Source organism: Nicotiana tabacum, chromosome 1 (genome assembly GCF_000715075.1).
Source record: "Nicotiana tabacum cultivar K326 chromosome 1, ASM71507v2, whole genome shotgun sequence".
In the NCBI taxonomy this organism is placed as follows: domain Eukaryota; kingdom Viridiplantae; phylum Streptophyta; class Magnoliopsida; order Solanales; family Solanaceae; genus Nicotiana; species Nicotiana tabacum.
Window position 1 is genome coordinate 201683941 of NC_134080.1, and position 144179 is coordinate 201828119.

The 144179-nt window shown below is 39.5% G+C and overlaps 1 protein-coding gene across 1 annotated transcript; it reads right to left on the reverse strand.

The window, feature by feature from the left end:
* Nucleotides 1-95879: 95879 nt before the first annotated feature.
* Nucleotides 95880-99197, reverse strand: LOC107772117 (uncharacterized). The gene is made up of 5 exons (XM_016591605.2): nucleotides 98544-99197; nucleotides 98147-98204; nucleotides 97803-97886; nucleotides 97484-97619; nucleotides 95880-96627 (listed from the first exon to the last, which is right to left on the reverse strand). The coding sequence occupies exons 1-5, from the start codon at nucleotides 99082-99084 to the stop codon at nucleotides 96346-96348; spliced, it is 1101 nt and encodes a 366-aa protein (XP_016447091.1). The 5' UTR covers nucleotides 99085-99197; the 3' UTR covers nucleotides 95880-96345.
* Nucleotides 99198-144179: the final 44982 nt, after the last annotated feature.

Below are 144179 nucleotides of genomic sequence, written 5' to 3' on the forward strand. Positions count from 1 at the left end.
GCCGGACGATCCCGCGGGTCCCCGGTACGTAGCCCCCTCCTCGACTCGAGTTGTCCGCTCGGGTACACAGTCTAGAACATATACCGAGGTTATAAACCTAGTATAACGAAACCTCATGCCGGATCCCTAGTAGGAACGCTTATTTGCATCCATGTTGCATTTGACGTAGGGGACTCAACACAGGGATTGGGTCCGTCTAGGACAGGCAACCTGAAATGAAAAGACCATCCTGCTGCATCCCGTTTGTTGGCGCATTTATTTGTTTCAGATCTGCGTGCTGACTGGTTTCTAAAAAACAATTCAAAAAAAATAAAGAAAGAGAAAAATAGCAACGTAGGGAGATAATTACTTATTTTGAAAGGATAAAACCAATGTCCAAGTAGTGTCAAAACCTCACTAGAATTTTCTAAAAAAAAAAAAGAAAACAAAATGAAAACAAAATTTGTCTTTTAGTTTGATTTATATATATAAAAAAAAAACATAAAAAAAAATTTTGTAATTACTTTCAAAATTCGAAAACGGGTATTTATTTAAAAGTAAAAAAAGGGGGAAAATTCAAAACTCAAAACAATATTTTGTTCCATTTTAAAAGATTTTCGAAATTTCCAAAAAAAAAAGGTGAAAAGAAGTTTAAAATTAATAAATATTTCCTTAAAAAATAAAACAAAATATTAAAAAAAAAAATCCAGAAAAATACCTTTTCTCCTTTCCTTTAAAAGATTTTAGTCAGAAGGGGTTTAGTTTATTTTTACTCTACGCCTGATCGGACCGAACTACGCGGGTCTGATTCTCACCGGATGTGAGATACGTAGGCAAACCTCATCGGTTCCGACCCCAATTTTCAAAAATCCAAAAAAATATTTTTCCTTTTGTTCCTTCTTTATAAATCTTTCTTTAGAAAATACAAAAAATAAAATAAATAAAAATAATATAGAAGTTTTTTTTAAAACTCAAATAAAAAAAAAAGTTTCCTTCTTTCTGAAGTCTTTCATACGAAAAAAAATGAAATAAGAATTAAAATCAGCAACAAAAATCCAAAAAATACTCTTTTCTTTTTAGTCTTTCTTTTGTAAATGTCCATAAAAAAATATTTGAAAAATTGAATTCCAAAAATATTAGGGCTTTTCTTTAGAAGTGCTTTTGTAAATAAATAAAAACTCAGAAATTCCACATCATTTTCTTAAAAGTCCCTCTTTCAAAAATTTAAGAGGCAACATCATAAATCAAAAAATATATATTCTTTCTTCCGTAGAAAAAGGTGAAACAAATGAAAAAAATCAACCAAACAAATTTTCTTTTTTTGTTTAAAAAAAAACAACAAAAAAATTCCCAAAGTTCAAGTCAAAAGCAAATAATTTTTTAGAAGTCTTTCTTTAAATAATAAAACAAAAATCAAAATAAAAAGAAAAATATTCTTTCTTCTTTTAAAGCATTTCTTTCAAAAAATTTTAAAAAAAAAGGTTAGTTTAGTTACTCCATTTTCGATTCCCGAACTACGCAAGATCTGATTCACGCGGCATCGTGATACGTAGGCAATCCTCATCGGATCCGGTCACATTTTTAACTGCAAATAATGAAAACAATAATAATAGGAAATAATAAAATAAAAAAATATAATAAAAACGATAAATAAAGGGAAGCCTTAAGAGAAGCCGGAATGACATATGTCTTTGTTGCAAACATGTAGAAATTCACTTAACTGTATAGGTTCATCATGTCCCAACGTGAGGTTACCTATCTGTTATTTGTTTCGAACTAACCGTTTGTTTGCTGCTGAGTACTTCAGGTTTTTACAAAAAAATAGGTGGTTGGTTTGGTGGAAGTCTGGCCTCACATTCCTACTTCACGAGGTCGAAAGGGAGTGTTCAGTTACCCGTTGTTAAGTCGAGAGGGAGTATTCACACTTACTTCACAAGATCAAAGGGAAGCATAGAGATGTCTTCAGAAATCCCTTTGCCGACAATTCCTGTCTCTGAGGAGAGTTCAATCTCGGCCGTCCTGACGCCCGAGTCAGCAACTGCTGAGGAAAACAGAATCCTGCGTCTCCGCATGTTGGAAATGTTGGATGACTGGAATAATGGAAAAGAGCCACCAAGGATAATCCCTGGGTTCCCTAAGTTGTTCTCCAGGACAAGTGGGACTTCCAACATCCCCATAAGTTATCCAACTATCCCATTCGGGTACCCTACCATTTCAGCCCACTCTGCTGGATCACCCTCTGATTCTTATCCCCAGAGGTCAACAACAGATGTAGCTACAGGTACATTCGCGCCACCGCCCTGTCCAATCGTGGCACAACCCGCAACACACAGGCCTAATTCTGACTCGTCCTCATTCACATTTCAAGCACCATCCTTCTCACTGGAACCAACTCGGTTTACCACTAGAACTTACCCTCAACCACTCCAATTTGAGTTCGCTGCGGGACAAGAAAAGACCACCAAAACTCACAAGCGAGAAGAGATTGTGAGGAAGATGAGGAGTATGCAACAGAGTCTCAAAAGCATACAAGGCTTGAGCGGACATAAAAGTGTATCCTATGCCGATTTATGCATGTTCCCTCATGTGCACCTGCCATTGGGATTCAAAACCCCAAAATTCTAGAAGTACGATGGGCATGGTGATCCTATTGCTCATCTCAAAAGATATTGCAATCAGCTGCGGGGAGCCGGTGGAAAGGAAGAACTACTCATGGCATATTTCGGAGAAAGTCTGGTTGGCATAGCATCTGAGTGGTACATGGACCAGGATATGTCTCGCTGGTACATCTGGGATGATCTTGCTAGAGATTTCATCAGGCAGTTCCAGTACAACGTCGATATTTCTCCAGATAGGAACTCTCTGACAAATCTAAAGAAGAAACCCTCAGAAAATTTCAGAGAATATGCAGTTAAGTGGCGCGAACAAGCTTCAAGAGTGAAACCTCCAATGGATGAGATAGAAATGGTCACTATCTTCCTGCAAGCCCAAGAGCCCAATTACTTTCAGAACATGATGTCGGCCATGGGAAAACCTTTTGCAGAGGCCATCAAAATTGGTGACATGGTGGAACACGGTTTGAAAACAGGTAGGATTTTAAGTCAGGCATCCATTAGAGCAACCTCCCAAGCCATCCAAGGCGGGTCCGGAGGAATGGCAAAGAATAGGACAAGAGAAGAAACAACCATGGCAGCATCATGGGGAAGAAGATACCGGGCCCCTAGACCTGTGTTCTCTGAAATAACCCCTCAACACTACTATCCTCATTCTGATATGGTCTATGCTCCACCACTTTATGTGGTTATGAATGCTCAACCTTTTAGCCGACCGCAACCACAGGCTAACAGAAATCAAGCTCCACCTCCTAGAAGTCAGCCTCCTTACCGAAACCGCTATAATCCTCGGCCTTCCCAAAATAACTTCCGTCCCCGGGAACCACCCAGGAGACCCAACTATACACCAATCGGTGAACCCTACTCCACCCTATTCCCTAAGCTTGTCCAGATGAATTTGTTGCAGCCCATACCACCAAACGGGCAAAACCCGGAATCACCATCATATCAGCGGGGTGTCAGGTGTGCATACCATTCAGGGGTAGAAGGGCACGATACAAACAACTGTTGGACATTGAAACAAGCGGTAGAGAATTTGTTAGAGCAAGGGAAAATTGTGTTGAAAGACGAGGATGTCCCAAATGTGACCAATAATCCGCTGCCCACCCACAACAACGGGCCGATAATTGGGATGATTTGTGAAGACAAGGAATTTGATCCAGCGGTTAAGGCCATAATTGCTATTGCTAAAACAGAAAGGAAGCCCAAGGCAACCTCAAAGCAAAAGAAAGGGGAAAAGAAGAGTGAAATCACCGAGACTGAACCGGAAAAGAAAATTGATGTATCCAAGCAGGCCTATATGGTATGGGGGATGATCAAACCACCTCGGCTGAATGAGCCAGTGGTTATTGGACGCATACCACAGAAGCCAAAGTACAGTAAAGAGGAAGATGATAAGGTGTTCACGCTCGAAGAGAGTGAGGGAACATGTGAGGCGATGAGGAATAAGTTATGCGAAACACACATGGTCCAGCCAGGAGAGGACACTAGCACCGCTGAGGTATCGTACATGGGACCAAGCGCCAAGCTTCAAAACTGGAAGGCTACGCCATTCCTGATCAAACAGAAGTCCTAATGGACCTGTCCTGCCACTTTCTCTGCATCACGAGCTACCCCAGGGTGTGACTCAGATGTTTTCTTTAGATTCCTGTTTTTAATTTCCTGAATGTCAACTTTTTTTTATCTTCCCAAAATTTCAAGAAATGAAATCATGTTTCATCGCTCACTTTCTTTTTCAAGAGATCTGCTATATTTTTTTTGTTCTCTTCAATTCTGATGATGCAGCTTTAAATAACATGACATGCCTGCGGACTTCATGCCCAGATCCCGAGAACTCCGTCAGATTTCAAATAATGAGTCAAAATTTGAAATATAAAGAATTTGAGAAAATAGGGACAACTAAAGAAAATTGGTTCATGGATTGAAAAATATCCGTCGCTAAAGCAGAGTTTGAGGACAGTAAATGGGTTTAGACCCGTACGGAATGTTAACCTTAATGACTGCGGTTTGTCACGAGCAATTGTACCGACAAAGAAGGGTCCATACGTCATTGGAAAATATTGCCAAGAGGAGCATTTGTATCTAGGCGACGTCGAAAGAAATGACGCCGACCCCGCTTTGAAAGCAGATGCAATACTATGCCTAAATTGCTCCGGCGATGTCTTCGCACAGTTTGAGATGACGAAGGCTTTCATTCTCGCTACCCAAACACTATCAACCCTTTGCAAACCCATTTGAGCCGGTTACTCTTCTTTGATTACCCTCTTTGGAACCTGAAAGTATTATTAAAAATAAAATGAAAGAAAAAGAGAAATTGAAATGAAATAGACAATTAAAAAAAAGGAAAAAAAAGGGGAGAAGAAAGAATTAAAAAAATATATATATATATAGAAAAAAAAAAGAAAAAAAAAGAAAAGAAAAGATACAATGAAAATGAGAAAAGGAAAAGGAAGTGAAAAACAAAGTAAAGGAGAAAAACAAAAAGAAATTCCAAAAACAAAAGTGGCCTGAACTACGTCTGACTTGATTCCGAAAGGATACGTAGGCAACCTCTCCCTGGGGTTTAGTCACACCAAAATAAAAATCCAAGAAGTCCCCCAAAAGTAAAACTGGGGCAGAAGTTATAATGGTTCGGCAACGATCCCGCCCAAAAGGTTCCAAAGTTGTAGTTCAATCCCGATTCTTTTTACCCCAAACCTTGTCCAAGTCCTTCTGATCAATTGGCAAAGACAGGAAAGTGGAAAAAATCATTGTTGGAATCTGTTAGAAATCAAATCGAGAAGAATAAAGTGAGAAAGTCTTATCGGTGAAAACCTCCGGGCACCATGAGGCGATGAGAGTAGAGAAATCAAAAATGAGAGAGGTCGATTAGCGAAAACCCGTAAAGGGCGTGGTCGACCGGAAAAAGGATACTTCATCACTGAAAGTCCTGGAAAGGTTCTCTGGTTTAGAAACCTAGATCAATAGGTTCATGAGAAGCTGGAGTTTGATACGGATCGGATATCCAGTCCAAAAGGCATGTCATGTCAGTTTGAAGCCAGCATGCACTCCAGATAAGTCATTTTTCCCCCGAAAGGGACGCTTCTCTTTAAACTCATATGCTTTCTGCTTTCCTTTTGCATAGTTCTCTTTGAATACCTTTCGATCTAACTCTGATTCCGCAACAATTACAAAGAAAAGGTGGCAGGACCGGTTTCACAGGGCCCCGCCTGGCAAGAGTCAAAGAAAATACGCGGCCTCAGTGGTGCGTCAGTCCCATCCCGACTGACCATGGTAGTTGATTTGCTTCCAAAGTAAAGACTTCGAAAGAAAAGAAAAGCCTACAAAGGCAAAATAAAGTTGGAAAGGTTAAGTCCCACGCGGTTAGCCACTGCAGTTTAGGTTTGAGGATCAAAATCCCTGACACAAAACCGATAAATCCCCACAGGGTCTCCCTTTGTAAAAATCCCAGTCTCCCTTGTAAAAATCCCCCGAAGAGTCTGCCCAGCAAATCCCCAACAAGTCTGCCTTGTACAAATCCCCAGCAGAGTCGCCAGATCTGTAAAACCTCCTTTTTGCGCGCCCGCCCCGAAGGGTAAATGCACGAGGGAGTTTTTCCAATTTAAGTGACAATATTCTAAATGAGATTATTTATTTAATTCAGAGTCTCCATTTGGGAAAGGTTTGGTTTTTGGTGTCCCAAGTCACCGGTTTATCTTGAATCCCAAATCGAGGAAATTTTCGACTTTTCCAAATGAAGTCTGCGAACCAGAAATTCTAAGTAAGGAATTCTGTTGATCCGAGGGAAGGTGTTAGGCACCCTCGAATCCCGTGGTTCTAGCACGGTCGCTTAAATTGTTATAATGGCTAGATATCTGATTTAATACATGTTATTACTTATGTGCTTTCATTAAGTTTAAAAACCGCTTTTATTATTATTATTTTTATAGAATTGCAACGTCGTGAAAATGCATCTCGAATCACGTCACAGTCAATGCACCCATGGTTGTTAATACATCCGACTCCGTTGAGATTTGAATTTGGGTCACATAAATGCGTACCCGAGTTTAGAATGTAATTTAATTAAATCGCGCCTAAAGCGTCTAACGCGTTTATTGTCTTCAGGGAAGGCAGTGAAATTCACTAAACAGTCCATCCCAAATTCTAAGTATTTTATTGTGATCAGTTATTGAGGGCCCCGCAGTTTGCATTGTTTTATTTGGCGAGGCTCATTTATTTTAACAGGATAATCCTAAAGTGCCTACATTTTTCTATTAAAATTGTCTCTACAAAAATGAAAGAGAAAAGGTCTTAATTTATTTACATGCTTGAGTTGTTATAGTTGAGTTTCGGATATGATTCATAAATTCTGAAAATGATGTAAGCAGGGCAGTCCGTTGCCAATGCGGGCCCAGGCCCAACGTGTATGGCATAAAACTAAACCTGGGCCATCTTATTCACGTATTACTACCTAGTTACATTATACTAGGCATGTTCTCAGTTTGTCAAATTAAAAAAAAAACTTAGCAATCTAATTTTAATCCTAAACCAATTACATGTTGGAATTAACCAATATTATTTAACTAAACAATATTCTTACAAGTTCCGAAATGGTCTATTCGTTTGATTTTTAACTTAAGACGGAGTTACTATACCATTTATTTATTTTTAGGCAATATATATAGCTAGTTCATCCGTTAAGTTATCGTCAGATGTTCCACTATATATATTAAATAGCTACATGATTCTGATTTTATAAACTAAATAATTTATACATACAAATAAAATTCAGAATATAATTAAAATAAATTTAGAACTTCAACTCTTCATTTTTTCGTATTCATACTTCCTGTTTCAGTTTACAATAATCAGCGTGTCAGTTGTGTACATGATATTGGAAGCAAAAGAAAAGGGAGATCAGCAGAAATTCAGTAGCATACAACAACAGCAACCCCAGCAACCAGTAACAACCAGCAACGAGAAACTTAGTGACAAATTTTAAAATCAAGACAAAAATCCAGAAACAAACAACAATTAACGGACAGACATAATACTGCAGAAATCTAGAAATTCGAGCTTAGATAAATTGTTATATTTGGCTTTATCTGATTTTTACATGTTTGAGCCTAATGTGCTAAATGCTGCTTTTACCGCTTTGATATTATTTGACTGTATATATAAACTGTGCCGAACCCTTCTCTTCTTACCTCCGGGGAGAAGCTCGCTAGTCGAGACTCCCTATTATGTTAGTGTCAATACCTGAAATAAGAAAGAGGCCGGATAAGTTACAAAGCCGGACAACACCGTGGGTCCCCGGTACGTAGCCCCCTCCTCGACTCGAGTTGTCCGCTCGGGTACACAGTCTAGAAAAAATGCCCAGGTTATGAACTTAGAATAACTCAGCTTCATGTCGGATCCCTAGTAGGAACGTTTGTTTGCATCACGCGCATCTGACTTTGGAGGCTCAACATGTTACGCAACGCCTTCCTGATGTTCTTTGGAAGGGCAACGTAAGGCTAAGCAACCGATGTCAGTGCAGTTGCTGTCCGCCAATGAGGTCCCCTCCGCACGCTAGACTAGATTGTCAGTGTCGTGCGGGAAAACCAATGTCGTGAGCAATTGCGGAAGCTGAGAGAGAATTGGGTTTTGAATGATGATGATGATTTTATTGATGAATGAAAATGCTGATTACAAAGATGCGGTGTCGAGGGGGCCCCGAAGGCACACTTTGTTGGGTTCAGTTTCAAATTGTATCTCCTTAACCTGTAAAAGAACTTTCTCAGGTCCTCTATGTGATATGCGACCTTCTTAGATTTGATAATGACGTCGTCTACATACACCTCTATTTCTTTATGTATCATATCATGGAAGATGGTTGTCATGGCTCTCATGTAAGTAGCCCCAATGTTCTTCAGACCGAATGGCATCATCTTGTAACAGTATACACCCCACGGTGTGATGAAAGTTGTCTTCTCTGCATCTTCTTCATCCATCTAAATAAGGTGATAACCCACGAAGCAATCTACAAAGGATTGGAGTTCATGCTTGGCGCAATTATCGATCAGGATGTGTATATTTGGCAGTGGGAAGTCGTCCTTGGGACTTGCTCTGTTTAAATCCCGATAGTCAACACATACTCTGACCTTCCCATCCTTCTTCGGAACTGGCACAATGTTAGCTAATGAGGTTGGGTACTCAACCATCCTGAGAACTTTTGCTTTGATCTGTTTGGTAACTTCCTCCTTGATTTTCAGGCTCATGTCTGGTTTGAACTTTCTGTGCTTCTGTTTTATTGGCGGACACATGGGATTAATAGGCAGCTTGTAAGCCACTATGGATGTGCTCAAGCCAGTCATGTCATCGTATGACCATGCGAAGATATCCTCATACTCTTTTAGGAACCGAATGTACTCTTCCTTCTGGGTTGGTGACAAGTGAATGCTGATGCGGGTCTTCTTGATAGTCTCGGTGTCTCCCAAATTTACTGCTTCGGTCTCTTCCAGATTGGACTTGGGCTTATTCTCAAAATTTTTAACCTCCCTAATAATTTCCTCGGGTATCTCATCTTCTTCCTCTGAATCACTATTCCCATGTTGCGTTGGCTCATTACATGTTACAGTTACTGGTTCATTTGGAAAAGTAATAATAATGTTGTAGAAAGGAAAAATGTAAAGATAGTAGTGAATAATAAAGGGCAAATGCATTTAATTAAAACTAAAAAATCGTCTAGACAAAGTACGACTCAACGAATCGAGCATTTATTTTGAAACAAGTAAAGCTTAAAACAAAATTACGGGAAATCTTAAATGTCTAGAATGGCTATAGAAGTAAATTCTACCAAGCTACCCAAGGACTCGGCGGGCTCGGGATGGTGTGGCGGTCCAAGTCTTGAGAACAGCTTCCTCCTTCACAGTCTGAATAGTGAGGCCTTCTTCCTCCTCTTCCTCAATTATGGCACTGTAGTCCATGTCTTCATCCTCAAAGAACAAATTCTTCAACCTAGCGAGTGTTTCTTCTTCTGCAGTCCCCCATATTGTATCAGCCTGGTGAAAAGCTTATTCCAAACGTGGCACTTGCTGCTCAAGAGGGTAATACGGTCCATGCCATGGAGGCGACCAATCCATGTACTCTTTCCATGTGTACTGGTATCCGAGCCCAAAGGTGGTACCATGATATTTTAGTTGTATTGGTTTAGTGATACCTTGAAGGGTTCTTTCCCAACCCTTTTCCAGGTTCATACCCAGACCACGCAGGTATGCTCTCTATTTTGTTACTCCACAACTTATCCTTTTCGATGGCATTGACCCGTTCAATGTGATGATAGGTTTCCCCTCCTAGCCTTCTTCTATGCCCAATGGCCGGGATGGTTTGACTAGTGTAGATGGGGTTACTTCCATCTTCGTAGATGATTACCTCCTGTCGGTTACATTCAAACTTCACGGCTTGATGTAGTGTGGAAGGCATGGCTCCAGTTGCATGGATCCACAGTCAGCGCAACATAAGATTATATGAGGCCGGTATGTCGAGCACCTGAAATTTAATGTCAAACCAAGTTGGCCCCATCTGCAAGCAAAGGTTGATTTCCTCGATTGTGGCCCTCTGGGACCTATCGAAAGCCTTCACATTCATGCTTCCTACCCGTATTTCATGGAGACCTTTGTCCAACCTTTTCAGAGTGTCCAATGCACAAATATTTAGGCTCGAACCTCCATCAACCAAGACCCTGACAATTAACTTATTTTCAAATTGTACCGTAATACGTAATGCTCGATTGTGATTCAGCCCCTCAGGTGGTAACTCATCTTTGTGGAAGATAATCTTATGACTTTCCAATACTTGCCCTACCATGTTGGCCATTTTTCCGCTAGTGATATTATTGGGTACATAAGCCTCGCTCAGCACTTTCATCAAAGCATTCTTGTGTGCCTATGAATTCTGCAATAATGACAGGATAGATATCTGAGCAGGGACTTTGTTCAATTGGTCAACAACTGAATACTCATTTGCCTGTACTTTCCTTTACAGGTCATCTGGCCCGGTCTCAATGATAGGCTACCTAGTAGTGGCATGCTTACTTGATCCTCCCAAATGTTCCGGTGTATAGACTCTTCCAGTTCTAGTCATTCCTTGTGCGGCGTCAGATTCCTCTACCTTGGCCTTCCCTTTTCATCGAGCCTCGGCAACATAATCCTAGGGTATTGCTTTTGAGTTGAATGGGGGTGTGATTTATACTGTCACGGGTAAAGGTGTGACCACTTCTACTTCAAATGGAGCGGGGGTGGCTACAGGAGGAGCCACCTCCACCTCGAATAGAACTAATGCAGTTACCTCCACCTCGATTGGTGCCTGACTATGCACCACAATAGGAGTAAGTGTGACTGTAACTTTAAAGTCATCGCCTTCTTGAATAAGCCTGATCGACCCCTTAAGGTCCCATTCTTCATTCGTCTCTATCACATGTACACCATCACATCTATGATCAGGGAGGGGATTGTGCGGATGTTAGGTGCGTCTTGCTTCGCTTGTATGAACTTGTTGTCAATTAGCGTCTGGATCTTATCTTTCAATGTTCGGAACTCAACAGTGGTGTGCCCATACATACCGGAATGGTACACACAAGTTTTGGGCTCAGCAACCCGCGACTTTCAACCTTTCATACAATTGGTCGATGGGCTCAGCAATGGCGGTGTATTGTCTAGGTGGCATGAGGTTGAAGTTGGGTCTTGGTATTGGATAATTTTGGTGAGGTGGTGGTGATTGGAAGTGGGATGGTTAGGAGTTATAGGTGTGATGGAAAGTGGTTGGTTAGGAATATCTCGAAGATGAAGGTTGATATTTAGGCGGTGATGCTTGATATGTGGGTGGAGATGTTTTATATATGGGTGGAGGTGCTTGATATGTGAGAGGAGGTGTTCGATATATAAGTGGAGATTTTGGGCCCTGGGCCACCAGTACTGCCCCAACATCTCTCTTATTCGATATGTTACCTGATTGTAATGCCTTATTTGTGGCTTGCAGTGCCTCGAACTTTGTTACCATCCCGTTCTTGATTCCTTCTTAGATTCTTTCTCCAAGTTTGATGATGTTAGAGAATTTATGATTTTTGATAACCATCAGCCTCTCATAATATTGTGGATCTTGTGCCCTGACGAAGAATTTATTCACCTGTTCTTCGTCCAAAGAGTGTCTGACCTTGGTCGCTTCTGACCTCCAACGAGTAGCATCTTTATGAAAAGTCTCAGTGGGCTTCTTCTTAAGATTCTGAAAGTAGAAAACATCCAGTGCATTCTCTGTGTTGAACCTGAACCGGTCCATGAAATCCGAACGCCATACTTACCCAATTGGACCATTTCTTGGGATTTTGGCTGATATACTAAGACTAAGCATCCCCAGTAAGACTCCTCATAAAGAGCTTCATCCGAATCTTTTCATCTTTCCTGACCCCGACAAGCTTGTTAAGGTCCTTAGATGAGCTCTGGGATCCCTATGCCATCAAACATCTCGAACTTGGGAGGTTTGTACCCCTCTGGCAGTTCTACGTCTGGCAGTATGCATAGGTCTTCATAGTTTAAACCTTCTATTCCTCTGTCGCCTTCAATACCTTGAACTCGGCTTGTTAACTTCTTGAGTTCTTCAGCCATATTTTTAATGATCAGTTCCTTCTCAGAGGATTCCGGTGTATATGAGATTGGTTGGGTAGAGTGACGTACAGTTTCCACATATATAGGGTTGCTTTGATCGGTGCCAGGGACTTGGGTGTAATGATGGTCATTGGTGGAGTTTTGGGGATCGGGAATGGGTTATGGTATGTTTTGGGGAGTGTGGTAAGTGGTGGTTGGTGGGTACTGAATTGGTTGATGGTGATGTTTTGGTAGAGTTTGTATTGGTAGTGGATTGATATTTTGGGGTGGAGTTGTGTATTGATTTGGTGCAGGAGAATTTTGGTTTTGTGTGTTCTGAGGAGGTGCTGGGTTCTTTGTGTTTTATTGGTGGATGTCAGGGACATTAAGGGTGAGTGACAGGTTTGCCAAGTTGCAAACCTGCTCAAGTTCTTCTTGCAATTCCAGTATCTTTTGTTCCAGTCTCAAGACTAGATTATTTGGGCCCGGAGTACTACGAAAATCTGAAGTTTTTACGTTCTCAACATTCTCCTTTCGGATTCCACTTAAGTCGTCCATTTTTTTTTTCATCTGCCTTTTGTGTTGCTTGGAGAAGGAGGAGGTGGAGGGCCTCTAGATCTTGTGTGGTATGCTGACGAGGCCAGTATAAGTGAACCAACCTAAGCGGATGGGAATAATAAAAATAAGAAAAAAAAAACAAAAAAGGTAACAAGTCAGTGAGGATCCTAAAATATTTGCAGTATTTAAACACATATTGCAAAAAATGTAAATTCATGTCCTACTTTTCGAACTCTGTTGTGTCCGAGGTAGGCCTAGCGACAAATAAATTAGGAAAACTTTTAATGCCAATAAATGCTTCATTTCATAATATAAAAATAAACGAATCCCAAAACAACACTAAGATAAGAAAAATAAGTCACTACTGGCACTTGGCCTCATTACATTTTAGGAAAGTGAGTAAACCTAATCTATTTGGTCTCGGAAGGACCTTCCTCAGGCTGAATGGTCTTGTCGATCAAATCCTCTAGTTCGCGCAAGTTCATCAATAAGAATGCCTTTGCCAAATGTCCTCCTTCATTTCCCTTAACGTTCTGGCAGTCGGTGACACTCTTCCTCATTTTTCCTTCCAATTCCATCAGACTGTATTCCAAATATTCCAGTTTTTCGCTAGATCTGATGGCCCTCTCTTTCCATTCATTGATTTGGTCACTTGATGGAAGATTCATCCACCAGTCTAGCAAGAGTGAGGGTGTGCTAACCATACCGAAGCTGGGGTCTCGTTCTTCATTTTCTGCGAAACAAAAGGGTTAGGCCTTTCTCTCCCACCAAACTCGACTATTTATACATTTACGATCAGCATATTGGCATTTAGTTCTCCAAATTAATGCACAGAACGTGGTTTTGTCCGTTGGGATTATGGAAACCCCGGTGAACTTTGGATAAGGCTCATCTTAAAGGATCATTATGTGGACAACATAACTAATCTGACTAGGTTTGACTATGATGCATGCACAATTTTGATCAGAGTAAGGTTACTATGGGGTTTTAGACTGGTACCCTCAAGCGGACATCTTGAGGGGGAAGGCACGGAACCGTCGACTGCACCGCTGATCGACTGGTTTTATCGTAAATAAGCCTTTCCGAATTTAAGAGTGATAAATAGGAAGAGCGCAACCTCTCATTTAACCATTGCTATAGGATTTGATACGTACGAGTGGAATATGATGTGGATCATGAGTTATGCAGCAACTAATAACATGTAGTCAAGTATTTGCACATAGGAAAAATAAATACAGTATTTGAATAATTGAAAGACAGTTACAGGAAAAAGAAAAAAAAAAGATAAGTCAGTTTCAGAGATAAAGGATCATAAATACTTAAAAAACGGACAATTAAATACAAATAAGGGAGAAGGGTATGGGATAAAGCATGCTTGGACTAATTCATAAAAAAATTGTTATGGTAAGAGCCTAAAAGGTATCCCCAGTAGAGTCGCCATGCTGTCGCCCCCCCCCCCCCATTTTCGCCTTTTGACGGGAAAGTCCGGGTTTCGACATTTATGGGGGTAGTAACTCATTTCCTTTTGGGAATTGGGTATTCTGAAGAGTCGCCACCTAATGAATTATGGTGCGTTAGGGCACCTAAAGCGATTAACTCTTGGATTGGTTTGCATTACCAGAGATCTAAGGTAAGGGCTCGAGATAAACCTTGAGGGGAAGGTGTTAGGCACCCCTCTTGGTCCACAATGGTGGGTCCCGACCGAACTTATACTTACGAATTAGTCCTTTAACAGATAAGTAGTTGAAACAAATAAATAAAGCATGTTGGGCATTGTATGACTCAAATAATAAGAGAGAGAATTTGAACAAGTTGTGTGCATAAAAAGAAAGTAAAGTTTTAAGCAAAGGGGATTTGGGAAGAGAGGTCCTAGGTTGGTTAGCCTACAGGATCACCCCATACAATTCCCGGTAAACACTCCTCAATGAGGGGCTACACGTGACATTAGCATGTAGTCATCATATCTCATTCTACCCAAGTCCCTCCCCTTGGCCATAGCCTAAGGCGTTATAATAACTTTGACAATGTCTTATGCGTGCACTAGCCGTCCCTTCCTTGTGGTCCTAGAGGTATTTTAGGACCTCTAAATTTGGGCAGTTCTAGACAACCCTTAAGGTGTTTTAAAAGGAGAAAATTCTAGGAGACATGCAAGAAGAGTTAGGACTGCATATAAAACAAGTTAGAGGCTCACAATTACCTCCTCGAATATACCACATAAATGCACGTCTTCAAACAACATTCAAAGAGAACAAATCCTAGAACATGATATCTCAGCGAGCAGGGGGTATAAAGTACTGAATTAGGCCAATTTGTGAAAGATCCTATTTAACTTGCCTACTAATTAAACCTGTTAAATCTGAACAACTTTAAGTAGCAGAAACAGTTTCAGAGTTGCAGAATTTAAAATCACCCTATAAGCTTGTCTAAACGCAGAACAGTAATGTCCTAAGAGCATAACTATGTTCATATAGTAAAGTAGTGAACAATTTTAAAACAGACTCTTGAGTTCTTCTAGGCATGCTGTCTAGTGATAGTGAAATCAGTATTTGAAAGAATTCGTTTAAGGAAAACAAACCATTGATTAGGCCAGTTTCGAAGTAAACTAACATGAGTTGAACTGACTTATTGATTTTTTATTCTATAGGTAGAATTTTTGATTTTTAATTCCTATAGACATGATATCTAATTGTTAAGAACTAATGTTAGAAACTTATAGGCATGATATTTAATGAAAACAAATGTTAATACCTGTTGTAACAGAACTGAACCTGATTACATTTTATAAGTATGGTATCTACTTATGAAGTTGATTTTAAAACCTATAGACATGATTTCTATTATTAGAACCACTTAAACCCTATGGGCATAAATTCTAGCATGGTAAGGCAAACATAATAAGTATAAAATCCTATAGGCATGGTCTCTACCCATATTACCCCACAGATATGTAATTACCCACTCCTTTTCACTAATCACCCCAATATTCATTTACAAATAATTATTAGAAACCAGATGAATGAATTACATAAATAGATAAAATAAAAGAAGAAGTTACACTATAGGGAGCCTGACATAGGCCCAAATGATTTTTCCAGGCCTCCAATAGCCTCAAATACCAAATTCCATAGACAATATCATTGTCTAGGTGTGTCAGAATTTCCTAAGGATCTCAAGGATCCTATGCAGTGCTCACACCTAGACTTTATAACCAGAACAGAGTAAGTGTAGTGTGGAAGAGCCAGCTCCAGTGCATCATAGTTCAGAGGGATCAAAAGGCAGTCACACACTGGAGGGGCAGAACTTAAGGATCTAAGAATGGAGTGAGAGTGCTTGACATGGTTTTGAAAAGATTTTAGAATAAAAGCAGTGAACACAATAGTTAGCCTTGGCTTGCAGCCGGCTAACTCAGAAAAAATAGCCAGTAACCAAAGAGATAGCAGAAATGTTTTGAGTGTGAGAGAGTTTTGAACTAATGTGTTCGTGTGTTTGTGTTAATGAGAGAGTATGTATATATAGTAGTTCGAAACTAGGTAAAATAAGGCAAGAATTACAATTGTATAGTAATTATGGAATTCAGAGCCAATTAGAGCAAAATCAGTACAAGTACTCCTTTAATTTAAGGGAATCAGTTCAAACAGTAAGAACAAGTAACAAATCAGGAAAGAAATCAATGTGTAGACAAGGAAATAATTCGAACATAGTAGGCACAGAGTAAACCATTAAGGTTAGGTTCAGAAAAACTCTAATTAAGGAGATAGTCAGTAAGAATCAAGTACCAATGCAGCCAAAGTAAGGGAATCAATCAAATTGAGTAGAAATGTAGAGATCGAAGGTCTAAATGAAAGTGTTCAAATTAGACCAAGAAACAGGGAATTCAGAATCAATCAAAGAGAACGCCATGAGTCAGTGTTTATCATATAAATAAAGTAAGACATAGATTCTCAAGAGTCGACATACAACTCTAGCAAACATGAGAGTCAAACAATACTGATTCAATGAGAAAGAGGCAAGTTTTGAACAGTCAAGATGAATACAAGCACATAGAATTAGTGTAAGTTTAGGCTAAGAGACTCAGTAGAAACATATCAAGGCAAGATAGTCACAAGAGATCACAGAAACTCAAAAAATGAGGATCGGTCAGTCATGCTAATACATAGAACCCTGAAAATTAGGGCTTTTAACATAGACGAGTTAAACATGTAGTAAACTCATAAAAGCAGTCAAGATATGCAAGAAATAGAAGTTTAAACACAAAGAATCAGTTAAACAAGGTTTTAAAAGAAGTTCTGAAAATCCTAGTTTTAGAAGAAGACAAAAAACACTTGAAATCACATGATTCTTGTAAAAAACCTTGAGGATAGTGTAAAAAGTTCAAGAAACAAACTCAAATCATCCTAGATCTGAACAGATCTAGGAGGTATAGAAAAGAATTTAGGGTTTCGAAAGAACCCATATAGAGATGAAGAAACTTGTCTAGAAACTCAAAGATCGTAGCAAATATAGAATGATATTGCTTGAAATCACACTGGAATAGCCAAGAACAGGTAGGAGATTAACCCTATATGCAAGTCGGCATGGCCCTGGGCCCTTGAATACCTTAGAGAAGGCGAGCATAGCATGAGATGGGCCATTGGAGGCTTAAGAGACGATGAGAGGTCACCGAAGATGGCCGGTGATGGGAGTTCGGCGGTTAAAGATTAGGGTTAGGTTGAGAGTGTTTTGAGAGTAGAGAGGATTTCAGGGCGGCGAATGTAGAAAAGTGATTAGGGATAGGGGGTCGTTTGGAATTAAAAAGGAAAGAACAAACGAGGTCGTTGATCTTTTAGATCAACTGCTAGGATCTGATGGGGCCTTGGGTCAGTAGGTGCATTTAGGGCCTGGGTCGGGTTATTTAATTTGAAATTGGGCTGGGATATTGGGTTGAATTGAGGCTAAAATTAAAATGCAATTTGGCTAGGTTTTAAATAGCCAATTTAACACTATATAATTTGTAATAAATAATAGATGATTTCTAAAAAATAATTTTGTGCACTAAAATAATTTAAAAATAGATATTTAACATTTTAAAAATATAGAAGACCATTTTATGTATTAAAACGTAATTATGCTTTAATGGGCTAATATTGCAAATATATGCAAATTAGTTTTAAAAAATGTAAATGCAATTATAAAAAATGCACCAAAAATACTTAAGCACTATTTTGGCATAAATATAGGATTTAGATGGCTAAATTATCACAATAATAATTTAAAAGATAATTATTGGGAATTTTATAAGTAAAAGGGGAATAAATAAATCAATTTAAAGCCTTTAAAATTATAAAAACCCTGTGCATACTTACATATGCATATATATTATATATGTCTATAAAAATATAATGGTAAAAATTTGGTATCAACAGCTGCCCCTCTTTACCCGGGAAGGATGAAAGAGTTTTCGGGTAAAGAAATGATGGCCAATTTTGACCCGGCGGAATGCTTTGGAATCATTGCAAGAACGGAAATGAGGTTCCGAAGTGGCTATGGTGAGCGGTTAAGACTTGGGACAGTTGAAGGAACTGGAGCGAGATCGCTCATGCTAGGATAGTGGTTGCTTATTGGGTCACCCGAGGATAAAAGATGCTACAAACATGTATTTGCAAAAATTTGAACATGATGCAGATTACCTTTGGACCACGAAGGTTGTCTTCGGATGGTTAAAGATGACGTCCTTGGACTATGACGTCCGGGGCCATGAATTGTTTAGTGAAGGATTCACAGGCCATGAAATGATGTTCTCGGCCCATGAAGATGGTGCCTCCGAACCATGATGCCTTTGAATAATGATATGCAAATTTGAGAGATCCTTAGGTCATGGCATGGTGTCTTCTAGCTATGAGGATGATGCCTTGAGACTATGACGCCTTCAGATAGATTGGCGATATTTCAGCCCATGATATGCAGTAATGATGCTAATCAAGACAAGGCTTAGTCTTGTGAAATGGAGGGCAGAGCTTAGCCCGATCGAAAAGAAAATAGATAGTGCTAGAAAATAGAGAAAAAATTATGTGAAAGGGACAGTGCTTAGTCCCATGCAGATGGGGAGGCAAGGATTAGCCTCATGCAAATATGGAGGCAAGGATTAGCCTTGTGCAAATAGGGAGGCAAGGATTAACCTCATGCAAACAGGGAGGCAAGGGTTAGCCTCATACAAGTAGGGAGGCAGGGATTAGACTCATGCAAGTAGGGAGGCAGAGATTAGCCTTGTGCAAATAGGGAGGCAAGGATTAGTCTCATGCAAATAGGGAGGCAAGGATTAGTCTCATGCAAGTAGGGAGGCAAGGATTAGCCTCATGCAAATGTGGAGGCAAGGATTAACCTCATGCCAATTGGGAGGCAGGGATTATCCTCATGCAGGTATGGAGGTGATCGCGGCCTACTCCGCACTACTATTGAGTAGCGAGAGAAGGTCAGAGAAGCTTTTACCCGATTTAGGGTCGGGATCGATTTCCACAGAGAGCTAGAATTTGGAATCGAGTACCTATCTAGTTTAGGATTGTGTATGTGTTCCAAATTACACTTCTAATCATTTTGGGGTTTTCGTTTTACTTCTACTATTATCAACTACAAATGATAAATGCAACTAGATTAAGCTAAGAGTTAATCTAAAAAGGGTTGTCCAAATAGTTTAAAAGGCACTAGGGTAATGACTTTTACCTAGGTGGTTAATTGACGGGTAATTGAATCTAAGAAACGATTGACATAATTGGGGAGTATGATATAACCATTACACGATATTACCCACTCTACACCTCTCGGTGGTTCGAGTGATTTTTCCCGAATTGACTTTCTTAAGACCAATTGGGTATGCAAATTTGCACAAGCAACTAGGGTTCAAGTCGGGTATTACTCTCTCGAGGTTTAACCCTTTAATTGGGACTATCAATCTCTTGAGTACGCCTAATTCCTTGTTGGACGAATTTTGAAAACTTAGTCTCTCTTTCTTAAGAAGAGCCCTACTCAACTAAACACAAACTAGTGCTTGCAACCACTAATTCAGCAATTAACCATGAAATTGGCCTAAATATCAAACACATATAGTCAATCTAGCCCTAAAATACAAGACCCATCAATTACCCACACTAGGATTGAGCCACAACCCTAGCTTATGGGTCTAGCTACTCATAATTAAGGAAGAAAAGCAAGAAATAGATGAAGAACAACTCATATTAATTAATCACTAAGGTAAATAACAAGATTCAGTGATGAAAAGTAGATAAAATTGCCCAAAATGGCTAAGAAAGTCGAACCCACGAGCGCAGCTACGTTACAAAACTATCTGATGCCCTAAAAATGGAAAAAGAAGCTATTTATACTAAGTTGAAAAATCTGGACAAAAATACCCATGCGAGGTTAGTGCGGACTGCAGAAAATGGAGTGCGGCCGTACTAGGGCTCTGATCTTGAAAATACAGCTCTCTGAACTCGGGCAATGTGGACTACACAGAATGGACTACGGCCACTGAGGCTTCTAGTAAGGACCGCACAAAATAGACTGCGGACCGCATTGGCTTGGAACTTCACATCTGACATCTCTCTGATCCTTGGGTCTGCGGACCGCACTAAATCGAGTGCGGCCGCATTAACTCTAGTGCGGATTGCACAAAACCTAGTGCGGCCACATTGCCTCTTTGCCTGGAAATAAGCCTCTCTAAATCTCCTAGTGCGGACCGCACAGAATGGTGTGCGACCGCACTGGGCCTGTTTTGCCTGAGCTTGTCTTGTCTTTGGCACTTGTGCAAGTTTCACTCCTTTTAAGCTGATCTTTGACATTTTGTCACTTTGTTGATCAAACCTGCAATCAAGCACAACTTGTGAACCTTTTGGGACTATTTTGTACAAATTCCTAATCAAAACATAAGCAAGAAAAGGTATCAAAATCCCTAGTTATCAACTCCCCTAAACTTAAGCCTTTGTTTTTCCTCAATCAAACAAAATAAGACCCACCCCTTAAGAGAACATCCAAGAAAATTTCAACTGTCCTAAGTGACCTCATCTAGCATCAATTGGGACTAACAATTGCCCTCAATACAAATGAATCATTAACAAATTTTACTCTTTTAAACACCATGGATTAAATGTGACACAAGAGCATCAAAAGTTGACTCAATACATCAAAGAACTCTTTCTATTACTTTGGTCATTATAGAACCCAAACCCACACATCCTCAACTCTCCCCAAGAAAACCTCACCCTTGAATAGTGGCACTCAAAACGAGGTCAATGTATGCACTCATCTCTCTCAAGAAAAAGAGTCACAAGTCTGGCTCTAGGTGCCATATGCTTGCCCCTTATGTAAGTCATCAGTAATGCAAGTTTCATTCAACTCAAGATCATATAGGGCTTTTGTGGAGTCATGGTGAAGGCTTTTGGTTCAGGGTTGGAAATGTTTGCTTCTTTTGCTTCATTTGGCACATATTCACTTGACTCTTTGAGTCATTTTACTTCTTTCTAAGGGTTTAGAGAGACACACTATCACTATTTCTTATACATTTCAAACCTTTTCTCCTTTTTCAACTTTCCACACCTTTCATTCTTTGCTTTTCTTGAATCCCTTTTTATTTTTTTTATTAATAACAGAAAAGAAAAATACAACAATTAGGAAAAGTACAAATAAGGGGGAAAATAGCACCGATATTGTTACCCATATGCCTTGGCTATATAATCACTCCTCTGCGCCTCACATTGCCTATGGCAGCCTTATGTAGAGGATTCATGGTGTAGCTGCCTGCATGGTCTCACGAGGGCATATAATCTCATAGTCGTGTGGATATTTTCCAAAGAAATAGGACCAAGGCAACACAAACCGGGCTAAACCTTACCTTACTAATCCTATTGAGGCATAAAAAACCTCACCTACTAGCATGCATGTAAAAAAAAGAACTAGAAAGTACCAAATATTCATTGATCATCACAGAGTTTATACCATACTCTGTGATGATATTACAAATGATTATACTAATATAATGGTAGAATAAAATGATGAAGGAATTACAATGTTGTCCCTTCTTGTCCGAACTTGTAAATTCTTTAATTTGTAATTCGTTTTCATCACAACCCCAATTCTTCAAGATGTATTCAAAATTCATGATTTCTTTTTTGAAAGATTGGACTTTGTAGATGCATTTGGGGCAGCCTTCTTTTGTTTGGCAACTCTCATTGGAGGTCGCCTAACATTTAAAAAATCACTAACCTTGTCATCCTAACTATTTTTTCTTGTATGAGATTTGCAACTTTTTCCACTATGCAATGGTGATAAATCCCCTTTTCTTGCCGTCTCTTCTCTGCACTGTTGTAGCATTGCATCTTATTCTCCTTGTTCAAAAAACTCTTTCCCTAAATTCACAGGTTGTGGTTCATTTTGAATCGTATGTAGTGACACCAAGGCATATTCTCCAGTTGCCACCATTGCCTTACTTTGTTGTTGTCCAATATGTTGTAATTTGTTGTTATTCCTACCTACATGACCTGTGATAGATTTAATAGGATTTACAGGTATGGAACTTACCCTAGCTTCCAAAAGCTTTCTCTCCCCCTCTGAAATAACTGGTTTAGTGTTCATCAGTTGATGCTGCCCAGATTTTGCTCGATCAGCTGTAGGATGTGCAGCTTTAACAGACTGCCTTGTACCTATTGTTGCAGCTTGACTTGGACTTGTAGTTGGGGAACTGATGTTAGCACCTATAGTAAGCTGCTTGGAAGAAGTTGCTACATCTTGAGGCAAAATTCTAGCTGGGGCAATTGGAATTGCAGCACTAAGAGACATTCTGGGAACAAATGCAGTAGCATGGAGGTTTAATTTGCTCGTGGGGACTGCTTCAATTTTCCCATGATACTTTGACTTATCTAGAAGCTCCTCACCTGCACTCTCCTGCTCCACCTCCTCGTCTCTTTCTTTAGCTGAGTAACCTGCAAAACCATCGCCCCAGTCCTCCTCTTCATCTTCCTCTCGTTGATCTTGCCACAGTTTGGATTTAATAGCCTTAAGCCTCATGTTTGTTTGTATAACCTCGTTGATATTCCCCGTTGACAACATAAGCTGCCCAGATTCACCTTCAAATTTCTCAAACGACTCCACAGATTGAGAAGGGATATCATATACGGAGGTGTTCAAGGTTGCCAACGGTTGTTTCAGCAAAGTAGCTTTTATCATCATTTCATACCGGACATCCTTGATTATATTTTCTATATTAGGATTGGAAAAATGCAACTTAGGAGCATTGGAGCTGTGTGCTTCTGCCTTTTGCGCATCAACATGAACAATGTCCTTCGAAAAATTTATCCGATCACCTGTATTTGTGAAAGTTTGTTGTTGTGTGTTACTGCCTGGGGCTTTTGGTTGCCTATTTTTTGAGTTGTGTTCGTCAGCATAGCAAAGTGATTATCAACAGTTGCAATCTCAAGTCGAGCACCTATGTCCTTTGCATTTATCTACTGTTTCTCACTACGTGTAGAGCTGGTATTTCCAACTATTGATCGTGTGTCATCATCCATCTGTTGCTCCCTATTTTCAGCCTCCTTCGTAACATGCTCACCCTCATTCACCAAAGCATAAAAAGAGTTCAATACCCCAATAACATTTGATGGAACAATTTGATTTTGCGCACCTGTAACTTGCCTCTTGTTTGTCGATTTATTCACCACTGCCCAGTTTTTGCTCTTTGTATCTGAGTTGCATGGAACTGTAGCATTTTGTCTTGGAGTATTCGACACCTGCCCCTCAACATGTATGACTGTAGCCTTAAGACCTGATGATCTTCCAACAATACCAGCTGCAACATTAGTTTTAGGATCCCCCATAGTAGCTCGATAACCAGTTGTGTTCAATGCAACAGTAGCCCCCACATTTGAACATATAATAGCTGCTTCAATTCCAGATTTTTGTCCTATAAACACATTTGTTCCATGATTCTTGGCATTGGTTGCTCAATCAGCTGTTGGTTCAGCAACCCCAGTAGCATCTCGATCACTAGCTCCCTTCAATACAACAGTAGCCTTTAAATTTTTAACTTCAGCAGCTCCACGATCATCGCCAGCAGTGTCATCCAACTTCGAAACAGTAGAAGGATCTCGATCAACATCTTCCATTAAATTTGCATCTTTTGACGCAACTGTCACTCCTGGATTATTCTTGGCAAAGAGTGCTCGAACAGATGCAGCTAAAGTACTTTTATCCATCAGCCCAGGTTCAACAGCATCCTTTGGGCCTTCATTAGTTGACAAAACAGTTGTAGCATTAGAAAAAGATAAGTTGTCATATGCTTGCACAATTGGATTCATAGCATTGAAAATCCTTGCCAATGTTATTTTAGCAAGGACATCACGTGAAGGCTTAGAAGGACCTTTATCATGCACAATAGTAGCATTCAACACAACTATTTTTTCATTCTGAAATGCACCAGCATGTTTTTGCAAACCAAGTTGAAATTGCCCCGTTGCAACACTATTTGCCTGTGTATCTCTACCAGTTTGTACATCAAATGGTACAACCTCTGAATCTCTGCATAAGGTTTCAGCTTATCTACCTACTTCAACTAGGATTTTATCAATTCCAGTTACAACATTTTGTACACCTGCAGCCACAGTCACAACATGCATTCTTCTTTTTTCATCAAGCAATTGCCTCAAATCCCCTTGAAATTTCTTAACTGATTGACCTTCATTATCCTTTAGCTAATCTTCACTGTGCACGACAGTATCTCCTTCACCTACCCTGCTTCCAGATGCCATTTCATTCATATGTCGGCATGTTTTTTCATCATGTACTTGGTGTTTACAATGGTTGCAATATAATGACAAATTATCATAAACAAACTCTTGAAAAACTTCAACCATTCTGCCCGTTTGTTTGTCCAGAAATTGCAACTTTATTTTATCAGGGAGTTTATCCATTAAATCAAGGATAACCTTCACCCTTGCAGTACTAGGACATGACTTGGTCTAAGTTGCTTTGTCAATTTCTATTGGTTTGCCAACTACTGAAGCGATAGACAACAAAGCCTTCATTGCAAACAACTCAGTTGGCAGATTAGGCAATGAAATCCAAACCAGTGCCTTTGTTGTTTCCTCATTTACATTAAATCCAATAGACCATGGGAATGTTCTGATTTGGTGCTCCCTACCATTGTATTTAAAGTAGTTAACTGACCTTGCAAGTGAATTGACGAAGTCGTCATGTTGATCGACCCTAATGAGCAACTGTCTTGGTGCAAGTTGCCCGATTAAAGCATGTCCTTTGTTGTCGAAAATTTTTGGCAGTAAACTTCTCAATGCGGATAAATCTGGAGAGTTCGAAGAAATTTTCACTACAATAGCTTGATGAAAACCTTCCTCATTTGCAAATTCCATCCTTTCTTCCATTGAGAATTGAATTGTTGGAACTCCATGAATAACTTCAATATGTTTCAAGATTTTTTGATTCGATGTTGTTGCTACTTTTGGTTGAGACAACTGGGCAGCGTATGAATTGTGTGTGCTATCATTTTGAACATTCTTTACAGGTACTTGATGTGGCTCTCCCACAACTTGGAGCTGGGGAGAGACGAAGGCAGCCATGGCTGGTCAGAACATCACATAAATGACGCGAAGAACATCAAATGAAGCTAAAATCCGGAAAAATTAAGATATGTAAAGATTGGTTATGAATTTGAGGATAAAAACAATTGGGGATTGTTCTCTAAGAAAAAGGGGTTCTTTTGAGACCAATCTTGCGATCTTACCTTGCCGGACGCCGGAGTTATGGGGCGTGAATAGTGGTGGTGGCACTATTCACAGAAAATCCTAGAGAGAAGGAGGAGCGTGTTTCACCTATTATTATTAGTAATAGCTTTTACCTTGCAATCAAGTGTACATGGCTAAATAAATTAGAACATGGGAAATTATTACTTTGAAGACGATACACGTAGACAACGAAAGATAACAGTGAGCTTATTTTAGTATGATTTACACTTGGTTAATTCCTTCAGACTCTTGTCTCACTGATTATTCAATGTTAGTATGCAATATTTCTTAGTGTTCTTATACAATTTCCGATAACTGCTATACGTGAAATTAAAATCTAAAACAAAATGCGGAAAACAACTCCCAAATCGGGGTGTCACTGAGCTCATGAGCATCTATATATCACCAGTCTAATCCCTTTTTATTCTCTTTCATATTGAACATTCTTTTTGTCCTTTTGCCTTTATTTCTTTTTCATTGCCTTTACTTTTCTTCATTTTTGTGCCCTTTTACCACTTTATTGCAATCCTCGTCTCTCCCCCCAAACTTATACTTTTGCCATGTGCTAAGGAAAATCGAGTGCCAAGAGAGGGTATCTTTTAAAATGGGTATAGGCTTGTATTATGGGTTTTGAAGGAAAAAGGTTTAAGGCTCAAAAGGGTTGACTAGGTATCTTATCATTTTGGACCACAGAGAGCCTATAATCATGTCTCAAGTCAAAATTCTCTTAGGATTTCACCTCAACAAACATTTAGGGCAAGTTCTAGACTAATGGCTCGGGACTTGGACTTGCAATGCAATTACTCACCACACAAGCTATGGGATCGCTAAAGACATAGAGTCGGGGGCCCACAACAACCTTAGATAAGATTTGAGCACACAATGGTCTCGAAAAATCACTTGATGATTATCGGTCAACACAAGAGTCTCAAGGTCACTACTTTCACCATCCTAAATACAACAATTTGTTTTAGACCATAAGATCAAAGGCAAATGTGCTAGGCCCAAGTGAAGCTTTGCTTGAGGCACCCTTAACTACTAGCTACTAAAAACAAAAAGAAAAACGGACTCAAACCCTTAAGAAGGTTGTCACGCCATCCATCATTGGGAAGAGCCACCTGGTTCACACAAAACTCCACCTTTGGAAAGAACCGTGGCATTAATAAAACCAAAGGCTTATTGCAAACTTTCAAAACAAGAAGCTACGAGCATAAATAAGAAGCTAAGAACGAAAAGTTGCGAAAAGTAAAATGAATATATACAAGAGGGGATTTGTCGAATATACAATAGACGGGATGAATATGTACAATGTAACATAACTTTATATATAGACCCAACGTAAAATAAAAGTGCGAGAAATGTAACGAAATGTTAAAATTATATACAAACCAAAGATGAAAAATAAAGAAAGCATAAAAAGTATCAAATATATACGATCATCCGAATAGATCCCGAAAGTACATAGTGATAAAACTGGGGAACGAGTAGTTTCTGTCATGCTCAGCACCCACTATTGTAATAATTCTTGACATCACATTCCCCATATTTATTGGGTACCCCTCCATGATCGACGCCACCAAAAATGCCCGGTGAAGAGGTAGGGAGTTGTCATGTGTCGTGGGGTCCAACCTGCTACATAAAAATGTCTCCCACCCTCGTGCCTCAAAATTCAGACTACATCTCAGAATCTTGACGCTCGCAGTCAACCAGTCATGGGTGGTACCCGGGATTGCCAGGTATTGTACTAGCCAGGGACGGACCTCCTCGCCCATTTTCATCTTTGCCATGTATAGGGTTTCATCCTTCTCAGTGAAGCCAAGCTAATTGTTTATTGTCTTCCCGTCAAACGGAACTTTTAGGTTTCGAACCTTGGTCACCTTGGAGCCCTTTTTGATGTGGGGAACGTTGGTGTAGAATTCCTTAACCAAGTGTTCGTTGGCATCCACACACTCATCCAAAAAATGTTCCTAGCCTACTCTCGCCCTAAACTGCCTCCTCACATTGGGGTTGTGAGGTAGCAAGTCTATATCTACAAAACTCCTCTCCGGGATCAACTTCCTCACCGGCCACCATTCTCGAAATTTATGATGTGCTACCTCACTAACAAACTGGTCCTACCACACCTCCGACGTCCTAGTTCTAGCAATACCTACCACCTGTGGTTCAACTCCTTCTCCTACTTCTTCTTCTCCTCCTACTTCCTCATACTCTCCTACTTGATAAAGAAGTTGTGGGAGAGGTGGAGTATTCATCTCCACTACCTGCTGTTGAGCCCTCAGATGACCCAGAAGATATATTCACTAACGCTTGGGCAGTGGGGGATGCTAGAGGTTTGTCTATTAGTCTGTTCCGCTCCGGCCAGTCAGAGATGTATTTTGGCACGGAGTCTGAAGAGATCTCCCGGGAGGACTCGTACTTACTCCCCGACATGTCAATGGATCTATCAGTTGCTTTAATCATCTTTCTCATGTTTTTGATGTTTTGCCTGGCTTGGGGAGTGAGTTTAATCATTTTTTGTTTCCCTCTCCGGGAGGATTCACCTCTGCCTGGTTGTTTAGAACCTTTACCTCTTTGTTTCACCTTTGTCTGCAAACACCATCCAATAAACTTGTTAGTATCAATAGAAGCAATTACTAAACTGAGTTGCAGGACAGTAAGGAAAGTTGCAGACATGTTGTAGAAGTCACCTAGTGCGGACCGCACAAAATGGTGTGCGGCCGCACAGGGGCCAATGCGGACCGCACAAGGTCCATTGCGGTCCGCACATAGGTGGGGTTCAGACTACCCACTCTCTGTATCCAGGCAGTGCAGACCGCACAAAATGTAGTGCGGCCGCACAGGGACCAATGCGGTCCTCACAAAATGTAGTGCGACCGCATTCCCTGAGGTTCAGCTTTCAGAGCAATAAGTAGTGCGGTCCGCACAAAATGGTACTGCGGACAACACAGGGGTACCACAGACCGCACAAAAACGACCGCGGTCCGCACTGAGTGCCCAGTTGTGGCACTAAATTATGGTTCATGGATTTTTGATTTTAAGCTTAATTAACACCCAAGTCCTGTCCCTAAGAGTTTGCCCAGCATATGTAACTAACTATGTCTATATTAATCCAAAGATTATCTACCTTAATCTATTCTACAAAAGAAAATACGGGACCTGGGGTGCGGACTGCACAAAATGGACCGTGGCCTGCACTACACAACTATTTTCAAGATTGAGGAAGCAACACACTGCGGTGCACACAAAATGGACTGCGACCGCAGTGGTCCACCGCGGACCGCACAAAATGTAGTACGACTGCAGTGGCAAACTTCAGAGAGGTCTAAATTTCACCCTCACCAGTACGTTCCGGACTAAATGTATTACGGCCGCATTAACAACTTCAGAGACCTAGCGCTTTTTCCACTAAGTCCTGCACTTCACCAACACAACCCTGTAATATCTCACAACCAGTTAGACCAAAAATCAATCATATACTACAAAGAAAAATAAAGAAAACAAGAATAAAAACACATGGGTTGCATCCCAAGAAGCTCCTGATTTAACGTCACGGCACGACGTAGGTTACCATCATATCATTTGAAATGAAGAAGCGTCATCATGTGGATGTCATCAATTTTTCCCAACTAATGCTTGACCCGGTGCCCATTAACTCTGAAAACTTTACCATTTTTGTTCTTTAAATCAAGAGCACCAAACAGGGTCATACACACCACTTCAAAAGGTCCACTCTATTTTGACTTGAGCTTTCCCAGAAATAGACGTAACCAAGAGTTGAACAAGAGAACCAAATCACCTACTTTGAACTCCTTTCCACGAGCATATTTATCATGAAGGTACTTCATCTTGTCCTTATACAAGGATGAACTAGAGTAGGCGTGGAATCTGAATTCATCAAGTTCATTGAGCTGCTCCACACGAAGATTGGCTGCAATATCCCACTCAAGATTTAGCTTCCTCAAAGCCCACATGGCCTTGTGCTCTAACTCAACCGGTAGATGGAAATCTTTCCCAAACACCAACCGATACAGAGATATACCAATCAGAGTCTTGTAAGAATTCCTATAAGCCCATAGAGCGTCATCCAACTTCTTTGACCAATCGGTCCTATTTGCATTGACCGTCTTTGATAATATGCTTTTGATTTCCCTGTTAGAGACTTCAACTTGACCACTTGCTTGAGGATGATAGGGAGTAGAAACTTTGTGATTGACACCATACTTTGAAAGCAGAGTGTCAAAAGCTCTATTGCAAAAATGAGATCCCCCATCACTTATGATTGCCCAAGGAGTACCAAACCTTGTAAAAATGCTCTTCTTGAAAAATGCAACACTCTGGGCCTCATTGTTGGGCAAAGCTACGGCTTCAACCCACATTGAAACATAGTCAACCGCCACAAGAATATAAGTTTTCCCACAAGAGCTAACAAATGGGCCCATGAAATCAATGCCCCATACATCAAAAATATCAACTTCAAGGATGGTATTGAGAGACATCTCATCTTTCTTCGAAATTCCGCCCGCTCTTTGGCATTCATCGCATCTCTTCACCGAATTGCCCGCATCTTTGAACAAAGTTGGCCAATTAAACCTACAACTAAGAACTTTAGAGGTCGTCCTTGCCCCGCCATGATGGCCACCACAGGAAGAGGAATGACAAGCCTCCAAGATACTCAATTGCTCTTCCTCCGGGACACACCTTCAGATCACACCATTCATGCAAATCTTAAACAAGTACGGCTCATCCCAATAGAAATCCAAACTATCCCGCTTGAGCTTCTTCCATTGGTTAGAAGAGAGTTCACATGGGATTATATCAGTCACAAGGAAATTAGCAACATCCGCAAACCATGGCATATCATTCATCGACACCGAAAGGAGTTGTTTGTTGGGAAATGAATCATTGATCTCTAGGCCGTCACGAGGCATCCCCTCTTCCAAGCGGGACAAGTGATCTGCCACTTAGTTCTCACTACCCTTCCGGTCCACAATCTCCAAATTAAACTCTTGAAGTAACAAGACCCATCGCATTAGTCTAGCTTTGGAATCCTTCTTCGTCATCAAGTATCGTAGTGCGGCATGGTCGGTATGAATAATAACCTTAGCACCCATAAGATACGGCCGGAATTTTTCCATTGCGAACACAATAGCCAAAAGTTCTTTTTTGGTCACCGTGTAGTTCATTTGAGAATCATTCAGTGTCTTGCTCGCATAGTACACCGGATGAAATATTTTGTTCACTCTTTGACCCAAAACCGCCTCAACCGCAACATCGCTCGCATCACACATAAGCTTAAAGGGTAAGTTCCAATTAAGCGCGGTAATGATAGGAGTGGTGGTCAATTTATGCTTGAGAAGTTCAAAGGCTTGCATACATTTTTCATCAAACACGAACTTAGCATCTTTTTCCAACAACTTGCACAAGGGGTTCACTACCTTCGAAAAGTCTTTGATAAATCTCCGGTAGAACCCCACATGCCCAAGAAAACTTCGAACTTCCTTGACAGATGTAGGGGGAGGGAGCCTTGAAATCACATCGATCTTTGCTTTATCTACTTCAATACTATGCTTTGAAATTTTATGCTCAAGAACTATTCCTTCTTCCACCATAAAGTGGCATTTCTCCCAATTGAGGACAAGATTGGTTTTTTTACAACGGGCCAACACCCTATCAAGATTCTTCAAGCACTCATCAAATAAATCCCCCACAACACTAAAATCGTCCATGAACACCTCCAAAATGTCTTCCACCATATCGGTGAAAATGGCTATCATACACCGCTGAAATGTAGCCGGTGCATTACACACAACAAAAGGCATCCTAGAGAAAGCAAAAGTGCCATATGGACAAGTGAATGTGGTCTTCTGCTGATCTTCTGGAGCAATCAAGATTTGGTTGTACCCAGAATACCCATCCAAAAAGCAATAGAAGGCACGCCCAGCAAGTGAGTCAAACATCTAGTCAAGGAAAGGCAAAGGGAAATGATCCTTGCGGCTCACTTTATTCAGCTTGTGGTAGTCTATGTATACCCTCCAACTAGTGACTGTTCTTGTAGGAATCAACTCATTTTGAGAATTTTTAACCACGGTCATGCCACCCTTCTTCGGTACACATTACACCGGTGAAGTCCAAGAGCTATCAGAGATGGGGTACACAACCCCGGCATCTAACCACTTGATCACCTCCTTTTTCACAACTTCTTGCATTGCCTCGTTCAACCTCCTTTGATGCTCTAAGGAAGGATTTGCATCATCTTCTAGAATAATCTTATGCATACAGAATGCGGGGGGCTTATTCCCCGAATATCAGCTAAAGTTCATCTAATTGCCTTTTTCCACTTTTGAAGCACCGCCAATGCGGCATCAACCTGCATGTTAGTAAGGCAAGAAGAAAGAATAACTGGAAAAGAAAAATTTGAGCCTAAGAACTCATACCTGAGGTGTGGAGGCAGTGGTTTCAACTCCAATACCGGAGGCTCCTCAATTGAAGGTTTAGTTGGCGGAGTCTTTCTATTCTCGAGATCTAAAGACAATTTCCTAGGCTCATAAGAATAAGATCCCATTCCATGTAAAGCATTCACACACTCCACTCGGCTTGCATCCTCATTGACATCAAGATTCAGTAATACAGCCTCCAATGGGTCCTCCACATTGATCATTGCACTGGTGTCATCAATTATCACTGTTGTGATGAGGTCAACAAAAGAGCATACCTCGGTACTGTTGGGCTGCTTCATAGACTTGCACACATGAAAAATCACCTTTTTATCACCCACCCGGAAGGTGAGTTCCCCTGCTTCCACATCTACCAATGCCTTCCCTGTATCTAGGAAAGGTCTTCCCAATATGATCGGAACTTCGTACTCCACCTCGCAGTCCAAGATCACAAAGTCAGCTGGCAAGATAAATTTGTCCACACGGATAAGCACATCATCATTAATACCAAATTGTCTCTTCATCAATCTATCTGCCATTTGTAACCTCATGGAAGTCGGCCTAGGTTGCCCAATACCCAAGGTTTTGAACCCTGAGCAGGGCATCAAATTGATACTAGCTCCCAAATCACATAGAGCCTTGGCAAAATCCGCACTCCCAATGGTGCAAGGAATGGTGAAAGCACCGGGATCTTCAAGCTTCGGGGCCATTGAATGCACTATAGTACTAACTTGGTGAGTCATCTTTATAGTTTCACAATCCATAGAACGCTTCTTTGTGACCAAGTCTTTCATGAATTTTGCATAGCCCGGCATTTGTTCAAGAGCCTCCACAAAAGGCACATTGATAGACAAGATCTTCATCATATCAATGAACTTTTTAAACTGATTATCATTTTTCTGCTTCGTGAGCCTTTGAGGATAAGGTGGAGGTGGCCTTGGCAAAGGAGCCTTGGCTTTAGGCACAACCGGCTCCTGCATATCTATTATGTGTTCCCTAGATAGGTTCACATCATTTTGAGTTTCCACCTCGACATCTTGGATATCAATCCTCACTTCGTTGTTCATATTTTCTTCAACCACATCTTCAACTACCAAAGGGACTTCATCTTCTTGCAACTCAACATCATTATCCAAGATTTGCTTTTGTTTGGAGGTATTCACATCACCGCCTCTCTCATTTCTCGTTGTTACTTCCATGAAATGATTGTATCCACCCTTCGGGTTCACTACCATATCACTTGGTAGAGAACCCTTAGGGTGAGTATTTAAAGACTATGAGATTTGGCCTAACTGTACCTCCAAATTTCTGATAGATGTATGTGGGAAGCCAACTGTGCATCCGAATCTGCATTCTTCTTCATCATCTATTCGAACATCATTTCAATTCTACTCATAGCATTGCTAGAAGAAATAAGACCTTGAGATGGAAATGGGGGTGGATTGTTCGGTTGTTGGTACATTGGGGGCCTTTAAAAGCCTTGCTCCTGATTTCCTTGATTTCTATTGTTCCATCCACCTTGATTGTTATTGCCACCCCAATTGTTGTTATTACCATTACAATTCTCTTGGTTGCTTTGATTGTTATTCTGATTGCCCCAGTTGTTGTTTTGGTTGTTGTTCCCCCAATTACCATCATTTTGTTGTTAATTGCCCCAATTACCATTGCCTTGTTGTTGATTGCCCTAATTCCCTTGAGGTCTCCATTGTTGTTGGTTGGAAGAGTTGCCCCGTTGGCCGTGATAATTATTCACATATTGAACCTCTTCACTTTGTTCATCATAGCCATCATTTTGAGATCCATCACAATTATCATCAAATTGCTCAGAATTCCCTTGGGTTTGTTGCCTTCTTTTGTTGACAAGCATATTGACACCCTCAATGGCATTCACTTGGCGAGGATTTTGGACTTGTTACAATTGTGCCTTTGCCAATTGGTTCATAGTAGTTGTCAACTCCGCTATAGCCTGACAATGATCATGTAATTCCTTGTGCAAATGAATAACCGTGGGGTCACCCTAAGGCACATTGGCTCTACTTTGCCATGCAGAAGAAATGTCAGCCATCTCGTCAAGTATATCACATGCCTCATCATACGACAACTTCATAAAGTTACCCCCAGCAAGTTGGTTCACTATGCATTGATTTGTTGTATTGATGCCCTGGTAGAAGGTTTGTTGTATCATAGCCTCGGTCATATCATTGTTGGGGCATTCTTTCACCATTGTTCTATAATGCTCCCAAATCTCATGCAAAGGTTCCATGGGCTCTTGCTTGAAGGTCAATATCTCATCACGCAATGCCGCCATATGTCCCGACGAGAAAAATTTAACAATGAATTTATCCGCCAACTCATCCCAAGTTGTGATGGAATGGTTGGGAAGTCTCTCGAGCCAATCTAATGCCTTCCCCCCAAGTGAGAATGGGAAGAGTCTCAACCTAAGAGCATTCTCGGACACATTCGTCTGCTTGCTCCCCCAGCATGTATCCACGAACCCCTTGAGATGTTTGTAGGCATTTTGATTTGCAGTGCCCGTGAAATACCCACGCTGCTCAAGTAAGTTCATCATCACATTGGCTATCTGAAAATTGCCCGCCCGGGTTCGAGGTGGGATAATAGCACTCTCATAGCCCTGGTTTAGAAGTACTCTGGGAGCCACTCTTGGAGGTAGCAGAGGAGGGTCTAGAATATTGTCATTGGGATTAGCATTGCCATTGCGGCCTCTACGTTATACTTGAGGTACAAGAGGCACCTCATCATCTCCGACATCATCTACCTCCTCCCCCGCAATCACGTTTCCAAGAGGGTCATTAGCATTGTTCGCTGCCATTTGGTACCTAAGTTGTGACACAAACAAGTAAGTAACAAAGAAGAAAAGAAGAACAATACACAAAACTAACTAAATATATTGATAAAATCGTTATCTCCCCGGCAACGGCGCCAAAAAGTGATCACGGCCTACTCTGCACTTCTATTGAGTAGCGAGAGAGGGTCGGAGCAGCTTTCACCCGATTAGGGTCGGGATTGATTTCCACAGAGAGCTAGAATTTGGATTACGTATGTGTTCCAAATTACACTTCTAATCATTTTTGGGATTTTCGTTTTACTTCAACTATTATCAACTACAAATGGTAAATACAACTAGATTAAGCTAAGAGCTAATCTAAAAAGGGTTGTTCAAATGGTTTAAAAGGCACTAGGGTAATGACTTCCACCTAGGTGGTTAATTGACGGGTAATTGAATCTATGACACGATTGACATAATTGGGGAGTATGATATAATCGTTGCACGATATTACCCACTATACACCTCTCAGTGGTTCGAGTGATTTTGCCCGAATTGACTTTCTCAAGACCAATTGGGTATGCAAATTTGCACAAGCAACTAGGGTTCAAGTCGGGTATTACTCTCTCTAGGTTTAACCCTTTAATTGGGGCTACAAATCTCTTGAGTACGCCTTAATTCCTTGTTGGACCAATTTCGGAGACTTAGGCTCTCTTTCTCAAGAAGAGCCCTAGTCAACTAAACACAAACTAGTGTTTGCAACCACTAATTCAGCAATTAACCATGAAATTAGCCCAAATATCAAACATCCATAGTCAATCTAGCCTTAAAATACAAGACTCATCAATTACCCATACTAGGGTTGAGCCACAACCCTAACTTATGGGTCTAGCTACTCATAATTAAAGAAGAAAAGCAAGAAATAGATGAAGAACAACTCATATTAATTAATCACAAAGGTAAATAACAAGATTCAGTGATGAAAAGTAGACAAAATTGCCCAAAATGGTTAAGAAAGTCGAACCCACGAGCACAACTACGTTACAAAACTTTCTGATGCCCTAAAATGGAAAAAGAAGATATTTATACTAAGCTAAAAAATCTGGATAAAAATACCCCTGCGAGGTTAGTGCAGACCGCACAAAATGGAGTGTGGCCGCACTAGGGCTATGATCTTGAAAATACAGCTCTCTGAATTCGGGCAATGCAGACCGCACAGAATGGACTACGGCCGCGAAGGCTTCTAGTGCGGTCCGCACAAAATGGACTGCGGACCGCATTGGCTTGGAACTTCACATCTAGCATATCTTTGATCCCTGGGTCTGTGGACCGCACTAAATCGAGTGCGACCGCATTAACTCCAGTGCGGACCGCACAAAACCTAGTGCGGCCGCATTGCCTCTTTGCCTGGAAATCAGCATCTCTGAATCTCCTAGTGTGGACCGCACAGAATGGTGTGCGGCCGCACTGGGCCTATTTTGCCTGAGCTTGTCTTGTCTTTGGCACTTGTGCAAGTTTTACTCCTTTTGAGCTGATCTTTGATATCTTGTCACTTTGTTGATCAAACCTGCAATGAAGCACAACTTGTGAGCTTTTTGGGACTATTTTGTACAAATTCCTAATCAAAACATAAGCAAGAATGAGTATAAAAGGTATCAAAATCCCTAGTTATCAGAAGGCAAGGATTAGCGTAATGCAAGTATGGAGGCAAGGATTAGCCTCATGCAAGTAGGGAGGCAGAGATTAGCGTCATGCAAGTAGGGAGGCAGGGATTAGCCTCATGAAAATAGGAGGCAAGGATTAGCCTCATGCAAGTATGGAGGCAAGGATTAGCCTCATGCAAATAGGGATGCAAGGATTAGCCTTATACAAGTAGGGAGGCAAAGATCAGCCTCATGCGGTATGGAGGCTAATGCCTCATACAAATAGGGAGGCAAGGATTAGCCTCATGCGAATAGGGAGGAAAGGATTAGCCTGATGCAGAAAGCAAGTATTAAGTAAAAGTAGCATATGTCTTAGCTGGAGATGTATATTCGGTGTCTGATTGCCTGATTGATAATGATCTTGCTACATGCATATATTTGCGGATGTTATCGTCATGTCAGATGTGCTTGCATTGAAAGAAAAATTGTAAGTTCTGTGAGGGGAGGTTGGTCCGTGCTTCATCTACCGGCCTTCGCTTTGCTCCGTCCTAAAATCCTTTCGAGTTCCCCTGGGTGACACCTGACTATTACGGAAATAGAGTTCTTGAAAAAATATACAATTATTGATAAAAATAGAGTTATTTAGAAATATGTTGATACATTAATTGATTTTTGATGACCCAGTGACTATAACATATCTCAAAGGCGTTGCAGCTCTCTTATATTGGAATTTTGAGGGTCCTCATTAAAATTCTGCCATTGTTCGGTAGATGATCTTTGACTATTTGTGGATAATAGGCCTTGCTGAATCTTCTTCAGAATTTTGAGTCCTGGTTTCTTAACTGACATTCTGGCATGCAATGGTGTTGGCTGGACTTGCTCCGGAATTTTGAGGGTCTTCCTCAAAATTCTACCCCAGTTTCTAAACTTGGGGGAAATGAAAATTTTATTATGATATGACCGAACCCATAAGGCTTCCTACGTATCCCCTCTAAAATGGGAATCAGGTCAAGCGTAGTTCAATTACAATAGAAGAGGAACGTAAAGTAATTTAGGCATAGTATCTCTTGACTGCGTCTGAATTGATTGGTTTTGGCCAGATTTCTCCGTCCATTTCTGCAAGTATGAGTGCTTCTCCTGTTAGTTCCCTGTGAACCATGTATAGACCTTGCCAGTTGGGAGAGAATTTCCCTTTGGCTTCATCTTGATGTGGGAAGATCTTTTTCAGCACCAGCTGACCTGGTGTGAACTGTCTCGGTTTGACCCTTTTGTTGAAAGCTCTAGACATTCTGTTCTGGCAAAGTTGGCCATGACATACTATGTTCATCCTCTTTCCATCGATAAGGCACAATTGTTCATCGTGACTCCTTATCCACTTTGCATCGCTAAGTTCAGCTTCCTATATGATTCTTAAAGAGCGAATCTCTACCGCAGCTGGGATGATAGCCTCGGTACCATAAACCAGGATATAGGGAGTTTCCCCGGTTGATGTGTGAACCATGGTGCGGTATCTCAATAAAGCAAAAGGTATCTTCTCATGCCACTGTTTGTGGTTCTCTACCATTTTCCTCAGTATCTTCTTAATGTTTTTGTTGGCGGCTTCAACGGCTCCATTCATCTGAGGTCTATAGGCTGTGGAATTCTTGTGCTTGATTTTGAAAGCTTCACACATAGTTTTTATCAGATCACTGTTCAGATTGGCAGCATTATCAGTAATAATGGACTCGAGAACTCCATATCGACAAACAATACGATCCCTAACAAAATCTGCGACGACTTTCTTAGTTACAGCTTTGTAAGATGCAGCCTCTACCCATTTTGTGAAGTAATCAATGGTTACAAGAATGAACTTGTGTTCTTTTAAAGTAGTGAGCTCAATTGGACTAATAATATCCATTCCCCAAGCGGCGAATGGCCAAGGTGAGCTTGTTGCATTGAGCTCATTTGGCGGCACTTTTATCATATTGGCATGCACTTGACATTGAAAGCATTTGCGGACATACTAGATGCAATTCGTCTCCATGGTCATCCAAAAGTAACTGGCCTTGAGTATCTTCTTAGCCAAGATGAAACCATTCATGTGTGAGCCATAGGTCCCAACATGCACATCCTCAAGTAGCTTAGAAGTTTCCTTTGCATCGACACATCTTAGTAAACCCAAATCAGGAGTTCTTCTGTACAAGTTCCTTCCGTTGTGGAAGAAGTGATTTGACAATCTCCAGAGTGTGCATTTCTGAGTGTGATTTACATGCTCCGAGTATTCTCATTTTGATCAGTACTCTTTGATGTAATGGAACCAAGGCTTTCCATCTGTTTCTTCCTCGACATGAGCACAATATGCCGGCTGATTATGGATCCTCACCGGAATGAGATCAATGTAATTCTTATTTGGATATTGTATCATAGATGATAAGGTAGCCAATGCGTCAGCAAACTCATTCTGAATTCTGGGCACATATCGGAATTCTATCTTCGTAAACCTCTTTCTCAATTCCTGTACATGGTGCAAATATGGCAATATCTTGGAATTCTTGGTGGCCCACTCTCTTTGTACCTGGTGCACGAGCAAATCTGAATCACCAATCACCAGCAGCTCCTGAATATTCATGTCGACTGCAATATTGAGTCCTAGTATGCAGGCTTCATACTCTGTCATGTTGTTGGTACAGGGAAATCTGAGTTTAGCAGACACCGGATAATGCTGACCCGTTTCTAATACCAAAACTGCTCCAATGCTTACTCCTTTGAAATTTGCAGCTCCATTAAAGAACATCCTCCAACCGTCATATGCTTCAGTAATATCCTTCCCTACGAATGACACTTCTTCATCAGGAAAATATGTTTTCAAAGGCTCGTATGCTCCTCCCACCGGATTTTCAGCAAGATAATCTGCCAATGCTTGTCCCTTGACCGTCTTTTGAGTTACATAGATGATATTGAACTCACTTAATAGTATCTGCCATTTAGCCAACTTCCTAGTAGGCATGGGTTTCTGAAATATGTACTTCAGAGGATCCATCCTGGATATGAGGTATGTAGTGTAGGCACAGAAGTAATGCCTCAACTTTTGAGCTGTCCAGGTCAAAGCACAGCAAGTGCGCTCAAGCAAAGATTACCGTGCTTCGTAAGGTGTGAACTTCTTACTCAAGTAATATATGGCTTGCTCCTTTCTTCTTATCTCGTCAGGTTGTCCCAAAACACATCCGAAGGCTCTATCTAATACAGATAGATAGAGTAGTAATGGTCGTTCTGGTTCTGGCAGGACCAGAACTGGTGGTGTGGACAGGTACTCTTTGATCTTGTCAAAAGCTTTCTGACAATTCTCTATCCAGCTTGTTTGAGTATCTTTCCTCAGCATCTTAAAGATGGGTTCACATATGATTGTGGACTGTGCTATGAAACAACTGATATAGTTGAGATGTCCTAGGAAGCTCATCACGTCTTTTTGGCTCTTAGGTGGTAACTCCTGAATAGCCTTGACTTTAGATGGATCCAGCTCGATCCCTCGACGACTGACAATGAATCCCAATAATTTTCTTGCGGGAACCCCGAATGCGCTAATTACGGGGTTCAGTTTCAAATTTTCCCTCCTTAGCCTGTCAAAGAACTTTCTCAAGTACGCTATGTGATCTGCGGCCTTCTTGGATTTGATAATGACGTCGTCCACATACATCTTTATTTCTTTGTGTATCATATCATGGAAGATGGTTGTCATGGCTCTCATGTAAGTAGCCCCAGCGTTCTTCAGACCGAATGGCATCATCTTGTAACAATATACACCCCACGGTGTGATGAAATCTATCTTCTCTACATCTTCTTCATCCATCTAAATCTGATGATAACCCGCAAAGCAATCTACAAAGGATTGGAGTTCATGCTTGGCACAATTATCGATCAGGATGTGTATATTTGGCAGTGGGAAGTCGTCCTTGAGACTTGCTCTGTTTAAATCTGGATAGTTAACACATACTTTGACCTTCCCATCCTTCTTCGGAACTGGAACAATGTTAGCTAACCAGGTTGGGTACTCAACCACCCTGAGAACTTTGGCTTTGATTTGCTTGGTAACTTCCTCCTTGATTTTCAGATTCATGTCTGGTTTGAGCTTTCTGAGCTTCTGTTTTACTGGCGGACACATGGGATTAATAGGTAGCTTCTGAGCCACTATGGACGTGCTCAAGCCAGTCATGTCATGATATAACCATGCGAAGATATCCTCATACTCTTTTAGGAAGCTAATGGACTCTTTCTTCTCGGTTAGTGACAAGTGAATGCTGATGCGGGTCTCCTTGATGGTCTCGGCATCTCCCAAATTTACTGCTTCGGTCTCGTCAAGATAGGACTTGGGCTTATTCTCAAAATTTTCAACCTCCCTTACAATTTCCTCAGGTATCTCATCTTCTTCCTCTGAATCACTATTCCCATGTTGCGTTGCCTCATTACGTGTCACAGTCACTGATTCATCAGGAAAAGTAATAATAACACTGTAAAAAGGAAAAATGTGAAGATATTAGTGAATAATAAAGGGTAAATACATTTGATTAAAATTGAAAAATCGTCCAAACAAAGTAAGGCTCGACGAATCAAGCATTTATTTTGAAACACTAAAAGCTTAAAACAAAATTACAGGAAATCTTAAATGCCTAGAATGGCTATAGAAGTAAATTATGCCAAGCTACCCAGGGACTCGGCAGGCTAGGGATGGTGTGGCAGTCCAGTTCCTGAGAACAACTCCCTTCTTCACAGTCTGAATAGTGAGGCCTTCTTCCTCCTCCTCCTCAATTATGGCACTGCATTCCATGTCTTCATCCTCCAAGAACAAATTCTTCAACCCAGCGAGTGCTTCTTCTTCTGCAGTCCCCCAGATCAAATCAGCCTGGTGAAAAGCTTGTTCCAAATGTGGCACTGGCTGCTCAAGAGGGTAATACGGTCCATGCCATGGAGGAGACCAATCCCTTTACTCTTTCCATGTGTACTGGTATCCAAGCCCAAAGGTGGTACTATGATTTTTCAGCTGTATTGGTTTTGTGAAACCTTGAAGGTTCTTTCCCAACCTTTTGCCAGGTTCATACCTAGACCATTCTAGTATGCTCTCTAATTTTTTACTTCACCACTTATCCTTTTCGACGACATTGACCCATTCAATGTGATGATAGGTTTCCCCTCCTAGCCTTCTTCTATGTCTATGGCTAGGATGGTTTGACTAGTGTAGATGGGGTTACTTCTATATTCGTGGATGATTACCTCCTGTCAGTTCCGTTCAAACTTCACGGCTTGATGTAGTGTGGAAGGCACGGCTCTAGTGGCATGGATCCACGGTCAGCCTAATAGAAGATTATATGAGGCTGGTATGTCGAGCACCTAAAATTCAACGTCAAAACAAGTTGGCCCTATCTGCAAGTAAAGGTTGATTTCCCCAATTGTGGCCCTCTAGGACCCATCGAAAGCCTTCACATTCATTCTTCCTACCCATATTTCATGGAGACCTTTGTCCAACCTTTTCAGAATGTCCAATGGACAAATATTTAGGCTCGAACCTCCATCAACCAAGACCCTGTCAATGAACTTGTCTTCAAATTGTACCATAATATGTAATGCTCGATTGTGATTCAGCCCCTCATGTGGTGGCTTATTTTCTTGGAAGATAATCTTATGACTTTACAATACTTGCCCTACCATGTTGGCCATTTCTCCACCAGTGATGTTATTGGGTGCATAAGCCTCACTCAGCACTTTCATCAAAGCGTTCTTGTGTGCCTCTGAATTCTGTAATATTGACAGGATAGATATCTGAGCTGGGACTTTGTTCAGATGGTGAACAACATAATACTCATTTGCCTGTACTTTCATCCATAGGTCATCTAGCCCGGTCTCAACGATAGGCTTCCTAGTAGTGGCATCCTTGCTTGATCCTCCCAAGTGTTCAGGCATATAGACTCTTCCAGTCCTAGTCATTCCTTGTGCAGCGTCAGATTCCTCTACCTTGGCCTTCCCTTTTCGCCGAGCCTCGGCAACATAATCCCAGGGTATTACTTTTGAGTTGAATGGAGGTGTGGTTGATACTGTCACAGTGAAAGGTGTGACCACTTCTACTTCAAATGGAGCGGGGGTGGCTGCAGGCGGAGCCACCTCCACCTCGAATGGAACTGATGCAGTTACCTCCACCTCGAATGGTACCTGAGTCTGTACCACAATAGGAGTAAGTGTGACTGCAACGTTAAAGTCATCACCTTCTCGAATAAGCCCGATCGACCCCTCAGGGTCCCATTCTTCATTCGTCTCTATCACATGTACACCACCACCTTTATGATCAGAGAGGGGATTGTTGTGAATGTTAGGTGCGGCTTCCTTCGCTTGTATGACCTTGTTGTCAACTAGTGTCTGGATCTTATCCTTCAATGTTCGACACTCAGTAGTGGTGTTCCCTTTCATACCGGAATGGTACGCACAAGTTTTGTTCGGATTGACCCATTGGGATGGATTTTCCAATGCGATGGCGGGAATAGGAGTGACGTAATCCGCGGCTTTCAACCTTTCATACAATTGGTCGATGGGCTCAGCAATGGCGGTGTATTGTCTAGGTGACTTGCGGTTGAAGTTGGGTCTTGGTCTTGGATAATTTTGGCGAGCTGGTGGTGATTGGAAGTGGTATGGTTGGGAGTTATAGGTGTGATGGACAGTAGCTGGTTGGGAATATCTGGGAGATGAATATTAATATGTAGGCAGTGATGCTTGATATGTGGGTGGAGGTGTTTGATTGTGGGTGGAGGTGCTTGATATGTGGGAGGAGGTGTTTGATATATAAGTGGAGATTTTGGGCCCTGGGCCACCATTACTGCCCCAACATCTCTCTTCTTCGATATGCTACCTGATTGTAATGCCTTATTTGTGGCTTGTAGTGCCTCGAAGTTCGTTACCATCCCACTCTTGATTCCTTCTTTGATTCTTTCTCCAAGTTTGATAATGTCAGAGAATTTTTGATTTTCGATAACCATCAACCTCTCATAATATTGTGGATCCGGTGCCCTGACGAAGAATTTATTCATTTGTTCTTCATCCAAAGAGGGACTGACCTTGGCCGCTTCCGACCTCCAATGAGTAGCATATTCACGAAAAGTCTCAGTGAGTTTCTTCTTAAGATTCTGAATGTAAAAAACATTCGGTGCGTTCTCTATGTTAAAACCTAAGCCGGTATATGAAATCTGATGCCATACTTACCCAATTGGACCATTTCTTGGGATTTTGGCTGATATACCAAGATAAAGCATCCCCAGTAAGACTCCTTATAAAGAGCTTCATCCGAATCTTTTCATCTTTCCTGACCCCAACAAGCTTGTCACAATAGGTCCTTAGATGAGCCCTGGGATCACCTGTGCCGTCGAACATCTCGAACTTGGGAGGTTTGTACCCCTCTGGCAGTTCTACATCTGGTTGTATGTATAGGTCTTCATAGTTTAAACCTTCTATTCCTCTGTCGCCTTCAACACCTTGAACTCGGCTTGTTAACTTCTTGAGTTATTCAACCATGTTTTTAATGAACAGGTCCTTCTTAGAGGATTCTGGTGTATATGATATTGGTTGGGTAGAGTGGGGTACAGTTTCCACATATATAGGGTTTCTTTGATGGGTGCCAGGTACTTGGGTGTAATGATGGTCATTGGTGGAGTTTTGGGGATCGGGAATGGGTTGTGGTGTGTTTTAGGGAGTATGGTAAGTGGTGGTTGGTGGGTACTGAATTGGTTGATGGTGAAGTTGTGGTGGAATTGGTATTGGCAGTGGATTGATATTTTGGGGTGGAGTTGTGTATTGATTTGGTGCGGGAGGATTTTGTTTTGTGTGTTCTGAGGAGGTGTTGGGTTCTTTGTGTTTTGTTGGTGGATGTCGGGGACATTGAGGGTGAGTGACGGTTTTGCCAAGTTGCGAACTTGCTAAAATTCTCCTTGCAATTCCATTATCTTTTGTTCCACTCTCAGGACCAGATCATTTGGGGCCGGAGTACTACGGCTATCTGAGGTTTCTGCATTTTCAACATTCTCCTTTCGGATTCCACTTAAGTCGTCCATTTTTGCTTTTCATCTGCCTTTTGTATTGCTTGAAGCAGAAGGAGGTGGAGGGCCTCTAGATCTGGTGTGGTATGCTGACGAGGCCAGTATGAGTGAACCAACCTAAGGGGATGGGAATAATAAAAATAAGAAGAAAAAACAAAAAGGTAACAAGTCAGTGAGGATCCTGAAATTTTTGCAGTATTTAAACACATATTGCAAAAAATATAAATTCGTGTCCTACTTTGGGAACCTCGTTGTGTCCGAGGTAGGCCTAGCGACAAATAAATTAGGAAAACTTTTAATGCCAATAAATGCTTCATTTTATAATATAAAAATAGACGAATCCCAAAACGACACTAAGATAAGAAAAATAAGTCACTACTAGCACTTGGCCTCATTACATTTTAGGAAAGCGAGTAAACCTAATCTATTTGGTCTCGGAAGGACCTTCCTCAGGCTGAATGTTCTTGTCGATCAAATCCTCCAGTTCGTGCAGGTTCATCAGTAAGAATGCCTTTGTCAAATGTACTCCTTCATTTCCCTCAGCGTTCTGGCAGTCGGTGACTCTCTTCCTCACTTTTCCTTCCAATTCCATCAGACTGTATTCTAGATATTCCAGTTTTTTGCTAGATTTGACGGCCCTCTCTTTCCATTCATTGATCTAGTCACTTGATGGAAGATTCCTCCACCGATCTAGCAAGAGTGAGGGTGTGCTAACCATACCAAAGCTGGGGACCTCGTTCTTTATTTTTTGCGAAACAAAAGGGTTAGGCCTTTCTCCCCCACCAGACTCGACTATTTATACATTTACGATCAGCATATTGGCATTTAGTTCTCTAAATTAATGCACAGAATGTGGTTGTGTCCGTTGGGATTATGGAAACCCCGGTGGACTTTGGATAAGGCTCATCTTAAAGGATAATTATGTGGACAACATAACTGATCCGACTAGGTTTGACCATGATGCATGCACAATTTCGATCAGAGTAAGGTTATTATGGGGTTTTAGACTGGTATCCTCAAGTGGACAACTTGAGGGGGAAGGCACGGAACCGTCGACTGCACTGCTGATCGACTGGTTTTACCGCAAATAAGCCTTTCTGAATTTAAGGGTGATAAATAGGAAAAGTGCAACCACTCATTTAAGGGTTGCTATAGGATTTGATACGCACGAGTGGAATATGATATGGATCATGAGTGTCACGACCCAAACCGATGGGCCGCAACGGGCACCTGGTACCTTACTCAACCGAGTACCAACGTAACGTATCTTTCTTATTACATCATCATATACACGTGACATACAGGCCTAATAGGCCAACATAATTTTTTATAAACTCAAAACATAGGCCGACAAGGCCGTACAATCTTTCACGTACATGACATATGTCTACAAGCCTGTAAGAATACATAAATATCATAAAGGTCGAGACAGATTCCCTCCGTACCAAACAATACATGTCTAAATCATACTAACCAAACACGCAACTCCGAAGAAAATGGAGCGCACCAACATCTTCCGCTGAGTTGATAGCCTACTTGGAGGGCTCTCGACCCGTCTATCTGGACTTGCAGGCATGAAACGCAATGTTCCCAGGCAAAAGGTACATCAGTACAAATAATGTACTGAGTATGTAAGGCACATAAATAAATACATAAGAGACATGGAAGAAATATAGAGTATATGACTCAATTTGTATGTTTGAGTAACTCTGTAATTATAAATTACTTTTAGCATCATGCATATGTGTATGAATGTCATGTCGTGCATAGGTACTTGTTTCATAACATCATCAGCCTCTGAGGGTATCCCATCATATCATATAGGCCACTGTGGGCAAAATCATAAACGTATACCAGCTGATCAGGTGGTGGTGCGTATATAACGCCATAACCTTTCCCATATATATATATACGCGTATATATCGCTGTTTGAATCATATTTCAGCCATTGTGGGCAACATCATCATCATCATATACCAGCCGATCAGGTGGTGGTGCGTATATTACGCCGTAACCTTTTCCCATATCCCATATACATATATTTACATATATACGCGTATATTACGCCATCTGGTCATGGGTCAATGCACATGTATAAATGAGTAAAATGCATGAAAAATACATAATAATCTCGATATTTCCTTCCGGATAAACCTTTCCAACTGCATATTATTCTGAGACCCATGAATAGGAAATAATAATATTTTTCATGGGGAATCAAGAATATAGACATACCTAATAATTCTATGAATGGAGTAATTTATAGAAATTGTGTATTTACTCGTTTCTTCAATATAATTTAGACCATGCCAAAAGAAAGAAGAAATAACCTTAACATACCTGAGCCGATTCTCTTGACAATCCCTCTAACACACGTTAATTGCGATAAAATATGGAACAAGTCATATGAAAAGCTTGAAGCAAGTACAATTCTCGGATGAAAGTGACCCGGAACACTGATGAAACCTAACCCGGCTATGATAGCAGTGGAACGTGACAAACACCCTAGAAATTGCGCAACCAACTTTAGTCAGTACCACACCAATTCCATCACAGAGAACCTTTTTCCAACATTGGCTAATGAATTTCGACTTGATACCACATGGGAAGCCTCACAAAACAGTATAATATCGTTGTACTAATGCTCATGCTTTCTTATGCAAATTCACTGGAAAGAAAGAAGAGGTCTTTTAACATTGAAGAATTGTCCCATATTAACTTTGAGGCACTGATCACAAAAGCATTTCTTATAAGTAAAAAAATGATAGTTATCCACATTTACGTGGTGAAATCATTAGTTTTCTAGAGATCTCAATTTGTATAGTCGACGGTCCTAGTCTTGCCACCTTTCCATTCAATTCAAGAGTCACACTCTTGGCATGGGAGGGATACCACATAATCCCCTTGTTGGGGGGTTTAAACTTTATCCAATAATCAATTAGCTAATATCCCGCTACTCGGTAATTAACTAATTACCTGCATAATTAAGAATTATCTCAAATTACTTAAAATTCTACTTATTTTTAATACACTTTATACACCTTACTAACATGGTCATGTGGTACCATATAAAATTAATACATACACTATTATTTCTTTAAAATATCCATGTAAAAATACATATATTTCTCAACTTATAAATTTCTAATCTCATATAAAGAGTAAAATTTTCGTACGCTTAATTCTTAAAATGGTAAAATGTTAAACTTCTTTTCTTGTGAGAAAATAATTTATATCCTTACAATAAAGAAAATCTCATAAACTTTCTCATATTATGAGTATAATTTAAAACATATTCGAAAGTAATAATATTAATAAAAATATAAAATTATATTTTTCAAACCACTTTTTTTCTTTATAAATATATTCTACTCAAAATACCATATTATATATATATATATATATATATATATATCAAGGTGGTTAAACTTACGGGGTGTAACATCTTTCTCCCCTTTAGAACATTCGTTCTCGAATGTTAACGTTTAGATATTTACAAAAAATTTCACTAGCGTCTCTCTGTAAAGTAAACTAAAACCCAAACTATTTCTGAAGTATCGATTATGCACAACCTTTTGTACTTCAGTATCTCCTATATTTTTCACATTTACCTTACTTACCTTAAAATCTTGCATCACATCTTGTATCTCTTTCATGACCTTCCTTCCACATAGGTATAATTCACATCCATTACTTGAAGCTTTATTATATTACTTGCACATCTGGTGTATACATAATCCAGTGAGAGCTTCATACTAACTTTTTATGAGGCTGGTATTATTCTGATGCCCTTATAGAATATGGCTATTGTACCATCTCTCCTGTACATCTGATATTTAAGAGTGATCCTATAATGTTCTCAATCATGAGGGCTAGAATTTTCTGGGTCCAATAATCAAACTCTTGATTTACTTATTTGGTGTAACTCTTTAGTATCCTCTCCCTTCTGATCAGCCTTTATGTAGGCTTAAGCTATCTTCTGATCCGTGACTCCTGGTATTTGTCATTACTTTATCCTTTCATAGGCATTAGGAAATATCCATGCTACAATCTTCTAACAACTCGATCTTTTGTCTATGCCCTGGGCTCAATTCTTTCTTTTAACCTATGCCGAAGTCTTCCATATCTGTATGATTGTCAACGTATATGTTGTATGTATAAAACTCTGAACTCTTAAGTGCATTCATAATGTAATTATCTTCTGGATCATTGCTCGAATAATTCCTTTTGTTCCTTCTCAACTTTCTTTAATTTGCAAGCAATTGCTTTTCCTGGTCGTTCTGCCACTTTGTTGCGTGCATACTTGTTTTATCTTTGTTCCCACTCATGTCTGAGCTTTCATGCAACTCATATGATCTCGAATATTACTTTAGATTTTACTTCCCGATCATTAGCCACGGTAGGTTTCACTTTCTTATGGAGTGCACACAATGTTATAGTGAGACTCTTGTTACAAGACCATTTCCTCTTTAGGTCACTCTACTTAGGTTGAAACCTTTTTCCTTATTTCATCATCTAGTCTTTCATTGTCCTACTTTAGGGAGGACCCTCTGACTCTTGTAAAACTGCGAGCTTATTACATCATATACTCGACAAAATTTTTGATGTCCCTCCTCGCCTATAATTATACGTGGTTACTTACTTCTATGCTCTTGTGCTTGTAGGGCTGTTTCTGAACCTGATATTCTGACTATCTTCCCAGTGGCATTCTTTTATTTTTCCATAATCTCATACGATACCTTTTACTATCCCAACTCTTATCCGAATATTTCCCAAGGGTTCCGATGTCATATCTACAAGACTGAACTCCCCATGTTGGGGTTCACTGTGTTTATTTTGCATGATTTGTTGATTTATCTTTATCCTCTTATCTAGCCATAACTAGACTTCCTGAATCAACTTCTAACTGCTTGTTGGTCCATTCTCATATCAATACTCCGCGTAATCTTTCTAGGGTTATTTCCATTGTCTTAACTTACATTTTGCGCTGGCTCTTTATTTATCAATAACATCCCGGGATGGAACCATTGATTCCTCTCCTTGGCATCGTGCTTGCTTAATGTTCTAGAATTGTAGCATTTACGTAGGAGCTGAATAAGTTTAATCTCACTCCTTTTTCGTTTTTACCACATTCTTCCTTTACCATTTCATGATTACTAGAACAACTTAATTCTGACTTCATGGAACATCACTCCATATTCCCTCCTTTAGGGAAGTACTAAGATTATGGCATCTTTTCACATCATCGATGACCCTTACTCGCCTTGTGGTAATTCTTCTATACCAAGGATAATAAAATTCCTTACTCATGAGGGTGACACTTAGTGTAACTGGCACACATCGTCCCTTAAGCTTAACTTTGCTCACATTACTTGCTTTAGGGAAGTGTCTTCCTAAATGACCATTTTCTGAATTTCTCATGAATCTTCTTATGTTGTCCATTCTATGATTGATGGAACACAATCTAAAATTCTCATGATGCCGACAATTATCTCTATTAAATCACTTATTCACTCATTCATGTTTAGTTTATCTTGCTCACCAGTCCATACTAATTTCTATAACTCTAGGGTCTAACTTTTCCTTCTGGTAATCACGTTAGAGTCATGAACTTATTTCTTGAAATGTGGTTATGACTTTATGGCCTATACTCTTTTGTTGTCTTAAGGCCCATCACCTTTTGTCTCTTCCTTCATTTGACTATAGGTTCTCTAACACTCTACCGTTTTCATCCATGTATCACACCTTATTCATAATGCTTCCTTATCTCTTTTCTCATTACTCTGCTAATATTTCTACATATCCCTTATCTTGTGAAAACTTCAATATGACATTCTTTCACTTTTAGCTTTCCTTTGCTCCATCCAGTGGCTCTTCAAGCTGCTTAACGTTCTCGCTTTACTAGGGACACGAGCCACACTAAGCTAATATTTATCCCTTTAAGGCTTATAGTGCATGTCTTTGTAGCACTCATATTTGGTTGCACTATTTTAGAGTGCACCATTTAGGTGTCTCATAAAGAGATCTATTAGCACATTTGCAATATCCTTTGGAAATATCAACTGACACAAACAATTCATCTATCATATTTTCTTATGCTACTTCTATTAACCCCCATAGGGCATATCTGGAATGGGTGCGACCAATTATATATACCTATGTTACTATTGAAGGTAACTCAAAATGCTTATATCTCTCTTCCTGAATGGTAAATAAGGATAATTTTCATTAGCTGGGTACCTCGTACCCTCTTTCACCTTGCTTCCTTTTCTTGTTGAAACTTGTATTTATCTTCTGAATCTCTCATTGTCTTTCACCATAAAAGTGGATAGATATTCTTTCCTTAAGGCTCCCTTTACAGAAGTTCACCCAGTTCTTCTAACTCAAATCTTTCGCAATCGCATTTAATCCCTTTACCAACCATCTTTCTAAATGTAGGCATCATCATATTACAACTAAGATAGAGTTTAGAAAATTTAGTTCTTACAACTGAGCTCTATCACACGATCTACAGTAAGAAGAAAGAATGATAGTCATAAATGCCATGTAGCCTCATGCTTATAAGTGTGGTGCACGACACACCTATAAACAAGACTCTACTAGACACAGCTTGTAGACTCCCTAGGATAGAACTGTTCTAATACCACTTTTGTCATGACCCAAACCGATAGGCTGTGATAGGTACCCGGTACCTTACTCAACCGAGTACCAATGTAGCGTATCTTTCTTATTACATCATCATATACACGTGACATATGGGCCTAATAGGCCAACATAATCATTTATAAACTCAAAACATAGGCCGACAAGGCCATACAATCTTTCACATACACGACATATGTCTACAAGCCTCTAAGAATACATAAATATCATAAAGGTCGAGACAAAGTCCCGCCATGCCAAACAATACATGTCTAAATCATACTAACCAAACACGCAACTCCGAAGTAAATGGAGCGCACCAACATCTTTCGCTGAGCTGATAGCCTACTTGGAGGGCTCTCGACCTGTCTATCTGGACTTGCTGGCATGAAACGCAGTGTCCCTAAGCAAAAGGGACATTAGTACGAATAATGTACTGAGTATGGAAATTTGGCCAAAAGATTTTGTACCTTCTACTTTCTGTACCGACGATACGGGAATCCCCGTGGCTTCGAAACACCAAATACTGGTCTTACTCATTCTGGGAATCAAGACAAGTGGGAAGCTCGGAGAGGATTAGCTTTCATAGTGGCGTTCCTGGGGATTTTGGTTTGGCTGAGAAAAGACGGGATCATAGAGATGGGGTTAGTAGGGATAGCTGACTTTATGATGAAAAAGGCAAATGGGACTATAGTGTCGTTGATCTTGGCAGAAATTTACCGAGCTCTCACTTGTTGTCGAGAAGGAACAAAGTTCTTTGAAGGGTGCAATATGCTGTTACAAATATGGATGGAGGAACACCTTTGCCACCATCCCGGATACTTGAATTGCGATATGACTGGCCTCGAGTGCATTGAAAAACATGAAAAGCAAGTAGAGGGTTATGAGTTTCCAGATGGTACGGAAACATGGCATGCTCATCTGATATCTTTGACCGCAAATAAGATCGAATGGACATTTGGTTGGCTTTCAGTCGATGAAGTAATCTATATGTCGGCCGAGGTGTGTTTTTTGCTGTTGATGGGTATTCAGAGTATCCAGCCTTATGCTCCGCACAAAGCCTTACGTCAGTTAGGCCGATACCAGACCATCCCGCAAAATGAAGATTTGAGTCAGCAAGTCATTGAGTTGATGCCAAAAGCGGCCTTTCCAGAAGAAAAAGTGTGCCGGGTTTGGCATCAGTGCATATTCTTAGGGCCTAACACTCAAGTACGAGGTGGAGCCTAGTTATATTGCCTGGTATGGTAAAATATCCCAAGTTCAACATGAGCCTGACAGGCTCGCAAAGAGACCCCATGTCCAACAATTCACCGACGGAGCACAGGTGCAATGGGACTGGCTGACCAAAGAAAACGAGTACAGGGCTACCATAAGCAAATTGGAAAAGCAAGTCAGAGAACTTCAATTCGAGAATAGCCTGCAAGTTGCGACGGATGAATGAGAAAAGAAAAAGCTAGCCAAAGAAAATGAGGCCCTCTGAGTTCAAATTCAGAAAATGAAAGTAGCGGCAGAAAATCCAGCCCAAAGCGACAGAGATGAAAAACTCATAGCTAACCTGAGGCAGAAAGTAAATGACTACAGTTTGATTTGAATAAAGCATAAAGTGAATTAGCCAAGGCTCGAAAGCAATTGGCTAAAAACGCAGATAAACGAGTACGCCTGGTTAAGCAATTGAGAGAAAGGTACAACGATGAGGTCGCAGGGCTAAAGAAAAGGGTCATCGCCACGGAAAACAAAATGATCAAACAGGCCAAAGACTTCAAAGTTGAAAGGGAACATTGTTATGCAGCATTGACGCAATTAGAAATAGATTTGCAACAACTTCAGGAGCAAAATCATGCGGCTGAGCAAACTTTGGAAGCTAGGGCCTAGCAGATTGGGCGTTTGTTACAAGAAAAGGGCGCCATAAGAGAGAGAATTAGAAGCATTGCCGACTACATCGTTATGAAGTGCCAGATTTGTATAGGATATGACCTGCACTACCTTCTTTGCAGCAGTGATGACATTTGTTAAACAGATAATGAGCGACTTGGATCGACTTCAAAGGGAGCTTGCATATAGGCCCGTGACGAGACTGAATGATGTCCCGCCGGAACCAGGAGCATTGATGTATTCATGATTTTTTTTCACTTGAGTCTACAGTTCCCTTTTGTTAAGAGTCTGTCAATCATGTTAAGTTTTTCTTTTTGCTAGAGTCCGTCAAAATGTTTTCGAGTCTGTATTTTCTTCTGTTGGAATATGATATCTATTTTTGGAGTCTGTATTTCATCTTTGCGTCGAAATCTATTAGTATTTTGAAAGTTATTAATTTTGAGTTTGTAATGGAAGCATTTGTTGTTTTTATTTTATTTTATGAAAATTGAAAATCCCAAAAATGTTTTATTTCGCACTTATCTACAAGAACTATGCTTGGTCTGATTCATGCGGGGTCATGATACGTAGGCAATCTCTGTAGGATTCGACCGCAACCAAATAAATAAAAAACAAAGAGAAGAGGGAAAGAAAATAAGAGGAAAAACAAGAAAGAAAAAAGAAAATAAGAGAGAATAGAAACAAAGAGAGAACGAAAGGAAGGAAAAGAAAAAGAAAGAAAAGGGGGAGGTTTGCAATCGAAGGTGAGAAAAGGCCGGAATGACGCATGCAACCGATCAAATATATAATAGAGATGGTTTACTGTTTAGGTGCATTCATGACCAATGTGCGGTTATCAATCTGTTAAAGCCTAATCGCTAACAAGGTTGTTGTTTGATGTATTAAGTCCAGGCAGGTAGCTAGTTGACTGACATTCTGGCAACTCACTCCTACAACACCCGATCGAAAGATAGGCTAAATATGGTTGACCAGGAACCAGAAACAAGTATTGTCGACCCATCGAAAGAGGTGGAAGAAATGGACGTTAATGCGATGAGGGAAGAAATGTATAAGCTGAAGTAGCAGATGGCTGAAATGTACCAAGCTTGGGCGAAGGGGCATCCATCACCAGTTTATCTCGCCAACCCTGCTTATATCCCACCATCAGCCCAACCTCCGGAGCCTCCCACTGTGAACTCATCTCCAGCCTTTCCCCTCTACCAACAATGCCATGGAACCACTTCCCATACTTCGCAAGCTCCACTACCCAAACAAGTCCTGTACCCTCCCCCACCAATTACACCTGTTTTTGTGGCACATCCACCTTCTACACTACACCGATCTTCCAGTGAACCCCTGTTTCAAACTCACGACGACCAGTACTATCCCCCTGAACCCACCTTCAAAGTTCCAGAACCATATCCTTACACCCCTCATCTTGATATCCCGGCAGAGACCGAGAAGCCGCCCAAAAATTTCGAGCATTAAGAGATGATCAGAAAGGTCAAAATCTTAGAGCAATCGTTCCGAGATATGAGGGGGCTGGGAGGTTAAGTGAGTGTAGCCTATAAGGACTTATGTTTGTTCCCAAATGTTCAGTTGCTAGCGGGGTTCAAAATGCCCAAGTTTGATCTGTATGACGGGCATGGTGATCCGGTAGCACACTTAAGAGGATTTTGTAGCAAGATGAGAGGAGCAGGTGGAAGAGACGAATTGTTGATGGCATATTTCAGCCAAAGTTTGAGTGGATCGGCTTTAGAATGGTATACTAGACAAGATCACAACAGGTGGTACACATGGGATGATTTTGCCCAGGCCTTTGCCTGCCATTTTCAGTACAACCTCAAAATTATCCCAGATCGTCTGTCGTTGACAAAGCTTGAGAAGAAGCCCGGTGAGAGATTCAGGGAATATGGATTCCATTGGAGAGAGCAAACGGCGAGGGTTGACCCTCCGATGAAAGAGAGTGAGATGGTTGATTATTTCTTGCAGGCTTTGGAACCCACTTATTTCGGCCTCTTGGTGTCAGCAGTAGGTATAATGAAGTTGTAAAAATGGGAGACATGGTTGAAGAGGGACTCAAGTCCAACAAGATCATGAGCTATTCAGCGATCAAAGCAACCACTCAGGCCATTCATAACAGCACTGGGGGTGTGCTCGGGAAGAAGAAGAAAGAGGATGTTGCAACGATCGAGTCGGCAGCTTGGGTCAGATCTAGGAACCTTTCCCGTTACTACAACCAGCCTCAACCCTATCCCCAAACTTACCCCCACACACCATATAGCCCACCACAACACTATTACCCACCGCCAGATCCCCATTTTTCTATCCATCACACACAAACCTATACCCAACTCCCCACTCACGCACAATGGCGTGCGCCAGCTCCACAGAGTCCTTACCAAGCTCCATAAAATACCCATCCACCCCCAAAAGCCTACAGAAATCCTCACAGAACAGGTTTTCGGCCCAATCAAGCTTTTAAGAATGAGAGGTTGCAGAAGCAGAAGACTTTCACCCCATTGGGAGAATCCTATACTAGTCTATTCCACAGGCTGAGACAGTTGGGTATGTTGAATCCGATCGAAGCCAAACTGCCGAATCCCCTTCCCAGAAATCTTGATCGCTCGTTGAGTTGTGAGTATTGTTCAGGGGTCCCAGGCCATGACACAGAGAAATGCTGGAAACTAAAAACAGTTGTACAAGAGCTCATTGATACTCATCGGATTGAGGTTCAGGCCCCATAAGCACCAAATATCAACCAAAATCCGCTGTCAGCTCACCATGAGACCCATATGATTGAGTTGATCCACAAGGGATGGGAGGATAAGAAACCCTCACAGACGGTAATGATGATCCGCTCCAGTGAAACCAGTTCAAAGGAAAAGGTAACCAGTGGGAAATCGGTGGTCCAACTGAAAGGGGTAGACAATAAGCCAGCTGTGGTAGCCGGGAAAGGGTCGTCAAGCGCTGTCACAATGAAACCAGAGAAAGCTAAAGTGGTGGTACCAGGGGTTACAAGTAAACCTATTGTGGTCGTAAAGGGTGCTCGCACAGAGCCTGTTATTATAAAACCAGTAACTCAGCTTCCAGTGATCAACAGCAAGGCGGTCCCATGGAATTATGAACAAGTGACATTAACTTACCAGGGGAAAGAGGTTAAAGAAGAAGTGTGTAAGACTCATGGTTTGACTCGATCGGGGAGATGCTTTGCCCCCGAAGAGTTGAGGAAAGATAAGACCTCAAAAGATAATCTAGTGTTGGTGAAGAAAGCGGTGACTGAGGAAGAAGCAGAAGAATTTCTGAAAAAGATAAAAATGCAAGACAATTCCATTGTGGAGCAGTTAAGGAAGACACCAGCTCAGATCTCGCTCTTGTCATTATTGATCCATTCAGACGAACACCGTCGTGCTTTGATGAAGATCTTGAATGAAGCCCACGTTCCTGACAAAATCTCAGTAAACCACTTGGAAAAGATAGCTAACAAGATATTTGAGGTAAACCGAGTCACTTTTTCTGATGATGAGTTATCCGTGGAGGGTATCGAGCACAATGGAGCCCTCTATATGAGGTGAAATACGAAGATTCCATGGTTACTCGGGTGCTGGTTAACAACGGGTCTAGCGCGAACATCTGTCCTCTCTCCACATTGAACAAGCTGCAAGTGGAGGATGAAAGAATTCACAAGAACAGTATTTGCGTTCGGGGATTCGACGGTGGAGGGAAAGATTCAGTCGGGGACATAGTTCTTGAGCTCACAATAGGGCCAGTTGAATTTACTATGGAATTCCAGGTGCTCGATGTGGCTGTTTCGTACAATCTGCTATTAGGACGACCTTGGATCCATGCTGCCAAAGCAGTCCCGTCTACTCTGCATCAAATGTTCAAGTTTGAATGGGATCGACAGGAAATTGTTGTACATGGTGAAGATAATTTGTGTGTGCCCAATGGTGTCATTGTTCCGTTCATAGAGGTTGACGATGGCAAGGGACCATGGGTTTATCAGGTTTTCGACACAATATCGGTAGAGAAAATTCCGGAAGGTAAGTGCTCCCCAACTCCAAAGATGGTTGTTGCATCAGTCATGGTAGCTGTTGAAATGTTGAAAAACGGTTTCGTACCGGGCAAGGGTTTGGGTGCATCTCTGCAAGGTATTGTGTAGCCAGTTTCTATTCCGAATAATCTAGATACTTTTGGTCTGGGGTTCAAGCCTACCGTTGCAGATGTGAGAAGATCTAGAAAAATGAAACAGAAAGCATGGGCATTGCAAAAGCCAATCCCGCGTTTGTCTAGATCATTCGTCAGGCCGGGTATCAGAAACCCACTGTTGTCAAAGGTCCCTGGACCACTGATTGGTGCCGATGGAGACTTGGAGAAGGGGTTCGAAAGGTTATTCGTCGAGGTTAACATGGTTCAGGTTGGGGAAGAGTCCAGCAGGGTAGATGTGCAATTTGTGGGACCACGTGCAAAAGTCAACAACTGAGAAACTACTCTTCTTCCTATCCGGAGGGAGTCTTGGTAGTGGGTTTTGATTTTCTTTTAGTTGTCTGGATTATTCTAGGGTCTGTAATTCAGATATTATGTTTCGTCCAGTTGGATGTGTTAAAACCCTGTTATCTTTATATTCAATGAAATGCAATTGTTCTTTTTCCTTCATTTCTTCTAATTTTTGTTTTCTTCTTTTGTACAGTTCTTTTTATGCTGATATCAATGACATGACATGCATAAGGAATCTTCGTCCCAGTTTTAAAAGCCAATCTAACTCTAAAATAATAGTATAAGAAATTGAGTATGATGACGAGTTGGAATTTGATGATGACGAGGCTTATGAGGAAATTAGTAAAGATCTAAGTCATTTTGAGGAAAAACCCAAACCTAATTTGAATGATACAGAAGCAATTAATCTAGGGGAACAAGATAATGTCCGTGAAACTAAAATAAGCGTGCATCTGGAACCTCAACTCAGGGAGGAGATAATTAAAGCGCTGTTAGAATACAAAGATGTTTTTGCATGGTCCTATGACGACATGCCGGGCCTAAGCACTGATTTAGTGGTTCACAAGTTGCCCACTGACCCGACATTCCCTCCTGTCAAATAGAAGCTGAGAAAGTTCAAAATGGATATGAGTGTAAAGATTAAAGAAGAGGTCACTAAGTAGTTCGATGCCAAAGTCATTCGGGTCACCCATTATCCCACCTGGTTAGCCAATGTTGTGCATGTACCGAAGAAGGATGGCAAGACTAGGGTGTGTGTTGACTATCGAGATCTCAACAAAGCAAGTCCAAAAGACAATTTCCCATTGCCGAACATCCATATCTTGATTGATAATTGGGCCAAACATGATATTGGTTCTTTTGTGCATTGTTATGGGGGTTATCATCAGATCTTAATGGACGAGGAAGATGCAGAAAAGACGGCATTCATCACGCCGTGAGGAATGTACTGCTATCAGGTCATGCCATTCGGTTTGAAAAATGTTGGGGCGACCTACATGAGAGTAATGACAACAATATTCCATGATATGATACACCAGGAAATCGAGGTGTACGTGGATGATGTGATCATGAAGTCTAGAAAGCAGTCTGACCATGTCAGGGATCTGAAAAAGTTCTTCTGGAGGCTTCGCAGGTACAATCTCAAGCTTTATCCTGCAAAGTGTGCTTTTTGGGTGCCGTCTGGAAAGTTGTTGGGGTTCGTAGTCAGCCGCCGGGGCATTGAACTGGATCCATCAAAAGTCAAGGCCATCCAGGAATTGCCACCTCCGAGGAACAAGACCGAGGTGATGGGTTTGTTGGGGAGATTGAATTATATCAGCAGGTTCATTGCTCAGCTCACGACAACCTGCGAGCCAATCTTCAAACTATTAAAGAAAGATGCTCGGTCAAGTGGACAGATGAATGTCAGGAGGTGTTTGATAAGACAAAGGGGTATTTGTCAAATCCACCCGTATTGGTCCCGCCAGAACCGGGGCAACCTTTGATTCTATATTTGATGATTTTGGACAATTCATTCGGATGTGTATTGGGTCAACATGATATCACTAGCAGGAAGGAGTAGGCCATCTATTACCTCAGCAAGAAATTCACGCCGTACGAGGTTAAGTATACTAATCTTGAGAGGACATGTTGCGCCCTAACTTGGGTGGCACAGAAGCTGAAACATTATTTGTCATCTTACACTACCTATCTCATATCTCGCTTGGATCCATTGAAGTATATCTTTCAGAAGCCTATGCCCACAGGGAGGCTTGCAAAGTGGCAGATCCTGCTCACAGAGTTTGACATTGTCTACGTGACTCGAACTGCAATGAAAGCCCAGGCTTTGGCGAACCATTTGGCCGAGAACCTGGTTGATAAATATTATGAACCTTTGAAAACTTATTTCCCTGATGAAGAGGTGATGCACATTTATTAGTTGGAACAAGTCGAGAAGCTTGGATGGAAACTTTTAAAGGATGGGGCCGCAAACATGAAGGGCGTGGGGATAGGAGTAGTACTTATTTCTAAAACAGGGCAGCACTACCCTGTTACGGCTCAGCTTCGTCTTTACTGTACCAACAACATGGCTGAGTATGAGGCATGTATTCTGGGTTTGAGGTTAGCTGTGGATATAGGTGTCCAGGAAGTCTTGGTCTTGGGAGACTCGGACCTCCTGGTGCACCAACTTCAGGGAGAATGGGAAATACGAGATTTGAAACTCATACCATACAGACAATGTTTGCATGATCTTTGTCAACGGTTTCAGTCGATAGAATTCAGGCATATCCCAAGGATCCATAATGAAGTCGTCGACGCTTTGGATACTCTGGCGTCAATGTTACATCATCCAGATAAGGCTTATGTGGACCCTTTACAGATTCAGGTCCGTGATCAGTATGCTTACTGTAATATGGTAGAAGAAGAACTTGATGGGGAGCCATGGTTCCACGATATCCAAGAATACCTCCAGATGGGGGTATATCCGGTACAGGCCACAGGTGATCAGAAAAGAACAATTCGATGATTGGCAAGCAGATTTTTCCTCATTGGAGGGGTGTTATACAAAAAAACTCCAGATCTTGGATTGCTAAGATGCATAGATGCCAGACAGGCCACAGTTATCATGACTGAGCTACACTCCGGGGTTTGTGGACCGCATATGAGTGGGTACGTTTTGGCAAAGAAGATTCTCCGAGCAGGTTATTACTGGCTCACTATGGAGCAAGATTGCATCAGTTTTGTGCGCAAGTGCCATCAATGCCAGGTGCACGGAGATGTGATTCATTCCCCACTATCTGAATTGCATACAATGTCGGCACCATGGCCCTTTATTGCCTGGGGCATGGATGTCATTGGGCCAATCGAGCCAGCAACATCAAACGAACATAGGTTTATTCTGGTAGCCATTAATTATTTCACCAAGTGGGTTGAAGCGAAAACTTTCAAATCTGTGACCAAGAAAGTAGTGGTCGATTTTGTGTATTCAAATATCATCTGTCAGTTTGGGATTCCTAAGGTAATCCTCACAGACAGTGGTGCTAATCTCAACAGTCATCTGATAGCGGAGACCTGTCAATAGTTTAAGATTGTACATCGCAATTCCACCCCATATCGCCCTAAAGCGAATGGAGCAGTCGAGGAAGCCAACAAGAATATAAAGAAGATACTTCGAAAAATGGTGGAAGGTTCTAGACAATGGCATGAGAAGTTACCTTTCACATTATTAGGTTATCGCACTACTGTTTGCACTTCAGTAGGGGCCACTCCTTACTTGTTGGTGTATGGCACGGAGGCAGTAATACCCACAGAAATTGAAATCTCATCCCTTCGGATTGTCGCTGAGGCAGAAATTGATGACGTTGAATGGGTTAAAACCCGTTTGGAGGAATTAAGTCTGATTGATGAAAAGAGATTAACAGCAGTATGCCACGGCCAATTGTACCAACAGAGAATGGCGAGAGCATATAACAAGAAGGTACGTCCACGGAAGTTCGAAGTGGGTCAGTTAGTGTTGAAATGTATCTTGCCTCATCAGGCTGAAGCAAAAGGGAAGTTCGCCCCAAACTGACAGGGGCCATTCATTGTAACTAGAGTGTTGTCCAATGGCGCGTTATATTTGACAGATGTAGAAGGGAAATGTGTGGAAATGGCTATCAATTCCGATGTGGTCAAGAGATACTATGTATGATTTCTTTGTTTGATTGTACTTGTTTGTATTTGGCATATTTTGAAGATTGAAATGACGAAGGCGTTTTGTTCTGCTATCTAAACACTTCATCCCTCGTCACCCCTTTTGAGCCTTATTTATTTTCTTTCTTACCCCTCTTTCGGAATCAGTAGCGAATATCAGAAACATAAGCATGAAAGATAAGAAAAGGAAGAAAGGAAAAGAGAAAGAAAAGAGAAAGATAAAGAGGAAAGCAAAAGAAGAAAAAAAAGAAGAAAAGAAGAAAAAAAGAAAAAAAGAGAGAAAAAAAGAAAGAGAAAGCAAGAGAGAAAAAAAAAGAAGAGAAGAAGAAAGAGAAAAGAAAAATCACAACAACAAAGTAATTTCAATGACATGAACTACGTTTGACCTGATTCCTTTTAAGGATATATAGGCAGCCTCACGGTTCGGTCTCATCAAAACAAAAATTCAAAAATCCCCATGCAAGAAACTGGGGCAGAAGTTGTGGTTGTTGTGAGAAACTTGATTCCGAAAGTTGTAATTTTAACCCATTTGTATTGTTTGAGCCTTTTATACCCCTTCTTTCTAACCCTGTCCAGAAGCCTACATTACGGTCCAAAGAAAGACCTTCTGATCAGTCTTTGAGAAATGTCAAGTCGAGCAGATAAATGTAATTCATGTCAGGGGAAACACTCTGGTTCAAGCAGGAAAAATAAAAAAAAATGAGAGAGTCTTATTGGTGAAAACCTTCATAGGAACCGTAAGGCGACGGGAGTTGAGATAAATAAAAATGAGAGAGTCTTATTGGTGAAAAACTTCACAGGCACCGTAAGGCGAAAGTGAGTCGAGAGATGAACGAATGAAAGAGGTCTTCTGGTAAAAACCTTTGAAGGCACCGCATGATGAACAAGGTCAAGGTTTGGGTAAAGTAATCAGGTCATGGAAATTTTGGGGCAACGAAGTACGACAACTGAAAGTTGAATGGTTGGACAGATTGGGTCGATTAATCCGAAATGCATGTCATGATCAGTGGTACTAGATGTTCCATTCAGATAAGTTTCCTTTTCTTTTTCCTTTTGTAGCAGTCATCTGGTTTCGGATTCTTCTTATCCTTAACCTGCAAAGTCATTGCATTTCATTTTCTTTTGGGTATTTATCTAAAGATGTTTCAATGTCAGTCTTGTTCAAAGCAAGTCGAAGCTCACTGCCAACTTTCAAAATTGCAAAGCACATCGTGGTCGGAGTATACTAAGGATAACAAGAGGTAAGAGGGGGATACAAGGAATCACCGGAAGTTTCATCAGTGGAATGGTTTGGTAATGTCATGGGAGATGAAAAAGTTCAGATAAAGGGGTCAGAGGTAAAACAACAGAGGGGGTATAGAACACTCGGCTCGCCAAAGGTCATGGGGTTTGAAAGTCAGTCAGAAAGTCAAAGCGGTTAAGGGCCAGTTCGGAGAAGCCAGTCAGAACAAAACATTGCAGCAGAAAGATCTTCAGCAAGAATGCCATCAGCTAACCACCACTTTAAATTGACGAAATGTTCTTTGATTGAAACAGGGGCAGAAAATTCATTTGATTCGGAGAAACTCTCCGTAGGGGAAAAGAGCAAGCACCAAAACAGGTTTGACCGTAAACTTTCAGGACCCTCCTGGAAAATGAGACCTAGTTTAAAGTTCAGAAATAGCATAATCTAGCATAAATGTATCCCAAAGGAATATAAGTTGGTTTAGAAGTTTGCATGCTTGAGATAAGAATCAATTAAGAATTTTCAGGACCTTCCTGAATAATGGGACTTAGCTTTAAGATTTCGATTAGATAACAACATTTAGCGTAAAGTTTGTTGTAGGGTAGTATAATTCAGCCATAAAAGTTGTCACTTTTAAGATAAAATTGGACTTTTGATTTTCAGAACCCTCCTGGATAATGGAGAGTAGTTTAAAGATCCTCTTAGATACCAAGGTTTAGCAGAAGTCACACCTGTAGAAGATATAACTTAGATTTTAAATTGTCGTTTAGTTAAGAGTTGTCAGGACCCCCTGAATAATGGGACCTAGCTTTCAAATCCTTAGTAATACTTGGTAATATGATTTAGTCTTACAATCAAATCTGTCCCCAGCCACCAAACTGGGGCAGAAAAGTTTCTTTGTTTTTGTCTGTTTTGTTGAAGTCAGGAGCCCGCCTGGAGAGCAGGGAATATTTTTAAGTTGAAATCAGGAGCCCACCTGGAGAACAAGGGAGTACAATTTAAGTTTTAGCTTTCAAATTCTTTGTTTTGTCTATGTTGCAATCAGGAGCCCGCCTGGAGAGCAGGGAATACATTTCAAGTTGAAGTCAGGAGCCCGCCTGGAGAGCAGGGAATACTTTCAAGTTAGTAGTCAGGAGTCTGCCTAGAGAACAAGGGAGTACAATTTAAATTTAGATTTCAAATTCTTTGCTTTGTTTATTTTGAAGTAAGGAGCCCGCCTGGAGAAAAAGGGAATACATTTCAAGTTGAAGTCAGGAGCTCGCCTGGAGAGCAGGGAATACTTTCAAATGCAGCAGTCAGGAGCCCGCCTGGAGAGCAGGGAATACACTTCAAGTTCAGCAATCAGGAGCCCACCTGGAGAGAACAAGGGAGTACAATTCAAGTTTTAGCTTTCAAGTTCTTGTTGATATTCGGTAACGTGATTCGTTTTACACTTACACATGGCCCACATACCCAAACTGGGGCAGAAAATTTTCTTTGTTTTTGTCTATTTTGTTGAAGTCAGGATACCGCCTGGATAGCATGGGAATACATTCACATTTTGAAGTCAGGAGCCCACCTGGATAGCATGGGAATACGTGTCAAGTTCAGCGGTCAGGAACCCACCTGAAGTAGGAGAAGACATCTCAGCTTACAATTCAAGGGGACAACAAATGGATATCACCGAGAGAATAGAGGACAACAAGGCAACAAGAAACACAAGAGCAAGTTTGAAGATCTAGATAGGATTTTGTAAAACATAGATCATAGTCTAGTCTAGCTTCTTTTATTTTTGACATGGTGTAATAAGGGGTTCAGTAAGCAGTAGCAGCAGCAACAACAACAGTGAAAGCCCAGCTTCATGGTAGTCCCAACTACCAAATATTTCTGAACTACACGTGGCCTGATTCTTTTATAGCCAAGGATATGTAGGCAGCACAGATACCAGAGCTCGGTCATATTCCCTTCTTTCTTAGCTTTAGTCTTTCCAAATAAGGGTCGGGTCAAAAACCTGTCTAGTCAGTCTTTGTCTGAAAACTCTGTACGTTTCCAGTCAAAGAGGGGCAGCTGTAGACATGTGATTTTGACCCTCCCCAAGATTTTTTTATAAATTAGCGTAAAATATTTAATTTAGGCATAATATAGATATTTTAAATAATTTTGACTCTTTTACTCGATTTTATTACAAGAAAAAAAAATTTACAAAAATAGGTTCATTAATGTTTTGTAGTCATTTTTAATCTTAAAAAAATATATATACAAAAATAGTATCGTATTTTTATTTTAATATGATATTTGAAAATACCAAAAATAGATTTGTTTTAATGGTTAGTTTTATTTTAATAATTATTTGAATAGTAGGAATAATTAACAAATGGGCCCGTATTTTTAATCTCGTTCGCAACGAAAGAATAGAGCTTGGGCTCGAGCAACCCATCTTTAGGCCTAATTTTGGACCTAGCCCACAATTGTCAAGCCCATAATTTTTAGGCCCATACCCCTTAACCTAAAACCCTACAAAAAATCTATACTATATAAATAAAAGGAACGGAAAAGAATGAAAGGAGAACGAACAAAAAGGTTAAAAGAAAAGGCTGCGCAAAAAATAGACCCTCCCCCTGCGCGTCATCTTCTCCGACGACCCCTGCGCAGCAAAGAGACCCCCCCTGCCCATCGTTTTCAACCCGACGTCCACACCCCTCATCGTCGAACCTCTCACACCGCTAGCCTTACCCGTCGGCTGCAACTCCATCCCAAACGACAACTCCTTCAGCCATAGCTTCTTCCTCTTCTAACCTTGAACACCCCTGAGCGGATCCCACTGTTACATTCGCCCAGAAGTCAGCCGACCTGCACGCTCACAACACTGCCTGACCGTCGTCCACCACGAGGCTGCCATTTCCGGTGAGCTTCACCTTCACACACACACATACACCACGACGCACACAGCCATACACACACAAAAAAAAGCTGCGCAACAACGTTACAACAAAAATGTAGCTCATTGTCTCCATTTTTCTGCCATCCAAAACAACCCTGAGATCTACGTAAGCCGACAATTTTCAGTCAGTAGTCTGTTGTTTCTTTGGGTCGTGTTTCCGCTCGAGGTCGTCGGTGTCCGGTCTGTCGATTTGTTCGTTGATACGTTGTCTAAGTTATCCGCTTGGTTTTCTGTCTCGTTTGAAGTCAGTGTTCGAGTCGATTGACGTTCGAAGCCTTCTGGGTAATCTGAGGTCCTTCCATTGGACCTTGTTCATTTCCGGATCTGTTTGAGAGCACATCGATGTTCAACTTTGGTAATGATTTTGAAGGGAATTGTTTGCTCGATTGAGCATCGCCTTCTTCTTTGTAAACTGGTTGGAAGATGTTAATGTATATTAAAAGTTTTAAAAGTAAACAGAAGAAGATAGAGATGTTTTCATTTTTTATGGATTGTATAAATACATGTTTATCAAGACAAAGTTTCATGTCCTTATTTTGGGATTGACAAGGCTGGAAAACGACGCTTAAAGAAATTACAATCAACAATACTTAAACTTGGAAAGCTTTCCACCAAGTTGTATAGTTCCAACCGTAGGTTCAATATTGGTCACGTTGAAGTCTCAAATACAAAGCTTGTATTTTGGGATTTAAGAGGTCAGTCTGGTCTTCGCTCAATCTGGGAGAGTTGTTATGAAGAGGCACATGCTGTGACATTGTTTGTTGATGTTGCTCGACCATCACGCTTTGAGGATTCCAAATCTGCGCTTGAAAAGTGTTGGTTTCCGAGATGGAGTTGAGTGGCAACGGGTGTTCGATTGTTGGAATTACCGTCCGAGGTGCGGTCCTTTGGTTTGATTCGAGTTGAATTTGTTGTTTCGAATCGCATTCGTAGCTGGTGAAATTTATCGAAAGGTTTTGCGCAATAAGGTTCAATCCTTCAATCCTTTACTCGTTCTAATGTCAACTATTTGCTTGGTGATCCGATTTTGTGACTTGTTATTTATTGCTTTGAATGTGCCATCTCGTATGGATACTTGAATTGATTGCGAGTGAATTGGAGTCTCTAGTTATTCGAATCATATGCTTAACTCGAATTGGTTATAGCTGACGGTATAGAAATTGGATTGTTGAACTATGTCAATTAGATTAAATGGGCTCGGATGTGCATTTCATGTGACCCTGCCATAATTTTGGATAATAATAATGAAATAAGCATGTTAAAATCTGGGGGTGCATTTCATGTGACCCGGTTCTAATTTCCAACAAAGTTAAATAGAGCGTGTCGTGAACCACGGGTGCATTTCATGTGGTGTGGCTTGCGATATGTTTTAAATGACCTTGAATTAATTTTTTAAATAAGTAAAAGCGGTTTTCAAAATTTAAAAATGCACATAGGTTTAAAAGTATTTTAAAATCAGATAATTAGGCCAATTATAACAGTTGAGCGACCGTGCTAGAACCACGGAACTCGGGAATGCCTAACACCTTCTCCCGGGTTAACAGAATTCCTAACCCGGATTTCTGGTGCGCGGACTGACAAAAAGAGTCAATATTTTTCCTCGATTCGGGATTTGAACCGGTGACTTGGGACACCATAAAATTATCCCAAGTGGCAACTCTAAATTTTAATAAAATAATCCCGTTTCGATTGTCACTTTTAGTTGGAAAACACTCCCTTATACATCCCTTCTCGGGGTGTAGGTAAAAAGGAGGTGTGACAACCAATAGTCACATCTCTGGCATCATCGTGCTAAACTCTGACCTTAAGGACAAGCAAATGAGGATCATCATACTGGCGCTCTCTGATGCGATCATATAAGAAAGACCGAGAAACCACACAAGCCAATACCCGACTGGGCTCCGAAATATCCAACCTCACGAACCGATTGGCCAAGGCCTGAACATCAACTACAAGAGGTCTCTCCCCAACTGGAATATATGCCAAACTCTCCATATTCACCGCCTTCCTACTCAAGGCATCGGCCACCACGTTGGCCTTCCCCGGATGGTACAAGATAGTGATATCATAATCTTTTAGCAACTCTAACCATCTCCGCTGCCTCAAATTGATATCCTTATGCTTGAACAAGTGTTGGAGGCTATGATGACCAGTAAACACCTCACAAGACACACCATATAAGTAATGCCTCCAAATCTTCAACGCGTGAACAATGGAAGCCAACTCCAAATCATGAACAGATTAGTTCTTCTTATGCGGCTTCAACTGACGAGAAGCATAAGCAATAACTCTACCCTCCTACATTAATACACACCCAACACCAACTCTCAAAGCATCACAATACACGGTATATGAACCTGAAGCTGATGGTAAAATCAGCCCCTCGGCACAATATCAACCGAAATCAGCCCCTCGGCACAATATCAACAGAAATTAGCCCCTCAGGCAAAAACATGGAACAACATCAGCCCCTCGGGCTATATCATATATCTCATTAGGTACCCGCACTCACTGGGGGTGTACAGACTCCGGAAAGGGCCCCTTACGGCCCAAGAGCAATATCAAGCTATCTCGTGGCATAATCAATAGGCTCTCGGCCTCATATCAAGCCACTTCGTGGCATAACAACTCAGGCCCTCGGCCTTATAATCATAAATCAGTACAACACTGCTGCGGCGTGCAGCCCGATCCCATAATAACCTCACAACATAGGCCATTGGCCCTACTCAGTCAGAAATCTCTAAAAGCCACTCGGGCACAGTAAAATAAGATACTCAGCCCAAAATATCATTTAAAGTGTTAAAATAGAGTAAACATGGATGAGTTATAAAAATAGTAGAATATAGCATGACTGAGTACATATATAAAATCAAAACAGTGAGGAAAGAGCGGTAAAAATCATCTAAGGGTCCAAAACAGTTGGCACGAGGCCCAAATATGGCATTCAGCCCAAAACATAATGATAGCAAATAGTTTTCAATCAAATACGCAGTAAAACAGTCATTCGGGATGGACTAAGTCACAATCCACAATGGTGCACGATCCCACACTTGTCATCTAGCGTGTGTGTCACCTCAAAATAGCACAACAATGTGAAATTCGGGGTTTCATACCCTCAGGACAACATTTATGATCATTACTCACCTCTATCCGGTCCCAACTCTAGCTCGCGATGCCTTTGCCTCTCGAATCGGCCTTCAGATGCTCCAAATCTAACCAAAATCAGTGCAAAACCATCAAAATATGCTAAACGAACAAAGCTCACTCGAAAGAATTAAATTACAACACAAATCCTGAAATTGGCCAAACCCGACCCCCGAGCCCATGTCTTAGAATTCAATAAAATTTACATCAATAGACTCCTTATCACTCGCCGAGTTCATTCATATCAAAAGCACCAAAATCCAACCATAAACGACCCCTCAAATCCCAAATTCTAGGTCTCCAATTACAAGCCCTAGTTCTTCAATATTTAGGCTTAAATTCTACAAATTCCATGATTAATTAGGTAGAAAACACATTAGAATTGAGTATTAAGTCCATAAATCTTACCTCCAAGTGTTCCCCCTTGATTCCTTTTTCAATCCTCTTCAAAAAGCTTCAAAATCGCCCAAAAATGGAGGAACTTAGGCAAAAACTCGCGGAATAGGCCTTTTAAATCATTCTTCCCAGTTATTTTAAATCCTTCTTCGCGAACGTGGTAACGCCTTGTGTTCGCAAAGCACAAACTTAAGTTTGGCCGGAAATCCTCTTACGCGAACGCGACCACCCCTTGCGAACGCGATGCCTCAGCAACTCAGACCTTCGCGCAGCATCACCCTCGCGAATGCAATGACCAATGAGCTCAATCCTTCACGATCGCGGGACCTCTTTCGCGAACACGAAGGCCAACTTCACAGCTTCCCATCCTAACCCCTTCGCGAACGCGAGGGTCCACTCGCGAACGCAAAGCACTACTGTCTGCAACATCAACAGTAGATTTTCTGCAATTTTTCTCAACTTGAAATGATTTGTTTAACAACCCAAAACTCACCTGAGGCCCTCAAGACCTCAACAAAATATGCCAACATATCCCATAACATCATTCAAACTTGTTCCAATCTTCGGAATGCTAAAAACCACATCAAAACACTAAATTTGCATCGAATTCAAGCGTAAAAATTATAAAATTTTCCAAATTCCGCTTTCGATCAAAAAGTCTATCAAACCACGTTCGAATGACCTGAAATTTTGCACACACATCCCAAATGACACAATGAACCTATTGCAACTCCCGGAATTCCATTCCGACCCCTCTATCAAAATCTCACCTATCAACCGGAAAACGCCAAAATTCCAATTTCGCCAATTCAAGACTAAATCTACTCCTTACCTCCAAAACATATTCCGATCACGCTCCTAAGTCCCAAATCACCTCCTAAAGCTATCCGAACTATCGAAACTCACATCCGAGCCCTTTAACACATAATTCAATATCCGATTAACCTTTCCAACTTAAGCTTACTCAAAAGAGACTAAGTGTCTAAAAACTTACCAAAACCTCTCCGAACCTGAGTCAATCAACCCGATAACAAAAATATATAGCTGAACAAGGCAATAAGAATTAGAAATGGGGGAAACAGAGCAGTAACTCATAAAACGAGCGGTCGGTTCGTTACATAATTATTACATGCAAATATACAATCTAATGACATAAAATAGAGATATTGTATGCCTCAATAATACCTTTATAAATCGATCATAGCAACGGTTGAAGATTGTCATGGGTAAATCCAGCCATTTCTCAAAGTGAATTAGAAAAATAGAGCAGTTGGTTGCTAAAATTCTGCAAAAGCCTACAAGAGTACCTTGTCCTTCACCAATGGGAAAATCCATGTCGTCAAAATCAACCACAATGCGTTATCCATTATATAAATTTAACACGCCTTTTTTCTTCACTTTATGTATCTTGTTAGCTCCTTGCGAATCTTAAAAGATAAAAACAGTGTGAGATAGCAGAGATACATAAGAATTGAACAAGCAAAGAATAACAAAGTCCTTGACACTAAATTTTCATTTCACATAATTGAGGCAATTATGATGCAATACTATATATAATGACAATTGTTATCTAAACAGAAATACCAAAAAGAAAAGAAAGAAGGCAACAACCAATTACTTCGTGGCAAGTCATTGTCTTGGTCCAAAATTTGCTTATAAATATTACTGCTACCATAACAATTTACCCAAAGCTATACACCTATAATCTATAACTGAAACTGCAGTATTAGTATTATTATTCAGTTACTTAGTAGACGGAAATAAATTAATCATCAAAGTTGAAGAATAGGAAGAAAAAGAAACACAAAGAGAGATGTTATGAAGGGAAAGAAAACTCAAAAAGTATTACACCACAAACATTAATACACCATAGATTAATCAAGTACCAATTGATGAGTGCAATGAACAACAGACATTGGTTGAACAATTTGATAATAATAACAGAATCGGATTTGCACCTCTCTTATTTTTCTTGACTTACAATATAATAATATTTCCGCTATATAGTTGATGGCATTAACATACCCATTGCATCTACAGTCCAATGTTACGTAGACACACGCCCACTACACTTTCTAGATGGTGAGTGTTGTGACGCAGCCCGGGCTGATGGAACCTGCTGTGTTGTGGTCTGATCTGACTGAATCGGATTTTCTGCAACATGACCTGTAGGTGTTGGTCGTGCTATCGGTTGAATAAATGAAGTCAGCTATGGTGGATCATCAAAATGCGAAGGTGTTGATCTAGTTGTTAATGAAGGTTGTGATACACCTTGTGATGTAGGTGCTGACTAAATTGAGTTCTGAAAGTTCTCGTAACGCTTGGGCTTCGGCATACCTGCAAGAAATAAAATAAAAGCATCGGCTAAAATGAGGAATGTCATTCCATCACCAGAAATGGATTGATTTGTCAAAATCCTAATAGCGAAAATGGTGGAAAAAGAGGCAAGCCACATAGGTATGGACTGTGGGAACAAGACTCTTTCAACTTTGTTGGAATTATTCTGTGGTTCATCAGGTGTGAGGTTAAGAGTTTCATTAGCAGCAGTGACAGACTAGCAGTAGTTGATCAGGTGTGAGGTTAAGAGTTCTGTATTATGGAACTATCTATCACAAAGAATATCCCACACTCAAGAAAATTATCATATTATTTTTTAAAAAATAGCAATGAGTCAATTCAAAAAACATAGAAACAACATTCCATTGTAAGCCCATGGTAGAATCAAGAACATGCATTTAACGCAAACATATTTCTTAAGAAGAAACAAAAAATATTGGTGACTATATAAATGAAAACCTTCAGGGCAGCCAGGAGTACAATCGCAGGAGATTACAAGTTAACCAGAGGAGAAACCCTAAGTGTGAGCAGTAAACCAGCACAAAACTAAGGTTCAATTAAGTCCCAAATCAAACATCATCAGCTCAAAAAGATACAAACCCTTAGCAAAATTAATTTCCATATAACCATGATAATCCTCTATATCTATGATAATAAAACTACAAAAATTCTAAATTTCATATTTCATATGAACATACTATAATTTAATTTTCATCATATGAAGTTTTTCTTAAACTTATGACAGGTCTGGGTTCCAACATAATTGAAACTGCAGAAGAACTATACGACGATTCTAACGTAGATGAACTAGTCGATGCACTTCAGAATAACATATCGGTATAACATTTACTCCTAACATATGCCTGCTCCAATATTATTAAATAGAAAAACAAAAAATGTACCTTGAGACTGATTGGAAAAGCAGCCGGCAAAAATTGCATCTTCTTTGAAGGTCCCCAGGAGTTCTAAAATACATATACAAAAGGAAATATTTCAATTAAGACCCAAATCACAGAAATTAACCTACAAAATACATAAAAATCTAAATTTTAGAACCTATAATACATAATGCAAAATGAAAAAGAGCACTTATATCTCAATTTCAACAAAGAGTATTATATCCTTCTTCAAAATACACTGATTTTACCAAATTTCAGTCGATACTACCAAATTTTTGCCGATTCAAAATACACTAATTCTAGCAAATCTCTTCAAAATACACCGATTCTACAAATTACAGAGAAAATAAACTTAAAACCCACCTGCATGAAAAAGAAAGACAAAAAAGCAAAATCAAAGAATGAAAGAGCAAAATCAAAGCAAAATCGAAGAGGAATTTGTATGAAAGAGCAAAATCAAATAAACTTACATCCAATTGATTGATAGATCTGAAGTTTTCTTTCATTTCTCTTTCATTTTGCAATAGAGGAGGCGCTGAAGAAAAGCAGAGAGCTATTGTATTTGGAATTTTGCTTTGCTGAAGAAAAGCAGAGAGCTACATGGGCTTGAAATCGAAGGAAATGAAGAAGAAATGGGCTTGAAATCGGAGGAAATAAAGAGATTAAGTGAAGAGGAGAAATAGGTTTTGATTAAGTGAGAGTGAGATGGGTTGCTGCAAATGAAAATAAGCAAAAATGAGAATGGGGTTTTGGAAAAAAAGAGAGGGAAAGGGTAAAAAAAATGAGGGAAACATTGGGAATATAAGTGGGGCGCTATTTTTTTAAGGGTTGCGGAGGTTATTGACCGCCGTAAATTTAATATATTTGCGGGGGTAAGTAAACCCCCACAATTTGATATACATTGCGGAGGTTATAGTAACCTCCGCAAATTTAGCATATTTTTTGTAGTGTTTGTGTACCCAGTGTTAATGGGCTTGGGGAGTTGATTTTGGAAGAGGCCCACAGTTTGCGGTATTCCATCCATCCGGGTGTCACAAAACCAGGATTTAAGGCAGCACTATTGGTGGACGCGGAAGAAGAAAGATATAGTTGAATTTATAGCTCGGTGCCTCAATTGTCAGCAGGTGAAGTATGAGCACCAGAGACCGAGTGTCTTGCTTCAGAAGATAGAGATTTCGGAGTGGAAGTAGGAGCAGATCACCATGGACTTCGTAGTTAGACTCATACGAACTTTGAGGAAGTTTGATGTCATTTCGGTGATTATGGATCAGCTGACCAAGTCCGTACACTTCATTCCTGTATGTAACACCTATTCTTCCGAGAGGTTGGCTGAGATTTATATCCGAGAGATTGTTCGTCTGCATGGTTTTCCAGTTTCCATCATTTCAGATAGAGGTACTCAGTTCACATCACTGTTTTGGAGAGTCGTTCAGCATGAGTTGGGTACTTGGATAGAGCTAAGCACAGTATTTCACCCCTAGACGGATGGACAGTCCGAGCGCACTATTCAGATTCTTAAGGATATGCTCTGTGCGCGTGTGTGATGGAGTTTGGAGGTTTTTGGGATCAGTTCTTGCCACTTCCGGAGTTTGCCTACAACAACAGTTACCAGTCCAGCATTCATATGGCACCGTACGAGGCTCTATATGGTAGGCGATGTAGATCCCTGATAGGTTGGTTCGAGTCGGGCAAAGCTAGATTATTGGGCACAGACTTGGTTCAGGATGCTTTGGAGAAGGTTAAGGTGATTCAGGATAGACTCAGCACGACCCAATCCAGACAAAAGAGTTATGCTGACCGGAAGGTTCGTGATATTTCCTATATGGTTGGAGAGCGGGTCTTGCTTTGGGTTTCTCCTATGAATGGCGTTATGAGATTTGGGAAGAAGGGCAAATTGAGCCTAAGGTTTATTGGACCCTTTAAGGTATTACGACGTGTTGGAGAGGTTTCTTTTGATCTTGTCTTACCTCCCATATTGGTAGGAATTCATCCGCTATTTCATGTTTTGATACTTTAGAAATATCACGGTGATCCGTCGCACGTGTTAGATTTTAAGTCAGTCCATTTGGACAAGGATCTATCTTATGTTGAGGAGCCAGTGGCTATATTGGACAGGCAGGTTCGAAAGCTGAGGTCAAAGAGCATTGCATATAAAGGTTCAGTGGCAGGGTCAGTCGGTCGAGGAGGTGACTTGGGAGACCGAGCAGGATCTGCGTAGCCATTATCATGATCTTTTCACCACTTTAGGTATGTCTCTATGCTCATTCGAGGACGAACGAATGTTTTAATAGGGGGAGGATGTAACAACCCGGACGGTCATTTTGAGAATCAACACCCCGATCCCCTATTAACTACTTTCCCCGTGTCTAATTCTATTATTGTAGTTTGACGGGATGGTTCATCTTGAGTTTCAGAGTATTTTGGGACACTTAGTACCTAAATGAGAGTTTAAGTCTTAGAATTTGGATCGTAGTTGGAGCAGTGTAAAGACGGGTCTGAAATGGAATTCCGTCGATTCCTTTAGCTCCATTGGGTGATTTCGGACTTAGGGCGTGTCCAGATTGTGTTTTGGAGGTCCGTAGCTTATTTAGGCTTGAAATGGTGAAAGTTGAATTTTTGGAATTTGGGGCCGATAGTGAAATTTTGATATCGGGGTTGGATTCCGATTCCGGAAGTTGGAGTAGGTCCGTAGTATTGAATATGACTTGTGTGCAAAATTTGGGGTCAATCGGACATGGTTTGGTTGGTTTCGGCATCGTTTGTAGAATTTTGAAAATTCAAGTACATTAGGTTTGGATTAGAAGGTGATTCGTGGTTTTAGCATTGTTTCATGTGATTTGAGGGATCGACTAAGTTTGTATGATAATTTAGGATTGGTTGGTATGTTTGGTTGAGGTCTCGGGGGCCTCTGGTGAGTTTCGGATGCTTAACGGATTTGAATTTGGACTTAGGCAAATTTTTGATATGTTGAACCTATTGTTTTCGCAGCCACGGATGTTGGACCGCAGATGTGGGGCCGCATAAGCGGCTTGGTAATCGCAAAAGTGGAAGAGGGCCAAGGCATAAGGGACCGCAGTTGCGGTCAGGGAACCGCAAATGCGGCCCAATGACCGTAGATGCGGCCCCAGCCCGTATAAGTTGGTTTTGCACCTGCGATGCTTTTTACGCAGGTGCGGGACTGCAGGTGCGTCCCCAGGACCGCAAATGCAGTAATCGTTGGGCAGAAATATGAAATTTCGAGGGGTTTGAAGTTCATAACATCAAATTCGATTTTGAGCTCGGGATAAGACGATTTTTTGAGGTTTTTGAAGAGGAAATGAGTGGGTAACGATTCGTAACCCTATTTCATTTATATTTCATCAATCTATTGTTGTTTTACTCATCTAATCAAGGAATTGGAGTGGAAAAGTGGGAATTTAGGGGAAACATTCCCCAATCGAGTTTTTGGGTTTTGATCGGGTTTTTGGTATCGGAATTGAATACTTTTTGGACGAGTGATCTCGTGAGTCAATGTGTGTTCTAAATTGGTAACTTTTACTCAATTCTGAGACGTGGGCTGTGGAGGATTTTCGGGCGTCTTTCTAATTACTCGTTGTAACTTCAAATTCATTAGATAAATTAGTTTGTAGTTTTATTTACGTTATATAATTGATTTGATTAGATTTTGGCCAGTCGGAGTTGGATACTCGTGGCAAGAGCGTGATATCAGATTGATTTTGAGCTAGTTCGAGGTAAGTGGCTTGCCTAACCTTGTATGGGGGAACTCCCCTTAGGATTTTGGTACTATTGTTACATGAATGTCGTGTACGTAAGGTGACGAGTGCGTACACGTGCTAATGTTGAAAACCCCCGTTTTTATTAAGTAAATATTTGTGTTTTCCTTTAATTGGGCAATATTAATATGTGAAGCATCATGTTTAGCTTAGGAAAGCATGCTTATGTGGCTTAACTGTCTTATCTGTTTTAACTGCTTACTTGGATTATGTATAGCATGTTTAGAGTAGGAATTTCCTATATCTTGATACAAACTTGAATAGAATTGTAGATCTTCTTGTCAAAACTGTTGTGTATTTACTTTGGGACTATGGAACAGTATTTCGGGAGATCCCCCTTGCATGTTTACTTTGGGACTATGGAATGGTATTCCGGGTGTATTGTTTTGTATGTTTACATTTGGGACTACGGGATGGTATCCCGGGAGATCCCCCTGTACTGGATATTTACTTTGGGACTACGGAACGGTATTCCGGGAGACCTCCCTACACATTTACGATTTGGACTATGGGACGGTATCCTGGGAGATCCTCTGTACATTTACGTTTGGGACTACGAAATGTTATCCTGGGAGATCCCCCATTGCTATCTCCGTGTACTGAGTTATTTCTTTCTGTGATTTCATCTTTATTGACTGTTAATATTTTAATTATACACTTTTCATACTACTTTACCTTGTTAATTATACATTGTTATATATAACCAGTAGGGCCCTGACTTGATCTCGTCACTACTCGACCGAGGTTAGGCTTGGCACTTAGTGGGTACCGTTGTGGTGTACTCGCACTTTCCTGCACAGCTTTTTTGTGCGTAGATCCAGGTTCTTCTGCTCAACCATACTATCCGTGAGGCAAGGCGATCCAGAGACTTCGAGGTATATCTGCGACGTTTGCAGACCTAGAAGTCCCTCTCTACTCTCCCTTCAGTTATAAACTTCTTGTATTTTCCTTCATTTAGACTTCTGGAGTTAGAACACTATGTATTTCATTAGCTTGTGATTCATGAGATTCCGGGTATTGGAGTGCTATGTTCAGTCGAGAGTGTTGTTATTATATATGTCGAGCGGCATCTTAAACTCTTTTAATTATATTTACCTGTTAGTTGGCTAGTTTTGTATCTTTAATTCATTTTCCGCAATTGGTTAAGCTTACCTAGTCACAGAGACTATGTGCTGTCACGATAATTCGCGGAGGAAGAACTTGGATCGTGAGAGTATACATAATTTCTTTCCCTACACTTATCGGCAGAAAGTAACCAATAAAGAAGGAGCGGAGATAATAGTTATCCACATGATCAAAGAGCCGAAAAGGGGAATGAAAGGGCTGGTCGAAGGCTGCTTCTCTGTTCTGAAGTTTATCCTTGAAAGAACAGCAAACTGTTGAAAAGCACGCTAATTAAGAATAGTGGTGGGGTGGGAAGAGTAGCCTCCCTCTCCTGCTGGTGGTGGTCACAAACGAAAGGCATATGCACACCAATAACTGATGTATCTCGCCACTGATTTCTTAAAAATATTGAACTATCATCTTCAATGCAACTTTTTGATTGTGATCTAGTGGGGATCATGTTGCAACTTCTTGACTGTTTTGGGATTTTTGGGCCTTATACATTCATAAGGGTGCTAATTAATAAGGGAGAATGACACAGTTACCTACAAAAAAAAATTATTTAGTTTTGCCTATTTATTTATTTTTCTACCCGTCAAAGTTCAAACTAATTACATTTCCTACCCACGCTAGTTTTTGTGGGAAATTTCTCTTTTTTCTCCAATTCTTTTTTATTTCCATGCTTCTTTTCTTTTTTTTTCCGTTTTTCTTTCTTTTCTCCTTTTCCTTTTTCTCGTTTTCTTCTTATTTTTTTTCGTTTTTCCTTTACTAGTTTCATTTCATTTTTTTTATATTCTTTTTCTCTTCATAATCTAATTTCATTTACTATTTTCACTATTTTTTATTATTCTTTTTTATACAATAAGAAAAAATAATTGATATAGTAAATATTTGTTCACATTTTTAAAAAAAATATAACTAGTCCAATATACCTTTTGTCTTTTTTCTTATTTTTTAAATTCAATTTTTAAACTGAATAATATCAATTGTCACTTGATGTAATTTCACACTGACTGTTGCTGAGCACCATAAATTACATAATCAAATTCTGAGAATCAATACATGATTGTCATGCAAACCTTGATCTCCTTCCCTACAAATATCGGTACACATTCTACGATTAGCAGTAACACAACCAGTTATGGAGCAAGAAAGCATAATCTATTACCACCAAATCTCCACATATACTAGTTAGAATAGAAATGATAATAAAATATTTAAAAATACAATAAAAGTATAAGTAGCAAAAAATACTTCTAGTACCATATGATACCAATATGGTATACATGTATACCAACAGAGTATATGATTGCTCGAGAATATTTCTACAAATATCTGCGACTATACTACACTACCAAAACTTTAAAGGATGCAATAAAAGTATGAGAAAATTACATGCTCGCATTGCAAGGTAAATATTCGCAAAGCAACTTGCTCATTCCGTATACTAATATGGTATATAGTTGTATGGGGTTGTTCCAATAATTGCATATAACTATAAAACTATTACATAATACACATAATCTATCCATCGGCACAAAAAAATTTTAGCAATGCAAATCATGTTCATATAAATAATTGGAGAAGAGTAATCACTTAAAAATGTAGCTAAAACAACCAAAAAAATGTTCAAACTACCATATGATACCAATATAGTATATAACTATACCAACATGGTATACAATATTACTGGTTAATTTCTGGCAATTATATGACTATACTACTATTACATAACACACATGCATAAAGTGAAAAATAAAAAAATAGTGTACCACATATTAATAAAATAAAGTATTTTAAGATATTATACTATATTACTATTATTAAAAGAAAATCAAATAGTGTACCAATTAAATGTAACTAATACAACCAAAAAATGATTCAACTAGCATATGATAGCAATATAGTATATAACTATATTAATATGGTATATAGTCATACATGGTCATTCCAACAACTGCATATAACTATATAAACTATTACAAAATACACAAAATCTATATCCATAGGTACAAGAAAATCCAACACATCAAAATATTATCATATAAATCATTTCAGAATAGAATTCACTTAAAAATGCAGCTAAAACAACCAAAAGTATTTCAACTGCCATGTGATACCGTTATGACATATAATTATACAAATAGGGTATACAATTCTACTAATTAATTCTAGGCAACTATGTATGACTATACTACTATTACATAATATACATGCATAAAGAGAAAAATAAAAAATATAGTATACCACATATTAATATAAGAATGTATTTCAAGATGTTGTACTATAATACTATTATACAAAACAATTGCATAAAGAAAAAATCAAAATGATTACATAATACACATGCATAAAGAAAAATTAAAAAAATTCAAGATACTATACTATTCTACTATTACTAAAGAAAAATCAAATAGTGTACCAATTAAATGTAGCTAATACAACCAAAAAATATTTCAACTAACATATTACCGGTATAGTATATAGCTATATCAACAGGGTATACAATTATACACAAAAAGTTTAATTTATTTTAATTCAATTATTAAACTGAAATAATATCAGTTGTCACATAATCTAATTAACTCAATGAGAGATTATGCAATGAATAATACCCAACCCCCGTGGAATCCATTAAATAGTTCATTTAGAAAAGTATTTTAAAAACAAATGAGAGCTTCGTCTAAATTTTGAAAATGTAACAACCCGATCGGTCGTTTTGGGCCTTAGCACATCGTTTGGCAGTTTGAGGCGGTGAGCAGCTTTACATAAGGTATTATGACTTGTGCGCATGGTCGGAATTGAATTTCGGGAAGTTCGGAGTTGATTTGGAAAGAGAATTCCCATTTCAGAAGCTTTAAGTTGAAAGAATTGACTAAGATTGGATTTTTTAGTAAAAACCCTCGGAATCAGGATTCGAAGATTCTAGTAGATTCGTATGATAATTTCATACTTGGGCGTATATCCGGATCTGGTTTTGGAAGACCTGGGAACATTTCGGCACCTATTGTGAAAGTTAGCATTTTTGGAAAAATTTCATAAGTTTGGGTTGTAGTGTATTTCAGTTTTATCGATGTTTGTTTGGGATTCTGAGTCAGGGAATAGCTCCATACGGTGATTCTGGTGTTGGGAGCGCGATCGAAAGTGAATTCAGAGGTCCGTGGGTCATTTTGGAGTCATTTGGCTAAAGTTGGAAACTTGAAGGTTTTTGAGAAGTTTGACCGGAAGTGGACTTTTTGATATCGGGATCGAATTTTGATTCCGGAAGTTGGAGTAGTTCCGTAATGTCGAATATGACATGTGTGCAAAATTTGGGGTCAATCGAATGTGATTTGACAGGTTTTAGCATCGAATGAAGAAGTTCGAAGTTCTAAAGTTCATCAAGTTTGAAATGGGGTATGATTTGTGATTCTAGCATTATTTGGTGTGATTTGAGGCCTCGAGCAAGTTCATAAGGTGTTATGAGACTGGTTGGTGTGATTCAATGAGGTTCTCGGGGGCCCCTGGTGGATTCTGGGTGGTTAACAGATCGAATTTTGAATTTGAAGAAAACTGAGGCAGCTGATATCTGGTGTAACGGCTCCTGCGAGGTTGTGGCCGCAGGTGCGGAGCCACAGAAGCGGCCTGGGAATCGCAGGAGCGAAATTGGGCAGCCAAGGGAAGGACCGCAGATGCGGGGTATTGGACGCATCTGCGCAAGCGCAGAAGCAGTAGTGGGGGCCGCACTTGCGGGATCGCAGAAACGGTCAAGTGACCGCAGGTGCGGAAATGCTGGAGGCAGTGAGTTCTTTAAAAATCAGGATTTGGCCCATTACCCTTCATTTTTCTTCTTGGTTGGGCGATTTTGGAGCCTTTGAAGAGGAGGATTTCATCATTAAGCATGAGGTAAGTTGCTCCCACCCCTTATGAGTTAAATACATGGTATTATTATGAATTAAAGTATGGAAATTAGTAGAAACTTGGAGTTTTGGTGGAAAGACCTTGGATAGGTATTTTTGGATTTTTGACCACGATGTTGGGCATGAAATTAAAAATAAGTTACATATTTGAGTTCGTGAGGTTATGAGTATACTTTATCTTTGAAAAATTTCGGAATACGGGCATGTGGGCCCGAGGGCGATTTTGTCAACTTTTCAAACGGAGTTGGAATTTTTATATAAATTGAACTGTTATGAATATTAGGGTGTATTTTCATTGGTTTGCCCATTATTTGGCTAGGTTTGGAGCGTCGGAGCATCGGTTTGAGTCGTTGGAAGGGTTTGGAAGCCGGTCATTGGATTTTGGAGCAAGGTGAGTCTCCTTTCTAACCTTGTAAGAGGGAATTGTCCCCATAGGTGAATTAATTGGATTTGTGCTCCTATTTGTGGGGGCTACGTACGCACGAGGTGACGAGAGTCCTTGCGTAGCCACTATTATGTTTAAGTCCGGGTAGTCTAGGACCCAAAAGCATGCTATACTTGGAATATTTGTAGTCTTATTGACAGTTTGAATTGCTTAAATCGCCTCAAATTAGTAAATGAATTTCTAAGAAGATTAAACTTCATTTTCTTGAATTGTTAAAAGAGAATTGTCTTTTCTTTTGATAATTGTTCCCTGATGAATTCTTGATTGACTGATTGTTGTGTTTATTTATATTTGACCGCGTCAGATGTATGATTCGCGAGCGGGATAATAGATGCATCTATAGTTCGCGCCATTTAATCCTCTGGCAGTGCACAGTTTAAATATTGTTGGATCGGGTTGTACGTCCTCGGCATGTTTTGCGCATGCTTGTAATGCTTGCTTGAGATTTATAGATGTTAATATTTGCTCTCCCTGGCTTGAGATAAATGTATAAATGATGAAAAATGAATTTGGAAATTCCTACTAATGAAAGAATTGCTTACTTGCTTCATGCTATTGAGTTATAGCCATCTTTATGAAATTCCATGATTTACTATATTATTGGTATATTATTATTGGACCACTAGTAAGTGTCGAAGTCGACCTCTTGTCTCTACTTCTTCGAGATTAGACGGGATACTTACTAGGTACACGTTGTTTCATACTCATACTACACTTGCTGTGCATTTTTGTTGCACAGGTTCATGTGTGGCTAGTGGCTTTGTAGCATAATGACATGGTTGATACAGGGACTTAGGTGAGCTGCATCTTGCGAGACGATCCGCAGCCAGCAGAGTCTCCCTTAGAGTACTATACTGTATTATTTCATTCCTATCCAATTGAATTCTGGACAGTTAATGTATTTTATTTTATTCCCTAGTAAATGCTCATGCACTTGTGACACCGGGTTCTGGGATGATTATGGGGTATTTGTATTAATTCCAAACATTTTTATTTTATTTGAAATGCTTATCTTTTACTAGTACAATTGAAGGAAAAATCATAGTTTTCAACATTATTAAAATAAGGCCTAAATTAAGTAGTTATGATTGGATAGCCTGACAGTGGTGTTCGGCGCCATCACGACCCTTAGTGGATTTTGGGCCGTGACAACATGGTATCAGAGCACTAGGTTCCCTTAGGTCTCACGAGTCATGAACGAGTCTAGTAGTGTCTTCCGGATCGGTATGGAGACGTCTTTACTTATCTTCGAGAGGCTACAGGACTGTTAGGAGCACTTCCCTTCTCGATTCCTCATCGTGCGATTTGATTCCTTTGAGGCTTATGCTCTTGTTTCCTTCCTACTCAATCTTACGTGATGCAAAACGCTCATTATAAATTGAGAATTGAAGAATTGTAATGGTATTACAGATGTGGTACGGGGTGTTTATCCCGACATAGTTGGTTGGGCTATTGTCGTCTCCTTGCAGAAGGGTATTCTGTCATTTTAGCTCGGTAGCTGCACTCTTGAGAGCTTTGAGCCTATGCGCAGAATGCTTTGATTGCTCATGATCGATTATCGTACAGTATTGACCTGTTGGTAAGGTGCTTGCTTATGTCTTGGGGCAGTGAATGACTTGAAAGGAAGTCTACTCAGTGCACGATTCAGAGATCCGATATTTCATTTCCGGCAAAGGAAAAGCAATTGGCCTAGGGATGTCCAGATTTGGAGTGATGGAGTAACAAGACTTGGTAATTTCAAGTGTGATGGGATTTTCATCTGCGTCGTGGTATTGTCGTCCGTGATTGAATATGTTAAGTTCGTTGGTGTATGGTTCTCTTCAATTCGCCTTTGGGGCAGGGTATTGTGAAATGGTATTGGAGAAGCAACTGTCAGAGATCGTAGAGTGCGATGGTGCAAGATTGAATTCGGTATTTCTAATGCTGACGACTCGAGAAAGACGATCTTCGAAAAGTTAAAGTTAGTGACAATCTATTGGTTCAAATGTTTCGGAGATAGAGATTGAATTAGAGCAACAACTGAGCAGCAAAGGATGAGGAAGGACATGTGGGAAGTGTCAGGTGGTGGTTAAATTTTCTAGAAGGCCAGGTAAAAGAAGCAAAGGTCGAGTGGCTGATTAAAGGAGTGAGTTTCGCCAAAGTGGGAGAGTGGCGGAGTTGCATATGGGTTTTGGAGTAGGATGACTACGCACCCTTGAGGAAAGTTTGGAATGATTCGGGAATGTTAGTGGATAGTGGTTGGGTCTACGGATTTAATTTGAAGTATTGGCTAATATGTGGCGGGAGGTTGGATATGACAGAAGAGAGTTGCTTGATATGAAGAAGGATGCAACATGACTTGGGATGGAAGGATATTGTCGCACATTTAATTGATGTCCACGAGGAGTAAATGGACTTGTGCAGCTAGAGAGTGAGCTCGGGCTCAGTATGGGTTATTGATGTCGTAGTGATTGTACCCCGTGCAGCGACGTTGGAAGATGTCGGTAGGTAATTTCCACATGTGGGTTATCCCCTGTGAGCAGGTTAGCGATCGAGTGGTTGGTGAAGCTTCCGCGAACGATTTTATTGGCCATCCAGTAAGAGGTCGAATGTGTGAATATTGATGGAGATTCAGAGTGTTCATGAAGTGTTAACGGAAGGATTTCAAGGAATCTGACGGTTTGATTGCGCAAAGTCATGTCAATAAGAAATAAAGAATCTTGGTAGGTTCCGGAGTTGTGTAATAGTGTCTTCAAGATAAGTGGGAGAGTCTCTCCGCCTACGGTTGATTGCATGGTCGCCTATTTGTGAGATTCCCGGTTATTAGCATATGGATGGGTCATTTCAGCTAAGGGAGAGGAACATAAGAGGTGATTTGAGCAAAGGAATTGTTAAAGGTGTGCTATAGTTGGCCTTATTACTCATGTTCATACTTGGGGAAGGGTACAGGTCTATGTCTTGTGTAGATGCGGGTTTCAAGGAAAGTGATTCGGCCGTGTGCTTCGTCGAGAGGGTGTTCATGTGGTAGAAGATTCATGGAGTTGATTATATTCGGGACCAAGTCAGAGTGGGTGGCTCTCAACAACAGTCCTAGTGAATTCAAAGGATTTAAAAATGTGGTGCCTAAGGATTCAAGCCCGCAGTATGGTTAAGAATCGAGCGTTTGTAGCAGGTTATGATAAGAGGCTCGGAATGATCTATGATGTTTTCGACTTGCAGTGTAGCATCGGGAGGAAAAAGAGAAAAAGACTTTCGGATTCATAGAGGGATTATCAGAAGGGGTGCATCAGTTGAAGATGCGAAGGTGCATGCAAGGAGGGTATGAAGCGGTTCATGGGTTTGGAGACAATGTGGTCTCATGGAATGGGGTCACTCAAGAAGAGTGGGGATTTAGGTTGATAATGTAAGGAATGAAGCTAATATTATCTCTAAGGCAAGTTAAGGATGAATTAGAAGAAGTTAGATTGGTCAGCCATGGTTGAATTGGTATAGTAGTGGCGGTGCGCGCGAGGCTTGACGGCCGCCGTAATTGATTATATTTGAAAGTATTCAAGTATTATGGCCTGTATATGTAGGCGAATCCCGGAAGGGTTATGGTGGTTTAGACCACTATTTGAGGACTTGAATGTTCTACGGTTATGAGAAGTTACTCGCGTGTTGCTATGGTCTTCTTGGAATGAGTTAAGTAAAAAGTTTGCAAGCGAGGAAGTGTTTACCATATTTGTGGCTCAGGAGTTATGATGAAGATCTTGTGCTATCGCATATTAGCATATTGGGTGCAGTAAGTGGTATGGTATTTGAAAGTGAGGATCAAGGTTGTGGTTTGGTGTTGACAAGGACGTCATGAGCTCGGATGATCAGGAAAGGGGTTTTGAGTTTAAGAGTAAGCTGGCGTTGTCTTCAACGTTGCCTGAGGTCGATGATTTGTGAAAAAGGCTTTGCATCCTGGTTAAGGATTCTTGATCGCTTTTCAATGTTATTGCGGCCGGTGGTATGGATGTACAGACCTGTTATCTGTTACGGAAGGTCGTGGGAGCATGCCCTACGGGGAGGTTGTGTAAGTGTGGCATGTAGTCACTTGATTGATTGAAGAATTAGACCAAGTATGAAGATTGTGGTGATATCGCTAATTTGAGAATTTATGCCAGGAGGGCCCTCGGTTTGTGGGGTTGTGGACTATGGAGGACTTCTCCGGTTATGATGGTTGTACTTGTGTGTTATGGGAAAGAAGGAGGGGTTATTATGGACCCATGAAAAATTATTGGCCTAGTTCGGTACGATCAATATTGGCTTGAGGTCTGTGAATGGATTTAAATATGTATGAGCTCTACATCAGGCCGAATGTGTTCATTTCGGCATAGCGCTACTTATGGAGGATTATTCAGACGTTGGATGTTATTTCGTCGTCGGCTATTTCATGTAATGCTATATTATGACGTGTGAGCTGTGAACAACTCGATATTTTTCTTATATGTTGAGTTTTCGCATAACGATGGTGTTATGTGAGCAGGATGGATCTTTAGTTTCAGAACATATATCGCACCTCAGTTGTGCTTGATATGACGCTATATGTCTCCCCAGGGATGGTATTATGCACTTAGCATGCTTGGGATCGATATTCGGTATTTTGTTGCAATGAGCAATTTAGCTCGGTGTGTATCTCCTTATGTGAATTTTATGTGTGGAGCGGGTGGCACGCCGCCATGGGTATGTTGTTTGGATCGGGTTGCACGCTGCAACAGTATGATGTTGAGTACAGTTTCCTGTATTCTAATTTTTGTGTGTTTTGTTTTCCATTTTCTGAGGAAAGTCCATAGTAGCAGCGTGAGTTGAGTAGTCTCTTCTAAAGTTCGGTTTCGTTATGTATCACGTTTAAGTCTGTAGCCTATCGGCATCATGCGAGACATTTTGGTTGTGTCCGGTGTAGCTTATTTCCTAAGTAGTTCGTACTAGGTGAGACGAGATTATTGGATCTAGGATCAGTGCAGTCGGATTATATGAAGTATATTAAAGAGCAAAGATCATTAATTGGTTCAGAATGAGGTAATGGTTCTTGTTAGGAGTATAGACTCATTGATTTGTTGACTTGGCAATTGGTTAAAAATTTCTACATGTCTCCTCCGTCGTGGAGGTATTGTAAGAGTCAGAGCAAGGCCTATGCATGTCATGAGGTGCAATGGAAGTATCAGATCCATAGAAATTCGACTATTATGCTTAGAGAATGTTATGGTGGTCCTGGGAATAAAGCGGTGCGAGGTGTGAATTCAGCAAAGGTATGCAGTCGTGTTCTGGTACATCGTGCGGTGATTGATACGGTGTTCGTATGTTGGAAATAGGCCTGGCAGAGAATTCTGGCTGTTGGAATTGGGCTCTAAGGCTTATTTGTTTTAGTGAAAAAGGATATCTCTAGATTGATCAAGCTAATGTGCTCAGCTGAGCTGTGGTAGCACGGGTAGGTGCTCAAGGTATTAAACAATGATTTCGGACAGCTCCAGTAAGGTACTCAGCAGGTTCGAGGACGAACATATGTTTAAGTGGGAGATAATGTAACGACCTGACCGGTCGTTTTGGGCCCTAGCACGTCGTTCGGAAGTTTGAGGCCTGAGCAGCTTCACATCAGTATTATGACTTGTACGCATGGTCGGAATTGAATTTTAGGAAGTTCGGAGTTGATTTGGAAAGAGAATTTCCATTTCAGAAGCTTTAAATTGAAAGAATTTACTAAGATTGGATTTTTGAGTAAACGACCTAGGAATCGAGATTTGAAGGTTCCAGCAAGTTCGTATTATGATTTCAGACTCGGGCGTATGTCCAAATCGGGTTTTGGAAGACCCGGGAACGTTTCGCCACCTATTGTGGAAGTTAGCATTTTTGGAAGAATTTTATAAGTTTGGGTTGTAGTGTATTTTAGTGTTATCGATGTCCGTTTGGGATCGAGTCTGAGAATTTCTTCATATGGTGATTCTGGTGTTGGGGGCGTGATCAGAAATGAATTTAGAGGTCCGTGGGTCATTTTTGAGTCATTTGGCTAAAGTTGGAAACTTGAAGGTTTTTGAGAAGTTTGACCGGAAGTGGACTTTTTGATATCGGAGTCGGATTTTGATTCCAGAAGTTGAAGTAGTTCTGTAATGTCGAATATGACCTGTGTGCAAAATTTGGGCTCAATCGGATGTTATTGATAGGTTTCGGCATCGAATGAAGAAGTTCGAAGTTATAAAGTTCATCAAGTTTGAAATGGGGTATGATTTGTGATTCTAGCGTTATTTGGTGTGATTTGAGGCCTCGAGCAAGTTCGTAAGGTGTTTTGAGACTGGTTGGTATAATTGGACGGGGTCCCGGGGGGCCCGGGTGGATTTCGGGTAGTTAACGGATCAAACTTTGAATTTGGAGAAAACCAGAGGCAGCTAATATTTGGTGTAACCGCACCTGCGAGGTTGTGGCCGCAAGTGCAGAGCCGCAGAAGCGGCCTAGGAGTCGTAAGAGCGGAATTGGGAAACCAAAGGAAGGACCGCTAATGCGGGGTATTGGCCGCATCTGCGCAAGAGCAAAAGCGAGGGAGCTGACCTCAGAAGCGGAAGGAGACCACAGAAGTGGTAGTGGGGGGCGCACCTACGAGATCGCAGAAGCGGTCAAGTGACCGCAGGTGCGGAAATGCTGGAGGTAGTGAGTTCTTTAAAAATCGGGATTTGGCCCATTACCCTTCATTTTTCTTCTTGGTTGGGCGATTTTGGAGTCGTTGAAGAGGGGGATTTCATCATCAAGCATGAGGTAAGTTACTTCCACCTCTTGTGAGTTAAATACATGGTATTATTACGGTTTAAAGTATGGAAATTGGGGTTTTGGTGGAAAGACCTAGGATATGTATTTTAGGATTTTGACAACGATGTTGGACATGAAATTAAGAGTAAATTACATATTTGAGTTCGTGAGGTTATGGGTAAACTTTATCTTCGAAAAATTTCGGAATCCAGGCACGTGGGCCCGAGGGCGATTTTGTCAACTTTTCAAACGGAGTTGGGATTTTATATAAATTAAATTGTTGTGAATATTAGGGTGTATTTTCATTAGTTTGCACGTTATTTGGCTAGTTTTGGAGCGTTGGGGCATCTATTTGAGTCGTTGGAAGGGCTTGGAAACCGATCATTGGATTTCGGAGTGAGGTGAGTCTCATTTCTACTCTTGTAAGAGGGAATTGTCCCCATAGGTGAATTAATTGGATTTGTGCTCCTATTTGTGGGGGCTACGTACGCACGAGGTGACGAGAGTCCGTGCGTAGCTACTATTATGTTTAAGTCCGGATAGTTTAGGACCCAAAAGCATGCTATACTTAGAATATTTGTAATCTTATTAACAGTTTGAATTGCTTAAATCACCTCGAATTAGTAAATGAATTTCTAAAAAAATTAAACTTCATTTTCTTGAATTGTTAAAAGAGAATTGGCTTTTCTTTGGATAATTGTTCCTTGGTGAATTCTTGATTGACTGATTGTTGTGTTTATTTATATTTGACCGCGTCGCATATATGATTCGCGAACAGGGTAATAGATGCATCTATGGTTCGCGCCATTCGACCCTCTGGTAGTGCACAGTTTAAATATTGTTGGATCGGACCGTACGTCCTCGGCATGTTTTGTGCATGCTTATAGTGCTTCCTTGAGATTTATAGTTGTTGATATTTGCTCTCCCTGGCTTGAGATAAATGTATAAATGATGAAAAATGAATTTGAAAATTTCTATTAATGAAAGAATTGCTTACTTGCTTCATGCTATTGAGTTACAGCCATATTTATGAAAATCCACGATTTACTATATTATTGGTATATTATTATTGGACCACTAGTAAGTGTCGAAGTCGACCTCTCATCTCTAATTCTTCGAGATTAGACGAGATACTTACTGGGTACACGTTGTTTTCGTACCCATACTACACTTGCTGTGTATTTTGTTGCACAGGTTCATGTGTGGCTAGTGGCTTAGTGGCATAGAGGCATGGTTGATACGGGGACTTAGGTGAGCTGCATCTTGCGAGACGATCCACAGCCAGCAGAATCTCCTTCAGAGTACTGTACTGTATTATTTCATTCCTGTCCAATTGAATTTCGGACAGTTAATGTATTTTATTTCATTCCCTAGTAAATGCTCATGCACTTGTGACATCGAGTTCTGGGGTATTTGTATTAATTCTAAACATTTTTATTTAATTTGAAAGAGTTATCTTTTACTAGTACAATTGAAAGAAAAATCATAGTTTTCAACATTATTAAAACAAGGACTAAATTAAGTATTTATGATTGGCTTGCCTGACAGCGGTGTCCGGCGCCATCACGACCCTTAGTGGATTTTGGGTCGTGACAGAAAAAGGACATGGATATTTCAAAAAGCTGAAAAAGGATCCAATTATAATTGTATATTGTTGTATACTATTATAGTATGTTGTTGTAGTATATTATATACTATTACAGTATACTGTTATACTATATTATATACTATTATAGTATATTATTGCATTATACTGCAATAAACTGTATAATATAATTAATAGTATACTTTTATAATATATTATATAGTGTAGCAGTATACTGTTGAGTAACTGTGTTTGTTCTATAATATTTAGCTGGAAATTTCGATCCCAATCACCTTAAATTAATTCTAAATGGGATCAGATTTTATTATAAACTTCCCAAAGGTACTAAATTTCAATATGAACTTCCCAAAAGGTACTATAAATAATATTTTATAACACCCACTTTCGAATCAAACAACAAAACTTCAAAAAAGAATTTTAAATTCAAGAGTTTCAAGCTCAACAATGGTGGGCCTTCAAACACACACAAAAGTCGAGATCTGGAGTTTGAAAAAGAGTTTAACAAGAAAATCTCTGAAAACAACTTTGAACAAAACACTCAATTAAGTAATCGGGTGCTTTTAGGTGATTAGTATGAGGATCACGTGTGACGTTAAATTAAAATCTCATATAGAGAAAGCCAAAATCTATCGAACTCAATGAGATTGAGAATTTTGAGAAGAAACTATTGAAACCCTAATATTTTTTTATAGATTTGCTTTCTAGCTTTGTTTTTCTGGAATACATGAAAAAGAGAGGATGGAAAAAGTGGATTGATAAGAGATTATATGAAGGGATATAATCCAATTAGAGAAAGTGAAGAAAGAGAAAGGGAGAAGAAACATATACGGAAAAAGTACAAGGCAACTTTAAACTGCATAGTTGCAGTAGAAGAATAAATAAGAAAAATGGGTACACGAGGAAATATTGTTGATCGACTAGGTGTAAAGTGTAACTATATTGAGAGTAGGTAAAAACGGGTAATTAGTTTGTCTTTAATAGGTATATAGCATAAATTGCTCAACTAATAAAGCCCATTAGTTTGTCTAACCATAAGCCCAAACACATTGTATATGGTAAAATTTTTATTTGACATCCAGTTTTGCGCCATCAATTGAATTTGTACCCACTTTAAAAAAAATATTTAATGGGTACACTTAAATTTGTTGTTGTTTTAACAATTTGATGATTTAGATTTATTCTTTATAATATTTGAAAGTTATATTTCAAGTTTGAGCTCATTTGGAATAGATTTAGATGTTGAATCGTGTGTTGGATTGTTAAAATTCGAACAACCAGTTTATGTTTAAAAACTTCACATTTTGAAGTTGAAGTTGTATTGACAAATTGAACTACTTAAGATTTCATGTTTTGGATCTAATTGGAATTTGAAGTTGTACTGAAAAATTGAACTACTTAAGATTCGAATTCTGAAGTTGAATTGAAAGATAGAAGAATTTCGGATTTGATTTCTGAAGTTTCACTGAAGAGATTGAATTACTTCAAATTCGAGCGGGTAACCTTTGTAAAGTTTAGAACAATACGGGTATAAATTCAAAGGTGGCCTCAAAAATGAGTATATATGCAAATGCCCCTTATATATGCCACTATGGGTGTTGGAAAACACACTCTCATGTTTGGAAAAACAGCTAGAATTATGGTTGATGTTTTGCGCCCAAAAGAGGGATATCTAGACTATGAACATTAGGGGTGGGCATAAAATCCGAAAATTTGAATTTCGAATCGGACCGAATTAATTCGGTATTTCGGTTTCGATTTTTTTGGTATTTCGGTATTGCATTTTTGGTATGGTTCTTGGTATTATAATTTTGAAATTTTGGTATACCAAAATACCGAAATTTTAAAGACATTTTTTTGGACCCTATATCACACTGCCCAGCCCCAAGCGCCCAAGCCCAAGTTTCTAATTTAATTCACATTTCCCATCGCCCCAGCCTGTCTCCCTAAGCCCAACTGACCATGCCCATTCTAAAGATTAGGGCATTACTCATTAGATTAGGCCATTAGCAATAGCAATGTCGAGTTTCTGTTTCACTCTCTCTTAGTCTCTCACAGTCATAGAGTCACCATTTCCGTCTCCGATCTGGGCATCTGGCATTGGTGATTCAGACTCCTCTCTCCTCACTCCTCACTCAATCATTGTTACGCAGAAGCTCTCTCAAAAATAAGTCCCCTTTATTTCGAAGCTCAACGCTCCGGTCAGGATCATATGAATTTCTTTCATCGAAAAATTATTGTGTATATAAAGATTTCATGATCTTTATTTTGTGATAATTTTAGGTTTCTTTCTATATTTTGTAAATCAGGTCTCTATTTTTAAGTTTTGAACTCTTATTTCTGTGTGGTCACTCTTCTGTACTATTCATTGAGACCAGCCGATAAAGATTTGATTTTGTGCCTTATATATATATATATATATATATATATATATATATATATATATATATATATGTGTGTGTGTGTGTGTGTGTGTGTGTGTGTGTGTGTGTGTGTGTGTGTGTGTGTGTGTGTGTGTGTGTGTGTTTTTTTTTTATGTAAGACACTTTCTTGTAAACTATATATGTATATACTAGTATAAATTGCTTATATATAGCTATATAAATATATATAGTATATATAGTATATATAGTATGTATAGTATGTATATATAAGGGTGTATTATGTGTATATATAATTATATATTGCCTTATGTAATATATATTGCCTTATATATGTGTATGTGTATATATATACACATACACACACACACACACACACACACATATATATATAGGCTATTTGTTTTAATTTTTTTTTATGTAAGGCACTTTCTTGTAAACTATATATGTATATACTAGTATAAATTGCTTATATATAGCTATATAAATATATAAAGTATATTTAGTATGTATAGTATGTATATAGTATGTATTAGATATATATATAGTTTATATGTATTAGATATATAATATATATACTATATCAAATTTAAACACAAAATAAATTGCAAAGAAATATTCAAGGGAATGTCTTATATATTTTACTATTACGACATTAACAAAGAATGACAATATCTTTCTTAGTCTTCCTCCCCCTAATGGAATGAGCACAACAAGGTACTAATAGCACCATTAAAAGGAAAAAAAACTAAGGAAGATGTGCCAAAATACAAGTTACATGTTAGTCTATGTATTACCTCTAACAAATCTCATAAATTCTTCAAGGTCCGGAGGAATTTCCATTGGTGGTGGTGGAAAAGAAGCTTGTTCATCACCGCTTCCGGGCGAAGCAGCATCCTGCGCAATTTCCGCTAGCATTTCTTCATAAGCTTCATCTATCTCCGGTTGTGATTCTGCAACTCCAAAATTTCTTCTTTCCGAACGGATCCAATCTCTGAAGAGTACTGATTTTTCCAAGCTCTCCCTCATAGACGCTCTATGATCACCGATTTGAAGCCTCGCTTGACTGAATGCGGTCTCCGATGCCACTGTTGAAGCTTGAACACCTAAAATATCTCGAGCTATCCGTGAAAGAACTGGATAGTGCTTTTGTTTGTCCTTCCACCTTTCCAAAACATCGAAGGAGCCGTCGGGATTCTCTAATTCAAGTCCCTGCGACAAATAAACTTGAAGCTCATTTAGTTGTGAACTATCACCAAAATTATCACCTTGAGAACCCCTAAACTCCGTCCAAGAACTAAGGGCTTTTAGGCCCGCAATTCTTTTAGATGCTTGCGAACTAGAAGGAAAACTATAGAGTAAGCACATAACAGTAATCATTTTTGCCAATTCTTCACGATCTTTATTTGGATCATAATATAAAATGTCACCGGTAACAGTGTTAATTCCCGGTTGAACTAGATTTGAACCTGTACTAGGGTTAACCGTACTATCTACACTTGTCCCCTCTTGCGCGGCTTTCATTTGTAAAAATCTAGCTTTATCTCTAGGGTGTTTCAATATGTGTCTAGTCAAACTGCTCGTACCGCTATGGTCTCCAGTAAATTTATGAACTAGTTGAGACCCATAAGTGCTACACTTAGCCTTATTTTTTTCTCTTAGTTGAGTAAAAAAATGTCAAACAAAAGATGTTTCGGGCCGTTTAGAAGGCTGTCTATTAAAAGTAGGGGTTACTACAGGAGGGTCAGGCGGGGCATCAGTTGGGTTATTAACAGGACTAGTAGGTGTATCATCTAAATCCGGTTGCGTTTCATCTAAATCATCATTTTCAAAGATGGTTTCATTAGGATAAAGAACATTCATAACTTCTTCATTTAATTGTTGACCCGGTGCAACATCATGGCAAAATTGACTATCGAAAAATTGAAAACAAGGGTTATCACTATCAATAATAATAGGTGGAGGAGGACGGGTAACAGGTCCGGGTCGGGGAGCCGGGGGAAGAGTAGTAGCTTGGCTACTAGATTCACCAATTTTAGATTTTTCCTTACCCTTACCACCAAAAATATTTTTCAAAGAAAATGTCATATTAATTATAATTGTACTAAATAAAACTAACAAAACTATAATATTAAAACTTAAGAGTTGAAACGCGTTTACCGAATTGACGAACAACTTCTTGAAAATTGAATATCGTTGAAGACTTGAATACTTCAATTCACCAACTTCACAATTTTTCACGAAATTGCAATAATAAAGCAAGCAATTGTAGAAGAAAATTAGAGAGAGATTGATGATTTTGTGAGTAAAAATGAAATAATTGGGGGGGGGGAGGTATTTATAGTTGAGAATTGAAAAAAAGTGTAATTATAAACAGTTTGGGGTTAAAGCAAAGTTTGGGGGCCAAATGGCTATTTCTTAAAGTGACCAACGGATAAATTTTGAAGGCCAACGACTAGATTTTAAAAATCTGACCGCTGGTCTAATTTTTTTTTAAAAAAAATTAGTCGTTGGAGCCCGTTAGGCCCGGTTGACCAGGCCCGCCTGCTGGTCCCGGGCTCACGGGCTAAATGTCTTGAACCGGCCCACCACGGGCTTTTACACCACTAGAGCCCAGGCCCGGTTGAACCGCCCCGTTTGGCCCGTTAGTCCCGTTAGGCCCGCGGTCCTGGACCAGGCCCGGGCCACAATACAGCCTTATCTTGAACTTGAAATTCTCTTTGGCACAAGTCAAGAGTTCTTTGTATGTTTATTTCTCCATATTTTGATATTTTGAGTTTCCTTAATAAATGTCTTGAATCTGCCACTGAAATAGTGAAATATATAAAAATTACGCTCTCGTCTGTAACTGTTCTGTTTTCAGATGTTGGAGAGCTAATTTGTTCGGTAACTGTTATGTTTCAGATGTTTGGTTCTGCTACAGTGCTGTATTTCTTGTTTGTTGAGCTGCATTTCTTGTTTGTATTTTGGAGGCTGGTTGTAAGTCTGTTGAGCTGCATTTTGGGGCTGCTACAGTGCTGTCCCAGATAGCAGAATGTTAAAGTTTGTTTGTTTGTTCTTTTCTGTTGCATTTACCGTTGGTATTTTGGACTTTTGGTACTAGTTGTAGTTGGTATTAACAAATTCAAGTGTTTTAGATTAGTGTCATTTTAAAGTTTTAGGCCAACACTCTATTTTTACTTTTTTAGTGCAATGTTAAAGTAGAGACAACAATTCGTTGTTCTTTTTATCAGCATTTCGTTGTTCTTTATCACCAAATATTAAACCAAAACCGTACCGAAAGCGTAACGAACCAAAATAATAAATATCGAACCGGACCGAAATACTTTAATACGGTATTTGGTATACACAATTGATAAACCAAATACCGAAATACCAAACCGAAAATATTAAATACCGAACCGAAATACTGAATGCCCAAGGTTCCTCCGCTTCATCAGGATTCCAACAAATGGTGACACAAGTCATAGTTACTGTAAATCTACTTCCGCTAAAGAGGAAAATCCATAAATCTCTTAAACTAGTATTTATAGTTAAATACTTCAGTTTCTAAATATTGAACTTCAATTTTTGAAACACTTGAAAAAGATTGTAAAACTTGTTAAAAAGCATTTCAAGTGAAATAATGATTTTCAATCATAAATTTTTATTCTTTGTCAAAGAGAAGTTCTTGTCGGAACATAACAAAATCATACTTCTCGTGCATTTTCTCAACTTCAACTTTACACACTCTTTTTTCAACTTCAATCAAATGTTATCCAAACGACTATTTAGCATTCCAACAAATTTGCAATTATTGAACTTCGGTATTTGAAACGTTGGTGAAATATTGTAAACTCATGGAGGAGTATTTCTAAGTGATAAAACAATTGTCATTGACAAGTATTCAACTCTTTTTTTTTTCCCAAGATCAGGTACAAATTAAACACAAACTTCCAAAATACTCTTTTTCAACTTCAATTTCAAATACTCATTTTTTCGACTACACGAACCAAATACTGTACAAACACCTACTGAAGATTCCATCATCAAACTATATCACTTCCCACGCCTCTAAAATAATCACATAACAAACAGGACTTTGAGGAAAAAGAAAAAACTAATAAGGGTATATGTATGACAATCAGCTAGTTGCTTTACCAACTTTTTGATCACTAGTAGTTAAGTCTAGGGGTATCGCACGTTCACGCATGGTCCGGGAAAGGATCGCACCGTAAAGGGATATGATGTAGACAGCCTACCCTGATACAAGCATTAATGGCTGATTTCATGGCTCGAACACGTGACCTATAAGTCACACGGAAACAATTTGACAATTGCTCCAATCTCCTCCTTCAAGTAGTTAAGTCAATAACTTATAAACTAGAGTACAATATATATTCTGATGTTAGTAGGTGAAATTTTCATTGAATAATAGGTAATTGTGTTTTTGCAAGGACAGCACATTGGAGATGTCGTGGGCAGGTGATAAGGTGGTCGTTAGTAAGGCCAACTGCCTGCATAAAGGAATGCATAACAGAGGGGCCAACATATCTGAACCCTCTTTTCACCATGTCTTTGCTCATTGTTTCTGATTTTGAGGTCTTTACTGGGATTTTGTTACAGGCCTTGTATTGTGTTGCGATGGTCTTGTTGCTCACGAATCCCCACAGATACTTGTCGAGCGACCCAAATTGTTTCTTGATCTGTAAATCGAATCAAGAATCAGACGAAACCATTAATGGTCATCAGAGGAGTATAATGTGATATTTAGGCATAAGATTTGCCTTCATAGTAGAACTTCAACCACTATAATGTATATGTTTTTCCCTATTTAAAATAAGAATCACAAGCATGTAACATTATGATAGTCTACTTTCCCTTAAGCATCAAACATCTTTTTAGTTTTTTTTCTTTGTTGTAGGTATTCGGCCCTTTCACGTGCATATGCCTGAATATTCTTTTTTTTTTATTGGCCAAACACATATCTGTTTATAATAGATGGTTGGTGACATTTGCCTGCTCTGGACCATGTTAAAGTATGATGAATGGAATGAATCTCATGTCGGATGGGGATGAGATACTTGGTCTCCCTTCGAGCTAGCTTTTGGGGTGTGAGTTAGGCCAAATGCTTATTTTGACATGGTATCAGATTCAGGCCCGTAGTCGATGTGGGCCCCAAAAGAGGGGGGCTAATAGAAAGGGGGTGGAGATACCCCAAGTTCATGATTGTGCACGCTCTAGACCGGACAGTGGAACGAATGTCCAATTCTGGGCATGAGGGAAGGTGATGAATGGAATGACTCCCACATCGGACCGGGATGATATCCCTAGTCTCCTTATAAGGCTTGGTCAATCTTTTGACTGAGTCAAGGCCGAGGCCAGATGTGTTATTCCGATTCCAATGTGGTCCATGTGGTTATGTTTATTAAGTGGTATGTGTTAGCTACATCATGTCAAAGAAATGTTTGGAAACAAAGAAGAAGAAGAACAAATTGAAATGGAAAAGACAGTTCAAAGGTTATTTTGTGGTAATTTGTAATGTGAATATTGTATTATTACCTCCAGAATTCTTTTAGAATTGTCGACGACCCCTCGGACTTGGCTTAGCTCAATGCCATAATCAGCACTTGTTGAATTTATCTTCTTTTCATTGTATTTTGCAACAATTTCTGGATCAAATCCTGAAAAGGCATCCCTGGAGGAAAGAACAAGCCAAATTCAGCTAAGACAATCTGAACTAAGTTTGGATTAACATGTGATTCAGTTAATTTAATGTGCCAAAAATATTTTTTTGACTATACTATTATAGCGGATAAAGTTCAGTTACATTAATGGAACGACAAATAATTTTGTGACAATAGGTAAAGCAAAAACCCACCTGAAATCTTGTCTTTTCTTTAGCACCGAAGTCCAGTCTGATCCAACTTGAGCAACAGTTAATACCAACAATTCGAATAGCAGACTGCAACACAAAATAAAGAAATTAGTCCCCAAATTATTTGATAAATATGTAAGGAATTTAAGTTATATACACCAACTGCGTAGAAAAAAGAAAATTATGCGATCATTAGTGTAATATAACATGTCAAAACAGATTATTTATTTATATTTTAGGTTACCAATTAATACTCTTATTAAATAGGGGTACATAGAATTTGACATTAGTGCATATAACCTAAACTATGTAGGTAAAATGTACATAAAAGTGGGAAATGTGCTTACTTGTCATCATGGACAGGAACTCCCCATTCCTCATCATGGTATGCAATATAGACAGGGTCTAGAAACAGAACAAACAGAAAATTTAGTATAACGGTAAATATAAGACGATTTGCTAATAGTAAGTGCACCAATGACTTCAAAGTAATATGACAAAATTTAAATAGTATAATATAGGAGTATTCTTGATCATAAAGGCCAGCCTGATGCACTAAGTTTCCTATGCACGGGTTTAGTAAATGGCTGGACCACAAAGGTCTATAGAGACTATTTTCACGACTCAAACACGTGACCTCCTGATCACATGACAATAACTTTACCAATTACGCCAAGGCTCCCTTTCAAGAGTATTCTTGATCATATTTCCTAAATTAAAAGATAGAAATGAAGTTCTCATTACCAGAATTAGGTGTGATAAAACTGCATCTTTTGCTCTCTTTAGGACTTGAACTATTGGAAGAGTCAAGAGGGGTGACTCTATTTTCATATTTAGCAGAATTTGTTCTACCATAATGTGCAGTTTTCATTTTTCTTTGCACTTGCATCATTGCTACTTGTTCTCTTCTTGCTGCTGCTATGCTTCCTGGAACCTCAAGAATCGAAAAGAAAGAAGAATTCTTCACATATTTAGTGGATTTAGCATTGCTTTTTGGTGTCACAATTTTCTCAGTACTTATATTCAAGATGTTAGAATCACTCACTCTCTTGATTTTAGGTGAAATAGGAGAAGTTGTTGCTGAAATTTTGATTTTTGAAGGAGAAGTATGAGTTGTTGCAATGGGAGAAGTTTTGGAAGGTGATTTTTTAAGGGAATTGTGACGTTCTAAGAGAGGATCTCTATTGCTATATGGTTGAAAAACAGGGCGTCCATTGATATGAGAAAGTGTTTGAGGTGAAATTTCAACATTCCCTTTTTGTTGGTTAGACTTGGAAGAACACATTTTGACAAGGGGTTTGGCTAGTTTTGCTTTCGTGGTACAAGAATGTGTGAAAGAGTGTAAGAGGGAAGAAGAATGAATTAGGCTGAGACACTTGATTTTGTTTAATTAAGGAAAAATGAGGGGGATTTTATAAAGAAGGGTGTAGTTTGGGGGGGGGGGGGTAAGGAACATGTTTGAGGGAAGTTGTTAACTTTGGAACATGGAGGAGTTGGGGGTGTGCCATCTTGTGAGGGCACTTTCTTTTGTTTAACATAACCACGAGGATGATAGTGACACAAACCTTCCTCGAATCTGCATCTGCATTTGCAAGGATTAGAATAATTAATACTCCCTCCTATCCATAATAACTAACTAATTTGTTTTTGGTATCGCCCGTTAAGAAAAGAAAAACTTACACAAATGTTTCAAATAAGTCATAACTTACCAACCTCTAGCAATTAGTTATAGACTTACCAAAACTAGTCAAGTACATATAAAAATTGAAAAACCAAATAAATAAGGTTCTTTCTCTCAAAGAATCACATGCAAAAATCACCTTTCATATTTTTAAGCATGATTAGCAACATTAGATGCAAAAACGTAAAGGAAATTTCATGTATGAGGTAGCAAATATAGTGATGAAATACAAAAAAATATATATACAATATTTTAAAAATCTAAGCAAAAAAGGAACTTTTTCTATGGGTGTAGTTGAAATTCATTGAAAACATATAGATAAGTCAATATACAAAATTTGAGGAAGATTGAAGGTGATTTGGACTGGTTTTGTATCAAAATTCGTAATTAAATCGAGTTCAAAAAATTCTTCTGCGACACATGTATCACGCATGTATCTCACACACAGATATACATGGATATACATGTAATACACAATTAATACAAATATGATACATAGTGTGATACACATATAATTTTTTTCATGTTTAGTTTTTACTTCGAATTTTCAATTCAAATCACCTCAAAAAATCACCAAATCATCCCAAAACTAATATTTAAACTCCTTAAGATGTACCCAATATATTCTAATAACACCCACTCAAAAAAAAAATTTGCTACAAATAGATAATTGGCTAATATTAGTAATATTTTATGAATTGACCAATTTTTGTAATGAGCTACTTATAAATGGACATAGCTGGTAGTTTCCCTTAAGAAAATACTAAATTCTATACAAAAATACCTAGTATGACTAAACTACCCTTAATTAAATATTTAATGTGAGGGGTAAGAAAACTTTTTAGGGATATGTATATGAGGGTAATTTTGTAAAAACAAATTGAATTCTTTCTTGATTATATAAATTGCCACTTATTTTGGAGCAAAATAAAAAAGCAAATTGGTTAATTATTGTGGACCGGAGGGACCAGTACTTTTTTTCTTGGTTTTCCATCCGGTGTCCGGTACCCACATTGGGGCCCGACTAAATCCGGATTTGCGCCGGAAAATCCCACATTGGAGGGTAAAATGCTCTCTAACAAAGGCGACTCCATACATAGGGACTCGAACCCAAGACCTCTGGTTAAGGATGAAGGAGTAGTTACGATTCTACCACAACCTTTGTTGGTTAAAATAATTAATACTTATTAACACTGTAAAGAGCTTTTATATTATCAATGCGATTTAATTATTTATAGTAGACTATTATTCTATTTTTCAACTTAGAGTATCGAGTTTGATATGGAAAGTTACATAATGGTTGTAGATTAATTTAAACATATAGTGTAAAAAAATTTTATGTTGTCGGATCGAACATAAGCTCTAAAATATACTTCTCTGCTTCATTTTATGTGACACACATGCCTTGCTAGTTTATTCTAAAAAGAATGTCACTCGACCTATAGATGGTAATACTGTCACCTTTGATGACATGGTGTTTCTTATATATTTACTTGTGTTGGTAGTGGAGAGATCGGCCTTGTTTTAGCTCCGGAGGGATAGGTCTTCCTTTACTCAATTATGACATACTCGATTAGATTATCATCTAGGTCTCGGTTCAGAAGTGACTTCCTAATTATAATCTCATTCTTTTCTTCCCTAATTCATGATCCTTGCAACTGAACTGATCCCCTAATGTTGGGACTTGAATTGTGGTGATGCTCTTCAGTAGCTTCTTCTTCATAGGCTCCTCCACTCCTAGAATTGAGAAAGGAAGCTTTTTCAAACCCAAATAAGATCAAAAGAACTGATTGCTTTCTATAATAACAAAACTGTTATTCTCTCTGATACTAAGTAATTTTTTTGCCATTGTCACACTCCTTAAAAAAATACTAACTCCAAAAGAAAAAAAGATGTATTCACTAAATTACTCTTAATTAAAATTTACATATTGTTACCTTGACACATTGGGATATGTAAATAAAGGTAAATTTTAAAAAAAAAAATTAATACTTTTTTTATCATGTAAAAGGACACTTATTTTGGCGCAAAATAAAAAGGTCAAAAGATCACTTATTATGGATGGAGAGAGTATCTACTAACTATGTTTTCTTTAACTCCTTTAACTTTAAACTTTTTATATTATCCTCATTAAAGTTTTCTTCTAATCATAAAAATATCATAACGTATTTAATATTATAAATTCAAAAAATACTTTTTATATATTCAAAAAAAATTAATTTTTTAAATTTCGTAGACGGTGATATAAAATAAAAGTGTGGGGAATGAAAGCGGTGGCAGTGCCAGCAGTTCAGGGACCTCTTTTTTCCCTACACTGCCTTTACTGCTTCAAATGCTAGCCAGCTTGTCTCTTTGGGTTCCAAAATCCAAGCTGGAGCGAGGTTTAGTATTTGGGGCCAGAAAATGACCAATCATTTCTCTTTCCTTTAGAGCTGTCTTCAATTTCCCTTTATTTCCTTTTCTTCTTTATTCCATCTATACTTACCTTTTCTACAAACTAAGGAATAAATGCTTAACTATAAATTTTTGAGATTAGTTGTAATTCAGTTGTTGGAAGTAACCAAGTGCCTGTCCACAAAAAGTTGATCCCAATTACTAACATAGGGTTTCTAATTTTTTTAAATTGTTTTTTTTTTGCGTTACTTTTATCAAATTTGATATTCTAATTCAAGATTCAGTGCTGGAACAACTATTTCAGGTGCCCAAGGTCAGAGGCGGATCCATGAGTTAAATTTAGTAGGTTCAAATTTTAATATTGAACTTATTGTCTGTTAAATTATGAGTTTAGATCAAATATTTGTTAAGATTTTAGTAGGTTTTTATATATATACTCTATGTCGAAAGTTATGAGTTGAAATGAACTCATAGTTAAATGGTTGCATCCGCCTTTGCCGTAAATATAGCACGGGTTAGCTAGTTTTCGGACTGGTCATTCAAAAATAGCTAGCGTTTGCAAAGTCATTGAAAAATAACCACTATTTTGCTGCAATACAGAAAGTTCCAGCATAATATACCGGAGATCGGTGCACCTGTGTATGAACTTCCAACATATTATGCTGGAACTCCAACACGCGGAAAGTTTCAGCATAATATACTAGAGATTGGAGCACATGTGTATGAACTTCCAGCATATTATGCTGGACGGGTATATTATACTGGAAGTTCAGTATATTATACTGGAGTATACTGGAACTCCAATATAATATACTGTAGTTCCAATATATACTATACTGGAATTCCAATATATTATGCTGGAGTATTTTCCGGATTTTGAACAGTGTTTTCGTTCAGATTTATCTTTACATGAAAAGTAGCTACATTTCGATTATTTTTGAAACTGTGGCTATTTTTGAATGACCACTTGTAAATCTGACTATTTTTTAATTTCTCCCGCCCTTGCCTAAGGCTAAATATTCCGGGTTCAACTTTTGTGTTTTTACCAATGAGTTCATTATACCTTTCGTAATTATAAGTTAGGAACTTGATATCTATTAAAATTTTAGTGATTTTTTTACATATATATATATATATATATATTATATTCAATACCGTGGAGTCTATGTTACATCCACTCCTGCTGACAACCCTCTGAAAAGCTATCCTTTTTAGCAAAAGAAAAGGCAACTTGCTTTAATGATAGCAAAACTATTGGGATTTCAGTTGTTTTATGAGAATTATTTTGTGATTATTGGCTTAAAGCATAACCGCATTATAGTGGGGAATGAAATCTTGAAAATGCATAGTTTAATTTCAACTGTTAGAAGAGTAACACTACTACTAATATTATCAAGTAACAGGTTTGTCACTTTCCAATAATACAACCAACTTTAAAGTATGGACTATGGAACAATAAGTTGATATTTTTCAACTTTTACCCTTTTTAGGATAAGAATCTAATTCCGGAGGCGTATTTAAGGTAGGGAAGAGGGTTCACGTGCACCAGTGCTCTTCTCCCTAAATCATGCATAATAATGTTATACTTCCTCCGTTTCATATTAAATGAGATAGTTTGATTCGACACGGAATTTAAGAAAAATAAAAGAAGACTTTAGGAACTTGTGGTCTTAAAAGTTTAAGGGGTAAAAAGTTTGTGGGGCAATGATATTTGTGTGGCTATAAAAGTTTCTCATTAAAGGTAAATGGGTAAAATAAAAGAATTTAAAGTTGAATTATTTCCAAATTTAGAAATGTGTCATTTATTTTTAAACAGACTAAAAAGGAAAGTACCTCATTTAATATGAAACGGAGGGAGTATTACTTCAAAATGATATAAATATGTGTACACTCAAGCTCAAAGAGTCATATGATGTAATGGTTAATGGGTGCACAAAGTGAGGTAAGGGATTTGATTTTCTTGTCCATCTTGCCTTTTGATTAAGTACTTTCTCCTTTGTTTTTCTTTCTTTATTTAGTTTAGTTTTTAAAATCCCCAAGTCTATCGAATTTCCTGTTCTCCTTATGTAATGTAACTAAATTTTATATAATTAAACGAAATGTCTTATATTAAAATTAGTAGCAATTGAGGATGTAGTATAGAGTCAATTAACAAGTTTGACTAACAAATTTTTGATATGGAGTACAGATATATCAAGAAAGTGTCTAAAAAAAATAAACTTATAATTTCAATAGTGTAATAGTTTCAATAAGCTAAAGGTTGAACATCATATTTAAGTCCTAAATCCGTCTATTTATTATACTGCACCCATCCTCTTAAAATCCCGAATCCGTCTCTGTCTAATTCCCCTCTCTAATAAAGGCATGCATTTCTTTTGTTCCTATCACTATTCACTAGCCATGGCATTTAAGACAGTACCATTGTGGTTATGTAACAATTATTGTCTTATCGGAATCTAAGATGATCACTATGTCATTTTGATGTTATCTTACACTATTTTTGAGGAATATCTTTTATATATTTAGATTATTTAAAAAAAAATCCCAATGATTCAGCTGCAAGAACCATCTATTTTTTGGTGTCTTGTTCCGATCACTGGGTTTTCATTTCTCCAAGATTATAATCTAAACCTTTAACTTAAGTTGTAAGCAATATATGTGACAAGTGTGAAATCTTGGATTTCAAGCATTTTTCAGTAAAGTGACTAATCAAATTGAACAGTAAAAACTTCTCAAGCAAACAACTTCAGAGAATAAAAAACCAAAAAGAGATCATCCATATCTTGGAATGTAAATCTCAAAATATTACACGTTGCTTGGTTTAAGATTAACGCCATAAAAATTACAATAACACTAATAACAACATATTCAGTATAATACTACAAGTAAAGTCTGGGGAGGGTAGTATGTACGCAGATCTTACCCCTACCTTATAATGTTATACAGGTAAAGAGGTTTCCGATAGATCCTCGGGTCAAGGCAGAACTCCATTAAAATTATTTGAAATAATTAGCTTTACAAAGCAAGGTGATTAGAATTGTAACATTTTATTTTTGCAACTTAGTGAATGTCAATCACCTAATTCATGAATACTAATTTTAATGGATGGTAATCACATTTAAGTCACTTTGGATTTCAATGAAAAAGAGAAACAAACCATGTGCAAGTCCAACATATTGCGTCAAATGATGAGACGCAATTCTGGGCAAAAACAAAGGCATAACACATTATTGAGTCGTTGACATCTATCCTATCATGAATTCATCCAATAAAGAGATTATTATCAGACAATTAATTATTTTTATACCTTCCTAGTAAATTCTTGAGTGTCCTTGTATTTTAAATGAAAAAAAACACGAATAAATGACACAAGGAAATTTCATGGTTAGAATCAATGCGATGGGGCCTAATTCAAATGTTTAAATTGAAGTTCCTTAGCTAAGAAATTATGTGAAATGGTATATACTCGTTATTATAGTATTTCCGTTGAAAAGTAATGATATATTTTTATATTAATAATAATAATTTAACTTTATTTTACTGTTAACAAGATGCTTTATTGCCACACAAATTTTTATAATTTTTTTTATTGTAGATCACAAGTTTTAAAACTCTCCATTTCTTTCTTACATTACATGTCTACTCACGTATAATCACATAAATTGGAACAGAGGATAGAGAAATTTTGTACGGTTCTATAAACTATTAAGTCACCAATTTACTTTATATTAGTTTATTCACTCTTATTGTTTCTATGTCATCAAAAAAACTGAAAAATGAATCTCGTGACTGAAAAAGAAGTAATCCGATCCATATGAATATATGATTATTAGGAATATGTCAAAATATCGAGTGCTTTTTGCACATGTTGGGGTCTGTTTCTGGGGTTTTTCTTCTTATTTTGTCTTATTTTCTTCTTCTATTTAATACAAAAAGAAAAAAAAAGGAGAAAACGATTAATTATACGGAGTATGTATCATTTTGTACGTACATTCTAAGGTGGGAAACTGTTTTTATGAAATCTGAATTTCTTTTTTGTAATTATATGAAACACACACATGTTCACCACCCAAGAATATCATATCATTCCACACACAGCTAAATAATGTTCATATTGCATGTGTACTAATTCCTTTCTTGTTTTCCTCTGTGTTTCTTGAAAGATTCTGTTATACCGCGTTTTATCATTTGTTTCATGTAATAAAATTTGGGATTTCTATTTTTATGCACCGCTTTCATAGTTAGAATAAGTTGTCTATACTGTATTTCTTGGGATGCGATCTTTAAGTTGTCTATATTATAAAAATAGAATTATTTAAGTTAGAATAAGTTGTCTATATTATAAATGCGAAATGCTTTGTAGGATTAATTCAATAATTTTAGAGATGATCATTATGTGCTCCACAAATAGCTGTATCCGTCGTGTATCTTGCAACATAGGCGGATCTAATATTTTAATTAATAGATTCAATTCTTAAAAATCTTAGCATTATACTTTTAAAATATATTTGTAAATTTTTTTTCCCACATATGTATCTAATCGTTAAACAAATAATGAGTTAATTCGGTTGGAACTAAGGCTATATCCGCTATAGAATTTTACAAAAGGTAAAACCAATCAAGACTGAACAGTAGTCTTGTTGACGAATAGGGTTCAACTAGGGGTGGCAATTTGAGCCAAACCCATTTAACCCGTCAAATTCACTCAGAAATTAATGGGCATGGTTACAAACAATTTAGCTCATCGGTCTATTTGGGCTGAACTCAAGTTAACCCATTATTTTTTATAGCCTATTCGGACCCATTAAGCAGCTCAAATACAACTCATGAATCTCACCCAAAACAAAGGGATTACTTAGTTGCCCCAATTCTATTTTTTTTTATTTTTGTATTTTTTACTTTCTATTTTTTTTTTGTTTTTCTGCACCACCCATCCACCCCTACCCCTCCTACCACCCCCACCCCTACCCATTAAGTAGTCGTGTTGGCAGATTGGGTTCAACCTTCTATCCCGGCGAGAAGTGTTCCACTTATTAGGTTGGGAGAGGATTTGGACCTACAATTTTTAGCAGAAGCGGATCCAGAATTCCAAAGAGATGGGCGCACAATTACAAGGAGGTGAATTTAAAATTTATATTTGATGGGTTTAACCTTTAAATTTTTACCATGAATTCATTACCATTTAGAAATTATAGATTAAATTATTTTTTTTCTTATAATTTTAGTGATTTGTAACTTATATATCTATATTCCGTATCAAAAATATTGGGATCATTGTACCATGCTACATCATCCGCTGCTATTATTTTTAATTATATAACTTTTTGTGATGACAAAAAGGAAATAAAGGATTTCAATGTGTTAAATTTGAAAATTTTGAATGAATAAATCAAACAAAAAAAAGGAAAAAGAAGAAAAAAAACATAATTAAAAGACAAGAAAGGACACTAGACATGCATACAAATTGAGAATTCAACATCTAACACAAGAAGGTGCATTGTGCCACACCTCCTTTTTCAGCTACACCCCGCAGGGGGTGTAAAAGGGAGTTTTTCCAATTAAAGGACAATGGAACGAGATTTTATTTAAAGATTTAGAGTCGCCACTTGAGAGATTTGTGGTGTCTCAAGTTACCGGTTGAATCCCGAATCGAGGAAAAGAATGACTCTGTTTAACAGTCTGCGCACCAGAAATCCGGATAAGGAATTCTGTTAACCCGGGAGAAGGTGTTAGGCATTCCCGAGTTTCGTGGTTTTAGCACGGTCGCTCAACTGTCATATTCGGCTTGATTATCTGATTTTATACAATTATGAACCTCCGTGCAAATTTCAACTGTTTAACGCTTTTGTTATTATTTATTCAAAGAATTGCAATGTCGTGAGAATGCATCTCGACCTGCGCCACATAAATGTACCCGCAATTTTCGATACGTTCCAACTTCGTTGAGATTTGGATTTGGGTCACTTTAAATGTGCACCCGAGTTTAAGAAAGTAAATTATTAAAAAACGCGCCTAAAATGACTAGCGCATTATTATCTTTAGGGAGTGCCGTGAAGTTCACTAAGCGGCCTATCCCGAATTCTAAATGTTTCATCTTAACCATTTATTGAGGGCCCCGCAATTTATGCGTTTATTTGGCGAAGCTCATCTTATCTATTTTTAAAGGGAAAATCCTAAGGTAACTATGATTTATTTTTTGTTGATCTCTAATAAATAAACAAGTACATGTCCTAATCGACTTGTTTTGAGGTTGGAGCGGACTAATTGGTGATGATGTACCAAAGCCAAACATCGGGCTTAGAAACTGGCTATTCGTATATCTCAGCCCAAGTCCAAGCGCATATAGTCGTAAAACGGGACCTGGGCTGCACGTTTATCGATCTGGAGATTATACCTCTTGGGGGGAAAAGGAATGGTTAAGCCCACATGATTAAACCAAACATGTTAGTCCGAATGGAGCCAATGACCAGTTAACAATTGTTCTGATGTATTAACTAAGTGAAACTTATCAGGTTTAATGGATAAATCCAATAGCCACACACATTCTGATGTTTACTAACATTTTTGTACTAATTCGAAAATACTACTTCAAGCTAATATATCAATTGATGCTTAAGGTAATTAATCATATGAGGTCACAATTAACTAAGTGGCTAATTGATATAACTACTACAAGCTTTGGCTTTAGGTGAAGGTGCATCAACCTGTATTCATATTAACAACCAGATTACCTATGACCAATTCAAATAGTTCACTCAATTGGTGCAGCCCAGTACAACTACCTTAACTACATCGATCTTTATTTTCAGTCCTCAGAATGCAACTAACATCTACTGCACAATAAACGGATCACGGAAAACTTTCAAAAATAATAGCTGTCGAACATGCAAATCCCCAGTTAATAAGGAACACAAGTTCTTATACTACATAACAATTTGTACCAAATGATAGTTAACTAATCCAATTGCAGTTCAAGTTATACAACAACCCTGTTCGAATCTAGTTCATATGATTACAAAATTAATTTTGTTCCATACAATTGAACTAGAGCCAAGTTCAAATCACAGACAATGAGTCAATTAAAAAAAATTGGTCAATTTTCATTGATTTTATGTTTCAATCATGTGAAGCTACAGCCATAGAGTCTCGAATCGTGTACCTGTAAATGTGAAGGAAAACACAGCAAACTAATCAGGGGTTCAACAATAATAGCAAAGCAGCAAGAATCCAAATCAACTCTGATAAAACAGTGAACCAAACAACTTTAAACCCAGAAAATGCAATCCGGAAAAACCAAAACCCCACTTCAAACCAAATTAAAACTCGATGAAACAGTAAAATTGGTATTCTTTTTCAGTATTTTTTTCTGTGTCTCCTATGTTTCTCTCTGTATATCCCCCTTTATTCTCAGTGTCTCCCCCCCCCCTTTTAAACTTCAAGATTCTTTCCCTTTATCTATTAGTTGATCCTCCTTTCCAGCATGTGTATCCCTTTACACTTGTATTGTTTCAGCTTTTGAAAATGTCCCCCATGTTATCTTACTTTCCAACTCTAAAAAGGGCATTAAGTTAACCATTGTCAGTCTCATTTTCATTTTTTAATTCACTCCACTAGCCTAGTACTTTTAATTAATTCAAACAGCTATTGCAATCCCAACCCTACCACCATTAAAAGCTTCCTAAAGTTAGTTAGGTATATAATCTCTTTTATTAAACAATTCTTAGGCTATCTTTAAAGGCTTTCTAATTAATTGCAATCACAATTGGAATTTGAATCTTCTTAGGCAAACTAAATCTCCCAAACTCAATTCAATAAAATGCTTCACTTGAACACAATGCAGTGTCGACACTTCCCTTCACATAGGTTTCGCAAAAAACAGACGTTCAACTCCAAATTCAACCAACAACGAGAGCAGGTCAACCATATATTTCTATCAAGACCAGGAGAGTAACATCGCAGTACTGAACAATAACCAAACTGAGGCATCGAATTATCATGTAAAGAACGAAATAAAACAGAGAAAGAAGAACCCGAGTAACAGAATTTTCAAAGAGACAAAGGAAACATTATTACACATTTCAACCTAACAGAGCACCCAATGATGATTACAGCATTTGAATTTCGAATTCATACCTGAAATGCGAGTAAAAAACCAGAAAAATAAACCAAATCACCACCGGAACTTCGACAATTGAACCTTGCTTGAAATCGAAAAGGGTCTGACCCCGTTTTCGGCTCGTCCCGATCTGTTCTTACTATGGCTCACTCAATTTATTTCGGACTGAAATTCCCCATCTTTGTTTGTATATGTGTGTGTGTGTGTGTGTTTTAGAAACGGAGAAGAAGAAGTCATAGAGTGGTCGTGATTTTTGTTCTCTGCCGCTGGTTCCCTTGTGTATTTCAGCCGGGTCTCCTTGTGAAGAAGAAAAAGAACGATGGGAGAGGGTATGGTGAAGAGTGGTCTGGTTCGTCGATTGTTGAAGAAATCAAGGACAATCATTTGGGGATGGGGATTCGTTCTAGAGGTCATTTGGTGAGGGCGACGAGACTGGTTTTTGGTGTTGCTGGTGAGGGGAGGGTGGTGCGAGGAAGACGGGAAGGGGGGGTGTGGGTGTTTGGGTCTCCTAGGGCTTGAGAGGGATTAAAGAAATGAGGAAGAGATTGAAAAAGGGGGGGGTCGTTTGGTATTGGGGCAGATCGGGTCGGGGTGGGTTTTTTGGGCCGGTTTGGGGAGTGGATTTTTGGGTAGGTGTTATTTTGGTTTGGGCCTGTGGAAATTTGTCCTGGTCCGAATTTCTCTTTCCCTTTTTTTTTCATTTTTTTTTCATTTTTTTTCTAATTTTAAAAACCAAAAATCCTAGATCAAATTATAAAACCAAAATTATCTTAAAGATACTAATTAATTCTTAATAATAATTATCACACATAATTAGAAAAAATAAATCACACAATTTGACATTAAACACTAAAATGCGAAGTACATTATTTTTGTGATTTTTTATTTTGTAAAACAAACTTAATTACTCCTAATTGTAGAATTAAATCCTAAATGCAACAGATTTTTTGTATTTTTATTAATTTAACAAATAAACATGCACAGACAAATGCGAACCATAAAAGAAAAATAAAATTACACAAAGTCCACAAAAATTGCAAACAACACAAGACTATTTTGTTTTGAATTTTTGGGAGTAGTTCTCGTAGAGCAAAAATCACGTGCTCACAGCTGCCCCTCTTTGTCCGGAAACATGAAGAGTTTTCATGCAAAGATAAAGTGAGCGGATACGAGCGATTTTTTGCCCGTTCGGCTACTCCGTGTGAAGCATTTTTGAAGATTTGACTGAACCTCTACTTCAAAGGTTTCCTACATATCCCTGACTAAAAGGGAATCAGGTCAATGTAGTTCGGAAAATTTTGGTAGCTGGGACTACCAAGAAGCTGTGGATTTACTGTTACTACTGTTGCTGCTGATGTCGCTATTTACTGACCTCCTTATTACATCATGCTAAAAGAAAACAAGAAGCTAGACTAAACTATAATCTATGAATTACAAAATCTTATCTAAATCTTCAGCCTTGCTCTTGTGTCTCTTGTTGCTTTGATGTCTTGCTGATTGGTGTTTTCTATGATGTTTCTTTGTCTTGACTCATAGTCTTCTCTTGATTTCGAATTTGGATTGCTTATTTACTTCTTGTGAGCTTCGAATTATTTTCCTTCGAAGCTTGAACTGCCTTCTCCTAACTAGTGTTGCCTTCCTTCCGACTTCTGAACTTTAATTTATGCTGGGGATCTTTGTTGTAACCCTCCGCTCTCCGGGCGGGCTCCTGACTTCAATAAACAACTTAAAGATAATACCTCCATTCTCCATGCGGGCTCCTGACTTCGTCAACGACTTTAAAAATATAACACCTCCATTCTCCAGGCGGACTCCTGACTTCAACAACTTTTTAAAAATATAACACCTCCATTCTCCAGGCGGGCTCCTGACTTCTATTATGACTTAAAAGATAATACCTCCATTCTCCAGGCGGGCTCCTGACTTCGGCAACGACTTAAAAATATAACACCTCCATTCTCCAGGCGGGCTCCTGACTTCAACAATTTCTTAAAAATATAACACCTCCATTATCCAGGAGGGCTCCTGACTTCTATTATGACTTAAAAGATAATACCTCCATTCTCCAGGCGGGCTCCTGACTTCAACTACTTCTTAAAATGTAACACCTCCATTCTCCAGGCGGGCTCCTGACTTCAACTACTTCTTAAAATGTAACACCTCCATTCTCCAGGCGGGCTCCTGACTTCAACAACTTCTTAAAATGTAACACCTCCATTCTCCAGGCGGGCTCATGACTTCAACAACTTCTTAAAATGTAGCACCTCCATTCTCCAGGGGGGCTCCTGACTTTAATAACTTCTTAAAATGTAACACCTCCATTCTCCAGGCGGGCTCCTGACTTCAACAACTTCTTAAAATGTAACACCTCCATTCTCCAGGCGGGATCCTCACTTCAATAACTTCTTAAAATTAACACCTCCATTCTCCAGGCGGGCTCCTGACTTCAACTACTTCTTAAAATGTAACACCTCCATTCTCCAGGCGGGCTCCTGACTCCTTTAACTTCAATCATCTTCTTTCAGAACTGCTTCCCTCAAAACTGGTGTTTTATTCCTCTGAAAACTGCTGGGGTTAACACCGATAGTTTATTCACAAATATGTTATTTTCCTTCTTCAAAGACTACTTCCTTTAAAGCTGGTGCTTTCACTTCCCTGAAACCTATTAAACTTTGGGTTATCTTGCTTCTTCCAAGATTGCTTTCTTCAAAATTTACATTGCCTTCTCCCGTAAATTGCTGGGGATTCCACTTCCTTCAAAACTTGTGTTATCTTCCATCTTTCCCAAGTGGGTATCTGATTTCAAGAAAATTTTTGCAATGAGAGGAAATTTTCTGCCCCAGTTTGATAATCTTCTTTGTGGCCATGTCTTCCTACTGTCAATAATATTTCCTTTCCCTGCTTCAAATCAAAGAAAAATTTGTTAGTTTAAAACGTGGTGAGTGGTCGTGCCACTCCTGCCGGGGATGGCTTTTCCTTTCTCCCTTTCCCTGCTTTGCGTTTTATTACAAAACTTGCCGGGGATGATATTATTTGCTGAGGATGATACTCCTGATGGGGATGGTTTTTCTTTTCTCTTCCTTCCTCGCTCTGTGTTGTCCGACCATTGTGGAACTTGGTCGAGAATCTGTCGGAGTTGTTCCTGTATCTCGCAAATCTGCTGGGGATCCTCATAACCTTTTAACTGTTGCTTTTCCGTTTTTCTCCAACTTCCCTTGGAAATTTGGTCCTCTTGGGATCTAGACCCATTCGTCATTTGGTCTTACGACAAACTTCTTTTCGCTTTGTCGCCTTATTTTGGCCTGTCCTATTCGCCTTTTTGCTTTGCACCATTTTGGCAACTGGTAGTAAGCTCTGAAAATCCTTTTCAAAAACAAATCGTTGGGGAGGTAAAGTCTTTAAACCAAGAAATGAAAAAGTGATGATTTCAAAAAAAAATAGAAAAAGAAGAAATCTTTCTGAACAAATTATGGGGAGAAAGAAAGAAAAGAACTTATCTGAATGATACAACCGATCCCAACGATCATGTCGTGCATTCCGGATTAATCAACCCAGTCTATTCGTATCAATCAATCTTTCGGACGACCTCATTTTGCCGGGAATAAACAAACCCTCAACTTTTTGCCAAATGCAGACCCTTTCCGCCAACCTTGCCTTGTCGCCTCATAGTACCCTTCGAGGGCTTTTCACTAATAAGACTCTCTCATTTCTCTCAACTCCCGTCGTCTTATGGTGCCTGTGAAGGTTTTCACCGATAAGACTCTCTTGTTTTATTTCTCTCATCTTTCGTCGCCTTATGGTGCCTGTGAAGGTTTTCACCGATAAGACTCTCTCATTTTAATTTATTTTTCAGTTGGGGATCGGAGTGTTACCGATATGACTATCTCTGTAGGGGATTCTTTCGGCTATCAATTCATTTCCAGCTTATGATCTTCTTCTCTGCTGGGGATCAGAGTGTTATTCCCGACTTCCGTCTGCCTGACTTGGCATTTCTCGGATACTGATCGGGAGGTCTTTTTGGACATCAATATGGGTTTTTGTGTATGGCTAAGTGGAAAAGGGGTATCAAAAAGTTCAAAATAATTTTGATGGGTAAAACAGTACAACTCTTGGAATCAAACTTTCTTTCCAAAATTACAAACACAAACTTGTGCCCGAGTTTTCTTGCTTGGGGATTTTTATTTTTTGTTACACTATGTTACATTATGCACACTATGTTATACTATGACCGAGCCGTGAGGCACCTACGTATCCTTCTTTGAGGAATCAGGTCAAACGTAGTTCCCAATTCCCCTTTTATTTTTTTTTTCTTTTGTCTTTATTATCATTATTTTTTCTTCTCTTTTCTTTCATTTTCATTACTGATTCCAAAAGAGGGGTATGAAAGAATAAATAAGGCTCAAAAAGGGAAACAAAGGTTAAAGTATTTGGATAGAAGAAAGAATTGCCTCCGTTATTTCATTCTCCGATAAATGCCAAGTACAAACAAACAACAATTACAATTAAAAGAAATCATACATAATATCTCTTAACTGCGTCAGAATTGATAGTCATGTCGGCACATTTCCCTTCGATATCTGTTAAACATAAAGCGCCATTGGACAACACTCTGGTTACAATGAATGGCCCTTGCCAATTCGGGGCGAACTTGCCATTTGCCTCAGCCTGATGTGGGAGGATGAGTTTCAGCACTTGCTGGCCTACTTCAAACTTCCGGGACGCACCTTTTTGTTGTATGCTCTTGCCATTCTCTTTTGATACAACTGGCCATGACACACAGCTGCCAATCTCTTTTCATCAATCAGGTTCAACTGCTCCAAACGGGCTTTGACCCACTCGTCATCATCAATCTCAGCCTCAGCGACAATCCGAAAGGATGGAATTTCAACCTCCGTCAGTATTACTGCTTCAGTTCCGTATACCAACAAATAAGGAGTTGCACCTACTGAAGTACGAACAGTAGTGCGATAACCCAATAATGCAAATGGTAATTTCTCATGCCATTGTCTGGATCCTTCTATCATCTTCCTCAGTATTTTCTTTATGTTCTTGTTGGCCGCCTCGACCGCTCCATTCGCCTTGGGACGATATGGTGTGGAATTACGGTGTGTAATCTTAAACTGCTGACATACCTCTTTCATCAAATTGTTGTTAGGATTAGCACCATTATCCGCGATGATCACCTTTGGGATTCCAAATCTACAGATGATATGGGCGTGAACAAAATCTACCACTGCCTTCTTGGTTACCGACTTGAAAGTTTTAGCTTCAACCCACTTAGTGAAATAATCGATGGTCACCAGAATGAACCTATGACCGTTGGTAGCTGCCGGCTCAATAGTTCCAATGACATCCATGCCCCAGGCAACAAACGGCCATGGTGCTGACATCGTATGCAATTCTGTCGGCGGAGAATGAATCAGATCTCCGTGTATCTGACACTAATGGAATTTCCGCACGAAACTGATACAATCACGCTCCATAGTGAGCCAAAAGTACCTTGCTCGAAGAATCTTCTTCGCCAATACATATCCGCTCATATGTGGCCTATAAACTCCAGCATGTACCTCCGTCATAACTGTCGCGGCTTGACTAGCATCTATACATCTCAGCAATCCCAAATCTGGTGTTCTTTTGTATAACACTTCTCCACTGAGGAAAAATCCATTTGCCAGTCGCCGAATGGCTCTCTTTTGATCTCCGGTGGCCTGCTCCGGGTATATCTCCATCCTGAGGTGCTCCTTGACATCATAAAACCATGGCTCGCCATCCATTTCCTCCTCTATCATGTTGCAATAAGCATGCTGATCACGAACCTGGATATGCAACGGGTCAACATGAATTTTGTCTGGGTGGTGCAACATCGATGCTAAAGTGGCCAAATCATCGGCAACCTCATTATGAACTCTTGGGATGTGTGTGAACTCCACTGATCGAAATCGCTTGCTCAGATCGTGCAAACATTGTCGATATGGTATGAGCTTCAAATCCCTTGTTTCCCATTCACCCTAAATCTGATGCACCAGGAGGTCTGAGTCTCCCAAGACCAAGACGTCCTGGACATCCATGTCTGCAGCTAACCGTAAGCCCAAAATGCATGCCTCATATTCAGCCATGTTATTGGTACAATAGAAACGTAGCTGGGCCGTAACTGGATAATGATGTCCTGTTTCAGAAATAGGTACCGCTCCTATTCCAACTCCCTTCGCATTTGCGGCTCCATCAAAGAAGAGCTTCCAACCTGGTTCCTTAGATAATTCCAACTCATCTATATGCATCACTTCTTCGTCAGGAAAATACGTCCTCAGTGGCTTGTATTCTTCATCGACAAGATTCTCAGCCAAATGATCGGTCAATGCTTGGGCCTTCATGGTCGTCCTCGTCACATAGACAATGTCGAATTCTGTGAGTAATATCTACCATTTCTCCAATCTCCCTGTGGGCATAGGCTTCTGGAAAATATACTTCAGTGGATCCAAGCATGAAATGAGATAAGTGGTATATGATGACAGATATTGCTTCAATTTCTGGGCCACCCAAGTTAGGGCGCAACATGTCTTCTCGAGTTGAGTGTACTTAACCTCATAGCTTGTAAACTTTTTGCTGAGATAATATATGGCTTGCTCTTTCCTTCCTGTAATGTCGTGTTGCCCCAGTACGCAGCCAAATGAATTCTCTAGGACCGTTAGATAAAGAATTAACGGTCTCCCCGGCTTAGGTGGAACCAACACAGGTGGATTTGATAAATATCCTTTGATTTGGTCAAATGCCTCCTGGCATTCTGCCGTCCATTCTACCACAGCATTTTTCTTCAGTAGCCGAAAAATGGGTTCACAAGTTACAGTGAGTTGAGCAATAAACCTGCTGATATAATTCAACCTTCCCAACAGACTCATTACTTCTGTCTTGTTCTTCGGCGGTGACAACTCTTGGATGGATTTGATCTTTGACGGGTCCAACTCAATGCCTCGCCGACTGACGATGAATTCCAACAGCTTTCCAGATGGAACTTCAAATGCACATTTGGCCGGGTTGAGCTTAATATCGTACCTTCGAAGTCTTTGAAAAAACTTCCTTAGGTATGTTACGTGGTCTTCCTGATGCTTGGATTTTATGATCACATCGTCCACGTATACCTCAATCTCTTTGTGTATCATGTCATGAAACACAGTAGTTATTGCTCTCATGTACGTTGCCCAGCATTCTTCAAACCAAATGGCATTACCCGGTAGCAATAAGTCCCCCACGGCGTAATGAATGTCGTCTTTTCCGCATCTTCTTCATCCATCAGAATCTGATGATACCCAGCATAGCAATCTACAAAAGACCCGATCTCACGTCCGGCACAATTATCGATCAAGATATGGATGTTGGGTAATGGAAAGTTATCCTTTAGGCTTGCCCTGTTCAGATTGCGGTAATCTACACACACCCTGATCTTCCTATCTTTCTTCGGCACTGGCACCACATTAGCCAACCAATCAGGATATCGAGTGACTCGAATAACCTTTGCTTGCAGCTGCTTGGTTACTTCTTCTTTAATCTTCAAACTCATATCTATCTTGAACTTCCTCAATTTCTGCTTGACGGGAGGGCACGCCGGGTTAGTGGGCAATTTATGAACCACTAAATCCGTGCTTAACCCCGGCATGTCATCATACGACCATGCAAAAACATCTTTGAACTCAATAAGTGCTTTGATTAGTTCTTCCCTGATATATGGTGCAATGTGGATGCTTATTTTAGTTTCCCGGATATCATCTGCATCCCCTAAATTGATGGCTTCTGTGTCATTTAAGTTGGGCTTGGATTTCTCTTCAAACTGGCTTAACTCTCTATTTATCTCTTCGAAAGTTTCATCCTCATCGTATTCCGATTCATCATTATAATCGACCTCTTGTACAATTAGTTAGGAATTAGATTGATTTTTTAGACTGAGTTGAAGATCCGTTATGCAAGTCATGTCATTAGATCCAATATGAAGAGAACTGTTCAGAAAGAGAAAAGAAGAAAACAGAATTAAAATAAAAATAAAGAGAGAAAACTTTCACTTTATTAAACTGCGGGATAACAGAGTTGCACACTTTTGCTGAATACAAAAAATAAAACAAAAACTGGATTACAACTCTGGAATAATCCAGAAAACAAGAAAGAAAAATCCAGAGCCTACTACCAAGACTCCCTCCGGGTAGGAAGAGGAGTAGCCGTCCAATTGTTGACATTGGCCCTAGGCCCCACAAACTGTATGTCTGCCTTACTGGAACCCTCTTCAGCTTCTATCATGTTGACATCAGTGAACAGCCTTTCAAAACCCTTATTCAAATCTCCATCTGGCCCGATCAGTAGTCCGAAAACTTGCAGAGCTGACAACTTTCTGAAACCTGCTCTGACAAATGATCTGGATAGGCGCGGGATTGGCTTAGGAAGGACCCAGACTCTTTTCTTCAACTTGTGGGCCCGCTTTACATCCGTTGCGGTAGGCTTGAATCCTAGCCCAAAAGTATCCAGGTTCTTGGGAAAGGAAACTAGCTGGACAATACCCTCAGATCAACCCCCAAACACTTTCCTGGTACAAACCCGCTGTTTAACATTTCCGAGGCTATCATGAATGTTGCAGCTACGATTATGGGAAGTGGAAGGCCCCCGCCCTCAGGAATTTTGTTCACTGAGACTGCGTCAAAAACCTGATAAACCCATGAGCCCTTGTCGTCGTCGGTTTCTATGAAGGGCACAATGACATCATTAACGGCGCTTGTACCATCATCCCCGTGTACCACAATCTCTTGTCTATCCCATTCAAATTTGACCATCTGATGAAGTGTAGAAGGCACTGCTTTGGCTGCGTGGATCCAGGGTCACCCCAACAGAAGATTATACGACACTGCCACGTCTATCACTTGAAATTCCATGGTGAACTCGACCGGGCCAATTGTCAATTCCAGCATGATATCACCTACTGTGTCAGTACCACCCCCATCAAAACCTCGGACGCAGACGCTGTTCTTGTGAATCCTATCATCATCAACTTTCAGTTTGTTTAGAGTGGCCAGAGGACAAATATTGGCACTGGACCCATTATCAATCAGTACTCGAGTGACCACCGAGTCTTCGCATTTTGCAGTCAAATAGAGTGCTTTATTGTGTTCTGTACCCTCTAATGGCAACTCATCGTCAGAAAATGTCACTCGGTTTACCTCGAAGATTTTGTGCATTATTTTCTCCAAATGGTTCACTAAGAGCTTGTCAGGAACATGGGCTTCGTTCAGAATCTTCATTAATGCTCAACAATGATCGCTTGAATGGATTAACAAGGATAGGAACGAAATCTGGGCCGGGGTCTTCCTCAACTGCTCTACAATGGAGTAGTCCTGTGCCTTCATCTTCGTTAAAAACTCCTCTGCTTCTTCCTCCGTCACTGGCTTCTTTATAGGATTGGCCCTTCTCAATTTTGCGGGAACAAAACACCTTCCCGAATGAGTTAACCCCTGGGCCTCGCATACTTCTTCCACAACCTCCTTCCCCTTATGCATCACTGTCACTTGACTGTAGCTCCATGGTACAGATTTCTCACTTGTTATCGGCAACTGCATTACTTGCCTGATAACAACTGGTTCTACGCGGGCCCCTTTCACAACTAACACTGGTGTGCTTGATACTCCCTGCAGCACTACCTTGACCGGCTCCAGCTTCTTCGCAATAACAGACGAACCTTTCCCCATTACCACAACTGGCTTTTCATCTACCCTTTCCAATTGTACCACTACCTTTCCACTGGTCGGCTTCTCGCTTGGACTGGCACGAATCATCATTACCGTTTGTGAGGGTTTCTTGGGCTTTCCTCCTTCGTGCACTAGTTCGATCATGTGGGCCTCATGGTGCACCAGTAACGGGTTCTCATTGGTGTTGGGTGCCTCTGGTGCCTGAACCTCGATCCTATTTGTGTCAATAAGATCTTGTACGGCAGTCTTCAACTTCCAACACTTCTAAGTATCATGCCCGGGAGCCCCCAAACAATATTCACAGCTTACTGAGTGGCCCAGATTTTTGGGAAGGGGATTTGGAAATTTGGGCTCAACAGGACTTAATAGGCCTAACTGCCTCAGCTTGTGGAACAGAGTAGTATAGGTTTCTCCCAGTGGAGTGAATGTTCTTGGCCTATGCACCCTTTCGTTCCTGAAAGCCTGATTTCCGCGAAAGCTTGGCCCTGAAGGATTCCTGTAGGCCCTTGGTGGTGGATATGTGTTTTGTGGAGGTGGATATGTGTTTTGTGGAGGTGGATATGTATGTTGGGGAGACAGTGCATGCCATTGCGGGCAAGCTGGAGGTTGGGTGTAAGTTTGGGCATGATGGACGGAGAAATGTGGCTCTTGTGGTGGATAATAGGGTTGTGGAGGGTTGTATGGAGTGTGTGGATAATTTGAGTAATGGGGTCTGGGTTGGTAGCGAGGGGAAGGACCTCTGGATCTGGACCAAGTACCTGCTTTGACTGTTGCGACCTCCTCTCTCTTCTTTTTCCCGAGCGCACCTCCCGTGCCGCTTTGGATAGCCTGAGTTGTGGCCTTGATTGCCGAATAGCTCATTATCTTGTTGGACCTGAGTCCCTCTTCAACCATACCGCTCATTTTTACTACTTCGTTGAAGGATTTACCAACTGACGTCACCAGGTGACCAAAGTAAGTTGGCTCCAAAGTTTGTAAGAAGTAGTCCATCATTTCACCTTCCCTCATTGGTGGATCGACTCTTGCTGCTTGTTCTCTCCAACGGAATCCAAATTCCCTGAAGCTCTCTCCAGGCTTTTTCTCAAGTTTTAACAGTGTGAGACGGTCGGGGATGATCTCAAGGTTATACTGGAAATGACCTGCAAATGCTTGTGCTAAATCATCCCAGGTATATCACCTGCTAGGATCCTGCCTCGTGTACCATTCCAGTGCTGACCCGCCTAAACTTTGACCAAAATAAGCTATCAGCAGCTCATCCTTTCCACCTGCCCCTCTCATCTTACTACAAAAACCTCGTAGATGTGCCATGGGATCACCATGTCCCTCATATAGATCAAACTTTGGCATCTTAAAACCTGCCGGCAATTGAACATCGGGGAAGGGACACAGATCTTTGTAGGCCACACTAACTTGGCTGCCCAATCCATGCATATTCCTGAAGGATTGCTCCATGCTTTTCACTTTACGAAGCACTTCGTCCTACTCCGGATTCTTAGTTGGCCTCTCAGTTTCTGCCGGGAGATGAAGGTGAGGGGTGTAAGTGTATGGCTCGGGTGCTTTGAAGGTGAGTTCAGGGGGGTAATACTGGTTATCGTGAGCCTGAAACAATGGCTCCCTGGATGATCTTTGCAGCGTGGCTGGTGGAGGTGCCACGAAAATAGGAACAGTTGGCGGAGGAGGGTTTTGTTTGGGTGGTGGAGCTTGGGGATTATAGGAAGTTTCCCCTTGATAGTATTGGGCAATGGGGAAGCTCGTTGATGGACCAGTGGGAGGGTGTTCCGGAGTCCGAGCCGGTGAGAGGGTAGGAGTAGGGGGAAGGGTTGGTGATGTTTATCCCCTAGCCCAGGCTAGGTGCATCCCAGCTATCTCTTGTCTCAACCTGTCTACTTCCTCCTTCATCATTTGCATCTCCGTCTTTTCCTCCTCAACACTTTTGTCCGAACCAGACATGTTTTTTGGAATGGGCCCTTTAGATCTTGTGTGGTAATGGTAATCTGCCAGAACGTTCTAACGAGCTAATTGTTTCGAAATCTTTCTCTGTAAAAACAACAAACTTGTTAGCGTTATAGTTTAACACATATTGCAATTTCACGTTGGGGAATGCAATGTTCCTAGGCAGTTTAACCATTTCTAACATGCCTTTGCTTCGATTGCATGCGTCATTCTGCCTTACTTTCTTTATCTCTCTTTTTATGTCCCTTTTTTTCCTTTTCTTTTATTCACTTTGCCTTTTCTTTTTTCTCCTTTTAGTGGTTGTCGAATCTTATGTTGATTGCCTACGTATCATGTCCCCGCATGAATTAGACCGGGCGTAGTTCTGCCCTATAAGTGCAAAAAGCAAAAAGATAAATTTTTGGAAATTTTTCATTAACAAACATTCTATTACAAACCAGACGCTTCTTAGAAAGGAAAATAACATACTCAAAACCAAACCAAGTACGAACTATCGACATCCTCTGATGCGAAATAAAGACAGACTCTAACAGACAACAGACTCTAAGAGAAAGAAAAATGCAGATTCAAACTAAGAACACATTAAGGTTTTAAATTTGGGTGCTCGCGGGGCGTCATTCGGCCTCGCCGCGGGTTTAGGTGTAATGTTCCTTTCCAGTTGTTCCAATTCATACATGATTTGCTTCACAAATATCATCACTGCCGAGAAGAAGGTAGTACGGGTCATGTTTTCACACTCCCAACATTTCCTGGTGATAACACGAGCAATAGTCAGAATCTTGTTCCTGGTTCGGTCTCTCTCTAGGAGTAGGCGTTCTATCTGATCCCTTCTAGCCTTCAAAACCCGAGAATCATGCAGATGTTGTTTCCGTAACTGCTGTATTTCATCTTCCATCGTGGCCATCAGATTACAGCAGTGTTTACTCTCAGTTTCAAAAGCCTTGGCTTGTTTAGCCGCCTTGCTCTCAAGGGTGGTCACCTTCCTTTTTAGACAGACCACGGTCTTTTCATGATCTTTACTTGCTTGCTGTAAGCACTGTGTGCGCTCTTTCGTTCTCTTTGCCCATTGTGCCCGGAGTTGCTATGGTATCCTTAGATTGCTTCAAATCATCCTGGCACTCACCGATTTCCTTTTTCAACCCTTTTATTAACCGCTCATCCGACCGACTCCTTTGTTGTTTGTCAGCATCTCTCCTCATTTGTCGGATTTGGGCTTTCAGTGCCTCATTTTCTTGGGCCAACTTGCTCTTTTCTCCTCAATCGGCATCAACTTGTAGACTATTTTCAAATTCCAGGTCTCTAATCTGTTGCCTCAGCTTGCCTACTTCGGCCCTGTAACTCTCTTCTTTAACCAACCAATCCCACTGTTCTTGTGACGCTTGGACGAACTCCTGAAGATGGGGCCTTTTGGCCGGTTTCCCAAACTCGATTTCTTTCCTAAACCAAGCAAGGTATCCCGGCGAAACTTCACCCTTGGACCGATCACGTACACATGTATTGGCTGTTAAGTATTGACACTCGCTCCAGATTTGTCGGACGGCTGCTTCAGGAAACTGTCCGTTGGGCCCGATCTCAACTACTTGGCCGCTAAGATCTTCATCTATCGGAATTATTTGGCATCTCCCCAACTGTCTCAAGACTCGATACGGGGCATAGGGCTGAATACTCCGGAGTCCCATTAAAAGGAAATGGGGTCCAGTGGCTGGCATATGTATGATTTCATCCGCAGGCAACCATCCAAATGTCCATTCTATTTGGCCTGCAGTAATAGAACGGAGGCGTGCTATCCATTCTGTGACCCCTTCTCGTAAGCTGATTCCATCAATCCTTGTGGAAAATTCCTCTATGCATGTTTTCTTTGTCGACCCATAACTCATAAATTGAGGACGACGCCATAGGTGTTCAATCATCCACATCTGCAGCAACACATTGCATCCTTCAAAAATGTTTCCCCCGGTTTTGCAGGCTGTGAGAGCGCGGAAGATTTCAGCTACTATCATGGGTGTGAGGGTGTTGTTGGCCTGAGTGAGTAAAGTGCTGACAACCCCGGATACTCGTATGTCAATGTTCCCGTCTTTTCTAGGAAACACCAGGAGTCCCAGAAAGGCTACCATGACTGCAAAACGCCTGTGTTCTTCCCACCTAAGGCGGTTTCCTTTGCTACAGATTTTGTTTTCCGGCTTGTTGAACCCCCCTATGTGGCCATACCTGTTGTATATAAATCGCAAAGTACAAAAACCAGCTGCCAAGTCTGGATTGTGGACCCCCTGCTTATTTTCAAAGAGTCTAGGAACCTGTGTACGCCTATAGTCCTTGGAGCAATCAGGTACTGGTGTCTCAAAGGAATTTTGGGACGCCCGATGTATCCGGCTATTTCTTCCAATGTTAGGGTAAGTTCAAAATCCGAGAAGTGAAATACGTTGTGAGCCGGGTCCCAGAATGTGACCAAGGCCTTGATGATATCCCCTCTAGGATTAATCTTCAGCAACCCAGTGAGGCCTCCCAAGTATAGATTGACTGTGCCGTACCCTGATTCGCCCAAGTCATCCCACCACATGTGCAACTCCAAAGGGATCTTGTTCACAATTGTTATGTGCAAATTCTGACTTGTGCTCATTCTGCACATTTATTAGGGTGGTTAAGCAAAAGTCACGATTCAATTGACTCAAAGATAACATGGACACTTTTCTCCTTTTTCTTCATTTAAACTGAGACCCGGTCTTGCCAATACGGCCTTTCAGCACCTCGGGGTCGAAGATTTTAAGGCTGTGTCGGCTAACCGGTGAAAGCCTAAAACATGACCACAGGTGGCTGTTCTTGCAAAAATAGCCTTCCGACGACCTTTTAGGGACATTCGGCTATTCCTAACAAGAATGACGCCATTCTAATTATTTTTTAGAACTTTCTTCTTTTGGCTATTTTCGCAAAAAGTGGAGTTGGACCTGATGGGGGTTGCCTACGTATCTCACACCCTGTGAGAATCAAACTGGCGTAGTTCGAGCCGATAAAAAAAACTTCTTTTGAAAACGAAACTCCTTTTTATTGGCAAATAAAACTATTTTTCTCTTTTTGTCTTTTCTTTTCATTTTCTCAAAAAATTCGGCAGAGTTTCGACACTATTTGGACATTGTTTTTTTTTTCAAAACAGGCGACTAACTCTCTTTAACCCTCGTACATCTTTCTCTCTTTCCTCAAAATATTCAAAAGTCGGTCAGCATGCAAGCCCGAAGCAAACAAATGCACAAGTAGCAAATAAGATGCATCAGGATGGTCTTTTGTCATTTTTGGTACACCTGTCCTAGACAGACCCAACCCCTGTGTTGAGCCTCCAAAGTCAAATGCACGTGATGCAAACAAACGTTCCTACTAGGGATCCGGCATAAAGCTGAGTTATTCTAGGTTTATAACCTGGGTATTTGTTCTAGACTATGTACCCGAGCGGACAACTCGAGTCGAGGAGGGGGCTATGTACCGGGAACCAAAAAGCCATCCGACTTAGTAACTTTTTCGGCCTCTTTCTTATTTCAGGGTATGACACTAACAGAATAAGGAGTCTCAACTAGTAAGCACATCCTCGGAGGCAAGAAGAGAAGGTTTCGACACAGTTTATATACACTTCGGATAATATCAAAGCGGTAAAAGCATCATTTAGCACATTAGGCCCAAACATGTAACAAAATCAGATAAAGCCAAATATAATAATTTATCTAAGCTCGAATTTTGAATCCTGAACCAGAGGTTCTGGGTTTGGAATCCCCAGCAGAGTCGCCAGAGCTGTCACACCTCCTTTTTCAGCTATACCCCACAAGGGGCGTAAAAGGGAGTTTTTCCAATTAAAGGACAATCGAAACGGAATTTTATTTAAAGATTCAGAGTCGCCACTTGGGAGATTTGTGGTGTCCCAAGTCACCGGTTGAATCCCGAATCGAGGAAAAGAATGACTCTGTTTAACAGTCTGCGCACCAGAAATCCGGATAAGGAATTCTGTTAACCCGGGAGAAGGTGTTAGGCCTTCCCGAGTTCCGTGGTTCTAGCACGGTCGCTCAACTGTCATATTCGGCTTGATTATCTGATTTTATACAATTATGAACCTCCGTGCAAATTTCAACTGTTTAACGCTTTTGTTATTATTTATTCAAAGAATTGCAACGTCGTGAGAATGCATCTCGACATGCGCCACATAAATGTACCCGTAATTTTCGATACGTTCCAACTTCGTTGAGATTTGAATTTGGGTCACATAAATGTGCACCCGAGTTTAAGAAAGTAAATTATTAAAAAACGCGCCTAAATTGACTAGCGCATTATTATCTTTAGGGAGAGCCGTGAAGTTCACTATGCGGCCTATCCCGAATTCTAAATGTTTCATCTTAACCATTTATTGAGGGCCCCGCAATTTATGCGTTTATTTGGCGAAGCTCATCTTATCTATTTTTAAAGGGAAAATCCTAAGGTAACTATGATTTATTTTTTGTTGATCTCTAATAAATAAACAAGTACATGTCCTAATCGACTTGTTTTGAGGTTGGAGCGGACTAATTGGTGATGATGTACCAAAGCCAAACATCGGGCTTAGAAACTGGCCATCCGTATATCTCAGCCCAAGTCCAAGTGCATATAGTCGTAAAATGGGACCTAGGTTGCACGTTTATCGATCTGGAGATTATACCTCTTGGGGGGAAAGGAATGGTTAAGCCCACGTGATTAAACCAAACATATTAGTCCGAATGGAGCCAATGACCAGTTAACAATTGTTCTGATGTATTAACTAAGTGAAACTTATCAGGTTTAATGGATAAATCCAATAGCCGCGCACATTCTGATGTTTACTAACATTTTTATACTAATTCGAAAATACTACTTCAAGCTAATATATCAATTGATGCTTAAGGTAATTAATCATATGAGGTCACAATTAACTAAGTGGCTAATTGATATAACTACTACAAGCTTTGGATTTAGGTGAAGGTGCATCAACCTGTATTCATATTAACAACCAGATTACCTATGACCAATTCAAATAGTTCACTCAATTGGTGCAGCCCAGTACAACTACCTTAACTACATCGATCTTTATTTTCAGTCCTCAGAATGCAACTAACATCTACTGCACAATAAACGAATCACGGAAAACTTTCAAAAATAACAGCTGTCGAACATGCAAATCCCTAGTTAATAAGGAACACAAGTTCTCATACTACATAACAATTTGTACCAAATGATAGTTAACATAATCCAATTGCAGTTCAAGTTATACAACAACCCTGTTCGAATCTAGTTCATATGATTACAAAATTAATTTTGTTCCACACAATTGAACTAGAGCCAAGTTCAAATCACAGACAATGAGTCAATTAAAAAACAATTGGTCAATCTTCATTGATTTTATGTTTCAATCATGTGAAGCTACAACCATAGAGTCTCGAATCGTGTACCTGTAAATGTGAAGGAAAACAAAGAAAACTAATCAGGGGTTCAGCAACAATAGCAAAGCAGCAAGAATCCAAATCAACTCTGATAAAACAGTGAACCAAACAACTTTAAACCCAGAAAATGCAATCCGGAAAAACCAAAACCCCACTTCAAACCAAATTAAAACTCGATGAAACAGTAAAATTGGTATTCTTTTTCAGTATTTTTTTCTGTGTCTCCTATGTTTCTCTCTGTATATCCCCCTTTATTCTCAGTGTCTCCCCCCCCCCTTTTAAACTTCAAGATTCTTTCCCTTTATCTATTAGTTGATCCTCTTTTCCAGCATGTGTATCCCTTTACACTTGTATTGTTTCAGCTTTTGAAAATGTCCCCCATGTTATCTTACTTTCCAACTCTAAAAAGGGCATTAAGTTAACCATTGTCAGTCTCATTTTCATTTTTTAATTCACTCCACTAGCCTAGTACTTTTAATTAATTCAAACAGCTATTGCAATCCCAACCCTACCACCATTAAAAGCTTCTTAAAGTTAGTTAGGTATATAATCCCTTTTATTAAATAATTCTTAGGCTATCTTTAAAGGCTTTCTAATTAATTGCAATCACAATTGGAATTTGAATCTTCTTAGGCAAACTAAATCTCTCAAACTCAATTCAATAAAATGCTTCACTTGAACACAATGCAGTGTCGACACTTCCCTTCACATAGGTTTCGCAAAAAAACAGACGTTCAACTCCAAATTCAACCAACAACGAGAGCAGGTCAACCATATATTTCTATCAAGACCAGGAGAGTAACATCGCAGTACTGAACAATAACCAAACTGAGGCATCGAATTATCATGTAAAGAACGAAATAAAATAGAGAAAGAAGAACCCGAGTAACAGAATTTTCAAAGAGACAAAGGAAACATTATTACACATTTCAACCTAACAGAGCACCCAATGATGATTACAGCATTTTGAATTTCGAATTCATACCAGAAACGCGAGTAAAAAAACCAGAAAAATAAACCAAATCACAGACCAAATCACCACCGGAACTTCGGCAACTGAACCTTGCTTGAAATCGAAAAGGGTCTGACCCCGTTTTTGGCTCGTCCCGATCTGTTCTTACTATGGCTCACTCAATTTATTTCGGACTGAAATTCCCCACCTTTGTTTGTATGTGTGTGTGTGTGTGTTTTAGAAACGGAGAAGACGAAGTCAGAGAGTGGTCGTGATTTTTGTTCTCTGCCGCTGGTTCCCTTATGTATTTCAGTCGGGTCTCCTTGTGAAGAAGAAAAAGAACGATGGGAGAGGGTATGGTGAAGAGTGGTCTGGTTCGTCGATTGTTGAAGAAATCAAGGACAATCGTTTGGGGATGGGGATTCGTTCCAGAGGTCATTTGGTGAGGGCGACGAGACTGGTTTTTGGTGTTGCTGGTGAGGGGAGGGTGGTGCGAGGAAGACGGGAAGGGGGGGTGTTTGGGTCTCCTAGGGCTTGAGAGGGATTAAAGAAATGAGGAATAGATTGAAAAGGGGGGGGGTCGTTTGGTATTGGGGCAGATCGGGTCGGGGTGGGTTTTTTGGGCCGGTTTGGGGAGTGGATTTTTGGGTAGATGTTATTTTGGTTTGGGCTTGTGGAAATTTGGCCTGGTCCAAATTTCTCTTTCCCTTTTTTTCATTTTTTTTCTAATTTTAAAAACCAAAAATCCTAGATCAAATTATAAAACCAAAATTATCTTAAAGATACTAATTAATTCTTAATAATAATTATCACACATAATTAGAAAAATAAATCACACAATTTGACGTTAAACACTAAAATGCGAAGTACATTATTTTTGTGATTTTTCATTTTGTAAAACAAACTTAATTACTCCTTATTGTAGAATTAAATCCTAAATGCAACAGATTTTTTGTATTTTTATTAATTTAACAAATAAACATGCACAGACAAATACGAACAATAAAAGAAAAATAAAATAAAATAACACAAAGTCCACAAAAATCACAAACAACACAAGACTATTTTGTTTTGAATTTTTGGGAGTAGTTCTCGTAGGGCAAAAATCACGTGCTCACACACTGCAATATTTATTGCATTATAGAACTCTTTGAGCTTGGGTGCGCATATGTATATTTAAGCATATCTTAAAAAATATAAAATAAATATATATGATATAGGGAAAGGAGCATGGGTGCATGTGCCCCATGCTCCAATACATAAATACGCCTCTGATTTTCAGGCCATGAACTAATGATAAAATCAAAATTCCTTTCTTTCTTTATTTCGAAATGGATGTAAGTTCGAATCTGCACCCAGAGGCGGAGTCAGGATATAAAGTTTATGGGTTCTGAACTAGTTATCGAACTCATAGCTCGTTTAGTTACTGAGTTCACAATTAAATAGATAGTATATACATTTAATAATTTTTAATGTAAATATAGGGTCAAAAGAAAAGCTATTGGGTTCATTCAAATCCGTAACGCATACGATAGCTCCGCCCTGCCTGTACCTGTCTTTATAAATACGGCCTACATGCATGCTTAGTTTTGAAGAAATTTACAAGCATATCATAATGAATTATTGCACGTACCTGATCTAAAATTCTAAATACTAGCCCTATGTGTCAAATTTTGCCGTGCGCTTTCCTTTTTATTATATTCCAAAAAAAAATAATACTTTTTTATACTTAAAAATAATTTACTTTAAGCTTCTTATTTTTTTCTTAATGAAATAATTTATAATCAGACGAATAAGAATAGTTTATTTTGAAACCACAAATTTCAATAATCTTTATTTTTTCCCTTAAACTCCATGCTCAATTAAATTACATTACATAAAATGAAACAAGGGGGTATTGTTTATGTCACGACCCAGATTTTCCACCCTCGGGAGTCGTGATGGCGCCTACTAGTGAAAGCTAGGCAAGCCAACCATTTGTATTATTTACCTTTTTCCCATTTTAATCCTTTAACAAATAAGAACCAACATTATGCAAACAACGGAATTTAATAAGCGGAAGAACAGAATATATCTTTTTAAATATTACCAATACAAATCCTTAAACATAAACTACCCAAAACTGGTATCACAATTTCACAAACGGTCTAGGAATACTACAAATAAAGGTCCGAAAAATAAATACAACGTTGTCTCTGAAATACATAAATGAAACAAGATGAAGGGATAGAAGGAGACGCCAGGGCCTGCGGACACCTGCAGGACTACCTCGGATCTCCAAATGGACTGAAGGCAGCAACCCAAAGCTAAGGTCCGAAAGCTGCAACTCCGGGATCTGCACACAGTGCAGAGTGTAGTATCAGCACAATCGACCCAATGTGCTGGTAAGTGTCAAGCCTAACCTCGGTGAAGTAGTGACGAGGCTAGGACCAGACTACCAAATAAACTTGTGCAGTTAAATCATATACAACGGAAAACAAAAGTAGGAATGTACAGTTAAGGATTGGAGGGGGAAACATGATGTGGGGAACATTAAGTGATAATAGAAGAACAACAGATAAATATAAGGAACATCAAAGTTCAATTATCAACAAGTAACAGAAATAAAGACAAGTGCACGGCATCACCCTTCGTGCTTTTACTCTTGTCCTCACCATAAGAATCAATAAAATCTGCACGGCATCACCCTTCATGCTTTTACTCTCGTCCTCACCATAAAATCAATATAATCGGCACGGAATTGTACATCGTGCGGTACGACATCACCCTTCGTGCTTTTACCTCACAATATTGGCACGGTATCACCCTTCGTGCATTAACACTCTCAAAGTCATACACTACATCATCCTTCGTGTTTTACACTCTCTCACAAATATCATGCACGGCATCACCCTTCGTGCTTTAACAGTCGTCCTCGCCCAAACAACAATTACAAAGCAATAAGGGCAAGTGAATTAATAAAATTACAATAAAATTCCGGCAAGGGAACAATGACAAAACAACAATATCCCGGCAAGGGAAACAATATCATGAATAATAATGTCCCGGCAAGGGAGATAATATCAAAGCAAAAACATCCCGGCAAGGGAGATAATATCATAAACTCTTCTCTTTTCCACATTTACTTCACAACTCAATTCTCAACTTGAGTCAATGCTCTACAATGTTTAATTAACAATAATACTTCCACAAGTCATATTCCTCAATAGAAATCATCATATAAAACATGAACAATACGAAACGGAGTCACATTAATCATAGTATAAGACTCGCGGGCATATGACACCAACGTATAGATACTCGTCACCATGCCTATATGTCGTACTTAATAATTAGCTCATAGCAGATAAGACTCAACACTTAATCCCTCAAGCTAAGGTTAGACCAAACACTTACCTCGATGCCACTAACACAATTCAAGCATCAACTACCGCTTTACCTCTCGTTTCCACCACCAACTCGCTTGTATCTAGCCACAAATTACTTAACTATATGAATAAATGCTAAATGAATCAATTCTAATGCATGAAAATAGGTTTTATAAAGATTTCCCAAAAAGTCAAAAATCGACCCCGGGCCCGCTTGATCCAAACCCGAAATTCGGACCAAAACCCGATTACCCATTCACCCCCTAGCCCAGATATATAATTGGTTTTGGTATTCGACCTCAATTTGAGGTCTAAATCCCCAAATTTCAATATTCTTAGGTTTTATCCAAAATTTCCAATTCCACCATGAAAACCCTAGATTCTAGGATGAAATCTTGTTAAAAAAAGTTAAGGAGTGAAAGAAATAAGTTAAAAATTACTTACTAGTGTTTTGGGAGAAGAAGAGCATTTGGAAAATCGCCTTTTATGTTTTACGGTTTTGAAAAGTGAAAAATAACTGAAAAGTTCGTTTAAATATACTCCTCTCAGACCCTCTCCGCGGACCGCGTAAAATGGATTGTGGCCGAGGAGCTCCACCGCGGACTGCAAGAAATCGAGCGCGGCTGCGAAGGCTTGGCCTTGCTCACCGTGGACCACATAAATCCCACTGCGGTCGTGAAGTCCCCACCGCGGCTGCGAAGGTTCCACCACGGACTGCGTGACCTGGCTTCAGAGACCTGCTACTTCTCTGAACCTGCAACTTTTTCCTAAGTGTAAAAACATCCCGAAACCTATCCGAACTCACCCGAGCCTTCGGGGCTCCAAACCAAATATGCCTACTAACTCAAAAACATCATATGGACTTACTCGTGTGATCAAATCGCCAAATTAACACCTTTAACAACGAATTTAGCATCAAAATCAAAGAAAAAAAATCTCATGAACTCTTAAGTTCCATTTTTAACAACAGAGGGTCCGATTCATATCATTTCAAGTCCGTTTCATACCAAATTTTACAGGCTCAACTTAAATCACATATAAAACCTGTACCTGGTTCCGGAATCAAAATACGGGTCGATACCATCAAATTCAATTACATTCCAATTTCCAAAAACTCTAAAATTTTCAGTTAAACAATTTTCTTCAAAAATTCATTTCTCGGGCTTGGGACCTTGGATTCAATTCCAAGCATACTCCCAAGTCACATATTTCCTACGGACCCTCCGGGACGTCAAATCACGGGTCCGAGTTCGTTTACCCAAAATGTTGACTGAAATCAACTTTATTCAATTTAAAAGTAAAACTTATTATTTTTCATAGATTTTTCACATAATAGCTTCCCTGATTCACGCCCGGACTATGCACGCATATCGGGGTGAGACAAAAGGGAGATTTTAAGGCCTCGGGGCACTGAATGGACTTGCAACACAAATGATGACCTTTTGGGTCTATCATAGTTTATACTGCAACCACAAAAACAAAATACAACCAGTGAAAAGTTCTCTTCTTTTTGTCTCACAAGCTAGAGAGATACTACATAAGGACCCAAACCTCCCTCGGCCAACTAACAAAAATATAAAGACAGTATTACATGATATTCAATTTCCAGCTCCTAAGAGGTCTTCATTAAAGAGGCAATAGGTCCAAGGGCAACTTGAATTAACACATTAAAGATGATAGAGAATTTGTTGGTGCCCTTAAAAATTAATCAACATGCTGACCTATGTGTTAAAAAAATATATCTGTATCGGATGTTTACACCAAACTGAATAAAATTTACCATAGTTAAATGATACATTCAGGTGAGAATATGTACTAGTTAACTATGATTTAGTGATAACTATATTTGTGAAGACATATGTCATGTATCTATTGGGTTGGTGCATGCAGAATATATATCACCGCAGCCGCTATTTTTTTTTTAAAAAAAAACTTTGTGATAAGATTTCATTATCGTATTGTTGCTATTAAAGAGTTCAAGAACTTATCTTTGCATGTTTGTGAAGAAAGATTTAAGAAGTGTAAACAAGGATCGATTAATCAAGCTTTAAAAGCAAAGCTTTCTTTAAAGGTCATGAACATGAAAAAAATTGAGCTCGATATTGTGATGTCACGACACCTAGTTGTAGATATTTTTCACCAAGCCATTAAGAAGATTGATGTCTTTCAAAATATTTTTTAGAGTGATCAATCAAGTTTAAAGGGGGAGGGGGATGGTTCGAAAAAGATTGTGTGTGTGTGTGTGTGTATAAAGTTGCAGGTGGGGTGAAAGGTATGACCTACATGCATGCTTAGTTTTGAACAATTATAATCACTTCAGAATGAATTATTGTACGTACATGATCCAAATACTGTTAGCATGCAGTAGCAGCGCACAACAACCACAAAATTAGCAAAAAGCAACAGTGAAAGTTCTCTTCTTTTTGTCACACACACACACACACACACACACACATATATATATATATATATATATATATATATATATATATATATATATATATATATGTTAAGCTAGAGAGATAGGGTCCCAACCTCCCTCCTCCAACCAACAAAAAGATAAAAAGAGTATTACATTAAATCTATCCAGCTCCTAAGAGGTCCAACGGCAACTTGAATTAATACATTAAAGATGATATAAGAACCTAAGATTTAATCTATACATGCACACCAGGGGACAGTATGCCTTTCTTGAAAGCTCTACATGCAAATGATTGATAAAGAGAAACGGACCTAAAATTTGAAGTTATATGTTGATGCAAATTCCTTTATTCTTGGTGACAAAACACAGAGTTTATATAAATATATATTTTTTTAAAAATTCTTTATATATATTTAGCTCGACATCTTTTGCGAATATTACTATAACCATTATTGAAATAAATATGAATTTGATGTACAGAGAAATTATATAAAGAAAACGAGGCACGAACCTCTCCTATGTATATCCACTGTTCAATTAAAAACAGAAAACATGTCCTTAATTAGCAAAAACTGCATTGTTATGGAAAACTGTAATCGTGTAACACTACTTTCATGATTAATTAGGATAAAATGAAGGTGTGACTTGTTTGACCAAAAAAATAGATCTTGGTTCAACTAATTAAATTTATATAAATGAGGGTTAATCTTAGTTAACAATAATATCTCAAAGGTGAAGTTTTTAGAAGTGCAATAAATACTACTTAGGAATATTTTAATGGCAGCGGCTACAAAACAATATTTAAGAAGTCAAAGGAAATAATGTAGCATTAAATATTGATGAGCAGCAATAAATGACATTCAAGTAATTGAATGAATGAGTCGCCCAAGAAAGGATTGAACCAGTGAATATTCTTTCTGACAATGATGAATGGAGATAATCCTTTGAATATCTGAGTTATACTTAGACCCGGTAGAAAAGTATCGACAAGAATCTTAGTGAAAAGGTGATGTTTGTATGCTTGCAATAAGATCAAATTCTCTCTCTAGAGTCAAAGTTTATTTTACAAATTAATATCACATGTCTCATATCATTGTGTCTCTTTCTATTCTTTAGGGAACATGTTCCTAAAAACCCTAACAGTACAAGTGAAGAGAATATCCACTAAAATATTCTCTTTTATGTCCTATTTTGAAACTAGTCGTTGTAACTCTGTCAGGGGTACTCGACCTCGGCTTGATCCTTGATGACTCTTCGACCTCAGCCCTTGTTGACTCTTCGACCACGACCTTTGTTGTTAATTAAATTACTTCAACACGTCCTCCTAGGAATGTTTTGCTAATACCATTTCGACTAAAGATGGATTTTGACCCATATATGAGTGCTAAAAGCTTGGTTGTTATTAACTTTTAACAAGGACTTCATAAGTCCTCGTGAAATACAACTGAGTTCTTGGTGTTCTTTCATCTCATCTCGAAGTCCTTTGTTCTCATTGTCCATTTCTTCCATTCTCTTTAGAACAACAGCGAGGGTGTTGTCACCTGTAGTGTTAGTAATATTGTGAGTTATACCTATCGTCGGAGGGTTTGGTCGGTTGCACTGCTCCTCTGTTTGTTTTATTATGCAAGCTTTTGCGGTTTCTGCAGTCATGCCTGGAGCAGATTTGTTGAGGATGCTCACTAGCATGTCGTCAGCCATCTTTCAAGGAATGTTTTCACAGCTGGGGGTGTCCCTTCTTCTACGGATGTAGAGGCCCCTTTTCCATTGGGTTTTGTTATGCTGCAGTGTAGGGGAGGCGACCTCTCGCGCCTAGGGGACGCGTTGGGAGTTAGATCCTCGCCTATTGTTTTGCAGCTTTCGTTAATAACATTCATGAGGTTGTTAGGGAAATCACTTATTATTATTTTTCTTTCTCCTTGGTTACCTGCCATGTAGATTTTTGTACGCATAAAGAAAGGAGATCTTGGGGTTTTTTGATGTTGGTGACTTGCGAGCAATAAATACTACGTAGAAAGACTTTAATGGCAGCGTCAGCACATAACAATATTTAAGAAGTCAAAGGAAATAGTGTAGCATTAATATTGATAAACAACAATAAATGAAATTCAAGTAAATATAATTAATGAGTCACCCAAGAAAGAATGGAACGAGTGAATGTTCTTTCTGAGAATGATGAATGAGGGATAATCCTTTGAATATCTGAGTTTTTCTCGGATCCAGTGGAAAAGTGTCGTCAAGAATCTTAGTAAAAAGGTGATATTTGTATGCTTGCAATAACATCCAATTATCTAACTAGAGTCAAAGTGTATTTTACAAATTAATATCACATGTCCCCGATCATTGTGTCTCTTTCTATTTATAGGGAATATGTTCCTAAAAGCCCTAACAGTACAAGTGCAGAGAATATCCATTAGAATATTCTCTTTTATGCCTTATTTTGAAACTAGTCGTTGTGACTCTGTCTAGGATTCTCAACCTCAGCCTTGATCCTTGATGACTATTTGACCTCAACCCTTGCTGAATCTTTGACCACGACCTTGTTGTTAATTAGATTACTTCAACATGTGGCATCCCAGGAATGTTTTACTAAGACCATTTCGACTAAAGATGGATTTTGACCCATACGTGACTGCTAAAAGCTTGGATGTTATTTTCCTGAAACATTTAACAAGGACTTCATAAGTCCTCGTGAAATACAACTGAGTTCTTGGTGTTCTTTCATCTCATCTCGGAGTGCTTTGTTCTCATTCTCCATTTCTTCCATTCTCTTTATAACAGCAGCTAGGGTGTTGTCACCTACAGTGTTAGTAATATTGTGAGTTATACCTGTCATCGGAGGGTTTAGTCGGTTGCACTGCTCCTCTATTTGTTTTATCATGAAGCTCTTGCAGTTTCTGCGGTCATGCTTGGAGCAGATTTGTTGAGGATGCTCACTAGGATGTCGGTTAGCCATGTTTCAAGGAATTTTTCACAGATGGGGGTGTCCCTTCTTCTGCGAATGTGGAGGCCCCTTTTCCGTTGGGTTTTGTTATGTTGCAGTGTGGGGGAGGAGACCTTTGCGCCTAGGGATGCGTTAGGAGTTACGTCCTCACCTACTGTTTTGCATCTTTCGTTGATAACATTCATGAGATTGTTAAGGAAATCACTTATTATTATTTTTTTTTCTCCTTGGTTACCTGCCATGTAGAGTTTTGTATGCACAAATAAAGGAGATCTCGAGGTTTTTGATTTTGGTGACTTGCGTTAATTGTAGATCTAGAGGAAACTAAAAATTTAACTAAGAAATCCCCACAGACGACACCAAATTATTTGACCAAAAAATATAGATCTTGGTTCAACTAATTAAATTTATATAAATGAGGGTTAATCTTAGTTAACAATAATATTTCAAAGATGAAATTTTCAGAAGTGCAATAAATACTACGTAGGGATATTTTAATGGTAGCGGCAACACACAACAATATTTAAGAAGTCAAAGGAAATAATGTAGCTTTAATATTGATGAACAACAATAAATAGCATTCAAGTAAATAAAATGAATTAGTTACCCAAGAAAGGATGGAACCACTGAATATTCTTTCTGACAATGATAAATGAGGGATATCCTTTGAATATCTGAGTTATTCTCGGATCCATGGAAAAGTCGATAAGAATCTTAGTGAAAAGGTGATGTTTGTATGCTTGCAATAAGATCTGATTCTCTCTCTAGAGTCAAAGTGTATTTTACAAATGAATATTACATGTCCCCGATCATTGTGTCTCTTTCTATTTATATGGAACATGTTCCTAAAAACCCTAATAGTACAAGTGCACAGTATATCCACTAGAATATTCTCTTTTATGTCCTATTTTGAAACTAGTTGTTGTAACTCTGTTAAGGGTACTCTACCTCGGCCTCGATCCTTGATGACTATTCGACCTCAGCCCTTGCTAACTCTTCGACCATGGCCTCTGTTGTTAATTGGATTACTTCAATACATGGCATCCCAGGATTTTGACCCATACAGTTTGTCCCTCCGCTTATCAAGGTCGTTCCTGCGGACGAGGTTGGTAAATGGACAATGTCATTTATGATACAATTCTATAGAGTTGGCTATGTAGGTCGTGGTCGTGAAGACAAGGCTGTGTGTCCTTCTGAGGTCCGCATATTTTTAAAAAATTTAAATTCCCCAGGAAGCCTGTTGGAGCCATCTGATCCGAGAGAAAAAGTAATATCATGACATCATAATGACGATGTTTCCCGATGCATTGCGTCAATTCAGGCGTGACCCTTGATTGGCTCTGTCATTCCGATTTTCGTGTTAATGATGACCCGCCGTTTTGATTTTGGTTACTCTCAAACCATATAAATATGGGAAGGCTTGTTGGTTTTGAAACTTTTTCCAAACTCTTCCTCATCTTTAAGCAATAGCTTCTCCTTCATCTTTTTCGCAGAATCCTTTCAACTCTCTTTTTCTTTGACGGTTATTCTCTTTTGCTTCATCATTTTTTCTCTACAACAATGTCTTTGCAATTGTCGAAAGTTCATATGGAAGATCACTCTGTTCCTTTAGATGCCATTTTTTCCCGATCAGGGAGAAGAGGGGGGGCCTACCACCGAGGAGGAAAATTTACCTACTTTAGAGGAGATTGTGCCTCGGTACCCAGATGCCAAATCAAACTTTCATAAGGCAGTGGAAGTGATGATGGAGCTATTCAAATCTGCGATAATGGCAGAGCGATTAGCCGAGCTCAAGGTTAGACTCGGCCTTTCGGGTCACTTGGACTTGATCCCTGTGGGTGAGGACAAGGTTTTCGGGTACACCATCCTGGCTTTTGCGCCCTCTATGCATACCCATTCCTGATCGGGTACTCGTTTCCTTTGTTGCCACTGATAGAAGACTTGTGTAGGTACTACAACGTGTGTCCGACGCAACTCGTCCCTTATATTTTTAAGGTGGTCATGATATTGACAAAATTCACCGAATTAGATTGCGTCAACATCACAGTGTGCCATTTGGTCCATCTCTTCGCCCCTCAATTCTTTTGAGGGACCTTGCTGATCTTCGCCACCACGGGGGAAAATGTTTGGTGGTAAAGATGGATGACAAAGCTATTCGGAACTTTTGTCTTGACTACTTCTATGTTAGGACCGAAGACGTAGTGTCCACCACCACAGATTTCCCTGAGTCTTGGAACCCTACTTGTGAGTTCTTGTACTAGATTACATACTTCATGTTTTCAGTGTTTTCCTTATTATCTGTTGGCTAATCGGTTTTCTTCTTTTTACAACTACTATTCGGCCTTTTCAGATGGTAATCTGCCTTGCTGACTAGGTTAGACAGATCCTCCCTCATACAGCGGGGGTGCATGACTGGTCGAGCTTCTCTCTGAGATTTCGGTTGTCTCCTCCCTCAGCATGTAATTTTTTCTTTTTACCATCAGCATCTTGATTTCTTTGCTCATTTTCATTTGTTGATTTTCCCTTTTCCTATTTTTCCATAGCTTTGGCTAAGGGGTATACAAGGAGGTCGAGGGATCCCGCGCCCTCGTTCGGAAAAGGAAGGCTACTATGTCCTTAATTTCCACCCCTGCTTTGACCGCGATTGATCTTATCTTTGTCCCAACACCTCTTGTTGTCATGCCACACTCTATTTCCATTTCGGCCATGGAGACTTCAGCCGCTCCTCTATATTCTCTCACTGACAAGGACGATGAGCCTTTGCCTGTCATGGAGATCTCCAACCTCGAAAGAGGAGGTCCGTGGATGTGGTTAGGGGGCCTTTTCGCTGCATGAGACGACGACTATTATCATGGGAGATGATGTCGAGCTGAGTTCAAAAGCTTCGAGGTGGGTGGGAACCGATATGGATGTGTCTCTTCCTTCTGCAGTGATGGAGACTAGAGAGACGGCTACTGATGTTCTTAACCCTTCGCGGTAAGAGGAGGCATTGACTTCTCGGATGACTGCAGATGCCTCCTTGCCTGCTAACAAGAGGAGCAAAGGCATAACCAAGGAGGGAGATGAGTCAGGTTCTGACGTTGATGTGGACGAGCTGAGGATGATGAAAGAAGGGCTTACCCAACTTGAGATAAGGTTGGAGTGTCTACGAGGACTATCGCGATCCCCAAAGATCGTGACCTGTTGAAGAACACCGAGGATGTAGTCTCTACCCTCGGTCCTCTCTATTCCAAGTTAGAGGGTAAGAACCTTAAAGAAATAGACGATGGTGCTTTGTCAAGGAACATTGCTAGCCTTACTCTTAGGATGACTATCTGTGCTTCGACTTCTTCTTCTTTTTATCTTTTATTTTTCAGGACGTCTTTGGTTCTGATTTCTTTCTTCTCTTTCCTTTTTATAATTGTAGACGGTGATTTTGGAGATTGAGAGCGCCCAGATAGAGAAGAGGCATAAGAAATCTTTGTGAAATTGAAAGATAAGTATTTTGAGTATCGCGGCAAGTATCGAGATCTCCACAGGCGATTTCGCGAAGGCGGCGATATGTAGGCCCTTCGGGACCAGTTGAAAGAGAAAGATGATGAGTTGGTGAAGGCCATCGAGAAATGTAGCATCCTTGAGGGGATATTGAGGAGCAGGGAAGAGAAGCTTGAGGTCAGCAAGGGTGTGGAGGCCCAATGCAACGACCTTCAAGCTTAAGTGGTCGAATTGCAGGGCCAGTTAGAAGAGTGTCGACTTCAGCTGGAGACCCTCAATAGTGAGATCTCCAAGAGGCAAAAGAAGCTTAAAAAAGTCCCTACATTTGAATGCTCGGAGGAAGATGAAGATGCTTGAGTTGGCGAATAGGACTCTCCAAGCCGAGCGGGAGAATGATTAATCAACGGCGAGAACTAAGGAAGATCGACTCGAGGAGAGTATCGGAGAGCTTGAGAAAGATAACTCCATTCTTCATGATCGAGTGACCGCTTTGGAGGTTGAGAAGGCCCAGTTTCTTGCACAACCATCCTCTTCCCGCACTTCAGATTTTCCCAATATACCTTGGGAGTTATATAAAAAATGGATTCATGTCGAGACCCAATTAGATGTATTTCGAGATTTACATGTGACAGGTTCCATTTCTGAGGCTGCCCTTGAATATGTTCGTGTTAAGGCTCGTAAAGCTCGAGTCACTTGTGGATATGATCCCACTAGGCATGAGGCCGCTAAGGAGGATGGGGACGAGGTTTTAGACCAGCTTGAGGAGAACACTTGGTAAGATACCAATTATCCTGAGGGCGAAGGTGGCGATGGCGAGGAGGATCGAGATGGTGAGGGTCTCGGTGGTTAGGGTGCCGACGCCATTGAAGACCAAGTTGGCGATGGCATGGAAGGTCGCGATGGCGGTGACTAGTAGTTTTCTTTTGGAATTTTTTGTGTGTTTTTGCTAGCGTCATCACGAGCCTTTGTAAACAGTTTAAGTATGAAATATCAAAGTTGTTCCTCACATATTTTTCCCTTCATGTGGTTTATTTTCTATACTTTTACGTTTTTTGCTTCTATTGTTTGCTCGTTTTGATTTTTTACTTCTTATTGTTGTTGTATTTTTAGTTCACCATGGCATTGGAGCCGAATATTCATAGCTCATATGCGTTTCTTTGTTGAGATGTGACCGAGGGCCGATAGGTTTTTGCTCGAACGAGGTTGAACATAACCTTTCGTTAAGTCATGACCGAGGGTCAGTAGGTGTTTGCTCTAGCGAAGTTGATCATAACCTTTCGTTAAATCATGGTCGATGGCCGGTAGATGTTTGTTCGAGCGGGGTCGAACATAACCTTTCGTTAAATCGTGGTCGAGGGCTAGTATGTGTTTGTTCGAGTGGGGTTGAACATAACCGTTAATTAAATTGCGGCTGAGGGCTAGTAGGTGCTTGTTCAAGCTTGGTCGAATATAACCCTTCGTTAAATCATGGCTGAGGGCCGGTAGGTATTTGATCGAGCTAGGTCAAACATAATCTTTCGTTAAATCACAGCCGAAGGCTGGTAGGTGTTGTTCGAGCTTGGTCGAACAGAACTGTAATGCTCCGGCCAGTCATTTTGAGTGTTTTAGCCCCGTTCCCACATTTACTGCTTATTTTGTGCTCAATTGTTGTTACGTGATGTGATGACCCAAAGGGTAATCTCGTGTTTTAGAACCCAATTCGGGGTTCTGAGGCCTTCAAGACGTCATTTTTCTTTCTCCTCGATTTGTGTGCGCAGTCCGGGCGCATTTCCAGAAAGCCTTTATGTGAAATTTAAGAAAAATATTGAAATTTGCCGTTCAAATTGATTAAGTTGATTTCAATCAACATTGTTGGTAAGCAGACCCGTGATTTGACGGTCCCGTAGGGTCTGTAGTAAAATATGGGACTTGGACGTAAACCCGGAATCGAATTTTGAGGTCCCTAGCCCGAGAAATGAATTTTGGAAGAAAATTATTTGCTGGAAAATATAAGGATTTTTGGAAATAGAATAGTGTGTAATCACATTGGTATCGGGCCTGTATTTTGGTTTCGGAGCACGGTACATGTTTGATATAGTATTTAAGTCGTATCTGTGAAATTTGGTGAAAAACGAAAGAGATTTGATATAATTCGGACCCTTGGTTGAGAAAATAGAAATTTTGAACTATCTTGAGAATTTCATGAGTTTTGGTATTAAATTCGTTGTTTAAGATGTTATTTTGGGGATTTGATCATACGGGCAAGTCCGTTTGATGTTTTTAGACTTGTGTGCATATTTGGTTTGGAGCCCCGAGGGCTCGGGTGAGTTTTGGATAGGCTACAGAGTGATTTTGAACTTAGGGAATTTGCTAGTATGCTTCAGCAGAGTTGCAAGCCAATTGCTAGATCAGGCTTCACATTTGCGAGCTTCAAAGGCTTGGCAATTGCGAGGCTTCCATCGCAAATGCTAAGGAAGCTGGGCCTGGACATGTTCGCAATTGCGAACTTTTATTCGCATTTGTGAAGGAAACAGGGCAGGGGAGAACTTCGCATTTGCGACCAAAAGGTCGCATTAGCGATAGCAGCAGGAATGCGGAAGATTCGCAATTGTGATGCCTTTCTCGCATTTGCGAGCTTTGCAATTGTGACATCTGCAGCAGTTAAGTTGGGACTTGGACGGGATTTTGAACTCATTTCTCAAAATTTCAAACCCTAAGCTCCCATAGGCAATTTTCCAAAGGAAAGTTCTTCCTCAAATCATAGGTAAATGATTTCTAACTCATTTTCTTTAATCCATTTCGTCTTTTACATGATTTCATTTCAAAATCTAGGGTTTTTCATTGGAAATTGGGTGTTCTTGGGTAGAATTTAGGAATTTAAAAATTTGGGGATTTGGACCTCAAATTGTGGTCGAATTTCAAAACCAATTGCATATTTGGGTGAATGGGTGAATGTGTAGTCGGGTTTTGGTTCGAACTTCGAGTTTTGACCAAGCGGGTCCGGAGTCAGTTTTTGACTTTTTGGGAAAAATATTGGGAAATCTATACTCATTCATTGAATTGGTTTATTTAGCATTAATTAATGTTAATTAGTTAATTATGCATAGATTCGGGCGGTTTGGAAGTGGAAATCAAAGGAAAAGCAGTAATTGAGGCTTGATTTTGGCCGTGGAATCGAGGTAAGTGTTTGGTCTAACCTTAGCTTGAGGGAATAGGTGTTGCGTCTTAATTGCTACGTGTTAGTATTGAGTAAGACGTATAGGCGTGGTGACGAGTATCGATACATTGGTGTCGAGCATGCAAGTGAGTTTTATATTGCTACTGTTGTGACTCTATTATGTACTGTTCATGTTTAAATTGATGATTATCCATGTTGAACAAGTCCTATGAGATTTTCTTGGTATTTGATCATTGTTGAGTATTGACTCAAGTTGAGACTTATTTTGTGAAGTTAACTGTTGAAACGAGATTAGTTATAGCTGAATCCCTTGCCGGGATGTTATTATTTCTATTGTTTGTGTGAGGAAGAGTGTAAAGCACGAAGGGTGATGCTGTGCACGATATTGTGAGAGAGTGTTAATGCATGAAGGGTAATGTCATTCCATATTCAGTGAGTGTTAATACACGAAGGGTGATATCGTGCCATATTTCTGTGAGTGTTAATGCATGAAGGGTGATGTCGTGCCATGATTATGAGAGAGTAAAAGCACGAAGGGTGATGTTATGCCATTTTTGTTGATTTCTATAGTGAGGAAGAGAGTAAAAGCATGAAGGGTGATGCCGTGCACTTGTTACTGTGTTATCATTTCTATTGGTTCAAAGTTGATATTTACCTTGTATCTCTACTTTATTACTGTCAGAATTTGATATCCTCTCTACATGTTTCCATTCCTCGTCTTTATTTGTTCAATTCTGTTATTATTGTTTCTCGTATATGATTTAACTGCACAGGTTT

Excerpts from the sequence above, each read along its gene's own strand:
- LOC107772117 (XM_016591605.2), bottom strand. The coding sequence starts at position 99,084 with ATGTGTTCTTCCAAGTCTAACCAACAAAAAGGGAATGTTGAAATTTCA. Across the intron at positions 97,620-97,802 it reads AAGAAAAGACAAGATTTCAG|GGATGCCTTTTCAGGATTTG; the intron begins GTGGGTTTTTGC and ends TCTTTCCTCCAG. Across the intron at positions 96,628-97,483 it reads ATTCTAAAAGAATTCTGGAG|ATCAAGAAACAATTTGGGTC; the intron begins GTAATAATACAA and ends TTCGATTTACAG.